At 40.3% G+C, this 144,179-nt stretch overlaps 8 protein-coding genes across 9 annotated transcripts; 6 read left to right on the plus strand and 2 right to left on the minus strand.

Moving 5' to 3' along the window:
- The first annotated feature begins 3,458 nt into the window (after positions 1-3,458).
- cmtm8b (CKLF-like MARVEL transmembrane domain containing 8b) lies at positions 3,459-6,209 on the plus strand. Its single transcript, XM_085365170.1, has 4 exons — positions 3,459-3,605; positions 4,887-5,060; positions 5,187-5,306; positions 6,080-6,209. Exons 1-4 carry the CDS (start codon positions 3,474-3,476, stop codon positions 6,164-6,166), a joined length of 513 nt encoding a protein of 170 aa, XP_085221296.1. The 5' UTR covers positions 3,459-3,473; the 3' UTR covers positions 6,167-6,209.
- A 784-nt stretch (positions 6,210-6,993) lies between these two features.
- On the minus strand, positions 6,994-9,215 carry LOC146622489 (zymogen granule membrane protein 16-like). The gene is given in 5 exon segments (XM_085366814.1): positions 6,994-7,032; positions 7,034-7,114; positions 7,208-7,315; positions 7,533-7,630; positions 9,203-9,215. Coding segments are annotated over 5 exon segments (339 nt in total).
- Positions 9,216-22,707: 13,492 nt separating this feature from the next.
- On the plus strand, positions 22,708-26,749 carry LOC146622490 (nuclear receptor coactivator 7-like). Of its 2 annotated transcripts, XM_085365171.1 has the most exons (7): positions 22,708-22,795; positions 23,618-23,810; positions 24,829-24,969; positions 25,112-25,264; positions 25,376-25,471; positions 25,599-25,672; positions 25,756-26,749. In XM_085365171.1, the coding sequence occupies exons 1-7, from the start codon at positions 22,770-22,772 to the stop codon at positions 25,892-25,894; spliced, it is 822 nt and encodes a 273-aa protein (XP_085221297.1). In that variant the 5' UTR covers positions 22,708-22,769; the 3' UTR covers positions 25,895-26,749. The 2 variants fall into 2 exon arrangements, with proteins under 2 accessions (XP_085221297.1, XP_085221298.1); XM_085365172.1 differs by lacking the exons at positions 22,708-22,795; positions 23,618-23,810 and adding an exon at positions 23,820-24,534.
- A 4,407-nt stretch (positions 26,750-31,156) lies between these two features.
- LOC146622491 (nuclear receptor coactivator 7-like) lies at positions 31,157-32,861 on the plus strand. The gene is made up of 6 exons (XM_085365174.1): positions 31,157-31,285; positions 31,539-31,691; positions 32,013-32,165; positions 32,277-32,372; positions 32,500-32,573; positions 32,661-32,861. The coding sequence occupies exons 1-6, from the start codon at positions 31,172-31,174 to the stop codon at positions 32,797-32,799; spliced, it is 729 nt and encodes a 242-aa protein (XP_085221300.1). The 5' UTR covers positions 31,157-31,171; the 3' UTR covers positions 32,800-32,861.
- A 7,518-nt stretch (positions 32,862-40,379) lies between these two features.
- On the plus strand, positions 40,380-42,096 carry LOC146622492 (TLD domain-containing protein 2-like). The gene is made up of 6 exons (XM_085365175.1): positions 40,380-40,514; positions 40,768-40,920; positions 41,242-41,394; positions 41,506-41,601; positions 41,729-41,802; positions 41,890-42,096. The coding sequence occupies exons 1-6, from the start codon at positions 40,380-40,382 to the stop codon at positions 42,026-42,028; spliced, it is 750 nt and encodes a 249-aa protein (XP_085221301.1). The 3' UTR covers positions 42,029-42,096.
- Positions 42,097-45,645: 3,549 nt separating this feature from the next.
- Positions 45,646-47,787, plus strand: hint3 (histidine triad nucleotide binding protein 3). The gene is made up of 5 exons (XM_085365178.1): positions 45,646-45,801; positions 46,294-46,411; positions 46,587-46,656; positions 46,985-47,111; positions 47,444-47,787. The coding sequence occupies exons 1-5, from the start codon at positions 45,661-45,663 to the stop codon at positions 47,489-47,491; spliced, it is 504 nt and encodes a 167-aa protein (XP_085221304.1). The 5' UTR covers positions 45,646-45,660; the 3' UTR covers positions 47,492-47,787.
- A 1,569-nt stretch (positions 47,788-49,356) lies between these two features.
- LOC146622494 (actin-binding Rho-activating protein) lies at positions 49,357-49,851 on the minus strand. Its single transcript, XM_085365176.1, has one exon. The coding sequence runs from the start codon at positions 49,849-49,851 to the stop codon at positions 49,357-49,359; it is 495 nt and encodes a 164-aa protein (XP_085221302.1).
- A 981-nt stretch (positions 49,852-50,832) lies between these two features.
- Positions 50,833-62,690, plus strand: trmt11 (tRNA methyltransferase 11). The gene is made up of 13 exons (XM_085365177.1): positions 50,833-50,910; positions 51,280-51,345; positions 51,489-51,562; positions 51,691-51,772; positions 51,887-51,979; positions 52,071-52,205; positions 52,281-52,437; positions 52,522-52,602; positions 52,747-52,911; positions 53,362-53,434; positions 53,696-53,830; positions 59,835-59,955; positions 62,535-62,690. Exons 1-13 carry the CDS (start codon positions 50,833-50,835, stop codon positions 62,673-62,675), a joined length of 1,401 nt encoding a protein of 466 aa, XP_085221303.1. The 3' UTR covers positions 62,676-62,690.
- The last annotated feature ends 81,489 nt before the right edge of the window (positions 62,691-144,179 follow it).

The following is a 144,179-nucleotide window of genomic DNA, read 5'->3' on the forward strand; positions in this document are numbered from 1 at the left end:
AGCTTGCTTTCTGCGTGCTGTATATAAGAAAACAGTGGCTCTGTGGTTTCACGACTACATTCACGTGTGTGCTATGAAATGGGGATAAACTCACAGAACTATACTGATGATGCACTAAAATAAAACCGTTTGTGTAAGTTTTTACTCATGTGCACAACAATATTCAAGAAATAATTGAGAGCATAACTTGACATTAGTAAATGACATTCTGATTGTATTTCCATTTTTAATTAACAAACTGAAAGTGAAGTGACCCCAAAGCTATTGTGATAATTAGCTTTTAGACAGCTCACATAGAAAATCCATTGTCCTCAAACAAATACTAATGTGCTTTTGTGCCCACATCTGTCAATCCTACAGTACACACAGAAAAAGCCTCCACTCACTGTTAGTTTTATTGTTGTACTGGCTACATGTAGTCAGTGACTAGCTCAAGGAAGGAAAGAAAAGCTGCCCGGTTGCTTCAGTAAATGTAGATAGACAGAGAGAGTAATGCAGAGTATAGATTGCTGCAGTGGATATATTGCTTTTCGGAGCAGAATGTGCCCAGCAGAGCAGAATTAGTCTATCAACTAGCATAAGATAAAGCTTGAAAATATCCAGTCAGATAATGCACGGTCCTAGATATTGACTGCAGCAGAGCACCACAAAGCATCTTAATGTGAAGGTTATTGGTCGATCTGTTTGCATCGGATGTTGGGGAGAGAGAGCTTGGGAGCCAACCCAATGAACCTCATCCTCCTCTCCCTCTTTTATTCTGTTTCCCAAGAATCTTGTTGACTTGTTATTAATTTTGGCTTCATTTGAAGCCACCTGGTTATTCCAGTCACTTCTCTCCAATCACAGATTCCATTCTGGAGGGAACAGCTGCAGGAGCCAAAGACAAACATAAGGCTTACGTACTCTTGTTTTATTTGGACAAAGTAGAGTATAGAACTGTTGGTAACATTTCCATTTAATGACGCTGGTTAGAAACTTTATTTGCTCTCTTTCTAAAACGCAAGCATGCCTAAGGGGTGCATGCTTCTGTGGGGAGAAAGCATTCATTTAACCAAATAGTGTTACCTTGACCATACGACACAATAATGACAACAACAACAACAAAAACAAATATGTGTTGAACAAGAAAGCTACACACTCAACATGCAGACAATTAACCAGCCCAGTGAGCCTTGTTGGAGCTCCACCTTGTGCCTTTTGTCTCCGCGCTCTGCTATTTCCTCCGAGGCAAGGTTTTCTGCCTGTCTATGCATAACTACTGCCCCCCTATGGTCAAAGCCGTTCACTCACTTGTTTTACTGCACTGCAGCAGGCCCACACTCAGTGTAGAATAAAACAGGTCTAATTAGATCCTAAACCTTTCTTCTTTCTGAAAGATAAGACTTTAATCAATACAGCTTCAAGATTTCCTGTTTAAAAGCACCTTCTGCTCACTCGTGTACTTATTGCTTGCACATTTCAGTGTTTGTGCTCTACTGTGCTCTATGTGCAGAAGACACAGGAAAGTCTTTTTTTCATTAATTCATTTACAGGAAGTTACTCTCTGATAGGTTTTGTAGTATATTATTGTGCTTACTATGCACTTTACATACTTCATGAGACCACAAGGAATTTGCCACTTGTAGAATTGTAGTTCTTTTTCGGTTTTTCTAAGATACTCCAAGTTGTCTAGTGAACTAACAAACATTTTAACCATTGAGCTAATCCTTGTTGTTATTTTCGTTTGATGAATATTGAATATTTATGAAACAAAAAAAAAGAATATTTACTTGTGGTTGATCAGTTCAAGCAAAACTTGATTTGTGACATAATGTATCACAACTTAATATATACATTAACATGTCTGATGTCTGGGGATTAAAGTGGGATAAGGCATGTGGGGGAACCCCAAGTTGAAGTGCAGCAGGGGAAAAGAATTATATAGAAATAAGTCACATAACGTTTTCAGTGAGCTCCAGTAGGTTTTTCATCGTGTACAGACTCTGATCTGTGCTGCGACTGCTCGGAAGCTTCCTGTTTTTTGTGGATTGAGTGACCTGAATTCAACAAGATATCAGATGTTACACAAACTATGTGACTAATTTCCCAACTCTAGACAGAATAGAGCATAAAAGGCAGAAATCAGCGAGTGAATCTGCATCAGCATCATCACTTTAAATTTAATTTGCTAAGTTTGTAGCCTAACATTAACCATGAACATCACAGCTGTCCTGCGAGTGCAGCATTGTGCATCACTGTAAACTTCATCACAATGCTGCAGACCAACCAGTTCAGCCTGAACCATCGTGTACTAAAGTGCTTGTTTACTTAGTTTTACAAAAACATCAGAAATACATCATGTTTAGGTCCAATATCTGATTTAAGAACTCTAATAATGAACTAGAACTTTACGAGTAAAGTTCTAGTTTCTAGTTTATAAAATTTTACTTGCTCAGCAGGCCTTAAGTTTGAAAATAATCTCTCACCTTCCTTGCCTGTACTGCCTTCTTACATGTTTCCGCATCTCTCTGTGCAACACATTAACTTTTTTCTCTCTCTCTCTGGAGTCCTTCATTGGAGAACTCATCACATTAACTCATCTGCCTGCCCACCCCCCGTGACTCTGTTCGCAGGCGTAAAACAGACTAGTGGCCATCATCCAAGGAGCCTTCCTGGGTAAACCAGTAATCAACCTCCCTCACGTCAAATTTTAGCCATTAAAGTGGTCTTCCGGTTCGCTTTAGGTCCTACTGACAAGACTTGTCAGTGCCCCCTCTTTCACCCCCTGCAACCCCCAACCATCAGCCCAGCAACCCATCATAACCCATCACCAGTTCAAGCCCTGGCTCCGACAGTCTCGGTCGTTGTGTCCTTGGGCAAGACACTTCACCCGTTGCCTACTGGTGGTGGTCAGAGGGCCCAGTGGCGTCAGTGTCCGGCAGCCTCGCCTCTGTCAGTGCGCCCCAGGGCAGCTATGGCTACAATGTAGCTTGCCATCACCAGTGTGTGAATGTGTGTGTGAATGGGTGGATGACTGACTGTGGTGTAAGCACTTTGGGGTCCATAGGGACTGAGTAAAGCGCTATACAAATACAGGCCATTTATCATATAGTATCATCAACACAAAGCAGTTATAATCAATATGTCCTGAAACACATTTCGCACAGTTTTACTCTACTCACCTTAAACTATAAGTTATTTATTTCCTTCCAATCTACACCACTTCTTTTTTTTTACTGGACACGACAATATAACGACAATTAAAACCATAAAAAAGAATCTTACTCAGCACTGGTGTAAACTTTTAAAAAACCCTAACACAGAGAAAAAAAGTCTTTCTTGAGTCAATCAGATGAGAAGAGACAATGGCGTGTTTGTTTATAGTATTGTTTCATAGATGGGTGTCCTTGCTGGATTCCGGGAAAGGAACAAAACTTCCTCTGCTACAGTCGCAGTCTCAGTGAAAGCAGACAGGCTCTCGGCGTGAGTGCATCATGGAGAGACCTGTTGCCATGTCGGTGCGCAGGAGTCCCTCACTACCAGATTACAACACCTCAACCTCCACCTTGGCTTTTGACCAGCATTTCACTACAACTCTCAAAGGAATTCTCCTCCAGGCTGAGATAGTAAGTGTGACTTTTGAGTTTATGATCCTTTATCCTTGTACATTATCAGCACTGCTAAAATCAAGCTAATGACCAGAAGCAAGTGATTATTCATTCAGGAATCCTTGTCAGGAAGGGCGGTAATTTGGATGTTAACAATAGACATCAATAGAAATATAAAGCAACTTACAGTTATGGTAAAAGTTTACATTAATAGCTGTGAAACACACAGGCAGCTAGAGAAGAGACAGCTTAATAAGTGGTTGTTTTAAGACTCGAAATATACAGACAGGTCTTGAATTATGCTTTAATAATGATTGTTTTTCTAGAAGTTTTTCTATTTACACATTTTAAAGAAAAGTTATATTTCCCTTGAATGTTTTATGTTTCTATGAAAATCGGAAGTTGACCAAAAAACTCCAAGCAAATCAACTCTTCCTCCTTTTTCTCCCTCTTTGTCCCTCTTCCTTTCTAAATCAGCTGAAGGAAAAAGTCAGGATAGCCTTACTCTAAATACAGTCTGGCTGTCTGCCATTCAGAGGCTGGGCACGCCAGAGCTAAAATAATCTGATTTCAAACCATTGCAGTTAGGTTGTTAAGAAAAACCTAACAACTTTCTGGTTGGGTTTATGTTTGCAGATTTAAGAAACTGTTCCGTGACCATACAGATTGGCATATTAGTTGCAATTTTAGATCTAATGCTTGCAGATAAAACTTGAAAATTAAACCATAGGAACTCCTCTTTAACTTCAAACCCTAACCTTTGGCTGAGTGCAGCAGGTGCACTGAACCATTTCAGTAACACAACAGGTTATTTTGTTAAGTTCCCGAGCACTAAATGATTTGATTTCAAAGGAAACCAAAACAGCTCACAGTCATGCTTCACACCAGAAAACAGTTTCTTCCTGTGATATGAAACATCCAGCAAGAATCTTTTGTCGTGGAGGGGAAGGGTGGGGATTGGAATAGTGTTGGGAGGAAGGAGATTTAGTCACTCACAACCACAGCACTCACCCACTCACTGAGATGGAGAATTAAAGCGATTAAAGTGACATGAAATACAGTTAGTTATGCGGTTTAATCATTTTTGACTTTAAAAAAGCTGAAAGTCTACACATCTTCAATCCACTGTGTGCTGTAACGAGACAAAACTACAAACGTCATCTTTGGCCAACGAATTATCAGTCCAACCACATGCAATTTCTGGAGACATATCTATATCATACATGAATTCAAAAGATACAGAGAGATTAGAGCTTCAGCCAGTATTGACTCTGTCTGCTCTCCTCCCCTCACTTCTAGATATGTGGCATGTTAGTGTGGATTCTGGTTGGGGGTACAGACTATTTTCATCTGCCTGCTCTCTGCTGGGTGATGTTTCTTTCCATCTTGTTCTGGATTCTAACAGTTAGCCTGTTTATAATTTACCTCACTGGAGTCCACAACAGGATACCACAGGTCCCCTGGACCACACTGGTAACTCACAGACACATGCAAATACTGCACAAACAAGCTGCTTTACTCTTTTTGTTAAAAACTATTTTTCCAGGATTTTGCAAATAGTTTTTAAAACCTGTAATTCTCTGTCTTTGTCTCTATCAGTCACTGTGCATTAATTGCATTGCTACTGCACTATATCTTGTGACAGCAGTAGTAGATGCTCTCTCCGTCAACCAGGACGTCAGGGGGCGACACAACTATAACTGCTGGGCAGCATCAGCGGTAAGAGCACCTACTATTTTTTAAAGACAAAAAAGAAAGAAAGAATAGCAGAAAGCTATAAATGCAGCATTTCTACAAACACAGCGACTGAGCTACCATGGAGATTATTGGTCTGAAGTCTTGTTTTGTTTTGATAAGACAAAATATACTTTTATATCTCAAATGTTAGAGCTAGATCAGTAAGCATAACTTAAATAAAGTAAATTAAATTAATAAAATATGACAAAATAAGTAAAAAATAGAATAAAACGTGTGTAAAAAGTCAGATATGATACAGTACAATGCATTATTAAGTCACTTTAAAGATGGCAACTGATTGTAAGTGGTCGCATGCCTGAGCCGAGTCGTCCCAGCAACCATTTCAAAGGCACCAAAATTACAAGTTCATTACACACAACCGCTGTTTTCCCCAGTGTGACTGTAGCATAACTCCAATTTTAATCTGTACGTAACTTGGTGCTCAGCACTGAAACTGATAAGAAAGCTTGACCTGAAATTTTCTTAGTATTTCTCCACCAGAACTTTATATTCCTAAAATGGAAAGATTTTAAGTTTATATGTATGTGGGAACTTAAATGTACAACATAATGGGTTGTACTGTAGACTGTTTCTGGGTGCTGTAAATGGAAGTGAAAAAATGTATATATAAAATAAAAATGTATATATATATATATATACATAAATACAAATATTATGTCCAAATCTAACTTCAGCCTATTTTTGTGTCTGTTTTGTTTCCCCCTTTTTTTCTCATCTCCTCGTTCACCTCTCAGTTCTTTGCATTTCTGACCACACTTTGTTATGCAGGAAGCAGTTATCTGAGCTACCGTACATGGAAAACCACAGAAGAAGAGCAGTAGCGTCATTGCCTCTCATCTTATTGCAACATCCTTCTTTTTCTCTGTCAACACAAACGTTTGTGACTTCTGTGACCAAATTCTAACGAAGTAAAGTTCAGTAGAAAAATGAAAAACCTGCTGTGACGGAGCAGCCACTTGTTTTCAGCATGTTTAACCTTGTTTGTGTGATGCAGCCGTGCAACCAGTGGTCTACATACAAGCAGTTTGAGAAGATAAAGCAGTGAAGGACGTAACATAAAAACCATGTGTACACATGTGTACAATGTGCGTTTGTTCTAATATCCAAAATGCTTTTTATTTTGTGTATTGATTTTTCTCTTGATTGCCACCAATTTCCAAAAAGATCAAGTCAAAAACGTGCTGCTCACAAAACACTGAACATTATACAACTTTATCCTTCAACCATAAAGCATAAATAAAAATAGTAAAACCATTTGTATAAGCTTTGTGTGATTTTGATTAAAAGTGCAAAATGTCACAGCTTCTTCACAGCTGCAAACGTGCAATTTTTTTTTCACTGATGTCTTTTCATTTAATACCAAAAACCCCCACCTGTCATTAGCACATATTATATATTTAAACTTGGAAACAAACTAAACTCATCTTACATAATGACTGTTCTGTTTGTTCACAGGAAAACAGTAAACTGCAGACCCAATTTCCAAAAAAAAGAAAAAAGTGTAATACAGTGCACCCACTTTGCTATTTTCTTAAGAGATTTTTTGTTCGATGTTTAATCAGTTCAGTTTTATTTATATAGCAACAAATCACAAAAAGATTAATCAGTGTTTCTGTCTTTCATTAATAACTTCATCTGTATTGCTGCCTTAATAAATGAACAACACTCCCCAGTGAGCTCCCAGGGATCGTAATCCCATTACCACTGAGTCGTCTGCTCAGCAGTCTGAGCTCTGCATCAGGGTGGGGCGGGTAGAAGTTAAAGGAGCCCTGCACTGCAGGACCAAAGGTCAGCACATGATGATGAACATTAGCATTGCACATGTCAACAAAGAGGAAGCGTAACCAGTAAATGTACCAGACCTGAGTGGGCTGGCTGACGATCAGAGAGCGCCCTCTGGAGGTCCCAAATATCACCTGATAGATGTAGTTGTTATCAATTTTCCAGAGATCTAAAATGTAGGCAAATAACTAATTTAAAACAGATTAATGATATAGATGATGATGATGCAAGTAGAGTAGAATACAAAGTAATTAAGTTAAAAACTATACCCCACAAAAAAATAAAAATCTGTAAATAAATATCACATTAAAGTAGGTTAAATGATTAAAGAACATTTCACATGGTTATAACGTGAAGCTAATATTTTAGCATCAAATGTCTCTGACCTGATCAAATGTCTCTGACCTGATCAACGGCCTCCCCATCAAACAGTTCCAGCTCTTGTGGGGTGCCATAGATGCGACCGACCACGTCGGCCCAACTGTTATGGTAGCGGAGCGGAGCTGTGACGCATACGTTACAGAAGAGGAAGAAAGCGCTTTTTCATTTTGACTCTGTTTGAACTACAAGTTTCTTTGGTCTGTCCATTCCCCATATTCTCCCTAAATATATTTTAATTTATTAACAATAACCTGCAAGAATGCAACAGTATTGTATGTATAGTGTGTATGCAAACAAATCACTAACAAATATGACAATTTTACAGTTTCAAAAACGTAGGTATGGCCTCAAAATAGAAATGTCATGTTTTGTGCAAGCCACAAACTAATATTTAAGATCATATAAACAAGAATGACCGTCCTGTTTGTAATACAAATAGGAGCTCATGGCTGTCACACAGTGGCAGGTTGTTAATCACGAAATGCCTTTTGCTAGTCCTATACAGGGCTCTTTTCTTAAAAGTAATGCAGGATGCTACTCATTTACTCCAAGGATAAACTACTACTTATTACAGTACTTTCACGTTTCTCTGTAAAATGACCTGAAACGCATTGTCCCATTTTTACCAGTAAACAATATAAACCTGTAGGCTGCAGTCTCACACATCAATCCAAATCCCTATCCTTATGAGGACACACATATGATTTTCTCTTAGTACTTAAGTATAAACAAAAAGCTGAAAACAGAAAGCAAAGATGAAAACCAGCACAAAGAAACAAAGCGATCCCCACAGTGATTCTGCTTTAGGGACATGAACAGGTCAAATCAGAGGCAGCAGCCTGACTGTTCATCTGTTTATTATCTTTTGAAGTTCAGGGTCTGGCTGCTGGGTTGGGGTCAGCATTCACTCAGCTTTAACATCACTCTGGGTTCTTGGCTAGTTTAATGTTAGCATGCTGTCTGTGTTAGCAATAACATTAATGTGGAAAGTGTAATTCCTGCTTAAGGAATTCAGGGCAAATCTCATCCAACCCTCAGGCACTGCCACCAAGGTTGTTTAATTTCCTCAGTGGCCTCATCTGCAGTAACGAGGGATCATTTCCAGACTCTGTTTCCTCTACAGGAGGTGTGTCAATGAGACTGAGGAGATTCTTGAATAACACAGATGACAGTCAGAACCCAGTGTGTGAAGTGTGAACACCTGGGGAGACACAGCTGACACAAATGAACATGACGCCACAGGGGGGAATAAAATGAAACAAACTGAACATGGAAACACTAGACTCTTCAAAATAAAACAGAAAACATGGAGACACATAGACATGACAACACAAACTTGACAATTAGAACATGAAACCGGGGGATAGACTAACGCACAGGCATACCTGAAAGTAAAACACTGAGGATAAGACAGACTACGCGGAGGACAAGAAAAGACTTAAAATTACAGAGTTATAGATGAAACCAAAACTATAATGAAACTCAACTAAATCCTAATGAATAATAACAACACAAGAACTAAACATATTTCCTATGTAACATAAGGAATCAAAAATACAAAATAAACTCAAATTGCTGGGTCACAAACAGCCCCTGATCCACACAGTGATAGTAGTGAAATCACCCTGTATTTGAAGACAAGCAGAAACACATGTTCTCAGTCTTGTATCAGAGGTCGAAGGATTGCTCACTACCAGAGATGGGCATTAACGCGTTACAACTAACACATTACTGTAATCCGATTACTTTTTTCACATAAAGTAAGGGTTTTCTATCACAAAAAAAGTCATTAGATTACTGTTACTTTCCCGTAAGCACGCTAAACCGCGATTTTGTTTGTCAGAGTGGCTCATCAAGAATGGATAATATGGAGTGCAGGAGAGAGTACGACCAAACAGCGTTTAAAGCTTGAAAGTACTGACATTACTTTGAGTCTGATTCCATAAAAAGTGACAAAAACATTAGCGCCCGCTGTACTCTCTGCATGGGAATAAAACTGCTTTCTACAGCGATAAATTAAGCAATAAAGGAACTAATTACTTTTGAAAACAAGTAATCAATAAAGTAACAGGATTCGTTTTTGGAGAAGTTTGCATCTTCAAAGTTTGACAGGAGCTTACACTATGCACTTTTCTTGACTTTACTGAAGCTCCCAAAAAAGTAATTATCATATTACTATAAAACTGTAAAAAAGCATAAACATATTGCAAACATCATTACTGACAATACTGTTACTCCACTTGGCACAGACCAAATGCTTTGACTTGAATACAAAAGGAAACAGATTTACTCCACACTTAAACATCCGTTATTTTGGCTGCAGTTACATTTGATCAGATCTAAAAAATATCACTCTTAAAAAGATTTAAAACACAGTTACTCAGTTTACTCACGGACAGATCACACCACGTGATCTGCCATGGGTGACTACAACTGACTGCCAGAAGGTGGCGCCGTGGTTCACAAAACCTCACAAACATTTAAACGCTCTCAGACTGAGAGCAAAACACATATATGAGTGTGACTTTACTGTACGACACAATAGTTGATATACTTTGACATTATACTTTTTCCTATGCATATAGTGTCGGGAATGAAATGAAGGAGATGAGTGAAATGACAATTTTCGAGACAATAATAAAATGAAAGTGGCACTGACAAAGATACGTAAGGCAGAAAGCTGGAGGTGGTAGAGTTAAAGATGCTATGATTTTTGTTAAGCGTGAACACAAGAGACTCTGCCAGAGGAAATGCTAATTACTCATGCATGTAATACACATACTGTATACATCCTCTGGCCACTTTATTCGTTGCACTTAATAACGTGCCTTTTGCCTTTTGCCTTCAGAATAGCCTCAGTTCTTCATGGCAGAGGTTCAGCGAGGTTCTGGAAACATTCCTCAGAGATTTTGCTCCATATTGACATGATGGCATCACGTCCTTGCTGCAGATTTCTCAGCTGCTCGTCCGAATAGATGCAAGTTTTTTTTTTTTTTTGTCATGTGAATCACTTATCTCCCCAGTAGATGCCCTCATTGAGCTTCTAAACAGAATATTTGCAGCTTAGCACATATCTTCATACATCGATGAGCCGTGTATAATGGTACACAGTAAGGTACAGCTTTAGCCTGAATTTGTTAAATTGTCTGAGCTAATTCAGCTTTGCTTTTGCTATTGTTGCTCATTAGATGCTGATGTCCCACTGCAGAGGACTTATTTGTATCTCATGTGTGCTGAATTTGTATAAACTACAAAAGCAAAGCTGTTTCTTTATGGAATATTTAAATTCCCTAAGTGACCTTGTTGTTTTGTGACAGGAAGTGACCTGATTTGTGGCTCCTACGGTTATACTGGCAATCTTTACTTTGAATATAACTTCTGAGAATCATGAATGTTACATGCACACTCAGCTTCCAAAGTTTAGCAAAAAATCTCTAAATCCTAGATGTCATCTTATGCATTTTCCTTACTGCTCCTTGGTCATAATGCTACGAGCCCTGGTTCCAGTAATGCTTAGATTTAAGCGTGATCCTTTTCAGTGTGGTCTTGTTGTTCTCTGCGAGCGCTGAGCATATTAATTCAGAAAACAAAAGCCTGGGAAGCTGTCCATGTGGCTTATTTACTGAAAAGCTGCAGAAAACCGGGGCTACGTCCACATTCCCTAAGCCTCTGTAGCAGGAAGGGCACTCACTCTTTTTGAAAATGTTTTGCACATTTTTGTTGAAAGTCAGCTAACCCTCAATGTGAATGTTAAAGCCATAACTGCATTTTAGCCTTGTTGCATTTATCTATAAAAGTGCTCACTGACAACACAACACTGTTCCCTTCACAGTCCTGCTCATATTTAACAAGTTTTGTCTGCAGGCAAACAAATCAGATAAAATTGTGTAGCACTATTCCCTCCAAGAGATTTATCCGGTTCGGTGTGGGATTAAACCTTATCTCACAAACCATATCACCAATTTTTCATTAGCCCTTTAATTCCTATAGTATCCTAGGAATGAAGGATACAGTTTTTGTGAGTTTTTGAGACATCGACATCATCAGTTTCTCTCCCCTGATAAACCTAAATACATTTTTAAAACAATGTCAGACAAATACAGCAAATGCAATACAAGTTAAAACTCGTATATGGAAATTAAAATGTAATTAATATTTAAACAAATTTGTCAGGTGGTTCAATAAACTCTCCATTTGCAAAAGACTAGAACTTTCTGGCAATTACTTCAAATTTCAGGCTTTAAGGGATTAATAAGCTCAGACCTCTGGCTCTGCCTCACCTTCTCCTCTGTGATGTGGCTGGCCTACACGTGGGACTAAATATTCATGCTAACAAGGAGTAAGAAAGCAAGCGCTGACCTATGACCTGTCCTAAGTATATGTTATTAGACTGGATCTGGAATTGAAAAACACAGATCCAAAGGAGCTACTGTGTTGGTGTGTAAGTGACTCACAGCCATGACTGAGCGAGAAATCAGTACTTAAGTGTTGGTCGAAATACACGTCCTGTTGTAGCATAGTCACTGACTGAAACTGTGACTGAATCCAACCATAATCAAACAAACCTTGTACCAAGAAATAAATATTTAAAATAGATAATTGCCATTACAGGGCAATTGTGGCTCAAGAGTTGGCAGTTTATCTTGTAATCGGAAGGTTGCCGGTTCGAGCCCCGCCTCGGACAGTCTCGGTCGTTGTGTCCTTGGGCAAGACACTTCACCTACCGCCTACTGGTGATGGCCAGAGGGGCCGATGGCGTGATATGGCAGCCTCGCTTCTGTCAGTCTGCCCCAGGGCAGCTGTGGCTACAACTGTAGCTGCCTCCACCAGTGTGTGAATGAATAGTGGAATTGTAAAGCGCTTTGAGGGTCTTGAAAAGTGCTATATAAATTACTTTGACTTTGACTATTATTGTTACTTTGTGTATTTCATGTAAAAAAAACCAGCACTTTTGTCAATCATAAAAAAATGGTCTGAACATGTTTTTGTGCTGTGGCTAAGAAAACCATCTAACATGAAATAGTTTTATAATATACAACATCATATTTCACTAAGATCTTCAACACTTCACTGTCCCAGTCCTGCATCCTGCCGTGCCTAAAGTCAGCCACAATTGTCCCACTGCCAAAGCGTACTAACATTAGCAGCCTCAATGACTACCGACCAGTTGTTCTAACACCTGTTATAATGAAGTGCTTCGAGAAACTGGTCCGACGTCACATCATGTCCTGCCTGCCACCCACACTCTACCTGCTCCAGTTTGCATACAGAGCTAACAGATCAACTGAAGATGCCATTGCTACAACGCTCCACGCCACCATCTCTCACCTGGAAGTGCAGGGCCGTTACGCCAGACTGCTCTTTGTTGACTTTAGTTCTGCTTTCAATACGATACTCCCGGACAGACTAACAGTTAAACTGCTGGAAATCGGACTTCCTTCTACCACCTGCCGCTGGATCAGAGACTTCCTCTCAGACCGTGTACAAAGAGTTAGAGTGGGGCCTCATCTTTCCTCAGCCTTAACACCGTCTCTCCACAAGGCTGTGTACTGAGTCCCCTACTGTACACCCTGTACACACATGACTGTGTTAGACGACAACTCAGTCATCAAGTTTGCAGATGATACCACCGTGGTGGGGCTCATCTCTGGGGGAGATGAGACGGCGTACAGAGCTGAAGTTCAGTGGCTGTCAGATTGGTGTGTAGATAACAACCTGAACCACAATACCACCAAGACAAAAGAACTGGTAGTTGACTTCAAAAGAAGGAAGTCTGAGCTGCAGCCCGTCAGCATCAACGCGGAGTGTGTGGAAAGGGTCTCCAGTTTCAAGTTTCTGGGTGTGCACATAGACACAGACCTCCAATGGAGCTCTAACATCTCTGCGGTTTTAAAGAAGGCCCAACAGCGTCTCCACTTTCTGAGAATCCTCAGAAAAATGGACCTGAAGAAGGAGCTGCTGACCGTCTTCTACCGCTGCTCCATTGAAAGTGTGCTGACATATTGCATTGGTGTGTGGTTCTCCAGCTGCACCACAGCACACAGAAATGCACTCCAGAGGGTCATCAATATGGCCCAAAAGATCATTGGACATCCTCTTCCCTCCCTGAAGATGACAGCACTCGCTGTACAGGTCCTTCATTTATAACAAGGTGTATTTATAACAAGGTGCAATAACAATTAATGTGCAATAATAACAGAGTGCAATTCAAATACACTTACCCTTCTTTTTTATTACTAAGTTAATATACTGTGTTGTGTTGTTTGTGTTGCGTTGTGATGTGTCATATCGTGTCGTGTTGTGTTATATGTAGTGCCGACGTAGGACAGTTTTCCAATTTTATTGTACTATGTATGACTGTGCAATGACAATAAAGAGTTATCTCTATCTCTTATCTCTATATTATAGTACATAGAATCTACAGACATTGAATCAAAGAATCTATTTTATCAAGTAAGTGATGATTCTTTTAAACATATATTTTAAAGCCATCTCTCCATTTGTTAGTTTATGCTAATTTGATTGCAGACACATTTTAGATCCGTCTTGACCTTTTCAAACAACAGTGTTACTGCTCCCAGCACCACTGCTTCTCAGATAGGTGCCAGTACTTTACCAAATCCATTGATAAACTCAAAATGTGGAGCTTAGTTATGAAACAGCATCTCTCCTTGTGTTCACTTTGTAATAATCTTAGTTGGTTTCTGGGTAAGTAGGCCCTGTTCTTAGCAGTGAGCAGAGATTTCAGAATTGCTTCCTAATTGTTTAACTGTTATTAAAAATATACCTCCTCTGTGTATATATCTAAAATAATGAAATGCATAAAACTGTTTCATAAAACTTCTATATAGGAGATTTTAGTCAAACAACAAACTTATTTAAGATAAATGTAAACAATAGCATTGTCTTATGAACAGCACATCCTATTTTAAAGAAAAAATTCAGGGAATATTATTTTTAGAGTTATTTAGGATAATAATTTTTCCCAGACAGGAAATTATACAACAGCTTTCAGAGGCTGGGAACTTCCAGTGGCCTGAAAAATAATCCTCGTTCAGCAAGAATTTACTGGGAATAGATGTGCCCCTGAAGCAACTTCACAGCGGATGGTGACCAGTATTTGCCAGTAGTTTCAGTCTCACATATGTTTGAAAGGAATACCAACAAAACAGAGTTTTATTAGATGCTGGATTCAACATGCATATTTCATTCTTGCTTAAAATTTTTGAGGTGTATCTTTTCACTTTTCTGGCAAAACATATTGATTTGCAGGCATGCATCTGGATGGACACATCATACTTCTGGAAAGGCACTGTGCAGTACTGGAACTTAAGCAAGGATGATGCAAAAGTGAACTTTTACAATGCAAGAGGACTTTCTCAGCTGGTTTTTTTCTACTCTACATAATGACACACTTTTCCTCTGATAAGCTTTTGTGAGTTTAAACTGAGTGCAATCACTGCAGCTACTGTATGTGAACTGCATGCAGTGATAGTGGAGCAGAATGAACTGCAGGATAGTGAAGCACTGGCTTCTGACCTCGAGTGTGATACGGGGGATGTGTGTCCCCCACACAAAGGAGAATAAATTTCCAAAGTTTGTTCAGCTCTGAGTCAGCGTTACAGTAGGTCACTGACCCACACAAATTCCAGACCACATAATCCTACGAAATACACCTTTAAACTTTGATATTAAATCTATAGTATGTTTTCAATATTTAAACAAATTAAAAACACAATTGCCCTGCTTATTAAACTTTTATATTTAAGAGGATGATTCTGTAGTTCTAGTTTCATATTACTGCTTTACTGGGGAAATGACTAAACAAGTACGCTCTTTACATATTCATGCTGCACTTTATTCCTGCTGCATTTTAGTCATTAATGTATCTGGCCTTATGTGACATTGAAGATTACCTAACTCACTTAACAATGTAAACTGATGCAGCATTTTTCCACTGGGTCATTTACTTGTAGAAAGACGTGTGTAGCTTTTATGGCTGTCTGTGGAAGACTGTACTGTGACAGCAAAAATTGACAGGGAGCACAGAGGTGGCCTTGGATTCTGCTAAGTAAAGTACAATCTGGTCTAAAGTGCAAAAAATGTTCACTCTGCTAAGTCAGTATTGGTTTTGGCAGGCCACCAGAACCTGTTAGCCAGAATGTAGGAAAAGAGCCAACCTTTGAAATGAACTCTAGCAGACTGTAGCACAGGCAGCACATAGCAATGCAATTCAATTCAATTCAATTCAATTCATCATCAACAACAACAGTTGCTTCTGTGATTATTTGCAATTAATTTCTAACGACATACAAAATGAAAAGTGCTGTGAGTGTGCATCCATAATGTTTCTGCACATTCATACAGGCATTATGCACATAATGGAGGAGACGATCACGTGTCACGAAATAAGCCACACGACAATACCAAACAATTTAGAACAAAGGGTGCAACATCACAAGATGACATCAAAGTCCAATAAAGTAATGCAATAAAGTCATGATTGCCAATAAATTTATATATCAATAAAGACGTAGTTTGACAACTATTAGAATAGTCTGGGGTTTTTCCAACCCTGCTGCTCAGACAGAAACCACCCTCACTGATATCTCAGTTGTTTTGTTGTATAAGCATGGTATATATGAGAAAAATAGCATTTCTTTTTTATAACACATGTCATCTAATGTTTGTTTTGATATTTTAAAAAGTAAAATTACTGCAAAACAATTCACTTGAATTTTAGACAGGAAATACACAAGAAATGACGCATATTTTATCTCCTTTCTTTTTTTTAACCACAAACATTTCCCAGACATTGACGCCCCAACTGCAGAGGAAGTCTCACTTTGGTTCATTGTGCACAGTCGCTTTTTAACCTCTGTGCCCCTTAGAGTGGTTTTGCATGTAGGTCAGTGAAAGCTGTACTCATAGAAACATCACTGATTAACCTTGAGTTGGAACACCTAGACCCATTACACTTTCATCAGCCTTAAATCTGTCCTTTATCGCCTGTTACGTCAGAGTGTCATTAAATGCAGTTAAAATTAAAATGTCTCAGCTACTTAAAAGTGCTGAACAAGCACTTTTCCTTGGAGTAGGTTAAGGGGTTGTATGAGATGAAATATTGATGTCTTACAGTCACATAGGTTTATACGGTAAAGGTATGGACTGTATATGTATATGCTGACGTTGTAGCTTCTGACAGAAACACACAACGAACACACTGACTAACAGTCTATGAACTAGTACAAACCAGTTTTTGTAAACTATCAGATTTGCTGCAGGAGAACAAAAGAAACAAAAGCATGATTGCGTTAATCTGGTTATGTGTACTCAAAGTTCCCAGCAAGAAGATTTTGAGGAAAGGAAAATCAAAAACTCAAAAACAAAAAGGAAACCAGCTACGGACTGAACAAGATAAAATGATGTAAACCCTAAAACATGTATAATGTAGTTAAACTGTAGGTAACCTGATCATTCATAGACTTATAGACAAGATTGGATTAAAATCTTTAAAATTATTACAATTGTAATAAAAATGTACAATCTATAGTCTAGTAGGACAACCAAACCGAAATCAGACACTTTCACCAAAACTGTGCGGAAACTGTCACTACGCTTTCCACAATGAACTCACTTACACACACACACACACTGTGGGTTTACCTGCTTGTTCACCCACACACAAACCACTGCTGTATCAGTTTTGTAATAAAATGACAAATCAATTATGTGCCGAAATTTCCCCGCAACCTACACATGAATCAGGATGTCTCTACACTACACATGTCAGAGACAGATCCTGTATAAAACAGCACATGCATATGCTTCATGACCATGAAGCGTATCCTGACCCTTAAACTGATTTCTGAATCAAATCAATCCTCATGTACAGTTCAAACTATGGGCAGGACATTTTTCTTATATACATATGACCTGATTGAATATGATTTCAGCACAGACTCAAAACAAGTTTCTTCAGTTGCACGCATACAGAACTTTACTTTTTCTTTAGCAAGACTGAGTAAATTGTTTTTTACATATGAGGTTTAAGTAATGACAAACTGTCAAAACATATTTTTACATTCTGTATAACTGTTTTAGGAAATATCTCTACAGGATGACATCAAAATGAAATAATCTACTGAACCTGTTCAAATTTAATGCTTAACCGGGAACAACATTCAGTTTTGAGTCTAGCTTGTTTGCAACAATTAAGATGCGTTAGAGGTTACATGTCCAGCAAGGCCCGACAGTGATAACTGAATAAGCCTGAATGCGGCCTTCTTCTTCTTCACTGCCATTGTTGGTGTATTCAGATGGTTCATTGTGTAATAACAAGTGCTCACCAGCAGAAAAGCGTAACATTTACAGCACTGACACACTGTTGTGCATGTGAGTCCTGCATGTGAATACAAAAAACTATTAAGTATTAAAAAGTATTGCTCTATCTTGGGTGTGCTTTTTGCATTTTCTTAGCATTGCCCAATAGCTGCTGCTCTATTACCAAACCACAAACACTTTGTCTACCATTACAAAAAACACAATAATAACTATATTTAGTGATGACGTCATGGGAAAATGAAACTGCCAGCTTGTTGAACGTATCTGGATGAGTATCAGTGTATTTTGTGAGAAAGGTTAAGTACACCACTGGTAGTAAACAACATCACCCCCTTATACGCATAACACAAACTGAAAACCGGTCCATGAAAATCGTCTCTGTGCAAGAGTGTTTAAGGGTTTTCGCTCAAAGTTTTAATGGGATTTTTGAAAAGGATTTCCTTTGATCTTTTTTGATACTATTTATTTGTAAATTTTCATCGTCCTGTTGAAAGGTCCAGTCCATCTTCATCTTTTAGTCAAGTTATCCTGAGCTCTCTGAATAGATTAATTGAATCGTTGAGTCAGTGACTGCACACTGACCATTTCCTCATCATGCTCTACAGTTAATATATGAGACCCATTTTATTGAAAGCTACCTTTGGTCTGGTGAATATATCTCCTTTTCACTCATCTGCACAGATAATTTGACTAAATTGGATTTTAATTTAGGGACGTCATGAGCTTTCCTCTATCACTTCTCATAAACAACAACCGGTGAACTAGTAAAACTGACTGTTCTGCATGAATACTTTTATTTTAGGTGAACTCATAAAGCGGCCTTTTAATATTTAGCCTATATGCACTTGAAATTCACTTCACATATCTCTATGCATACTGTACATTAATATAATAATGTACAGTATGCATAGTGCAATCTACGTGAAAAATCGTGCTCATTGTTTTTTTACACCCATCATCACTCTAATGCTGCTCGTGCTCGAAAAACCGGTCGGTCACGGTCAGCACGTGCCAGTGTTGTGCCACAAACTCCCGTCTGTCTCCTCCCGTCTTTGTACTAGTGATGTGCGGATCGATCCTGAAATATCGATTCCTCCGATACCAATCATTTATGTTCTAGAATCGATTCTCACATTAAAATATCGATATTTTAGTAATTTAGAGTAAATTTGTAGTTTATCATTAACAGGAACACAGTGGAAAGAAACTATAACATTCGGATTGCCTACATTCAAAGGAACTACTTCCTCTTCCGCCTTTCATAGTCATGTGCGAAATACGGCTGTATAAATGTCTCGCAGCCCCTTGGCGTGCGCACTCACAACAATGGCTGAGCGTATTTGTGCGGATGTATTTTACCTCCACAAACAGCTGAGCCGTGGTTTGCAATAAATGTGGCAAAAAAAAGTGAGGTGTTGTGGCCATACTTGCCAACCTTGAGACCTCAGAATTAGGGAGACATTCAAAAGGGCTGTTTGGGCGGATAAAAATATTTTACAGGGTTTATTTATCGGATAAAATACGTTAAATGTCACCGTTATTATTGGCCGGCCCGGAAACAGCGGGGGTGTCCAAATTCAGAGGCTGCTTCCACCTGAGGACCGGCCTTCGCGGTCTAAAGAAAGCCGGGTAGTACGTCACGAGCTCCCTCGGTGGAGTGAAACTCTGCCGTCTGCTCCTTGCTGTCTAAAATATAACCGGACACTGACGTAAACTCTTCTGTTTAATCATTTTCTGTTTGACGTTTATTCAGCTGTGTGAAAACCCCGGAGGAACCCTCCCGAGGGAATAATAAAGTTTAATTTAATTTAATCTAATCTAATAACTTTAATCTCAGCCAAACCGATTTACTCACGAACAAATAAAACACTGAAAAAGCCAAACAAGAACATTTTTAAGTTATCAAAGTGACTTGTACATCATGTTTAACCCGAGTGGTGAAAGACCGCGGGGGTCTGAAGACGATGTGTCGGTCGGCTCAGATATTTGAAGTTTACACAGCTACATTCTCACCTGAAAATATGTTAAAAGTTTTTTTGCGACCCAGAAAGAGAAATAAGAGTAATATTAAAACTAAGTCGCTGCCGTCATTGTTGGAAACTGGAATTGGCTGGGCCGCGCTATGAATTCTGCGATATGGTTTTTCAACTTTGTTGTCCGGGTGGAAAATCTGGAGAAAGGTGGGATTCTCCCGGAAAAATCGGGAGGGTTGGCATGTATGGTTGTGGCAACATCACTAACCTTGTCAAACACCTCAGAGTAAATCATATCACAAAATATGACGAGCGTATGTTGAGGCGAACTGAAGAGGAGGAGAGGGACAGGTGCTGCTAGGGTGAGAGTCTCTCATGGAGTCCTTTAGTCCTCCAGGCAGGCAAGGTGTTCAAATAGCACACAACTTTAGTTTTTTTATTTCTATATGATGAACTCTGCATTATTAAGTGATAAGAAGAAGGTATTCTGATGTCCTGTAATCATTATGACGCTATAATTTGAGATACAATAAATAAAATCCGTTTTGTACAAAGTATCGGTATCGGATCAGTATCATCGATACCACCCTGAATATTACTTGGTATCGGATCGGAAAGGAAATCAGTGGTATCGCACATCACTACTTTGTACCTTCAAGACATTTCGCTGTGAAGGACTGTTTACGTCTCAGCGCTGTTGTGAATGCAAACGAGACATTTCCGGCGTTTCTTACTTCAAGTTAAAAGCTTTGAAATGGTGATCCAGCTTGATGCTTTTATTGTGAAGGAACTATCGGAGATGCACATAGGTGTGTTTATCGAACTTCAATAAGTTTTTCTTTTCTTTTGTCCTCAGCGCGGGTGAAAAACTCGGGCTGCACGTAACCGAAGCTGCTCACTGCAAAGGTCGGTGCTGGTAACCAGAACACGGAGGGCCCCCTCCCCCTCCACCGACTCATACAACTTTTTTGTCGCCTAGTCGTCGCCAAAAACCAAAAAAACATCTACAGCTTATACAAATTTAAATTACATACATACATTTAAATCCTACACTCCTCTTGCAGGATTGAGGAAATAGTTCGTACGTGCATGCGTGCATGGATGTTTTATGGTATTTGTGTTCTTGTGTGTGAGGCTGCGTGTGCATGTGTGTGATGTGGACTCAGTAGGATTTTTTTTGTGGTTTTTTGTATGTCTGGCTGGAGTCGTGCAGGGAACAGACAGGGTTGAAGAAGAGGTGGAGCAAGAAATGTTCTAGACAGTATTGCTAAGAGCAACGTGTTCTTTCATCTGAAAATCTTTTTAGGATCTCAGGATGGCCTGTGCACACGGACAGCTGTTTTCAACTGTGATGAACCCTGTCACTCCATTATCCCACTGTGCAAGACTAGTTTCTTGCACGTTAACTGCTGTAAACATGCACGTTTCAGTCAGCACAGGATAACTACATTTAAAGCACGATGTCAGCATCATCGGGAACATTATGAATCTCACATTAAAAATAAATCCAAGTAGGTCCTCTTTGAGTCGATTATAACAAGGAGGTAGGAGTGTTCCTGCAGGTGTGTGCATGCGTGTCAAGCTGACATTGCTGACTGAAGAATGCATCAGTTGTGTGTTTTTGACAATAAGTGCATGCATCTGCTTGTTTGCACGTGCATTTACTGTATATACTCATATCTGTCCGGGTAAATCTATGTTTATTGATCTGTTTACTAATCAATCCTGTCACTGTGTCACAGTGGACACTGTCTGAATTTTTATCTTTTTCACTCTATTGGTTTTGTGTAAGAATATCAAGGCTGATTGCTGACCCCAGAATGTACCCATTGTAATCTTCTGACCTCTTCGGCTGAACATGAACAAACCTATGTCATTATTGCTGAAGAAAATTGTGGAAAAATCTGGTCAAGAAAGTGAAGTTATTTGGAAAGTACAAGCTCAACTCAGCTCTGAACAAATTGGATTACTGAATCAACAGCTCAGCGTGTTCAGATCATTTGGGGCCCTTGAAACATTTGTTTGTTAATCTAAATGGTCAGCACTGAAAACTCATCTTTTCTAAATGGTCAATACTACAGTTGAGGTCCTTTTTGTTAAGACTTTATAACAATCTTATAAGAAATGGGAAGGATAAGATAAAAAATCATAGGTGCAGGCAGATGTCATTGCAATCATCAAGTCATTCAATATAAAAATGTACTGAGGTAGCGTAAACCCAATAACTCTGTTCTAACTGGGTGTTTTCTACAGACCACCTTCCTTTATTGCCTCATCCTTCCTGATTTGATGCCAAGCCGTTGACCATTTCCCCTTTTATATTGTTCAAAGGAAACCTGAGCGAGCCAGCTGCAAGAAAGTCCTTGTCCACTGTCATAATCTTATATATAATTTCTTATATATAATATCTTATATATAATTTCACTGTTTTAGTGATGCATTTACACATAAGGAGCTTTTCAGTATCTGGTGTTAACTTTGCTATGCATGATTCATTTTAGTGTTCTGGATCATTTTGCACTAGTTCTTTAAAATCTTCATCTGCAAAGCTCTCATGAAGTGTAGCTGTAAGATGAATGTACTGGACTGAAAAGTGCAACAGTGGTGTCATTCACCACTCATCCACATCTTAGCTTTGACACAGAATTCAGCTGTGCTCCTGCTAACCTTAATGGTAGAGCTGCAGAGCAGGTCAAGCTAATGTATCACTAGCTTTGGCTTTCAGGCGCTGTTGTGTAATCCCTGCATGAATACGTGCAGCCCGTGTAAGCTGTGTGAAGAGGGAGTGGGAGGGTTAATGTTCACTGAAGCTTGATTCAGCAGTTGTCCTGCTCATATAAAAAGCGGGAATGGCAGAGACTCAAGTTCAAACGCTTCATCAGCGCTGAGAGTCCTGACTGCTTCTTTAAGAGATTTTTATCGGGACATTCATCTCCATTCAGCCATGGGAGTTGCATATAGCGTTGGAGAGTAAGTAGAACAAATCAGTATATCTATGAGCATTGTTATGCTGGGTGCTGGGTGATTATGGTGGTGCTAACTGCATTTGAATCAGACAAAGCTTTAGTTAGTTTCAGCTAATTCAAAGAAGTAAACGTGCCCTAAAACTGCAGAAACGTAAAAGATTTTGATTGCACGTCAGATTTCAAGTGCATGCAAAAAGAAACTGTCATGTGAAAATGTTGAAATGAGTGTTTTTTTTATGTTGGATGCGTACATTGTGACATACGTTGAACCAAAGGAAGCAGTCTTAGTCATTGAGTCACTGAGATTTCCTTTCAAGAGTTTGCTGGCTTGCAGCAAAGAGTCTGGCATGGTAAACCAGAGAGGGATGGAAGAGACTAGAGGGGATTTCTGAACTGTCAGTCATGTCTGATTGAAACTGTAGACAAAGCAGACTCCAACATGGACAGATGGAAATAGTGATTTCTCATTCCCACACATGTTCCAGGATTAACTCAAAGATGATAATTGCTCAAAAAGGTTAAAACAAGTATAACTGTTGCAGTTTATTTCCAGGTACATCTTAGATTGCAGAGGCTTTTTTTTTTATAGTTGTTATTATATTGTAACTTCTATGGAAAATGGAGAAAATGTAGCCTGTGTTATTATTCAGTATGAGTAACTCTTTAGTTTTCTGATATTGCCATGTCATTGTGCTTCTTAGCATTTTACTTGATCTCAGGAACCCTTTAAACTCTTTATCTAATGTATAAGAAGTCAACCATCTACAGCTATATAAGTATACTGGTAACCTAAAAACCCCCTAAATTTTATAATTTTTTTTTACAGGGTTGACCACCTCTACACATTCTTTGCGCAGTGGTCACCAGAGGTCTGCCACAAAGGCGACAAGAACCAGTGGAAACCGCATTACGTCATCAAAGACAAAAATCAGAACCACATTCTGGTTGTGGAGAAGGACATCGCAGCGATCAATAAGATCCTCAGCAAGCCCATCAACACCGCCGCTAAAAAGTGGGAGGTAAGATATACACAAAAACATACATTATTATATCTCGAAGGTTAAGCACACACAGAACACTCCAAGAATCAGCTCTCTGATGCTCAGGTGTTCTTACGGTGCTTAAAAATGTTTTTAAACCACCTTTCATTAAAACAAAAAAACCCAAATACTTTTTAGTTTGAATATTCATGGATAGTTATACTTTAGCTCTAAAAAATATACATAATATTCATATTATGTATTATTCATTTGCACATACTGGTAGGTTAACAATTACAGAAACATAAAACATGATTTTGTTAATTACCAATACTGTTAATTTAGTGCGGCTGTGGCATAAACCTTATAATGAGTGGTGGCCTGACAAATTTGTTGGCAGTTATTGTTAAAAGTTAAAAGTGAGGCTGTGGGAATGCCCTCTGTCTATATATGGACATCCTGTTTCCTTCTACAAACCTAACCCAGATTTTGTTTTCCTGTTTAGTGAGAAAAGAAACTGTTCACTGTCAGAGTTGACCAATGTGCAAACGTCTGCTAAGATTTCCAACCAATAACACTTCAGACATTGAAAGGGAAAGTAACTCAGTGTATATAAAAGAGCTGCTGGATGGCAGTTTGGTTAGCAGACATGTGGTACAGCAGAAAGCAGCGCTTGACAGGGAAATCAGGAGCTATGAAGCACCTACCAGAAAATATTAAGGTGCTTTACATTGCCAGTGACTGTATGGAGCCTTATGTTGAGGTAAGATTACTCTGCTGAATGTATTCATGTTAGGAAGTGCAGTGAAGTTACTGTGGAGGTTCAAATGTTTTTCTGTCACCATACTTTGCTGCTTTGTTGTCATCCAGTAGTTCAGTTATTGTGGTACTTGTGCTCAGTTTTAAATAAATCAAAACTTTTTAATATGCAAGGCCCCTAAACTTTTCTCGAGTAACAAAAATGCGACAGCAGTGAGTATTACTGTGACAGTAAGCAGGGAGCGAATTTGTTTGATGACAATGAATATATCTTTGCAATTTTCTGCTTGCCTCACAGATCATCACTGTGAAAGACTCCAAACGCCGCCAGAGTCTGTGCAGCTCAGACGACTCTGAGGCAGAAGAACTCAGTTACCACGATGTTCTCCCTGTCCTCAGCGACCACAGCCTTCTGCTAGATGACCACCACCTGGAAAAAGTTAGTAAAACTAACCTTCACATTAAACTAGCTGGACATTTGGTGCAGATCACAATCATCAGAGGTTTTTCTCTGAAGGTATTGAGAAAATTATTATTAGTCTGTCAGGACATAATCTGATGAGCAACTCTTTGTCAAACAGCTTGCTGTTCACATGCCAGCAAGGACCCGGGGTTATCAATGGCAGCTGGTCTACAGCACAGCCATCCATGGGAGCAGCCTGAAGACTCTGTACAGGAACATGGCTGAGGTGGACAGCCCTGTGCTGCTGGTGGTCAAAGACATGCACAAAAAGGTTTGTATCCTGCTCTTTAGTCTCCAAGAATTTTCTGTACCAAGAAAATGAGACGGATTCCTCCATTACCAGCATCTCCTTTAACAAACTGGTGTCTTGGTGTATTTTCAGGTGTTTGGGGCTTTTTCTTCAGATCCATTCAGAGTCAGTAAATACTGCTACGGTACTGGAGAAACCTTCTTGTTCAGCTTCAATCCCGACTTCCAGGTAAGAGTTGAACTTTTATTAATGTTTTACCTCTAGTCTATTTACAGGATGATTTTTCATGAAATTATTTCACTTATTGTAGAAATCTGCACAGAGTTTAAGATGTTTTTATGTCTTTGTTATCTAGGTATACAAGTGGAGTGGGGTGAACTCGTACTTTGTGAGTGGAAACTGGGATTCATTGCAGCTCGGTGGAGGAGGGTAAGTTATACAGTTATTTATTTATTTATCAGTGAGTTTTCAAAGATCTGATATTAAAGTTCTATTGTTCTCTCTGTCTTTAGGAGTGGCTTTGCCCTGTGGCTGGATGCTGATCTGTACCGTGGTTCAAGCTTTTCCAGTCCAACTTTTCACAATGCACCTCTCTCCACAAATAAGGACTTTATTGTACAAGACCTGGAGGTCTGGACTGTGCAGAATTGACTGTGAACATCTAAAAAGCCGAGCTAAAATCAAAGCAGGATCTGTTGTTCTGTGTGGAGCTCCCAGACTTCAAGACGTGTGGGCCGTTTAGCCACTACTGTACGTATCCTGATGGAGCGTCTGCTGTCGTCTCTGCACATGGTTCAGAGTTCCTCTTGTACAGTATGAAGCCTGCTGACGGGGCTCTCGGGCTTTCTGCCTGCTGGAGCTGTGCCTATTGAAGATGAGTGCCTCCCTGTAATTGTGTAGTTCAGGGTCATGCCACTTCAGCTGCAGCCTCTGTGCTAAGCCCAGTCAGTAACTGGCACCCGAAGCTCAAAGACCTCCTAGACTTTCTCTCTGATTAAAGAGAGCAGCATTGAATGAAAGGTTTGCAGCCGCTGTAATGAGATTCAAGATTTAAGAAAGAATCTATTTTTATTTTATTTTTACATGAATGCATATTTATAAAAAGATGATTTTAAAAGGATTTTTTACAGTTTGCATTTCTGTTGAAGTATCAATGTGTTGTCATATTAAATTAAGTATTTAATAGTAAATCACTGTAACACTGGTAGGACCAAAAACAGCTGATCTGGTTTTAACATTTTCCATGTAAGTGAGGACCAAAATAGGAGCGCTGAAAGTAATATAAGGACAACATTGCACTACAAAAGCTGATTGTCTGCTAGATGTGCTGCTTGAGGAAGAAGGGACCTTAAGTGAAAAATGTTCTGCTTTATGTAAATGAAGCAACCAGACTGTGAAAAACACTTTGAATAAAACGTCAAACACATGGATTTGACGTCAAATAGACAGATGTTTATCATCTGTGCATTTAAATACACTGTTCAGGAAATGGCAAAAAATGGTACATGACCGTCAGGCAGTGCTGGCGCTGCCACTGTTTTCTTGTGAAATCACATTAAAAGTTTGTGTTTCCTGTTATACTCGAGTAGAGGTGTCATTTTTTACTATACGCACTTTCACCACATCACTGAGTTAGTTACTTGTTATGAGGAATACAAAGGGACTAAACCTTGTGTGTCATTTTTAGGTGATTTCCTTATTTTAATCAGAAGCTGAGCTTTCGTGCAAAATTATGAATGAATATAAACAAGGAAATATTTCCGATTGAAGAAGCCTAAATACACGTTTACATTTTAAATCAAACTGGTAGTCTCACAGACATGAAAACTTCAGATACTTAAGAAAGCTTATCAATCCAAAACATTTTGTACAGTTTTGTAGTAAAATATATTTGTGGAAATTTTAGTCTCATTTCCAACAACATCAAAATAGTTTTAAGCAACAGAGGACGAAAGAGATATTGTTGTTTGACTGTTGAAAAAAAGGTAAAATTCACACTTAGCTCAGAGGGAGGAACTGTTTTTCAGATCTGTGGGCCAAAGTGTGTATTATCATTATTACTGGAACATTAGCTAACATTTTAAAAGTCTCTCTTATCAAGTGTGTTTTATCAGCTGTGGTGTTGATGTCAGACGTCAGAGTGTTCACATACCCACTTATGATTCTCTATATTTAGCCAAGGCATCTCAGTCGATGAGATAATAGTCCCATATCAGTCTTTCCGTATTATTCTGACTTATTTCACATGAGCAATCTTCATTGCCAAATGTTGGTTTTCCATTTATTCTTTTCTTTTCAGCTACCTGATCTTAGCTCAGCCGAGATCAGGGATGTCAAACTCATTTTAAATCAGCTGCCACATAGAGCGCACTTTGATCTTAAGTAGGCCCGACCAGTAAAAATCCCCTTTTTGTCAGTGGAAAAAAGTTTACCTACACAGCCGATCCCTGTGATATCTAAATATAAGAAAAGAAGTGCAATTTCAACAGCATTTCTCAGTTTTACCACATAAATAATGAAACATAATGAAAGAAATCTGTCAGCATGACTCTTTGGGCTTCATTTGTAAACAATACATCTGTGAAATTACAGAAAAGGTTCAGATAGCTCATTGCCCAGACTGCCTTGTAATCATAAAGGAGTAATAGCCTATCTACCTTCCTATAAAGATGTTGATTTAGTAACAAATCTTTTTACTAATCATTGTCTTTCTTTTTTAGACAATCAAAACCAGATTAGCTCCTGTTTTAAAGTCGCCCACCTGGATAATTGACAGGATTCCCTTTTGGAAAGTTGAGTAATTATGGAGGAAAACTCATTTACATGTTCATCTCCTTCATTTTATTTAACACTTCAGTTCGAGATGCGAGGGCTGCCTGTTTCTCAGACTTGGTTTCAAAGAGCAGAGGTAACCCCAAGGTACTATTTGACACCATAAGTGATATTGTTGCTCCTGCTCCACCTGTTGTCCCAATTTCATGGAATGAAGATTAGATTAAAAATGTTTCTTTCTTCGTTGAAAAAGTTAGTAATGTGAGGAACAGTATCTCTCCTTCTCTGTCTCTGTTGTCTGCTCCAACTCAAGCTAGGCCTGTTATTTTAGAAAGATTTTTACCCGTGTCCTTACCTGAGCTTGTCAAATTAGTTACTTCAATGAAAGCATCCTCTTGCTCTCTTTATATTTTTAGCTGGATCTTTGTTTAAAAATGTCTTTCAGTCTATCGGTCCCTGTGAGCTTACAATTATCAATACTTCTTTGGTTTCTGGTCAGGTCCCTGTTTACTGTAAGCATGCTGTCATTCACCCACAGTTTAAGAAAAACAAGCTTGACACTTCTTTGCTTAGCAGTTATAGACCAATTTCAAAACTACCATTCATCACTAAGACTTTAGAAAAGGTTGTGGCTAACCAGCTCATAGCTGTTCTGGATGACTACAGCATTCTGGAAAAATTCCAGTCTGGCTTTCGTACAGCTCACTTTACTGAAACTGTACTTCTTAGAGTCTCCAGTTACACCTTGATGAAATGTGATGCAGGAGAATGCTCTGTTCTTTTGATGTTGGACCTGACCTTTGCCTTTGATACTGTCAACCATCACATTTTGCTAGATAGGCTGAGACACTGTGTGGGTATATCTGGGTCTGCTTTGATCGGTTCGCATCTTATTTGTGTGAACGATCCTTTTCTTTGGCTACCTCTAAGTTTATGTCTTCTTCTGCTTCTTTTGCATATTCTGTGCCACAAGGTTCTGTATTGGGGCCTTTGCTGTTTTTGTTGTATTTACTCCCTCGTCCGCACCTTCTGAGCAGTTTTAAGGACATTTCTTATCACTGCTATGCAGATGAAATTCAGTTGTATATCTCCTTTAAGCCCCAAGGTGTTTCCAAGTTACAGATTTTGCATAGGTGCATAGACTTTATCAGAGGTTGGATGGCTGACAACTTTCTTTAACTTAATGAGGAGAAAACCAAAGTCCTTGTATGTGCTTCTCATAATTGTTTGCCCAAGGTTATGGAAAATTTAGGTCCTCTTGCTACATTTGGCAAATCTTCTATTAGGAATCTTGGTGTAACTTTTGATTCAACTCTGACTTTGGACGCTCATGTTAAATCTCTGGTTTGATCCTGTTTTTATCACTTCCCCAGCAGGTCCCTGAGGTCATGTGATCAGGGCTTGTTGGTTGTCCAGCACACAAGGCTGAAATCGAAAGGTGACAGAGCTATGGCATCGTGGCCCCCAGACCCTGGAACTCTTTTCCTTTGAGCTTGAGATCTGTAGACTGAGTGGTCCTCTTTACAAATCAGCTAAAAACTCGTCATTTTAAACTTGCTTTTGGTTCGTTTTTGTTTCTATGTTTTAGCTTCTGTGAAACACTTTGTGATTTTTATCTTGAAATGTGCTATACAAAGCCATCTTACAGCTGATATAATCAAAAATAAAAAGTTAACTCATGTAATTACAAACTCAAACTCATTTCTTAGTTTAGCGACAATTTTTTTGACATTTAAAAAAAAAAAAGCATATCATATTTGTCCTTGTCAATCGACTGGCCTGCTCCCCTGCTTCTTCTGTGTGTATGTGTGTGTGTGTCCAACATGCCAGTTTATGGGCAAACATCAGGCCAGAAGGATTTCCCGTCCCGTGAGTACGCCAAATTGATCATCACATTTTTTCTTCATTGGAACCTGGAAAGGAGTGTGTCACGGGAGCGGAGCTGTTGGGAATTATCAAGTGTTGGCGTTTCACCACCAGACGAGCACTGTGCAGGAGTTTGGAGCACCACAGAGGAAGCTACGTCGTTGGAAACGGTTAACTTTATTGTTCTCTATTTCACTGTAAATAAACTCACTGTTGCTAACTGGAAAGTCCTGCATTTGCATCCTGTTCTTGCACTGAACCTGACAATAATATTACATTAATCATGGAATAAAAGTACAAGATTTCTGACATAAAATCACATAGTAAAATCCAATTAATAAAAGTACTTTCCTGAAATTTTAAGCCTCATTAATTGCATTACAACAGTATAGGACAAAATTATTAGGTAATTTCACTGATTTTACACATGCAAATACATTTTTTAAATATGAAAATCTGTAAAAAAAAAATAGCTTGTGGGGATAGGTTAATTGGATAATCCAAATTGCCACTAGGTGTGAATGCGAGTGTGAATGGTTGTCTGTCCCTATGTGTTAGCCCTGCGACAGACTGGCGACCTGTCCAGGGTGTACCCCGCCTTTCGCCCTATGACAGCTGGGATAGGCTCCAGCACCCCCCGCGACCCTGAAAAGGATAAGCGGAAGCGAATGGATGGATGGATGGATGTAAAAAAAAAAATACAATTTAAAGTTAAAAATCTTTACGTTATTATCCTATTAAAAGCACATGAATTTACCGTATTTTTCCATAATGGCAAATTTAAATTCTTTTTTTTTTCTTGTACCCGAGTTGCTGAAATCCTACCACTTTTTACATTTTTTTTTCTTTTTTGCTGCTGTACATGATGACTCTTGGATTTAAAAATCCACTCTGGTGGTATACAGATGCAATACTATAAACAATTTTGTTACTGAATAATTTTTTCGGGAAATAATTAACAAAGGTCTTCCAAAGTTGATATTCTCAAGCTCTCTTACACTCAGGCATTTTTACACGGCAAGCCCTCCTTAGTGACTTACAGTAAGTGCAATCACAGAGCTTGGTGGTTATCCCTGAGGGTGTAGGGTCTATATATGGACATCCTCTTTCCCTCTACATCCCAGAACCAGACCTCACTTTCCTGTTTAGTGAGAAAAGAAACTATTCACTGTCAGAGCTGACCAATCAGCAGACATCTACTCAAATGTCTGACCAATAAGCCTGCAGACAGAAAGAGAAAGTAACCCAGTGTATATAAGAACTGCCTTCATGGCAGTTTGGTTAGCAGACATGTGGTACAGCAGAGAGCAGCGCTTGACAGGGAAATCAGGAGCTATGAAGCGGCTGGCAGAAAATATTAAGGTGCTTTACATCGCCAGTGACTGTATGGAGCCTTATGTTGAGGTAAGATTACTCTGCTGAATGTATTCGTGTTAGGAGGTTCTGTGGAGGTTCAAATGTGTTCTGTCACCATGCATTGCAGTTTTGTTGCCATTCAATAGTTCTGGTTTTGTGGTTTAAATGATTTGCAACCTTTGTACTTAAGGCCATTAAACTTATATATGTAATGCAGTAAAAACTTCCCAAATAACAAATAAAAGGAGAGCAGTGGATAGCAGTGTAACATGATGACACTTTTTCTGCTTGCCTCCTTCAGATCATCACAGTGAAAGAGTCCAAACGCTGCCAGAGTCTGTGCAGCTCAGACGCCTCCGAGGTAGAAGAGCCCGAGTACCTGCTGGAAGTTGATGATGATCTTCCTGTCCTCACTGACCAGAGTCATCTGCTAGATGACTATCACCTAGAAAAAGTAAATAACACTCATTTATATATATGTGTGTGGATCACAGCTATCAATGGTTTTTCTCCTGAAGAACTGAGAAAATTGTGATTAGGGCAATTCCTCTCAAATCGTCCAATTGTTCAGAAAATTTTCTGCTTCACCATCTCCAGTTTCACAACAGTCATTATTTATGACATAAGCGGCAGCATTGCCTGGAAGTTGTGCTCAGACCGTAAAGTTTTTTATGCAAATTGTAGACAGTCAAGCAGAAGAACAGTGTTGATTTTAGATGGAGTGACGCATTAGTCTGTCAGGACATGATCTGATGAGCAACTCTTTGTCAAACAGCTTGCTGTTCACATGCCAGCAAGGACCCAGGGTTATCAATGGCAGCTGGTCTACAGCACAGCCATCCATGGGAGCAGCCTGAAGACTCTGTACAGGAACATGGCTGAGGTGGACAGCCCTGTGCTGCTGGTGGTCAAAGACATGCACAAAAAGGTTTGTATCCTGCTCTTTAGTCTCCAGCACTTTTCTGTACCAAGAAAATGAGACGGATTCCTCCATTACCAGCATCTCCTTTAACAAACTGGTGTCTTGGTGTATTTTCAGGTGTTTGGGGCTTTTTCTTCAGATCCATTCAGAGTCAGTAAATACTGCTACGGTACTGGAGAAACCTTCTTGTTCAGCTTCAATCCCGACTTCCAGGTAAGAGTTGAACTTTTATTAATGTTTTGACTCTAGTCTATTTACAGGATGATTTTTCATTAAATTATTTCACTTATTGTAGAAATCTGCACAGAGTTTAAGATGTTTTTATGTGTTTGTTATCTAGGTATACAAGTGGAGTGGGGTGAACTCGTACTTTGTGAGTGGAAACTGGGATTCATTGCAGCTCGGTGGAGGAGGGTAAGTTATACAGTTATTTATTTATTTTCCTATCAGTGAGTTTTCAAAGATCTGATATTAAAGTTCTATTGTTCTCTCTGTCTTTAGGAGTGGCTTTGCCCTGTGGCTGGATGCTGATCTGTACCGTGGTTCAAGCTTTTCCAGTCCAACTTTTCACAATGCACCTCTCTCCGCAAATGAGGACTTTATTGTACAAGACCTGGAGGTCTGGACTGTGCAGAATTGACTGTGAACATCTAAAAAGCCGAGCTAAAATCAAAGCAGGATCTGTTGTTCTGTGTGGAGCTCCCAGACTTCAAGACGTGTGGGCCGTTTAGCCACTACTGTACGTATCCTGATGGAGCGTCTGCTGTCGTCTCTGCACATGGTTCAGAGTTCCTCTTGTACAGTTTGAAGCCTGCTGACGGGGAAGCCACTGTAATGGGATTCAAGAAAGAGTCTGTTTTTATTTTATTTTTACATCAATGCGAGGCGTGTGTGCCGTTTAGTCACTCAGATGTGCAGATGGAGCATTTGCGGATTTTAAAAAACAGCATTGAATGATAAGTCTACAGCTACTGTAATGATATTCAGGGTTCAAGAAAACATTTATTTTTATTTTATTTTTGTATCAATGCATATTTATAAAATAATGTGTTTTTTTACAGTTTGCATCTTTGGTTAAGTGAGTGTGTATTAACAATAACTGGTTAATTATATTAACCAGTTATTGTTAAAATCGGTATAACACTGTTAGGACAAACAATTTTAACTGGTTTTAATGTTTTCCAGTCAAATCTGTGGCTGCTAGTAAGGACCAAACTAGTAAAGTTGAACAACATTGCACTACAACAGCTGCTGGATAAGCTGGATGTGCTGCTTGAGGAAGAAGTCAACTGAAGTGTAAAATGAAAAATTCTTTTTTTTTGTAAATTAAGCACCAGCTTGTCTATTTGGAGAGAAAAGTACTTATGAAAACATCAAATACACGCACATGCCCAGTTGTTTACTTTCTGTCTTTTTAAATACACTGTTCAGGAAATGGTTAAAGTTTTTCTATGACTGTCAGGCAGTGCTGGCACTACCACTGTTTTTTGTGAAATCCCATTAAAGGTTTATGTTTCCTGTTGAAACTGAGTAGATGTCATTTTTTACTGCATGTTACATCAGCAAGGTATTTAATAAGAAGCACGTGTTACGAGAAACAAACTGAGAATGCTAAATATCAGATCTGGGTAATGTTTCTGTGTAATATTATATATATATTATGTGTAATATGAAAGAATAGAGAATTACTGACAAATACTCGCAATGTTAAAATATATATTTATCAAAACCTGCAGTCTCACCAGACATTAAACTGTTCAGTTATTCAAGAAAAGTCATCCATCCAATAGTTTTTGTCCATTGTGAAGCTTCACAGGTTTGAGATGATACTGCTCAATGACCTAAAAAATCCTGAGACAAGAAAAAGAAAAAACAACATTATTCTGTATATTTGTGGGAGATATCGTGTTATTTCCAGCAACATCAAAATAGTCTCAAGCAACCAAGGATAAAGGAAAGTTGTGGGTTGATTGTGGAAAGGAAAAAGGTGACACAGAGTGATACAGAGGGGGGCGGCTGTTTTTCACATCTGTGGGATAAAAACAAAAGAAAGGTTACATTACTGTTACTTTAACATAAACTCAAAAAAACAAAAACAAAAAAAAGTCCAATTATTCAAGTAATTCAGCCCATTTTCTGGCTATCATTTGCGGGGTTGTATTGTTGTTGTTGGTGTGTATCATATTCAGTGTTGGGACTAACGCGTTACAGTAACTACGTTATTATTGTGGTAACGAACACGGTAACTAGTTATTATGCCAAAACCGGGAACGCGTTACTCGTTACTGGGATTTAGATAGGCTCGTTATTCGTTACTTCGTGTGGTGGCTATCGCGGAGCTTCCACAGATTCAATAACATTAGCAAGTGGTGGAGGCCAGCAGGTGGATGAAGGAAAAGGGAGGCAAGAGGAGAGACCCGAAGCGGCCGCTGGTCCGAGAGTGTCAGGTGAACTGAACTTCAGGTAAGAAGTTATGACCTGCAGTCCATCTGGGTCAGATATGAACCAAGTTTAGGTGGAGTTTATTTTCATTATGCTGACTTTTTCGTACTGCGTGCTAGCTAGCATGACAGAGTTTCTATACAGCTGGGTGGGTGCTATGATGTTACTGATGTTGAACTTTATTTTGTTCATAAGGTTAATTATTAGAGTTGCCAACCGTCCCGAAAAAAACGGAATCGTCTGGTATTCAGAGAAAATATTACGGGTTTCGTATTGAGGTGAAAAGTTTGTCCCGGACTTCAGCTACAATGACAAAGACACACAGCTGGAGTTATTCTGTGTTTACGCTGCACAGCTGCCTCTTCTTCTCTCATCCTCTCACCCTCCCTCTCCTGTTTCTACTTCAATCACAAAACTGATCAGTGATCAGCTGATCGGCTTTTCTCTCTTTATTTATCGCCCACTTTGCGCCAGAAAGAGGAAACCAGAGGATGTCGCAGTAAACAACAGCAGCATGTTTAAGCTTGATCAGCTGTTGTTAGAATTTATTTAATATTAATTTCTAGTATCAGCTGATGTTTGCTGGAGCCACAGCTGTAAACCTGCTGGTCATGATATGGTTTGGTTATGTGATGAGAGGGAAACATGAAGATGAAACCAGGAGATGTCCTTACTGAATCATCAGAGCTGTGATGGAGGAACAGGTTTACCTTTTAGGTGACATGAATGAGTTGAAGGGAAGTTATGAACTGTTTCTGAGAGACAAATAACACCAGGATCCTTTTCTAAGCAGCTAACAGCTGGTAACTGTGCAGGGGCGGGTCTAGCAAAGTGTTGCCAGGGGGGCATGTAGGGCATTAACAGGGAAAGGGGGGCACAAGGAAATACTTTCTTATTCTCATTTAAAATGTCTCACTTTTAAAAAAATAATTATCTGAGTCTTACAACAAACAATTGATAGATTGATACATATATACCATCAGAACAGTGTACATCACTGTCACAACAGTGTTTATTTTCATTCAAAGGCTTTATGATTTTTCCTATAATGGTGGGCTGGTCTCTAGTCAAAATGCCCGGGACGATTTTTTTGTCCCAGTCCAGCTCTGTATGCAGCTCATCTGCAGTCTGGTGTTACCTACATCTTCCTATTCAGAAGGCAGAATTTCCGAGTTCTGAGCTCAATCGAAAGCACCACGACTGCAGTTTTTGTGTTGGATGTAAAAAGCAGGCTAGGATAGAATCAGGCGTGGGATTTCTCTCGTGGAAATGGGCACATTATTTTTTCCTTTCTATTGGTAGGTGGCACAGTGCACTTGTGGCAAGTAAGCAAGCTAGAAGACTGGCAATCTTGCTGGGTATCCAGTTACGGAAGCAACACATTAACAAGAGAATTCTGAGTAAAACCAAAGTTACTTTCCCTAGTAACTAGTTACTCTGAAAGTAACAAGTAACTTGAAGTAACTGAGTTACTTTTGATAGGAGTAACTATTAATGTAACTAAGTTACTAATTTAAAGTAACTTACCCAACACTGATCATATTTGATTCATGAGTTTTTGTGAGTTTTTGAGACCTCTACATCATGAGTGTCTCATGCTCTCTCTATCCTCTTTGTGCTATCTTACCTTCTCTCTTTGTTTTCCCTGTCCGTGTTCGCCACCTTGCCTCTCTACTATTACTGTGTGTGTGTGTGTCTTAGTGGGACTCGTGCCAGGTTCTTGGCTTCCTGATTCCTCTCAAAGCCACTACTCAAGGGAGTGTCTGAGATTCAGTCTTTGCAGGAATGTTAAATGAGTAACAGTTACTAGAACCCCAGCTCTGGTGCTTATTTTGTTGATTCATTTACTTGTGTGGAAAACTTACCTGTATTTTCTGTGTGTATATTCCAGTGAAGAGAGTTTTTCAATGACAATTGCGATTTAACAGGGTCTGGAGAAAGGGTATCTGGGAACAAACAATCTGATGGATATATATATATATATATATATATATATATATATATATATATATATATATATATATATACACACACATATATATATGTGTGTATATATATATATATATATATATATATATACACACATATATATATATACACACACATATATATATATATATATATATATAATCAAGGATATACATATATATATATGTCTATTTACACACACACACGTATAGAAATGTCTCCCTCTGTCCCTCTGACGAAGCAATCCTTTTTCTTTTCCTGAAACTGCAGATTTCAATTTGACAAAAAGTAATTCTGAAATAAAACTGCAAACTTAATGTTTCTAATTTGAAGCAAGCAAAATCATAGCTGTTCATCCCAGCTGGCAAATAATTCAAAAACAAACAAACTGTATTAAACTAATAAAGGTTGAGATCATAAATGTCAAGATTCAACTTTCAGAATTAACTCAAAAAGAATCTGTATCAATACTAGAAATGAATCAAACAAAAGCATGATTTAATTTAACAATCAATTCAATGGTAGTTATCTCAGAATCAAACAAAGCAAACATGACAATGAATTTAGGAATTGACTCACTCAGTTAACTACATATTAAACAGATAAGAGTCAATCAAAGAAAACCATTAGAGTAAAACAGAATAGCAATTAACTGTTAATGGTTATCAATTAAATCAATTATAAGATCAGGCTAAGATCAAATGTAAAAGCGAAACAACTAACCCCAAGACCACTTACTTGTCATCAACCAGTAAAAGAAAATAATCTTAAGATCACCTACTCTATTAATAAGATCAACTGAAAGGATCAGAAACAAATACAGTTAAATCTATAGCTGTCAGTTGATTACTGACTGATAACAAAATCAATTGAAACCAATCAATATTCCAAGACAGGCAAAAACACAAAAAACAGTTAACTTTTTAGCTGTTTCCCGATATCAGAGATCAACTTAAGAGAGAATCAGAATACAAAACCAATTATGAGTTAACTTCTACTGGTATTAACTGATAACAACTGATGGCAAATCAATAGAAGAATCAGAACACAAAATGAACATAAATCAAATACCAGTTAGTTCTATAGCTGCCAACTGATAACAGAAAACAAAAATGTAAAGGAAACTCAGAATACAGTCAAATAGCAGTTACAGTAACTCTGTATGTATTAAATGATAACAACTAATAACAAATCTTACCCATGCGCTCCAGAAAAAAACTACACTGAGAGCTCTCACAACTCACTCACCCACTCACGCACACACGCGCGCGCGCACACACACACACACACACACACACACACACACACACACACACACACACACACAGGTTTGATCACGTGATTTAGCAATTTAAAATTGCTTTTAAAACCAATTTCCTTGTTAACCATAACCTAAACTTGTAATTCCAACTTTATGCATAAAGTATGTATCATATCATATAAACACTTTATCATTTTGACTGAGAGAACTTTGACCACTCACCGCTCACATTTAAATTTGGTATGTATGCAAATTTGCAGATTTAGATAGAAACAGGCTCTGCTTGCCGTTTCTTTGAAGGCCTTCTGTGACAGTGACCAGAATCAGGTGTCTCTTTAGTTCTGGCGTCTGACAGCAACTCCATCAGGAGCCTTCCCAGTTGTCCTTTTCTCCTTTCCAACTGAAAAAATCAGGTTGGGGTCACCAGTTTGTCGTGTACAAATTTTTTCAGAAGGAAGTACTGGAGAAATATCTGTCGTTTAAAAGATTTAATTTGCTTTGGCAGTTGAAATTACAAGTTTCAGTGCTGGACCTCTGTGTGAAATCAACCATCTGTCTTCACACAAAGCATGACCCTCATTGCAGTTTTTGTACTGCGACAATAGCAAATGATTATTATGGCTATCTTCTTCCAGAAGCAACGTGGCAGTCATGCTGTTTCCTTACAAATCCTCTCTGTTCACGTCCGCTTCTTGTCAGCCTTCTATCTGCTCCTTTTTCCTGGAATCAAAAAGACAGGCATAATAAAGGCTCTCCCTGCCCAGCCTTTATTATTTAATATTACTGATTCTAATATCTAGTTCAGGACATTCGTTTGGACTCCGTTGGCCCAGAGAATGGCCCAAGTGTGATATGTAAGCATGCTGCAAATTCCTCTACACTACTGTGTCAACCCCCAATATGTCAGCCAACTCATAACGCTAGACGAAGCTTTTGACCCTAAAGACACATTTATGAAAACACTGCCTTGTGTACACAAAAAAATGAAAACTGCTTTTTAAAATCATTTTCAACCCTAACAAAATACACAGTAATTTTCCCCTTTCCAAAACCTTTGAGTGCCCTTTGTAGTCGACAGCTGGATTTTGTTGTGGATTTTTTTGCGACATATATACCTGTATACACTGGACATATACTCACATATATACTATGTAATCATATATGCTCGTATACACCATATATGCCTACACTGGAGTGTATAATGGAATCACTGTGATAAGCATTTAACCTACATGATTGAATCACAAGAGCCATGTATTTAGGTCAAATATTATCTACAGTTATATTGATGAAGCTCGTATCACTTGTTTTGTTTATTTTTTTATTCTTTCATAATCACATGTTGATTAATACTGTTTGAAATGTAGTAATTAGGATAAATAATGGGAATAGTGCTTGGATAGTTGTGTAACACAAGTGTCAGAAATGAAAAACGAACAACGTGACTCAACAACCTAGTACCTTTTAATGCTGTCAGAGGATGAGGTGGAGGATGGTCACACCTCTGAGCTTTCTCAGAGGAGGACAGCTTTTGAGGACCCTGAGCAGAGACAGTGTGACAGCGCCTAACATCCATAAGAAGAGGAACTGTCTAATATAGGAGACACAAGATTGTAGCCATTACAATATCATCTCGAAGGAGATAAAGAAAGCTTTTTAGTTGAATACACACAGTTTGATTCGTTTTTTATCCAGTTGATTTATGCAATTTATGTAAATCTAGACGTCTCCTGTCTTTATCACTTTTCTTTCAGCTATAATGAAATTGCGTTGATAATTTTCTAGGATGAAACATAAAAACAGGACAAGCAGTCCATCGAAGTAACAAATGATCTCTTGATGGGGGGAGGAGAATAGAGCCCCTTCAAAAGTCAGAACTGTAAAACAGAATGCATGTTGCAGGCTGCCATGGATAGGAGATCTCCTTTTCCCCTCACAGGCTGGTGTCCAGTATGATAGCTGAGAAACCAAATCCCACAACTTCACAGCCCTACTTCTTGTCCATAATGGACTTCGGGCGTCATCATTTTGACTCTGATCAGGCTGCTCAAAACCTGGTGTGTCCTTCATCTGAACTCTCACCTTCTTTCTTTGATATCTGGCCCTCCTCCACCTCATCTCCTGGCAGCTCTAAGTATGAGTCCACTTCCACATTTCTGAGTAAAATTCCTTCTACCTGACTCAGCCAGCATATCATTCTGTGATAAGACAAGACCTAATGTCCACCTCAAGAGACAGAAGAATGACAATTTTGAAAAACAAAACAAAACAATAATGCAACATGTTTCTTTGAAACAGCAAGCCCTCCTTAGTGACTTACAGTAAGTGCAATCACAGAGCTTGGTGGTTATCCCTGAGGGTGTAGGGTCTATATATGGACATCCTCTTTCCCTCTACATCCCAGAACCAGACCTCACTTTCCTGTTTAGTGAGAAAAGAAACTATTCACTGTCAGAGCTGACCAATCAGCAGACATCTACTCAAATGTCTGACCAATAAGCCTGCAGACAGAAAGAGAAAGTAACCCAGTGTATATAAGAACTGCCTTCATGGCAGTTTGGTTAGCAGACATGTGGTACAGCAGAGAGCAGCGCTTGACAGGGAAATCAGGAGCTATGAAGCGGCTGGCAGAAAATATTAAGGTGCTTTACATCGCCAGTGACTGTATGGAGCCTTATGTTGAGGTAAGATTACTCTGCTGAATGTATTCGTGTTAGGAGGTTCTGTGGAGGTTCAAATGTGTTCTGTCACCATGCATTGCAGTTTTGTTGCCATTCAATAGTTCTGGTTTTGTGGTTTAAATGATTTGCAACCTTTGTACTTAAGGCCATTAAACTTATATATGTAATGCAGTAAAAACTTCCCAAATAACAAATAAAAGGAGAGCAGTGGATAGCAGTGTAACATGATGACACTTTTTCTGCTTGCCTCCTTCAGATCATCACAGTGAAAGAGTCCAAACGCTGCCAGAGTCTGTGCAGCTCAGACGCCTCCGAGGTAGAAGAGCCCGAGTACCTGCTGGAAGTTGATGATGATCTTCCTGTCCTCACTGACCAGAGTCATCTGCTAGATGACTATCACCTAGAAAAAGTAAATAACACTCATTTATATATATGTGTGTGGATCACAGCTATCAATGGTTTTTCTCCTGAAGAACTGAGAAAATTGTGATTAGGGCAATTCCTCTCAAATCGTCCAATTGTTCAGAAAATTTTCTGCTTCACCATCTCCAGTTTCACAACAGTCATTATTTATGACATAAGCGGCAGCATTGCCTGGAAGTTGTGCTCAGACCGTAAAGTTTTTTATGCAAATTGTAGACAGTCAAGCAGAAGAACAGTGTTGATTTTAGATGGAGTGATGCATTAGTCTGTCAGGACATGATCTGATGAGCAACTCTTTGTCAAACAGCTTGCTGTTCACATGCCAGCAAGGACCCGGGGTTATCAATGGCAGCTGGTCTACAGCACAGCCGTCCATGGGAGCAGCCTGAAGACTCTGTACAGGAACATGGCTGAGGTGGACAGCCCTGTGCTGCTGGTGGTCAAAGACATGCACAAAAAGGTTTGTATCCTGCTCTTTAGTCTCCAGCACTTTTCTGTACCAAGAAAATGAGACGGATTCCTCCATTACCGGCATCTCCTTTAACAAACTGGTGTCTTGGTGTATTTTCAGGTGTTTGGGGCTTTTTCTTCAGATCCATTCAGAGTCAGTAAATACTGCTACGGTACTGGAGAAACCTTCTTGTTCAGCTTCAATCCCGACTTCCAGGTAAGAGTTGAACTTTTATTAATGTTTTACCTCTAGTCTATTTACAGGATGATTTTTCATGAAATTATTTCACTTATTGTAGAAATCTGCACAGAGTTTAAGATGTTTTTATGTGTTTGTTATCTAGGTATACAAGTGGAGTGGGGTGAACTCGTACTTTGTGAGTGGAAACTGGGATTCATTGCAGCTCGGTGGAGGAGGGTAAGTTATACAGTTATTTATTTATTTTCCTATCAGTGAGTTTTCAAAGATCTGATATTAAAGTTCTATTGTTCTCTCTGTCTTTAGGAGTGGCTTTGCCCTGTGGCTGGATGCTGATCTGTACCGTGGTTCAAGCTTTTCCAGTCCGACTTTTCACAATGCACCTCTCTCCACAAATGAGGACTTTATTGTACAAGACCTGGAGGTCTGGACTGTGCAGAATTGACTGTGAACATCTAAAAAGCCGAGCTAAAAACAAAGCAGGACCTGTTGTTCTGTGTGGAGCTCCCAGACTTCAAGGCGTGTAGGTCGTTTAGCCACTACTGTACGTATCCTGATGGAGCGTCTGCTGTCGTCTGTGCACATGGTTCAGAGTTCCTCTTGTACAGTTTGAAGCCTGCTGACGGGGAAGCCACTGTAATGGGATTCAAGAAAGAGTCTATTTTTTTTTTTTTTTTTACATCAATGCGAGGCGTGTGTGCCGCAGATGGAGCATTTGCAGATTTTAAAAAACAGCATTGAATGATAAGTCTACAGCTACTGTAATGATATTCAGGGTTCAAGAAAACATTTATTTTTATTTTATTTTTGTATCAATGCATATTTATAAAATAATGTGTTTTTTTACAGTTTGCATCTTTGGTTAAGTGAGTGTGTGTTAACAATAACTGGTTAATTATATTAACCAGTTATTGTTAAAATCGGTATAACACTGTTAGGACAAACAATTTTAACTGGTTTTAATGTTTCCCAGTCAAATCTGTGGCTGCTAGTAAGGACCAAACTAGTAAAGTTGAACAACATTGCACTACAACAGCTGCTGGATAAGCTGGATGTGCTGCTTGAGGAAGAAGTCAACTGAAGTGTAAAATGAAAAATTCTTTTTTTTTTTAAATTAAGCACCAGCTTGTCTATTTGGAGAGAAAAGTACTTATGAAAACATCAAATACACACACATGCCCAGTTGTTTATTTTCTGTCTTTTTAAATACACTGTTCAGGAAATGGTTAAAGTTTTTCTATGACTGTCAGGCAGTGCTGGCACTACCACTGTTTTTTGTGAAATCCCATTAAAGGTTTATGTTTCCTGTTGAAACTGAGTAGATGTCATTTTTTACTGCATGTTACATCAGCAAGGTATTTAATAAGAAGCGTCTGCTGTCGTCTCTGCACATGGTTCAGAGTTCCTCTTGTACAGTTTGAAGCCTGCTGATGGGGCAGCTACTGTAATGGGATTCAAGAAAGAGTCTGTTTTTATTTTATTTTTACATCAAAGTATTTTTATAAAATGACAATTTTAAAATGATTTTTTAAAGTTTATATCCGTGTTTAAATTCAGTGTGTCTTCATATTCTATTAACTATTTAATTGTGAAATACTGTAACACTGGTATGAACAAAAACCGCTGATCTGAGCTGGTTTGAACATTTTCCATGTAAGTGAGGATCAAAATAGGAGCGCTGGAAATAATTTAAGGGCAACATTTCACTACAAAAGCTGATTGTTTGCTAGACATGCTGCTGGAGGAAGAAGGGACCTTAACTGTAAAATATAAGTTCTGCTTTGTGTAAGTGAAATGCCAGCCTGTCTGTTTGGAGAGAAAAACACTTTGAATAAAATGTCACATACATTGCCTAGTTGTTGGTTATTTGTTTATTTAAATACACTTTCAGGAAATAGTAAAAGTTTATATATGACTGCCAGGCAGTGTAGGTGCTGCTACTTTTTTCTTGTGAAAAAGTTTCCTGTTGATACTGTCGCTGTAGTCAGCAGTTGTTACGAATAACATCAAAATATCATGTTACTGATAGTCTGATATTGCCTCTGTTCCTTCCTGAAAATAAAATGAACTAAAAAAAATGTCAGTACGAAATTAAGAAAAAGTACTCCGAAAATACAAAATCATAATAACTAATAATTGTCAGTCTGTCGCAGGGCTAACACATTGAGATAGACAACAATTCACACTTACAGCCAGTTTAAATTCACTAAACAGAGAACACACACAGAGAGGCCCGAGCCTGGCTTTGAGCCCAGAACCTGTGCTGATCACCACGCTACAATCATCAGCCGCTTCTGTTCCAAAGAAACTAAACAAAAGCATTGTGATGAGAAGCCATGATTAAAAGGTACATACAGTAATGACTAATGATTTTAATTTGTTATTGTGTTGCACAGAATACATCAAGCCCAGCCCAAACAGGCTTTCAAGACCCCCCGCAACCAGAAATCACAGCCAGAGTAGCACCTGTGCCAAGATGTTAACTGAAGTCAGCTATGAGGTGGGGCCTCCATGGAGCAGAACGAGTTGTCTAGCAAGTGGATTGAGATCTGGGGGATTTGGGGGGCCAAGTCAAATGGTAAAAGGTCTGTATTTGTATAGCGCTTTACTTGGTCCTAAGGACCCCAAAGCGCTTTACACAATCATCCACCCATTCACACACTGGTGATGGCAAGCTACATTGTAGCCACAGCCGCCCTGGGGCACACTGACAGAGGCGAGGCTGCCGGATACTGGCGCCACTGGGCCCTCTGACCACCACCAGTTGTGCTCTTCAAACCATTCTTGAACCATTTCTGCTTTGTGGCAGATTGTGGGAAGGCCCTGCTGAAAGAGGCCACAGCAATCAGGGAATGTTATTTCCAGGAAAGGGTCTGCAACAATGATTAAATAGGTGGTACATGTCAAAGTAACATTCACATGGACTAAGTTTTCCCAGCAGTACATTGCTCAACACTGTGAAAGAAAAGAGAAACACCAGGTCATCTTCTTCCATTGCCAGTATGGATGTAATATATCCCACCCACTAACAGGTGCTGTGATGAGGAGATGATCAACATTATGCATCTGTTATGATATTAAGCCTGATCGGTGTATAATAATATCATGGCAAGCTACAGCTCACTATGTGATTTAGTCCAAAGAAAAACTTTTTTTCACATTTTTGCCTGACTGCTCAAGAAATCCATCTCATATCACCTTGAACACCTTGAACTACAGTCTTTAGCCTTGCAGCATAGTTTAATGCAGAGGAGGCGCACTTGTTTGCAAACACCTAACAACAGACCATAACGTATATGTACCCATTGCATGTGTCACAGGGGAAAGGAACTAAGAAAGACCAACAGTAAGGGAAAACCACGGCTAACCACATGAGTAAATGCAGGGGCGGGTTGGTAGGTGGTTAGTTTTGTTTAAGTTACAAAGTGGAGCAGTTTCACTGCAGCCTTGACTAACAATATAGCATCACTTAACGTCTATCTCAGTTAAGCTTTGTGCTGTTGACTTTAGACCTCAGAGTCTTTAATGCAACACTTCCACTTTAATATTCTCTAGCCTGAGCAAATTAATGCTTAGTGAATGTGTGCGTGAATGGGTGGATGACTGGATATGTAAAGCGCTTTGGGGTCCTTAGGGACTAGAAAAGCGCTATATAAATACAGGCCATTTACCATTTACTTAGTTACCCCCTTCTATTTGGATCATATAGTAAGATAACTGACTGGTTTTGTTCTCTGACAGTAAGTGTTGGGTTTATTTTTATTTATTTATTTATTTATTTATTTATTTATTTCTGTGAGACAACCATCCAGAGAATGCTGAAAATACAACTTATATAAAAAGTTACATATGAGGGCCCTTCTGTTTTCATCAGAGAACATCAAAGGTGCGTTTGACACAATTGTTAGTGTGCGACAGATTCGGTCACCAGAGAAAACTGAAAATATGTCGCCCTCTTCTGACAATTCTGTTCCCTGACATCTGCAATAAGGATCGACGAGCGATCGAGCTTGATGCGTTCGATGTTCTCTTGGATCGACTCAGCATGCCTGATTGTTGACAGCTCCGTACAGCACAATGGCCGAAATCCAGGATACACAACCTGCTCGGGTTGATATTTCCAAAAGCAGCAGCAATGTGCCAGCCGAAGGATATGATAAGAAATGTATTTTCTGCAGGATTGTAAACAGTGAAATGGGCACAGAGCTTCTTCACTGTGTAAGAAAACTGTAATAAATAATTACGAATGCGTTGCTAGCTAGCCTAAGACACTTTAATTGTCAATACCTGCGTTTACAAGTAGTAAAAGCTCTAAAACTAGTCATTCAGAAACGTTTAATTTCACTGTATACGAGTGTAATTGAGTGGTATTGTAGCTAGTTAGTCCGATAGCTGTAGAGTTATTGATTTACTGTGTTGAAAGGTGTGGCTCACCCCCGACAGATACCGAAGGATGGTTGGTTAAACCGTAGCATAAGTTCATATTAAAAATACAGAGAATAATAAGCATATATTTATACATATATATATAAATCAGACTCCAATAAATTACATTATATTCAGTATACTAATTGCATTTGGCACCAATGCTAGAGGCATTCTGTAATGTCGTTCACGTTTAAAGTGTAAATGTGTGTGTGTGTGTGTGTGTGTGTGTGTGTGTGTGTGTGTGTGTGTGTGTGTGTGTGTGTGTGTGTGTTATTACTGCAGGATGAAGAGATCTCATGTTTCAGGGACATCAAACCTGGAGCCCCCCATCACTACCTTGTTGTCCCAACCAAACATGTAGGAAACTGTAAATCCCTCACTAAAGAGCACGTACCCTTGGGTAAAGTTTAAACTGCATACTTTTTAAGTAATGCTCATGGATTTTCATTTTATATCACCTCAGACAATATTGCTGACATATTACTGACTAATGCTATGGATGGTTGGAAAGTATTTTTTAAAAAGTAACTGTAAATGTTTGAAATGGATCATCTTTTTCTATTGTTTATGTCCAGTGAAGCGGATGGTCGACAAAGGGAAGGAAATCCTGGAAAAAAACAACATAACGGACCTCAGTGATGTCAGGTGGGTTTCATTTTGGTACTTCACAGCTCTCTATGGTAATTTACATTAGTGGGTTATGAATGTATGACCTTCAGACAGTTTTAGTCAGTTATCTTTTGTTGCCAGACCACCAAATATTCACCGTTTTGCGGTCAGTTTTGTTTTTTAGTTACCAATAGAACAAGCACTTAATCTAGTCAGAATTATAGTAGATCATTTGTAATGCAGTTTAATTGCTGATGACTAACTTAACCTTAGTTACAGTTTGCTTTGTTGTTATATCAGATAAAATGAGTTAAAAAAAACTAAAAAATAAGTAGTATTTCTAAACCCTTTTCTTTGTCTGCAGATTTGGTTTCCACTGGCCTCCATTCTGTTCTGTCACACACCTCCACCTTCACGTCCTGGCACCTGCTAGTCAAATGGGCTTTATGTCACGTCTCTTCTACAGACTCAACTCCTACTGGTTCATCACAGTAAGCCCTGTACTTCAGTACTACAAGTTACTGTGTAGAAACTTTATTTAAACTTTTTGTGTGGTAATGGAAATTTCAAATGAAAAAATGTAGACCAGTGTCAGTCTCTAACTTGTTCTGTATAAGGACATTGCTGTGTAAACCTGGTTTTAAGTAACTTGATTCCATCAGTGAACTGCCCTCTAGATTTGCATTGTCAACACATTAATATATTCAGTTCAGTAACTCCTAGTGGCATCATCTTAGTTCACCCAGGTGACGTTTTAGGGTCTCACAGAAAGATTGCTGACAGTCTGACTTCTGTTCTGTCTGCCTTTGTTAATGTTTTGCAGGCAGACCAGCTGATTGATCTTCTCAACTCTAAAGGCGAGACAAACTGATCACTGGATCTGGATCATTGGATCTTGCCATATGTGACTGACTGCACTGAGGTGACTTGCAGATCAGGCGTCTTGCAGATATCATACTGGAAACTACTTTGCTGACTGTTTGTCTACAACTAATGACTGTATTTTAAACAGGTGCTATACCTGCGTGAGATTTTATATCCTAAGTAGTATGAGACATAAAGCCTTAAAGCCTCTTTTAAAATCCCTAACAAGTGCTGTAAGGAACACTGGAGTTTTGACAAGATAGGTAAATTTATTTAAATCTGCTCTAATAAAATTGTATTGCTTTTAGGGACCAATGAGCAATCAACTTTGAATTCCTATAAAATAGAACAGTGTGTTCATTATCATCCTGTTACAGAAACACTTCAGTACGCTTTGCTTCCTTCTTCCTTCTTAGATTTCTGTATAGTGAGCTCAGTTAGACAAACACACTTGGGACACTACTTGTTTTTGCATTAAAGGTACTAGATTGTTGGCTAAATATAAATACTGACATGAATGTTTGTGATAAGTCCATATTATACCAAGCATATCTCAGCAAATTACTGAAACGTCTTTCTCTCTTTCTTTTAAACTGACTGTAAATTTCCCTTTGACACAGTGCAAGATATTATACAATGTGGGTAATGGCCAGCGGTAGTGTGCTACTTTCTGTGAGGCATTATGGGCTACTTAGAGTGCCCTGTACACACTGACACAGAGAGAGCACAGAAGATACAGTGTAAAACCCACTGTATACTGAGTGTTCTGGGATTTCAGATTTCTCACAGGCCGTTTGATTTCCTGTCTTGCACAGCTGCTTTCATGCCTTGTATGTCTGCTCTATAACATGAAACTGCAGAAACCCCCCCCCCCCCCCGAAAGTTTGCATTATTGATATCAATCATATATAAACTGATAATCTTGGCTATGAGTTCTTACATCAAGCTTGCAATTTGTGAAAACCACTCAGTAATCCTCTGATGCTGATAGTAATGTTAATTTATTTTGTTATCAATGACCTCATCAAGCAGTGAAGTACAATTGGGGGGGGGGGGGGGGGGGTTCAATGTCATGTGGAAAGATGAATGAAAGTATGTGCTGTGAAATTATGTTATACTTTGCAGTGGTAATTGGAATAAAACCAACAACAACAAAATGTACTGTACAAAAGGTATGCACTTTAAGAATGGCTTTAATTTAGAATAAACAGTATTCTGTTGCTTCTCAGTGCCTTTGTAGTATCTCAGTATGGTTTACATACAGACCCTTTTTCAGTTTCACTCTTAACCCACCTGCAGTAACACTTTAACACACAAGACATCGTTTCTTATCTTTATTATGATACAATTAGGAGACAGTGTTAATCTATTAATGCTGTGTGTTTAAAAAAAATATATTCCTGTACTTTCATACTTTCAATAAGAGCTGGTACTCAGTCTATAGTTCCTTATGATGTGGTTCTTATTGCTTTAAAGCTGCACTATTAGTTTCAAAATTTGGAACTGTAGCAATATTGTGTCATTGCAAAGCACACTTAAAATAAATACATGTTGAAGCCGTCAGGCCAAGTCGGGTCAAGTTCATCCTATAGCATCATTATGTCTGTCACAGGCAGCCTCATGTTCTCTTTGGCTTCGGTTCGGTCCCATTAGGAAATCTGATGTCATCTCAACTGCTCACTGCTCCACTTTCACCTCGTCAACAAGCTGCTGGAGGGAAAAAAATGCTCAGGTTTGAAGTTACCTTTTCTCATTTTGACTGACATTTAGTGGTTTCCCCATGTTCTTTGTCTGCACAAGCTGCCACATCAAGTGCCTGTGTACCTGCGTGTACTACACGCACAATGAATCAAGGCATCTAAACATTTGTGGTCACTGCAACAAAGTGATAACTACGTGATCATCCTTCCCCTGCCACAGCATCTCCCCTTCGAAGTCAACCAGTCTCTGTTTCCTCGCTCGCAGAAGAATCCCAACCAGTTTATTCGAGATAGTCACATAATGCTCAAACAGCTTTCCAAATCTTACAGTAATCACTTTCCCATCGCTGCCCCCCGACTCCCCAATGCTCCTTATGACCTCACACAGCTCCTGAACCTCTCTGCTGATGTGTGTGTGAGCATCCCTCCCACGTTGCTCTGTCAGGGAACCCTGCAGGGGTTTCCCATACTCATCCCCTCCCCTCGGAGGGACCACCGTGCTCGGTCTGGTGTTGTGACTGAAGGGATTGTGCTTCTGGTACTCCTGGTGTTCGCTGGACCATTTCTGCCAGTTTTCCTTCAAGCCTTTCACAGAAACGATGCACGCCGCAGGAGTTTGGGCTTTCTCTTCTGTTTCCACGGTGGTGCTCTGGCTGTTTGTTCCCATGTTTGACTCTGTTCAAGACAAATTTGAATATACAATCATTTCTCAACAGAGAAATACAGCATCTTAATCTTCCTAATGTTACTTTATTGTTTCCAAATTCTTTAAGTCTCACCTACTTATTTTTCACACAACTGTTCTTGTGATCCAGCTGTGTGTATGATCACATCAGTTATGACTGGCAGCCGCAATCTTAAATCGTAAATTCAGCTGACAGCTCATTAAAACGACATTACTTATTTCCCACAGTTAATATAATATCATTATCAAAACAACGAGTGAACATCTAGCTTTGTAAAGTAACCTGGAAGTTTTCAGTCCTTCAGATTCTCGTAGTAAATATAAACAGTGACACACTGACCTGATCCTCCCTTCACCTGCAGTTACGCTTCATTGCGACCAAAGAGCAAGAATCCTGGTTACACTGTTACTAAGTAATACAACTTAACAACACTGCAGCAGTGCTGACAGAGGCAAGAGTGCGGATGGATGCCTTTTTGTCACCAGACAAAACCACTGTGATGGACATCAACTTCAGCCAGTGACACGGCAGAGACAACCCGGACAGCCAATCAGTAGGAGGGGCGGTCTTACAAGACGGCTCTGATGTAAAGCAGATTACAGACTTTATCCACACATGTATGACCAGAATAGTAAAGCATACCGATGTGTACTGATGACAAAAATTTGCTTACTTGTGACATTAAAAAGACACATACACACAGGTTTATGAAAAAAGTGATAAGGAGTTTTTTAATGCAAATAAAGGTTGCAAAATAACATTAAAAACGAAGTATTCACCTGTGCTTATGTATGATAATGTTAGCATAAAACAGCGGCAGTACAAAACTTAATACGAGTGTATCATAGCTAAATGAAACACAGTACCTAATTTTTCTGCCATTTATAGAAATACAGTCCCCAAGCGGTACTTTGTGTCAGAGCTCGGTTTCAAGCCGGACGTATTTTTAAATTGCGACAACAATGGCTGCCTTCAGTAGTCGATCATGCCTCCAGTATTTATTGCATCTTGCCCAGGATAATCTAGACTTCAGGTTACCGGTAACAAGCATCAGATATTGTCGGTTTCTCTTTGGTTCAGAGTGATTAACTGTTCGTGTAAAAAGCGATAATTTGCAGACTGGAGTCTCCTCTGACTCTCGGTTTGTGTTGGGCTCATTCAAAGTATGAGCCCATAACAAACAAAAAAGTAACCTACTTTTGGAGACGAGATGTCTACAATTTGATCACAGCAATACATCAAACTTGAGCAATGGTCTGGCAGATAGAGCATATTGCGTTGTTTTATGGCATTATTTTATGCCTACATCACATAGAAACAGTTTGTAGTAATTTAATTTAATATTTCATATGTGATTCTTCTGTTTTGTATAACATTAATATTCTCGCTTTATATGCCGTCTTATGTAGGAAATAAAAGCTCTGCTGGCTCTCAGAGGGAAACCATTTCATCCCTGTGAAAACTTCAGAGAAAAGGTTTGCATGTTGAGGGGCTTATTCTAATCTGACTCTCTATTCTAATCTAAGACATTGATTATTGGCAGCAGAATGGTGATGTTTCTCTTTAGTAGATCTCACATTTCCCGGCAGTCACTCCACATCTCTCCTCTTCTCCGTAGTCTCCTTTCTGGTGCCTGGATGGTTTGTCTGAGGAAGATGTCCACAGCATCATGGCCAGATCTGTGTGTGCAAAGTAAGTGTTTAAGCTTTGCAGTTAGGAAAGTGAAAGAGCCACATCTCTACTGATGGAATAACTGTATGCTGCACAGATTCAAGACTGGCTGAGATGTGGCTTTAGTTCATGTTGGGTTGTCGTTCTAGGTCTGCTTTTGAACTGTGGGGCCACGGGCAAACACACAGTGAACTCAGAACATCCCTTCTGAACTTCCCCTCAGAAATCATGGTTTGTTGTTTAGAGTTTGTATCATACTATTCTGTTGGAAAGACAGATTTTTGCAAGTGTATGAAATACACAATAACACATTTCATTTCTGTTTCTGCTCTTCATTCCCTGCAGAGTCCATTCATGCACAAAGACTCCACATACAGGATAAACGTCTACACATTCAACAAAACTTTGCTGTTTGCAGACAGAATCAAAAGGATCGATGTAAGTATTTAGATGTGCGAGTGCATGTAAAAACATATAAATATGCACATAAAATAATAATAATACTAATAGTAAAATGCAATCTCACCAGGCCTTGGAGTATCTTCCCTTTGAGGGGACAGTAAGCCTTAAGAATCCCCAGCACATCTTCTGCTTATTAGAGGATTACGGCACAGACCCCAACAATATCCCCGAGGATCCCAATTACATCTACTTCGGCAGATGGGTAAGATGCATTTTGCTACTTGTGTACATTAAATGAATGTGGAGCGATCTACAGCTGAACTCTTCCATTTTACAGATAGCAGACGGTCAGCGTGATCTGATTCGCTCCCACAGTGTGAAGAACAGACACTTCATAGGAAACACCAGCATGGACGCTGGCCTCTCATTCATCATGGCCAACCACGCCAGGGTCAAACAGGATGACCTAGTTTTTGACCCATTTGTAGGCACAGGTAAGTTAATCCAGTCGTTGCTTCCCCCCACAGACAGCTATAGACAGCAAAGTAAATACTTTAATGTGAGTCAATGTGTTTTAGGGAGCCTGCTGGTTGCGTGTTCTCATTTTGGAGCTTATGTATGTGGAACTGACATTGATTACAACACTATTCACGGGAAAGGTAAGCTCTGCTCATTAGAGATTACACCCTGCAGCAGTTGAAGTGTTACAGGTTAAGGATTGCAGTTTTATTTTATGCTGTTTTTCTATTTGAATCAGATCAGTCCCCTGTTCAGATTTGCTGATGGTGCCTTTTGTCTTTTAGGTCGGTCAAGCCGTAAAAACCAAAAGTGGCGAGGGCCCGACGAGAACATCAGAGCCAACCTGCGGCAGTACGGGGCACAGAAGATGTACGTGGACGTGATGGTGTCTGATGCCTCCAAGCCTGCGTGGAGGGATGCTGCTCTGTTTGATGCTATCGTTACTGACCGTAGGTCCTTTAGTTCACCCTAACCAGACCACAAGGGATTTAACATCTCCTTTCATTAAATATCTCTGTTATTCTTTAGATTTGATTGTTTCTTTGAGCTGTTACAAATACATAAAAAATGTTGTGAAAATATGCAATTATCAGGATTCTGACAGGGAGTGAAACGCTTTAGCTATGGTTCAGGCTGTAATTTGAAAATTATGTGCTGCTCATTACAGTCTGTTGAACACATTATTTCTGCCTGTTTCATGGATCATCTTTTTATGTTTTGTGTGGCTCTTCAGCTTATGGACACTCCAAGATTTTTGATGTTTCTTTAGAATTTGAGTAGCAGTACTGCAGCTAGCATGTTCCTCAGCTACATCTATTCTGTCTGTGTTCTTCGTAAACAGGAAGAAAACTCTTCTTGTTTTATTTTTTTGATACTCACTGTGTGACTTTTCTTGTTAGCTCCATACGGTATCCGGGAAGCCACGAGGAGAACAGGCTCCCACAAGGACATTGCTAAACCTGCTGAAGGCGTGTAAGTTCATCACATATTATAGTTATACCAACATCTATCTATCTATCTATCTATCTATCTATCTATCTATCTATCTATCTATCTATACATATATATACATATATATACATATATATACATATACATATATAAATAACTGGGGGATTAGTCCAATGATTAGTCCTGAGGAAACTAGTACATGAAATGCCAAATAAAACCACAAAGTTTTGCCATCACTGCTCTGTTCTAAATGTTGTATTTTTATTTCAATATTCTGCACAGTTTTGAAGAGTCTCACGTCCCAGTCTCACAGGCGTACCACCTGAGTGACATCTTCACAGATCTGTTAAACTTCTCCGCCCACCACCTGGTCATGGGAGGGAGGCTCGTCTACTGGCTGCCTGTCTACAGGCCAGAGTGAGTAAACAGACTTGGCATCATCACCTAGTCATACACATTTTCAGAGTGATGATAAATCTGTTCAGTGTAGGAGGTAACTTACCAGTTAACTTGTCAGTACTTAAATTTGTAGAACTTCGTAATTGTTAGCATTTTGGGGTGGCGTCAGAAAGACATCTGATGCCAATTTCTGAATAAGAGGGGAGCTGAAAGCTTCTGCTTTTTCAGTGCATTCAAAGCAAATATAATATACAGCAGTGTTTCTGGGGCATTTTCACATATCTTTGCTTCTTTGCATGATAGAGCTGTAACCTGCATTTATGGATGGCATGGCTGACTGTGTTTACACATAATGTTTTTAATGCAGTGTCACCCGAGGGCATCAACAAGCTAATGTTTTTTTGAAATAGTAATAACTAACTAATAAGCATCATTTTTGCTTCTTGTTTATGCCCTATCCAGTCATGAATATGTCCTTTTAAACTTGTTAGTAGGGCTGCTCGATTATGACAAAAATGATAATCACGATTATTTTCACTGAAATTGAGATCTCGATTATTTGACGATATTTATTTAACAATAACAATGTATTGAATAATGACTTTAAAGATTGTCAAAAAATAATATAAAATAGTGTGCAAATACTGATAACAGTGCAAATGTTTGCAATATAAAAAATAAATGAAAAATGTAAACATCTATGTTTAGTGAACTTTGCAGTGTTGCTCTGTGGTGCAGCTACACTGTAGCAAAGTTTACACACTGTGTCTACTTGATCCACGTCTGACTCCGCGAACCCATAATGTTTCCACACCACTGAAGTTTTTTTTTTTTACCTCTCTTTTCAACCAACGGCAGTCACTCTCCTCTCCAAATAACTTCTGCTTAGCTTTCCGAGCTTCCCTCGGTCCTCTTAATTGTTGTGACACGTGTTCGAAATGCAGAGAGGTGCGCTTGATTTGCCACATGGAGCAGCGTGAGAGTAAAGCACGAGGGAGGGGCTAATAATCGGCTCAGTCATTTTTAATGATCGTTGAAAGCCCAGATCGTAATCGTGATTAAAATTCGATTAATTGAGCAGCCCTACTTGTTAGGTGTATTTGGATTGACATATATACATATCAATACACATGTGCAAACACAAAGTGTATAAATAGTGGGTCAAAACCCTAACTTCTCGCTATACCGTGTAAAAACCATATTTTTGTACATCTTTGACTTAAACTGATTTTAATTCATCATGTATCTTACAAATACCATTTATTTAAATAATGATCATGTGTGGAGCCAATACAGAACCCTGGAGGAAACCACATACAGAGTCCAAGCAGTTACAGGAGTATTCACACAGCTTCACAAAAAACATGTATTAATTAAATGTTTTTTTACTCAGTGCAATATAACCCGTAATTAATATGTCATGACTGATTGTATCAAATGTTTTTAAAAGATCTTGAAGTCCTCCAATTGCATACCGTTTCTAAACAATAGCATCTGTAATCTCTTCGCTTGATTCAGTTAATGATGGTGATGTTGAACTGAATCCATACTGACTGTCGGGGAGTAATTTAAATGTATCGAATAATTTGTTGAATCGGTTATTGAACAGTTTTTCTAGAGGCTTGAAGAATTGTGGGAGTTTAGAAACAAGCCTATAATCTTTGAAGTGGTGTCTATCCTCAATTTTATACAGTGACACAATTTAAAATATTTTTATATTGTGTGGACTTTTAGCGGCTCTGAGATGCTTTTAAAACCTTCATAGCAATCTTCATATCAGTATCATTGCAGTCAGTGGATGCTTTGTAATTATACTTATTTACAACATTAGTAATTTCTTTTTCCTTTATTCCCCTTTTCACTGCTGTAAAGAACACTGAGTTAGGATTTCAGGATTCATTGCAATATTCTTGGACTATAACAAGTTATAAGGAAACACCAGGGCTTTGTAAGGTGAGCTGGTGCGTCACTGCCAAGATAAGATAAGATAAGATAAGATAAGATAACCTTTATTAGTCCCACACGTGGGAAATTTGTTTTGTCACAGCAGGAAGTGGACAGTGCAAAAGTTATGAGGCAAAAATTAGAATACAATAAGAATAAATACAGTACACAACTGTACAGAATAGAATAAAATAAAATACTATATACAGTAGAATAAAATAAAATAAATATACAATAAGATAAAAATAGAATACAAATACAAATACTATATACAACTGAGTAAAAATACAACGATGACAGAAAGGATTATTGCACTTGGTATTATTGCACATGTATGGATGTGTGTGCTTGATCAGTTAAAGTCTTTATTATGGAGTCTGACAGCAGTGGGGAGGAAAGACCTGCGAAATCTCTCCGTCCCACACCGTGGGTGCCGCAGTCTCCCACTGAAGGAGCTGCTCAGTGCTGTCACAGTCTGCTGCATGGGGTGGGAGATGTTGTCCAACAGGGATGACAGCTTAGCCGCCGTTCTCCTGTCACTCACCACCTCCACTGGGTCCAGAGGGCAACTGCAAGATAAGATGGCAACTGCATGTTTAGTTATTGTTGATTACCAACAACAGTTTTGAATTCGGAATCCAGATTTTAAGCTCAAACCTCATCATCTCAGTTTGGAAATAGTTTTGTCTTTGCCTTTCTTTAAATAATGATCTGTACAATAGGGGGCAGGCTTACACCATAAACCAGAAGTGCACAATGCAGGCCTGTTGTAAGCACAATCGACGAGGTTTCAATTTGTTTTTGGCCTAATTAATTACCCAAATAACTAAACAATATGAAGCAAAGAGGGAATACATAGCAGACACTATTACATTTTATAAAAATGACTGATTACTGTCTATAATTAAAACTGGCTTTGTGATTTTTATTAAGGGAAAAGTGAACCCGAGAGACAGACGACAGTGTTTTACTGGATTTGTACACTCACAAAGGACCTTCTACTATCTTAGGGTATTTCCCTTTATTCTGATTCCCATGTCTAACCACCTGTGTGGATTACAGTAATGTTCAGGTATGCCGAGGCTTTCTTGCCCATACAGCTGGGCCACGGCAAACCACAACTGACAGCAATGTGCACTTTATATGCTGCCTAAGACGGCTCATCAGAGACAAAGTTGTGTATTGTTAAAGCTTCTGTGCGTTTGCAGAAAGCGAAGTGCTGACTCTCAGTGCAGGTGTTCATTTGTGTAGATATGAACCACAACAAACTAAGGCAGAAACGGACGTTAGGCGAGGAAAAGCGCCACGGGGCTCAAACTCTTTCTGGTCACTCATTAAAAGACCAGGAAGCAGATGGGATAATCACGGATCCAGTCACCGGCTATTATTGTATCCTTGTGACTGAGAGACATCAGTTTGCAACCCTTTGACTTTTATCCATTTAGCCGCTTTGTGTTTCTGCACGCATCGAAACATATGCACGAATGTGTGTGTGTGTGGTCCCGTGTACGCGCACGTGCACACGTTTGTGTCACCATGTTCACACATTTGTCTTTGCTACTCATCTCATCGGTGCTTGACCCGGTGCCTGTCAGAGCGCCGTGCCAAAATAAACATCTGAGGCCAGGCAAGTCACATATATGAACTATGTCTCTATGGTGTGCAGGCTGATCTGCGAGTGTGTGTGTTTGTGTTGTTGGATATGTGTGTCTGTGTGTATAAACCCAGACGCAGCCTGTCTCCTGGGTCTAATCTGGGGCTCTACAGGGGAGATATCAGGTTTCCAATACCCCCACATACATGTGTGTGTGTATCTGCGGCAGTGGCTGTGATAGAAACAGTGGGGACTCTGTGTGTGTGTGTGTCCGTCTGCCTCATGAAAATGGGGGCAGTGTGTGTGTGATGACAGGGGACACAGAGTCCTGTCAGCAAAAGACAGAGCCTAGACCAGGTCAGACCGCTTAAACTCTCTTCCTTTTCTGCCCTCAAAAAATAAATGAAGAAAAAGTATTGAGACGGATGATGTGTTATCCATCATCAAAGCCATAAAGTGAGCTAATTACAGCATAAATAAGGGAAGTAAATATATGAATCAGCTGCATAGTCAGAGGTAATATTAGATGAATAAATGAGTAGTGGTGACATTTTCAGATTGTAATTTCTTAGTCGAGTTTAAGTTTCCAGAGAAATCGTATAGCAATAATTAAGCTTTTGCATGCTTCTACATTCAGTGTGATGCAACAGTACCGTTGTAATTTTTAGTTAAACTGTTGAACTTAAACAGCAAGTCTTCTCTGTCAGTTACAGTAAAGTAGATACTTGGAAGCAATACCTGTAGTACCCAGAAGCTGCGACCTGTCTATTGGCAACGTGAACATCAGTCTGTAAACAAGAAATACTTGCAACTTGCAACTCAGACCTTGGTGATAGATTAAGGGTGCAGCACTGAAATGGGGCAAAATAATGTGTCAGTGCAAACCCCATATAGCTCTCATAGGTGTGGTTAGTTTCTGGTTGATTTACAGAAGTTGCGCTGTTTTCTAAGCACAGGCACGGTCAGTTCATTTCAAAACCAAGCGCAAATAATAAGACGTGTTTTTTTTCTGTTATAATTAGTAATAAATTCTGTTTTGCAAACATTAGTAAATAAGTTTGCGCACTTGGTGCAATGGGGTCAGTCACAAAAATCTGAGTTATTTCCACCATTTAAATGCAATTTTGTCTTTATAAATACAAACACTACTGTTTCTTCTTCTCTTCTTTTTTTGTTCGTGCTGGTGGAGTGTTAGTAAATCTGGCCCCGGAAGTCTACAGCTATCATTTATATACAGACTGTGTTTGGACTATCCATTTGTTCACTCTGTGGTGAGTTATAGTGAGTGAGCCAAACTGTTTAACTCTATTGCTTTTTAAAAAAAAAATCATTTTGTTTATTTACTAATTTATTACAGTTTCCCATTAGAAATGTGCGAAATCTTAATGTTGATAAGTCTCGAACCAGTTTTACTGTGAATCTTAAATACCTGTCCAGACAAAACAAGAATGTCAAACACACAAAAATGGGCTCGCGTGATGAAAGTTAAAAAAACTGATGTGAAAGGGGAAAAAAGAGCTAGGGCAGGAGATCAAAGCCATCTCATCTTTTGAATCTCAATAATTAAGAAAAAGTAATTTAAAGGAAACAAGTCGTTAAATAAAATAGGCTGTTAGTAACATGGTACGTTGTAATTACAAAGAGAAATAGGGATGGAAAAACAAGAAACTCATCCTTGTCATGATGCAGTTCATTTGTGCGGTAGAAATACTGAGCACCTGATTGGCAGCTCAGAATTGCTGCCTGGCTGCATCACTGCCCAGTCACCACGACAACCAAACATCCCATTACCCCAGAGCCCCAACTGCCGCCATGGCAACAAGGCAAACAGTCATGCACAAATCAGACTGAGTTGCTGGCGTGACGGTAGTTCGGAGAAAGTGCTACTGACACAAATATGCAAACACATACATCAGCTGCCGTTAATACGCCCTAACCCTGCCTGGCCGGCGATGACAGAGCCAGCAGCCAACCCGACAGGTCACCTCACTTTTTCCACCTTCATCTTCACACAAAACGAGCTACCTTAGCCTCGCCAGCCGTTGTGGCACCGAACCTCTTGAATGTTTTGTGTTTATCTGAGAAACAGAAAGAAGCACACACAGAGCAAAGAAAGACATTAGAGCGCGCTGAAAAAACCCCCAAAGAGCTGGCAAAAGTTAGGTAGTAATCTTGACAGAATTACTGTGTGTCCTGGCAGCCTTTTAATGGCCTCCAGATGACATCTGTAGCGCATTGTTATCACAAGGGACTTACACTTCCTCTCATTCAGACTTTTAGATGCGTACAATCAAAATTTATTAGAGTCAGATGATGGATATTGGTTTAGCTTTATATTTCTGTCTCTTTGTTTCCTCCTCATTTAAACTGATCTGTAGCATGTGTGTGTGTGTGTGTGTGTGTGTGTATCTGTGTGTGTGTGTGTGTGTGTGTATCTGTGTGTGTGTGTGTGTGTATCTGTGTGTTTGTGGGGACTCTTTCCAGGTACTGCGAGGAGATGGTTCCTCTTCATCCATGTCTCCAGCTCATCAGCAACTGTGAGCAGACACTCTCAAGCCACACCTCACGGCGTCTGATCACCATGGAAAAGATCAAAGAACCAGAGGTGTGTCCATGTGGGTGTTTGTGTAAGAGATGAAACAAAATGAATCAGTTGCCTAATTTACAGAGAAGAAAAATATTTTCCAGTTCCAGTGCGAGGACATGCTGTTTGTCGTCACATGATAGCAAATGCAGTAAATCAGGCTGCGTTGGATGCTGATTAGAACAATTAAATAGATGGCATTTGTCATTATTTTTCATTCTGTTAGCTGTTTGCTTCAGGTGATGTCATTCATCCAGTTACTGTCCAGATGAAGCCAAGGGATTTTAAAGTGCACATTTTCATCACAACTAGCTAAATATGTTGTTTTTAGGTTATCTATTGTGGTTGCATCATTACAAATGACCTCATATCTTCACAGCAGACCAAATTTGTGTGCGTGCTGCAGAATTTGTTTATGTGTGTGCATGAAACACACATAAACTGATATAACTTCTTTTTCTTCTAGTAAAATGAGAACATGTGTCCGCCTGCCTGTTCCTTCATGCGTTTAATGTTTTTTCATGGAGTTTTTTTTTTTCTTGTCATGAACGCATGCGTCATGAGACGGATGTAGTATGCGCGTATGTGTGTTCTTTTACATGTCTCCCGCTGGAAGTGATGGTGTCTCTCTGTCTGTCTCGGGTAAATCCTCACCATCTGGCTGTGATTGGCTCATTTCTTTTATACTGGAACCCTAAAAGGCATAATCACACATTGTATGGAAAACAATCCATCTTTGGATCTGACATCCATTCCGCTTCAAAACCCCAAATTGCTCCCATAAAGCGCCTGGTATGACACGCACACACCGAGACACGTTGTGTGAGGTTATCTGACTGGTATCTGTAGCTCAGGTCTGTAGAGTTTTTTTGTTTTGTTTTGTAGTTTGTTTGTTTTTTCAAATTGGCCTCCGTCTGCACCTATCTGCACGCGCTCGTCAGGATTCGCAGCCTGATGTGTGTCAACACTTTTCTATGCGTGTGTCCGCAGTTTCCCGGTTTTGACAGTGGAGGAGTTGGCCTAATTGTTTTGAAGGTTTCCTGTAAAGCTCCATAAAGAAACCTCACCTCTTCTTATTTATGCGGTGTTACAAAATTTGTTTGGTTACCCAGACCGCTTGTCATTCACCTCATTTTTTACATTCAGTATATGTAACTCTCCACCTGAAAGAGTAAAGAACCACTGTTGTCTTCTGTGCCAATTTTGTAGTCACGTCTTTTTATCCTCATCACTCTGGGGTCGTGCTTATGTTGTCAGTCTTTTTACCTTTTAAACCTGAATCTTTTCCTCAGAATGGCAATAAAAAACGTTTCCAGGTTGCTTGGCAGCATCGGCAAGCAAAGAGGGGGTGTCTTTGACAAATTACAGGCCCCAGGATTGGAGTCATCATTTCTCAACTCACCTCATTTACCTTAATAGTGGAGGTAAAACTGAGATTCACAACAGCTGATTTTCAGCTGGGTAACAGATAAACAGTCTTGTGTGCTTGTGAAGCACTACTGGAGGGATCAGCCATTTTTCCCAGTCCTAGTCCCTCAGTTGGTGTTTTGATGATGGTTGTGGAGAGTTGTGTCCTACGGGTGTTGAGTTCAGTTGAGATTTGGTGGCTGCAAAGGCCACAGCATATGATACACATTATTTTCATACTTAAAGCACATTCAGTGCTCCCTCTCTTTTGCTGCATGGATGGGGACATTCTCATCAAGGGAGAGACCACTGCAATCAGGACGGAAATGTTTCATTTATGTGATAAAGACGATCAATCAAAACAAACTTGGGATGATTGATGTCACGTTAGCGCAACAGAACCCCTCATTTTTGGGGCTGTTTATGATACTCATGCACTTCTCAGCAGTATGGTTAAGGATGCCTCACAGGCTGTCAGCACTTTTTCCACATGCAGCTTCTTTTCTTCTGACAATAATATCTAATGTCATTAATGCACAAACATCACAAAGCCATAATTTGTTACCCACTATGTACTCTTTCCTGCAGATCTAAAGCCACATACCACTTTAGTCACTGTTCCTGTTAAAACACTGCCCACCTGAGAAGCCTTTGAGACTGGCACGCTTGCCATCTGCACCTTAGAAAAATCCAATTTTCCAGAAGCATTTAAGTCTTTCCCTTCTCCCATCCATACAAAACCTGGAACACCTGCTCAGCATTATTATACGTGCCACGAGGCGTCTTTTGTGTTGAGTTTTCCACATCTCCTTAGATTTTTCCTTTATTTCATCACCTGTGTGTGTATTATTAATATACGCATAACTCTTCCTATTCTATAAACATGCCAGACATGTGCACACCTTGTGAGAGAGTACTGTGTTGATTTGTAGGAGGAATTTAGCAAAGCAAAAATAAAAGCTGCCTTTTATTCAGGTGTTTCTGATTTTGTTCATTTATTTATTTACTTCATTTCTTTGTTTTCAAGATGTAATATATGTTATTCATAATGAAAACTTTATTAGCAAGATGTCATGTTGGTTGGAGCAGCAAGAATATTTTAGTAAACGGAATAATTTGTTTTAATATCTGTGGGAAACTTGTAGATTTTTAAGTTAAGCAGATTCAACAGTAACCTCTGCGTCTCTTTCCAGGAATTTGATAGCCTGGCCCATCTGTCAGATCCCCGCTTCAGCGCCTACCAGGGTCACAATGCCTTCAGAGAGAAGTACTTCAGTGGACTTAACAAAAAGTCCACCAAGGAGAACAACAAATCTGACGTTAGCGGGGACTGAACGCATCAGTGGGATGAAGATCACCAAATTTCCTCAGTGTCTTATCAAAAAAGATGAAACTTTTTAATCAGCGCATTGTTGTCAGTGCTCTCAAAAGAAAAACAAGTTATCCCATTCTTAAAAAATCTATTTGTTTTTTATTTCTTTGCAAATAAACCAAAAATGTGCGTGTTCTTTCTGAGTGGTACTTTTGAGAGTCTGAAATTGGGTAAGAGAAAGGGAAACGAAGTGCATCTCTATAACAAATATTTTCTAATGTAACATTTATAATTTAGCTGTTAATTGTAAAATGTGGTAATTAAGAATTGACCAGAGTCCCCAAAATATGGATCCATGATGCAGGTTGTGCATAGTTCATAATGTGGAACGTTCTACCTGGAAGACACCAGTGTCTATGTATGTATGTCACATGCTCAGATACTAAAAACCCAAATATATGATTGCTGATGTCACTGTCATAACACAGCTCTGCCATAACCACATTCCAAAAGTGTTTTCACACTCTCTGTTACCTAGCAACTGGTCTTTATGTGTAAAATTGATAAGAGTCTATATTTTCTCATATTTACTATAATTTTACCCCCATGATGCCAGTGCATCTTATACAGATGAGGTCAAAATGATTACCCGCCCTATGAAATTGAAATTTTCTGTCAAAAATTTTTATTAAAAAAGTGTTTTTTTTAGCGTAGCATTCCTAAACATACTGATTTTCCCCATAAAAGATAAATTATACCAGAGAATAATTCAGAACAAACAAAATTGACCAGGATCAACATTATTAGCCCCCTGAGAAACTGACCATTTCACTGAGCCATAGTACAACCCACAGCTGTGTCTAAGAATCCAAAATTAAACTGGGATGTTTGGAAAACCTGTCTTAAAAATGACTTGCTCTGTTGAACAGCGCTTTGGAAATCCTTAAACAAAAGATTTAAATTTCATAGGGGTGCTAATAGAGCTGGGCGATATGAGATTTTTTCATATCACGATATGTTTTTTTTCATTTCAGGCAATAACGATATCTATCACGATATAAGCCAAATAACTATATTTGTAAGATTTAAATGTGCCGTTGCTCACAAGTAAAATGTGAAATAATCAGCAGCTTGTTTTTATTTAAATATTTATTTCCCATAATAAGTTCAACAGGGTAGATGTACTTAAGGAACATGAGACTTTTTCAGATAGATAAAGGCAAATATTGCAAACTACACAAAAGGCAGCCGCTAAAGCGTTTAAGTTTCAAAATAGAACAAACGAAACAGACTAAATTGTCAATTCCACTTAGAAACAAAATATTAATTCTAAAAATAAATCTTAGTTTGTTTTACAGAATAACAGACAAAACTGACTAACTTTTGTCAATATCAAATAAACTGAGAACTAAAAGGAAATTCTCAATCTCTCCTTGTTGTATAGCTTAGCTTTTCAAACAGTTTTAACAGTTACTTTAGTCTGACAAAAGCCGAATGACGAATTAGCGCTTCCAGTCAGAGACTGAGGCTACGTCCACACGTACACGGGTATTTTTGAAAACGGAGATTTTCCGTTTTCGTTTTAAAAAATAATCCCGTCCACACATAAAGGCAGAAATGAAGGAAAACGCTGCTATGAACATGCCAAAGCAGCAGGTGGCGCTAGATTCCTAACCGTGCAGAAATGTTGGCCAATCAGAAGTCTAGAAGCCTCGGTGGGAAAAAGTAAACAAAGCTGGGGCATAGAAGCAGAACCGAGTCGTGTGTGTGGAGGGACAGTAACTGTGTGTATATGTAAGCATTTAAACACTGCAGAGAGTAGAATTAACAGTAACAGTATTGTAGAAATTTATTTCACCGAAACAATAACGCGGCGCACAGTGTGACGCATGCACCAGTTTATTGTATTTCCAGACTTGCTTTCGGCACAATTTACAGTGCACGCTACTCTGTTTTTTGTCAGACTTGAAATAGCCGAAATACCTTCACACTACGGAACTTCTTTGGCTCTTCCGTTCGACAATCTCTCCGGCATTGGAACCATCATCTGTTTTCTCTTCGGTCACGCTCGGTTGATTTTTCTAGTCGGCACACTCATTTCCTCCATTACTCGCTGGCTGCTTCCCAAACAAACACACGTGCGGCTTGGCACTTGTGCTATATGGTAACAAGTCACGCGACGTGACGCTGCGGCTGTGATTGGTTCGGCTCCGCGCTACTTAATTTGGATTGGCTGACCTTTTTTTTTTTTTTTTTTTTTTGAGGACAAGAGCGGCGAGTCTATCGCGATAGCTTAATTTCTCTATCGAGTAAAAGTTATATCGCGATACATATCGTTATCGTTCTATCGCCCAGCTCTAGGTGCTAATAATTCTGTCCTCATCTTTACATTAGCTCTGTCAGTTTAACCGACTTTAACTCTGTCATAGAGCCCACATATTGAACAAAACAGAATGGACATTTATATCCACGGTTCTGCTTTGGCTCAGAGTAAGGGAGCATGTTTAGGTGGCCTCCCTGTGCAGGCAAGAGCCCAAATCACAGGGCGTCCCCACTTCTCCACCACTACAGTTAGTCAGCAGCTTTTGTTGTTTTCTGACCACAGTTTACATGCAGCCTGGCTCATTATTCATCTCCTGAGAGCGACGTAGCTGGCCCTCATGTGCATTACCCCTTTGCTCTGTTTATCAGTTGGGCCTCTGCCTTTCCACCACACTTCCCCTTCGCCCTGCTTCACAGGGAGAGTTCCTGGCACCATCACATGATACCCGGCTCACCACCGTTTGCGGTGCGTGTTGTTTACAGTTCCCACAGCGGCCTTTTGTTGTCCATCATCATCAAGCGAAATCAAATTATTCCACAAGACAGAGACCTCGGCTTTCCTTACTTTTCACTTCTGCCCTCTTGCTCTTGGTATTTTCCTTCCCATATTCACCACAACAGAAGAACACTGTTAGTTGGAGATGGTAGTTTTAATGCACATGCTGTCTATTACTGTGTGTGTGTGCTTCCATAATACAGTGATAAAACAAGTTCTCAGGAGCCCTCAGACTCCAGTGATGCAGACTATAATTAGGGAGAGAGAGGGAGGGTATGTAGGGGGGGTTCCTCGCTACACACCACGTAATGTTGTCCAGACGCTGAGGAAATTCTGTTTGTGCCTATGTTTATACATGTGTGTACTTGCGAGATCTGGTTTTGTTTTATGTTGGATGCTAACTGCAGCAGAGCAGTTTCCTGATGTCGGTCTGTGATAATAAAATGATTCGAGACCTAACTTGTAAATATAATCATACTCCAAACACTGGTTGGATTGATAATTACAGAGATGCCTCCTTCTTTACTTTCTCCTTTTGTAGTGATATACATATTATTTGATGGGGTTTTAAGCAATGGTTCTCTTCCTGCTCCATTCATGTCTTTATACTAAATCTTTTATCCCTCCCTTTTGACCTGTAGCAGTTCTTCTCTTCAGCTCCTCATTTGGTCACCTCTGCCCCTTTCCTCCTCTCTTTTGTTTCTCAGAGGGGAACCCCCTGAAGGAGTGGAGGTCCACTGTTTTGGAACAATGACTCCTGATTAAACTCCCTTCAGTCTGAAAGTGACCTTCAGCCTGCTGAATCAGTGACAACAAACGGCACACTTAGGACACTTGCATGCAATCGATGACTTAAATCTAATTATTAGCATCAGAACAAACTGACTCCCAGGTTCTCCACACAAAAACAATTTAGAAAGCAAATTTTGAATCCAAAGGAGAAGGTGAATGCAACTGGAACTGAACAAAAAAGTTATTTGACTCATTATTGCTATTACTATTATTATTGGGATTTTTTTTTGCATGCATGGCAATAATGTCATTGATTGTGGATATAAAATCTGATGCCTTTGCACCCCGTAAGTGGGACACAGTAAAAATGAGACATTTCAGTCAAACTCTGGGCCACAGCAAGATAACTACATGAAATGTAGTCTATTCGTGACCCAATAAAATACACTAGTTTCTAGCTAGTTGTCTGTCTAAAAAATATGAATTAACACATTAACAAAATGTTTTGTTGTACTGTACCACAGCGTAAGACTTGAATCTTTGTAGAGCCTACAACAAGCCCACATTTTCACTCGCATTCATGGTTGTGCGGGTGCTGTATGTGTTAATTACCATGTAGGTTGCTTTCCGATACGAATTTGCTGACATTTGTGAGTCCTTGTGTTGATGCTATCAAAATGATTCCTTATATTTAGACAATTATTTTATTCTCTCACTGGTAAATTCAAAAACTGCAACGAAAAAGTAGCCAGAAATGCACAGGAGGAATCGATGGTGCTAAACAGACCGGTCCGCAACATGATGGATAGTTAGAATTATAGAGAAATGCACATAAGGTAACACTAAGTTGCAGTATAAGGTTTCAGAGGGGTTTGCAGTTAAGGACTGGTAGCTCCAGCATAGATTTCCCGCTGAAGCAGGAAGTGTCCAGCACATAACAATGACATTTCCTTTTTACCCATTTTTTTTATCCACTGCCAAACACTTTCTAAAATGTTAATAAGAGACATCTAAAGTGTGGCTGGAGGGCTTAATTTTGTTAGCTTTGTTCTTTTCACTTTGTTCCCTCGTTGTTTCAACATCTTCTCATTCCTCTGATCCCTGGTCAGAGGTCACAGTATTGTCTCATGATGTCCTCATCAGATCTGACTTGAAGATGTGCCACGCATTTGTTTGCTAGTGACAGATAGCAAGTGATTATACACCTACTGACCCACGACACGAGCTAACACGTTGGCCTTTTTTCACAGAAATGTGTGGAGCACCTGATGCATGAGGGCTTCAGTATGTATGTAAATCCTGTGTGGGTGTGTGCGCTTCAGAAGGGGTGATGAAACTTCATAGTGCACAGCTGGTGTACAGGATTGCCTAAGCTAACACACATGCACACACACACACACACTAACATATGTGCTGCAGGTGCTGTGCACCTGTCCATAGCCAGGGGAGTTTGAACACCTGCAAGTCCTCCACCCTTTCTCGCCTTGCATCACCCACCCTCAGGTCAACTTGGTGCCCTCATCCACCCCGTGAAACCAGGCTTTGCTCTTGTAAGTAATGATCAAGGTAAGGTGAGAACTGTCATCTTAATGTTTGGGAGGAGAAGCACAGCAGAGGAAGAGCCATTATAGTGCTACAAATCACCACCATTCCCATCTCACACAGCTGTGTGAAACTCAAACCATGCTCAGAAAAAAAGCACACAGAAAAAAAACAGAGGAAAGAGGGCGGGAGGATAACATCGTGTGATTAAAGATACGCCATTATTTTGCAATCAGCGATACAGCACATCCTGTGTATTTTCCTTCTCACACTGACTGAACATGGTGCCACTAGATGACAGCCTTGAGCAGAGAAAATGAAAACGATGTTCCTGTGTGTTATACATGTACTGTACTCTAGAATGCAAACTAATTCTGTACAATCAATGGTCTGCAGCTTGTAAACAAGCAGTTCAGAGGCGTTTGAAGTGATAGAGCTGTGGTTGAGAAAGTGCAGAGCAGCTCTGAACACATAACATCCTCTTTAAGACAATCGCATGGAAGTGATGAGGGTTGTCGACCCAGGAAATAAAGGGGGTGACTGAACGTCTTGTCACACAACTTCCTCATCCTTCTTTCACCTTTCCAGAGTTCACTGTCAGCAACCACATCCGACTGTGATATCACAATCATCTGCGGTTCTATCACACATTAAAGCTCACTGAAGCTCACTATACTCCAAAAACTCATGCTTAACTTAGAAAAACCAACAGAAATTCCAGTTTGTGGTTTGGGTAACCCCTTGTTTTCCTACATGTGAGCCTCTAAGTTTTTAAGAGGACTTCACACATGCATTGTTGTTTTTGCAAAATGACTTGTTTTTCTTTGTGTGCACTTTTACAGTGGTCTGAAAAAGTGTTTGCCCAGATTGTGATTTCCTATTTTTTGTATGTTTGTCATACTTAAATGTGTCAGATAAAACCAATGTACTTATTAGACAAAGATGAACTAAAGATAACAAACATGTATGAAAAAGTGAATGCCACCTTAACCTAATAACTGGTTGGGCCACGCGCAGCAGCAACAACTCCAATCAAGCATTTGGTATAACTGTTAATAATTCTTTTAAAGCACTGTGGAGGAATTTCGGCTCACTCATCTTTGTGGAATTGTTGTAATTCAGCCACGTTCTCAAGCACGAACCTCCTTTTTAAGGTCATGACTTTGACTAGGCCACTCCAAAGTCTTCATTTTGTTTTTCTTAAGCCATTCAGAGGTGGACTTGACTTACTGGTGTGTTTTGGATCATTGTTCTGCTGCAGAAACCAAGTGCACTTCAGCTTGAGGTCATGAACAGGTGGTCGGACATTCTCCTTCAGGATGTTTTGGTAGTCGGCAGAATTCATGGTTCCATTTACCACAGCAAGTCTTCCAGGTTCTGAGGCAGCAAAACAGCCCCAAGACCATCACACTACCACCACCATATTTTACTGATGGTACGATGTTCCTTTTCTGAAATGCTGTCATTTTTACGCCAGATGTAATGGAGAGACACCTTTCAAAAAGTTCAGCTTTTGTCTTGTCATTTCACACAGTATTTTCCCAAAAGTCTTGGGGATCATGAAGATGTTTTCTGGAAAAACTGAGACGAACCTTTATGAACCTTTTGCTCAGCAGTGGTTTTCATCTTGGAACTCTGCCATGCAGGCTGTTTTTTGCCCCGTCTCTTTCTAATGGTGGACTCACGAACACTGACTTTAATTGAGGCAAGTGACGCCTGCAGTTCTTTGGCTGTTTTTCTGGGGTCTTTTGTGACCTCTTGGATGAGTCATTGCTGCACTCTTAAGAAAATTTAGATCGGCTGGCCACTCCTGGTAAGGTTCACCACTGTTCCATGTTTTCGACATTTGTGGATAATGGCTCTCACTGTGGTTCGCTGGAATCTCACAGTTTTAGAAAGGGCTTTATAACCTTTTCCAAAATGAGAGATCTCAGTTACTTTGTTTCTCATTTGTTCCTGAATTTCCTTGGATCCCTGTGTGATGTCTGGCTTTTCGGGATCTTTTGGTTTACTCCACGTTGTCAGGCAGATCCTATTTAGGTGATATCTGGATTGAGAATAGGTGTGGCAGTAATCAGGCCTAGGTGTGGGCAGATAAACTCAGGTTTCTTAAGATGTGTAACACCACAGTTAGTGTAGTGTTAAAAAATGCAAACTTCCTATACAAAAAATATGAAATCAGAAAGGCAGCAAATGTTTTTTTTATACTGCTAAATGTGTTTGTGGAGGGCATCACACTTATTACCACCAAAAATGAGAAGGGAGGGGAAAAACGTGTTTGTACCAAAGAGCAGCAGGGAGCAAAGGGAGCTAAAGACAAACAGGCAGTGGTTATGTGTGTGTTCTTGTATTTGTCAGTGCTGTTCTTCATTAATGACAAGTAACCACTCAATGGCTCCCTAACGCCCTTTTTTAATGACTCTTAACAGCCAAGTGGGTACTCACACACACACACACACACACACACACACACACACACACACACACACACACACACACACACACACACACACACACACACACTCTCGCATTCCCACACACACACATGCAGCCAAGATGGCAAACAGGGTGGCTGTGACACATTTCCTCTTCTACTCTTGCAAGGATTATAAAGCCATAATGTTGCAAAGCAAGCCTAATATAAGACACCAGTGAGGATGTATCATGAGAGCATTTTTATATCCATTCATACAATTTCCATTGATAACTAGAGATTCTCTGAGCCAAAACCAGCATGTACCAAGGCTCACTGCATGGAAACAACCTGGACAGGAGACCAATCTGCCGTAAAATACATACAAGCACACACCCACTCACTGACATTCCCACTAATGAGCAAATTTGCGTCTTCAGCCTCAGCAGACCTGCATGTATTAGCAAAGTGAGAGGAAATGGACTGGCCAAAGGAAATATGTGCAAACGCAGCGATAATTCCACGGAGAGGAAATATTAACGTTTTCTGCTTCATGTGATTTGCAGGTGTTTTAAAATCTGCGTTTTAAAATGCACTCTGTGACTCCTGCTAGAACACCTCTAATTGCACTTTTAACTGCTACATTTTCAGACTTTATCAACCACACGCTGATTAGGAAAAAGACCCAGTACATGCCCATTCCTCCATGTTCCCTTAAGGTCCCTTCTTTATCTCTCTTCCACCTCCAGCCTACTTTGCACGGTCCTGCATCCCCCACATCATCCCTCTCCCTTAGAAATTACGTCTTTCAGGATGAGCTGCTCTGCCTCTCAGCAGTGAAGTGCTGTCTAAGCAGGGCTTGAATTTCAACGATGCACCTCAGTGCCTCTTGGGAGGGTCTGATTGAGGTGTAGGGGTACTCTGTGTATGTGTGTGTCTATGCTTGTGTATACCGGCAGGTTGTGTGTCCGAGAGCATCCCTTGCTGCGTATACACTTTGCTGAAGTCACTGACAGCTCTCATGGCTGTTTAGCTGAGCGGAATTTGTTATCCATGGGGGTGTGCGTTAGTCGAGGCCAGGATACAGGCATGACGCTCAGATGTTTTCTCCTGTGGGGCTATCACACCCGTATGCCTGCTGGGTACATTCATGAGGTGCCTCCTCCACACTCACACCTGTCCTTTCTGCACAGGTGAGCTATCTGAGCTTAATTACGTGCCTGCTGGTCTGGCTGTGTGTCTATGTGAGTCAGTCAATGTATGTTTGTGTGTCTGTTTTGTTTTGTCTTTGTCTGGCTGCACTTTCTGTCACTCTGCTTTTGTTCTCTTAAACTGCTGGAGGAATAAACTGGAGCCACTTGGCAATATTTATTAATTCACACAAAAAAGTGTCTAAAGATGTGGAGCATCTTTAATAAGTCAGGCCAAAGTAAAGATAAGGAATAGAACAGCATCCCCTAGAATCTAAGCACCAGTTTTCATGGGAGACATCCAGCAGATGTATAAGAGAAACTTTCACCTGCAAGTCCCAGGATGGAGGGAATATGGGGGCAGGGAGGAGTTGGGTTTTAATGAATTTAAGAGCAGAAAACAGCCAATACCTGTCTCAGAGAACATGGCCAGAAATATCATAGATCATGTTTCAATTGTAAATGGTGGCATTTTAAAAATGTGGGAAAGTAGCATGACAGACAAGCAGAAAAGCAGCAAATATATATATATAAAAATCACTAACAAGGAATGAAGGAAGAACACGAGGAACTGGATCTTTGCTCATCTGTCACCAAAGGTCACAGCTATATGTTTTGTTCATAGAAATGCGAAATGTACTTCAAAATTATGTTACCAGATATCAGACTATTTCATCTAAATGCCAAATGTAAGTGCATTGGGAAATGCTTCCAGGGGTTCCTGGAAATTATTCATAAAGTTAATCATATTTTTATTGTATTAAACAAATAAATGCTACAAATTTATAGATGAAGCCACAACCAATACCTTACTGTACTTATATAATACTTATCCTTATTTTCAGTGCAAACAACTTAACTGGAGATAATTTATGTGAAATTCAGGAACAAGACCATACCTCACACACTCCCCTTCTGGTTTCCTTTTATACCGTCCTGTGCTCCAAGCTGTTTGCTCTCATTTTCGTACCCTTGTCCTTTTTCAGTTCATTCACCTCTCATTAGTAGCATGGGGATCTGCCTGGCCCGGGAGCTGCTGCTGGTCCTCACTGAGGCCTTCCCCAAACTGCAGCCTCAATTCATGCTTACTCCGTTTGTCATTAACTAATAGAAATGCTGTTAAGTCAATATGGGGACGTGGCCTCAGATGTTGATTGTCTTCTTTTGTTGCTATCACCTTTTTGATCTGACAAAAAGTACACATGAAAGCAGTTGGGTGAAACGCTTCTCCAGCGTCATTTTCCCTTTAGCTGTGCTGTAGGGCCAAAACCTCCTTGCCAGTATACGGACAGTGTGGAACTCAAACCAAACAAACCTGGTAGATTTGACTTAGTGCTTGCTCTTGTTGTTACAGCTTTTCAGCTTGGCGCAGGGCAGTACCCAACACGGACTCTCATCCATGTAGCGTTGAGAGCTGCCCGCAGCTGTAACTACTTTATTATATTTTGCAATATGGCAAGAAAAACTTCAATACTCTGAAAGATATATCTTTGTTGCTAAACCCAAACATGATAAATAAAAATCTCAAGGCATCTCAAGCCTTAATTGACTGTAAAAAGAAATTTAAAGGGACTGATACAACTTGGTCTGTCGGGCATAATGCTGGAGGTTTGAATAGCTGATACTGAATTAAATGTTATGGGCGGATTAACATAAGCACATCGCGTTCTCCAGCAAACCACAAGAAATGCTGTTTATTTTTCTTCCTTTCTTATGATTTTTAAACAATGTTGCTATGCTACTTTGTCTTGCTGTAACACCATAAACAATTTGCAGACCGCACAAGACCCTGCTGGTGGCTGAGGGCTTACTTGTTTGGTTGCCAGGTTGCTGGGATATCCAGTACATATAAAATACAGTCATATAAAAAGATTTTGTTGTTTTTGCCCTTCGATATTCCCATAATTCTTTTCCTACACACTGACTGGAGTGATGTCGAGGCCAAACTACAGGAAACCTTGAAAGAGCCCATTAAAAAGACGCCCTTGATGTTGAATGTTGGGTGCATATTACAATCTACATATAGTGTATATACAGTATGAGGGCGAGGGGAAGTTGGTTTAATTTGTTTACCTGGTGTGTTTGGATATTGTATGATGGAAAGTTTGTTGTTGTTGTTTTATTTCATTCTTGCTTAGCTTTTGTTGAATATTTTGAGGTTATATGAATCCAAATAAATAAGAAGTGTGTTTGTGTAAGCTTCTGCGTGTTCATGCGGGTCCATGTTAGTTTGTGTAGCAGCCCGAATACCCACAACAGCGTTCGCACGCCTGTGTAACTTTACACTTCATATCATGGGGGCTTTCCAGAACATCTTTGTATTTGCTTGTACATACTTCCTCCAGTTTGCACACACTGGAATCTACACTGTGCGCTACCTCCCACCTGCTAGACCTGTGCAATGATTCAGCAACCACGGAAAGCTCAAACTTACTACCCCTTTTTAAACGATTTCAAGTTTAAGATTAAATTGTGTGTTTCTTTAATCGGTAATTGTTATTTGTTACTGAGGGTCATGTGCTCAAATGCTATCATTTCTATAACAAAAATAATTTTATCTGCTTGCACACTGTTACATTTGTGTAAATCCTTGAAAAACAAACCTGTTAATATCTGCAAACTGTAACATAAGCTAGTGTTCTGTAGTTTTTCTGCATACCTTTAGCACCATACACTAAAAATTGCTGCTGGTTCCTTTGAATAAAGCCAGATGGCTGGGGGATTTTGGCAACCCAGCAGGGCTCTGAGAGAGACATCACACAGATTTTCAAAGTTCTCCAAAACTAGTGATGTTTGTTTACTTACTTATGATAGGTACCCAAAAACAGGAATTCTCCATTTGGGGGTTGTGAATTTGTGTCTGCTAAATAAAGATATTAACTAGCCTGTGTAGTAACAAATTAAATCTCTTTGTCAACTCTTAAATTGGACCACCAACGAGCTCCCCACTTTCTCATACCATGCCATAAACACAAGATCTCGCAATGCAAACAACAACTGGAGGTGGTCGCACTTTGCCACCCATTCTGGTAATGCAGTAAGCAAATGACCAACTTGGCTTTTAGATGCTTGGTTTAGTTGTTTAGAATAAACAGAAACTGAAACGGGTCTATGGGCCATCTGACTGCCACTCGGGTAATTCCTTGGTAAATGGTTAGTCTCTGATTGAGCTTACTAAAGGAGTATAGGAAAAGCTGTATACTTGCACCAGGAGTTTTATCTATCCCTTTATTAGACTCTTAACACTTCATCAGAACTTTCCAGATATTGTGGCTGTTAAAAAAAATGACTGGAGGCATGCCAACCTGCAGCCACGGTAAGTATGACTAGAAGGTGTTGGTGAGTGTTTCAGTGGCAGTTCCTGGAATGGGCCACACTTTACTGGGAACAGTCTGAATCTTTTATACCATTATCTGGAGGTCAAGGTTATTTGTATCAGTCGGCTAAATTTAACAGACTTAAGATGGCAGCTACACTCCATGTTTGCCTTAAAGTATTAGATATTTCATAATATTTAAAGAAACATCCATATTTTCTCCACACTCCCTGCTTTCAACCAGATAAATTGACTAATATACCTTTCAGTGTCTTATTGAAACTGGTCTCAAGAGAACCTTTAATTCCTACCTCTTCCACCAATAAGGATCAGACCTCTGTCCCTCCGTTTCTCATCAAAAGGTACATGTGTCCGCATTGTAACACTGTGTGCTTCCAACAGTCATTTATTATCATATACTTATTTCCAAAAAGGAACCATTTGGGCATTGAAAGCTTGGAGGGGAAAAATGGGAAGGGAAAAAAAATTTCAACCTGTAATAAAAAACAGACATGCCATGTTGGAGGCAAGAAGCTGACGTCTCATTTGCTGCCAGCACTCCCCAAGGTGGTGGCGGTGGGGGGAAACGTTACATTATAAGGAATGAATTAAGGCTTGGATGCAAAGAGGGCGCTTTAGATGCTCTTCACTTTCATGAAGCCACAGGCAGAACCGAATGCACACTGTTAGGTTGGCTCTTAATAGTTGAATGCTCTTGCAAAAATGGCATCACCATCAACTGCCATGTTCCCAGAACTGAGGTACATTTTTCCACTGTTAAGATGTCCCCAAACAAATTTCAAGACTGCAAGCCCAGCAGAAGGCAGATGTCTCTGGAAAGTACACTGAGAAGCAGAAAAAGCTGTTGATGGAGCATCACAAAAGAATTAATGCTGATATTAGACACTATATATATATATGTAGATCTACATTTTGCATTTTTTTTTTCAAATCTGTGACTGTGCAAAACTAGAACTTACATTTGACAAACAAAGCAAGATTAAGAGCTAAGCTGGTGTATATGGAGAACATGTCAGTACTTTAATCTTAGTGCCAATGCTTTCCATGCCTGCAGTGGCAGTGCCACAATGCTAATGCTACTGTTAGGCTCATGCTCATTAATTATCACCATAACTGAAGTGTGGTTTAGCTACTAATATTAACTCAGTCATACAGTGTACAGTGCTAGTTACAAAATAACACGTTACTGTAATCATATTACATTTTTAGTAAGGTTGTAGCATAATACATTATTGTACTAAATTCAGCAATTGCATTACAGTTACGATTATTTCATTAATAATAATGGATTGGATTTATATAGCGCTTTTCAAGGCACCCAAAGCGCTTTACAATTCCATTATTCATTCACTCTCACATTCACACACTGGTGGAAGCAACTGGTAGAAGCAAGTTGTAGCAGCTGTGCCAGGGCAGACTGACAGAGGAGAGGCTGCCATACCGCGCCATCGGCCCCTCTGGCACAAGTAGGCAGTCCCTACCGCCTACTGGCGGTAACACAACGACCAGGACAGAGAGCTCGGGGATCGAACTGGCGACTTTCCAGTTACAGATGCGCTTCCCAACCCCCAGCGCCAAAAGAACACGAGTGTGATGGTAAAGTGGAAACTGCATCCACGACAGACAAAACTGTATTATGCTGCTAACACAACTTTGGCTACAAGCATGCTAACTCAAAGCAAGCAAAAACTCAGAGTGGTTTTAAAGCTGTGATTGCTGACCTCAGTCCATGGGCCAGAGCCTGATCTTCATCAGGTAACAGAAGCAATGATGAGCAGTCAGGCTGCAGCATCCACTTCTACCTTTTCATGTTTGTACCATGCAATCACTGTGGGGATTTTTGTTGTCGGCTTTGTGTTCAAGAATGATAGTATGTGTTGTCATTGGAACAGGGGTTTGTGTTGGTGTGTGAAACTGTTGTTGCAGGTTTATATTATTAACTAGTAATTATGAGACGTTTCAGGCCATTTTACGGCCTTTACTTTACTTTAAGTAGTGTGACTAATTACTTACTAAGAAAAGCAACAAATAATGTGTAATGCATTCCTTTTCTTGAGTAACTACAACACTGTTGGTGATATATGAAACTATTGTCGCCACAGACAATTCTCACCATGAAGGATGGGTCATCCTAGGACCTAGAGATCCTCTTTAACTGCAAATTGTCACGTGGAAGCTATCACAAAAAAACTTGTGTAAATCAGATCAGAATATGCATGATAGCACACAGAGTGCAATGTTAAGAGCAGGGAAAACAGTCTCAACTTTCTGAATCCATCTTGCATGGTGCAAAAGTGTGAAATTTTTAGTAAGAGTTAGAGGAACCATCCTGCACCATCGAGAGCGTCCTGACGTCAAACATCTGCACCTGGTTTGGGAACAGCACCAAGCAGGACAGACGAGATCTGCAAAGGGTGGTGCGCTCGGCAGAACGCATCATTCAATCAGAGCTCCCTGACCTGCTGTCCATCTACACCAAGCGGTGCAAGTCCAAAGCTAGGAAGATTATGATGGACCTCTCCCATCCCAACAATGGACTCTTCTCACTGTTGAGGTCTGGGAAGCGCTTCCGCTCCCTTAAGGCCAAAACAGAGAGAATGAGGAGGAGCTTCTTCCCCCAGGCTATTCGGGCCCTGAACCAGGTGTAGGACTGGACTCTCCCAAACACGTCACTATAAGACTGGACTCTCACACACGTCACCACACGCACCACCACACATTTCCTATAATCCTATAATTCCTATAATTTATAATCCTTATCTTTATAATCTCTTCTGCTATTTGCACATTCTTTACTGTAAATTCCTAAGTTAATTTGTAAATTTTTGTAGTAAATTGTAAATATTGTAAAACTTTTCTTCTGTCATTTAATGGTCGGGCATTGTACAGCTACAAGCATTTCACCCCCATGTCATACTGTGTATGGTTGTAAGATAAGATAAGATAAGATAAGATAACCTTTATTAGTCCCACACGTGGGACTAATAAAGCTTTGTGTGTGTGTGACAAATAAAATTTGAATTTGAGGAAGCAGGGATGTGATGTAGAGGAGACAGGAGTGGAAGAACAGGTCATTCTCATAAAAGTGGTTTACACTTAGGTCAGTGCAAACAGATGTGCAGCACTGTTTGTGTCCTACATGGATTTCTAAGCTCCATTAGCTTAGATAATCCTAAACAGGTGAGCAGTGGGTTCTCTTTAAGTGTTGCAAAATTTGAACAATAGACTTAGCAAAGCAGGTTCTTTTTTATAAGGAGACCTCCATGAAAGACTGCAGCATTTTTTTTAATATATGTTGAGATTAAACACTTTTACCAAATCTTGACAGAAAATAAAATACTATTGTGATTTTTCATTTTCACCTGTTTCCATTCATCGTGCTTACTAAGCCAAGTTGGCAAAATGAAATACCTACACTATTTTTATGTAGAAAGAAACCACCTAAAATCAACATCGTTCCTGTTATTATAATAGTGAAGAAAAAGATTTAAAGCTGTGACCAAATGGATTATTGTGCTGTATTTTTTCATTGATAACAGGGGAAGACATTGAAACCTCTGTGACTTTGTGTGCATTTAACTGCCAGTAAATGGACGGTAATTGATCATTGATGTAATTTATTGACCAGAACACTTGCAAAATTTAGCCAGATCATGTTTTCTTGCATAATTCTTTTGTGCATGTGGAGAGAATAATAGCCATGAACTTCAAAAATTTATGAACGTTATGTGCAATATGCAACAACTTGCAGTTTGAAGGACAGGTTTTTGGATAAGGATGAATAAAAGTTCTTTTTTATGCATGTTTTATGTGTAAAGCAGTCATGACAAGCAAGGAGAGCAGTGCTTGACCACTTAAAATATTACCAAAATGAAGGCGATTTGTCTTCACAGATTTAAGAACAGCTCCAGGACCACATGTAAATTACTGCCATCTTGTTGCAGATGGTTATTATCTCAGGAAGCTACCTCGACTACCAGCTGTGAAATCTGTCATTTTTGTGGATGTTTTCATGCTCCACTTACAAACCTTAGAGCTCGACAAGCTCAGAGTGGAAGTTCGGCAGTCCACATGCAGACCTGTTATTGACACCGACAGCGTGCTATTGTACTAGTCAGACTGCCCATGCCTTAGCTATGCCCACTCTGACATGAGTTATAATCTGCACAGTATTATACAGGTGCACAGGTGTGTGTGGAGGTAGCAGTAACAAATACTGTATACAAGGAAATCACTGTGATTTATCATCTTAGCAGATCTAATCTACTAGAGATAAGCTGATCAATGATGAGATAACAAAAGTTAGTGCTGAGTGCGAAGCAGCTTTTAATAACTCACTAGTTAGCTTTCTGAGAAGATTCAGATAATGGAAAGAGGACGATTAACACAGACAAGTTTAACATGTGGAGGCTCCGTCAGAGATCTCCCCACATGACAAATCAGCAAATTAGCTGTGCTAAGCTTAACCAACTAATTAGTGGATAACACCACCTTATTTTCTTATTTAAATTTTTAATACTGAATAGATATTGACAGTTGACTATGCCACACAGGATTCAAGTCTTTTATTTCTTTCACTTTTTATTTTTTTTATTGTATCAGAATAGTTTAATATACTTTGGTATTTCAGGTTCAGGGTCATTTTTGATTGAATGCTAACCGAAAATAATATTCTGAACCCTCTTTAAGCCAGGAAGATGTGTGGAAAGATGATGCCCAGACATTTAGCGCAGGATAGAAAGGCAGGCTGCACAATAACAAATGTTTTAGTCTGGTATTTGTCTTGGAGTGTTAAACAGTAGAATTATTATTATTATTATTATTATTATTATTATTATTAATAATAATAATACGATTTTTTCTTTTGTTTGTTTGCTTGTTGTGTGTGTGTGTGTGTGCATATATCTTCAGGCTAGCATGCTAATTGGTGTAAACTTTACGGCATCCAATCTATTGTGGGCTTTTCTTTTAGTACTTTTTGCACTAAACATAGTTTGTATATGTGAGATACAGGATATTCACAGCTGCTACTCTGTTTATAGTCCATCCATAACATCTAAGTTTCCCTTGTTTAATTTTACGTTCCAACTTGCTAATCATAGTAATCATAATCACCGTAACTATATTCTCTGCTCCCAATTATTTTCTCCTTTATTTGTGCTTTATTTCCTGCTGCTGTCATTATGGATAATGAGGAAGTTAAGAGAAGCTTACTGATACCGTGAGACAGACTCAGTGTTGCTGTTAAAAATCTTTAAGTACAAATTGTGGATTATTTTAAACAGTTGAAGGTTGTTCCCACAGTGTGTTGTGTGGTGTTACAGCTGATCATAGCAACATTACACGTATAATTGTAGAAATCAACCCACCAACAAATGTGTAGCGGAGCTCACTATTTCAGCTTATCAAAGGACTTTTCATTAAAAGTATATGAAAAGACACAAAACTGAAGCCGCTTTTGCATTCTCTCCTCTTTGCCAGCAATTCAGTAGTAGTATGGTAAATATATTTTTATGCTGTATGGATCAGAGGATTAAAGCGAATAAATCACATATATGGTGTTTTGCATTTAAGCATGTCGTATGTTTCTTTTAAATGAATAGGCAGTTAAATAATGAGCTCCTGCACCTATGAATCCAACTGAGGAGGAATAAACAAATGATAACGATCAACACCAACATCGATTAAGTTTGAATGATGTGACAACTGATATATGTGGAATAAAGACTAAATGCTACATCCTGAGACATGTTTGGTTTCAGTTTCTAAACACTACAGCTAGCGCCAGGCTGATTGATGAAACATTTATGGTGTATGGCACAAACTATTTTCAACTATTTAACATTCTCACAACATTTATCATTGCTTGATTGTTTCCATTATCAGTTAATCTTTTTATCCATGAAAGAGTATCTGTCATATTTGCAGAAAAAAAAGTTTACAAATATCTATCTATCTATCTATCTATCTATCTATCTATCTATCTATCTATCTATCTATCTATCTATCTATCTATCTATCTATCTATCTATCTATCTATCATTTTGAACAATTGGCAGGATGTAATGTAATATGTGGATGGGTGCAGTAGATATGCATGCATTTATGCACACAGTTGGAAGTGGAACAAATAAAGCCCCGAGGCCTCAAAAGGGAGAACAGGTAATATATTAGAACAATAAATGTCTTATTTATAACTTCATAGAAATTTCCTCCAATGGGAATGAATCTGCGCTTTGGATATGGTTCATGTAATTCCAATTACATATTTGAGAGCTGATGATGCCACAGATAGTGTCTGAGAAACCAAAGCAGACGTTGGATCAAGTGAAGATCAAAAGTTGCAGAACCTGCCAGACTCTATCATGACCAACTCTGCTCGCTGACCAAGTGGAAAACATTACCTCAGTTAGTTTACGAGTCTCACAACATGGTGAGCAGATATTTATAACAACAAAAAAACAGGCAAACCACAAAGACCATGTCAGGCTCTCAACCAGCTCCACAGGTGCTCAAACAGAATAAAAGTAAAAATGGGAAGAAAACCAAATTTGCCTCTAGGCTGGAGGATAGAGAAAAAAAATCTGTGTTCATTTGTGTGTTTATATTTCTTTTGGAAAGGGCGAAAGCAAGAAAGTAACAAATTAAAAACTAGCTACAATTTCACCTGCCTTGGCTACACTCCAGTGTTGCTCCTGTAGGCCACACCTGCAGGAGTAACCAGATGCAATCAAGCCAGCTGATCACGGGTCTTCTTATGTCAAAAGAAAACAGAACATAATAGTTTTGGTAACTACAGGAATATATAACAAAACAAAATCTAATTATACATGCATCATTTTAGAGACACTGGAAATTTTCTTTTAACTTAATGCAAGTATAATACTGTATATCTGCTTTACTTTAGAGTTTGAGTAATGATAGGAATCCAGTGGTGGTGTTTTTCAAGGAATATGCGAAATGGCAGTGAAGTGTTTGAAGTGTTTGTGGCGTGGCGAGTCTACAATCTTTGTTCTGTGTTTGCACAAACTTAAATCCAAAAAAGTTGGGACACTGGGTACAAAAACAGCGCAATGATTTGCTAATCTCAATAACGCATGTTTTTATTAACAATGGACCACAGAAAACATAGAAAATATGTCCAATGTTTAAATATTTAAATGTTGAAAAAATACTATTTTAATCCATAAGAACCCACGTCACCGCCCCTTTAAAGTGACATTGACTCTCCCAAAGTTTTCCTGACGGTAAAAATGTTTCTGGGCTCTTATGGGTTAAGCTCGTTTTAAATTTAATGGCAGCAGCACATCTCAAAAAACCTGGAACAGGTCCATGTTTGCCACTGTGCAACATCCCCTCTTCGTTTACAACAGTCTGTAAATGCCTGGGAACTGAGGAGAGCAACTGCCAGACTTGTTAGGTAGGACAGGATACTGGATTCTAGTAGGTAAGCAATCCTGGGTCTTTTTTGTCATATTTTTAATGTCATGATAGTCATGTCTAGTCCAGGGGTAGGCAACTCCAGGCTTTGAGTGCCGGTGTCCTGCAGGTTTTAGATATCACCCTGGGTCAACACACCTGAATCAAGTGATTAGTTCATTACCAGGCCTCTGGAGAACTTCAAGACATGTTGAGGAGGTAATTTAGCAATTTGAATCAGCTGTATTGGATCAAAGACACATCTAAAACCTGCAGGACACCGGCCCTTGAGGCCTGGAGTTGCCTACCCCTGGTTTAGTCCCTAAAAAAGACTTCATCTAAATGGGTTCATATGTTGCTCTAAAACCTGTATATATTGTTCAGCACTAATGGTGCCGTTCCAAGCTGCCCATTTCATCCACTGATGCATCCTCATGGCATCAGACATGGAGGCTTTTGAACTGAGCACTGAAAACGAGCTGGATTGGTCCTTCCCCTCTTTAGCTCAGAGGATGTGGCGTCCATGAATTCTAAAAAGGATGTCAAATTTGGATTTGTCTGACCACAGAGCTGTTTTCCACATGTTCACATGTGGCTTCTTCTATCCGTCAGAGAGATGTAAGCAGCATTTGTGGAGGGCTTGGAGAACTGTGTTCACAGACAGTGATTTCTGTAAGCATCCCTGAGCCCATGCAGTGATGTTCATGACCCAATCGTGGCTTTTTTTTAAATGCAGGGCTTGATGATCACAGGCAATCCTATATTGATTTTTAACCTTGTCCCTTGCAAACAGAGATTTCTCCAGATTCTCAGAATCCTTTGATAATATTATTTACTGTAGCTGATCAGATCTTCACAGTTTTTAAAATTTTACAATGAGTAACATTATTTTGAAATCGCTCCACAGATGCAGTTTTTTGCACATTGGTGAAGCTCTGCCCATCTGTACGTCTAACTGTTTTTATACCCAGTCATGTTAGTAACCTGTTGCTGATTAAGCAAATTAGTAATGAAATATTCCTCCATGTTTCTTTTTAGTACTACTTGCTTTTTTGCTTACTGTCGCTTTAATGCCCCATTCCACTTTTTTGAGACATGTTGCTGCCATCAAATAAAAAATGAGCTCTTTAAAATAAAAATAAAAATAAAATGTCTCAGTTTAAGGATGTGTTTCTTTGCTCTATTGTGAATAAAATACGTATAATTATGTGATTTGAAATCATTGCATTCTGGTTTTATTAACTTTTTACACGATGACCTAACTTACTGCATACATGTGGTGTTGAATCCAGAAAAAATCTGAAGAACTGTATGTAGCCAAAATTTGCAAAAGTCAGAGTAATGGCGAGACGCTACAGTCATTTGTCAAAACTCCAAGACACTTTTATTTGTGAATATATAAAAGAATCTGACGTTGTATGAAAGGAAAAATAGATTGATGAGTCGGAAAATGCTCTAGGTGAATCCAGCATGGATGTTCACATCAGGTTTGATGTTACAGAAAGTTCATCAGGTTCAACTTTATGATACAATGCTAACAGAACCTAAAATGGAACAAGCACGATGTTGGCACTGACTTGCAAGTGGGGTGAGCCATGATTTGTTTTCATTTTCACACTATGAGGTATCAGCCCCACATAAACACATGTGACCTGTATCACTCAATCTCTCTGACATACTGAGCTCTAAAAAGCACAGAGGCACTTGGCCTTTTCAAGCTTGGTCAGCATTGTTATGATCCTCTGTCCTCATCTGTAAGCAAATGAAAAATTATAAATGAATTATAAAAAGAAAATGTCAGCTACTTGGCTCATTGTCTCAAATGAAATCAGCACATCATCTTTTTTTTTCCAACTCAGTGCTTTCTTTGAGCTAAATTTTTTTTAATGCTTTGGAGCAGCAAAGATGCATTTTCTTTGTAATTCATAAAGATTGCGCTGTTTCTCTAAACAAACCTTGGTAGCCTGTTGCTCTGCATGCCATGTTTGCAACTGGTGTGTCGAGCATATATTGGCTGATGCTGTGATGCACCTGGCACATGCTCTCTGGCTTCCTAACAGGGCCTGACAAGTCTGCTTCATGCAGGTCCAGAAGAGGAAAATGCTGTAGCTATGATGAAATGGCAGGTCATTACTAGTATCTCCATGGGATCTGTACGTCAGCCAGAGGCCGTATAAGGGAACACAAAACTCAACCTATTTAAGTACTTGCATGGCAGTAATATCCAATTATTACGAGATCGTGTTCTTGTTTTTCCCAGTAAGTACAAGTTTGTGCTAGTCTTAAGATTAGAAGGTGAGAGTGGTACATACACACATATGTACACATAAATGTACTGTATATACTAGCTCACTAAATAACACTAAATAATGGAGAAAACTGATTTGTTGCTGAAGTGATTGCTAGAAAAATGCTTCTACTGCACACGGTATGTGTCCTTCTGCCCGGTGTGCCTTTGCATGCAACGTACGTGTGCACTTAAAATGTCCTTGCATTTTTTATGCTTTTCGGTGTGCGTATGTGTGTGTGCGCATGCATTTTGCACTTTTGAAGCCACCCCTCTTTGATGTCAACTACCTTAGCTGAAAGGGTAACGTGAGAGCTCAGGAGCCACAATGCTGCTCTCACCTGTGTCCTTTGATGATAGGACAGAGGCTAAGTAGACCAAACCATGAATGTCTCTGTCATGGAATACACACACAATCATGCACACAAGAGGAGATATTCTCCATGACCTTTTATTGCGGTGAGTGGACAGTTCAAACCACTCCAACTGCCTTTGTTGGCTGCAGCTCTGATGCGCTCCTGTTACGGGGGTGAATGGATGGGTGTCAGGCAGAGGTAAACGCCTCTCCTCTCTCCATCACTCACCTCTTGCTCTAAGAGTCACTGAAAACTTTGGATGATACTTCGTGTCTCTCTGTTTCTTTGTTTAGTTGCATTTTTTATGATTCACTTCCTGCTTTCTTTTACTTGAGGACTGGCTTCAAAAGTCATTGTTACAGCAGCATTATCATGATTATTAGTTGATTCCCCCAGTCACACATATTTCGGCTGTAATACATAATTTCTGCTACAAGAGGGTGGTGGTGGTGGGGACTGTGGTGATTTTTGACAAAGTCGTAAACTATTTGTCGTAAACACAAATAAACCTTATCTTGTGAAGTATATATTCACATTTTATTTAAGTTAAATGGGCAGCATTGATGCTTGGTCATGTGGGACAGCTTTGCCCACAGGAGGGAGCAAAAGGGACATTTGTCATTATGATCCACAACCTTGTTTTGGTTACAGTCTTTTTAGTTTGTTTCCTTTTGGTTTTTCAGAATCCAGTTAAGTGAAGTGTGTTCCTATATCATCTCATATTGTATATTTTTTTAATGTTATGTTTGTGTTCTACATTGAGTTTGTGGTACCAGTGATGATCAAAAGGTTTTGGGGGTTTTTCAGCAGTTTAAATCTTCTAAAGGACTATGTCACACCTTTTTGCAACACGTTTTACAATACGTCATTGTTTCCAAAATGAACTAGTTGCTGGTCCTGAGAGTGACAGGACTGAGAAGATCCCCTATGGACATTTGAACCAAAAACTGTGTCAGGTCAGTACAAGGTCAGACCAGCGAGAGATTGTGTGTGTGTAGGTGTGTGTGTGTGTGTGTGTGAGAGAGAGAGAGAGATAATACTTCCATGAGGTAACAATTCGTAATATCTCTCTTCTCTTCTGTCCCTCTGTATCAGTCCTAACCCCTCCTTTCATACACAAACCCACCGTTCAGCAGGCAGAAGCAACCCATTGTCAACCAAACAGGCACTGAAGGATCCTGTCCTCCAGTTGCTTCATCCCTCCAGTCGTCATCCCTCCACTCCTCAGAGGGGGTGACAGTGACCTCTGTCTGAAACAGAATAGGTGCTGCACCTGTGGACAGAGGAAGTCTCATACAGGCTACTTTGAGCCATTCTTCTCTTTGGCCCTCAATATCAATGTCATACAGCACCAGGTTCCAAATAGAGCTGCAAACATAAGCCGTTTTCACACATGCACTGCAGCCCAAATCTTTTCTAGACATATACTGACAGAGATGCACGTGAGAACACAAATGTTGGACTTTAAATGGTCTTTAAGTTTGTGTGTAATTAAAGGTCCTGTGAATGTAGTTAGTGAGTCTTTGTCCTGCCTCCTGCACACTCTAGTCAGGCAGCTCCCTCAATTAAATAAAACTATTTCCAGACATGAGAACAAAAATTAAGTGGACTATCTCCTGCTATGAGCCTGAAGCCTTATTCACCGCCCGTCCAATTAGTAGATGACCCACTCTACCGCCTTCACTACAGCCACCCCATAAAGGCAGCTTATCACAGTACCGCACATTAATTCAGTGAATTGGTGCTTGATCATGTATATCTATGGCAACAGGACAAAAAACACCTGAATTCAAAGATTAAGAGACTGTGTGGCCCTATACTTTTGTCCATATAGTGTAAATGACTCCAACCAACTCATTATTTCTCAGCTGGACAACTTGATTTCAGTCCTAATTCTGTCATTCTGTCAGTGACCCTGTCTGAACCAGCAGAGCTTTAATCACAGGATGTCCTCTCACTGCTGGCTGACAAAGCATGATCAGCCCTCCTCTCCACGTGAGATCTGAATTTGTGATTCAGATCTCATGTGGAGAGGACGAGCACACCACATGAAGGCGGGAGAGAGTGAAGGACAGGGAGAATGACAGAGATACGCACTCACACATGTCATATAATGTCTGTGCAGTCAGAAAGAAAGAAGTAGTTGGGATTTATTGATAAAAATGATCCACTCTGCATTCTTAATCTGGAACTTCAGAGTACAAAGTGAGCGAGGCTTGTGGCAACATTTTCCTCGTAGCTGACATGCTGTCTGCCATCTCCCTTGTAATGCTGAATTCAGGCTGCAACATCAAAACAGTGGCTTAACAGATGAATCACATTGCATTAAAGGGCTGGAATGGATGCTGAACACAGTGCATTGTGTTTTAATGTAAAAAGTTTCTTTGTAGTCCAAATGCATATGCAACCTCTTATGGGTTTCATCATTAAATGTTCCAGTTTCTTCAAGTTGAGTTACTAGAAAGAGGTAGTAGTTATTAATGGGTCTGATCATCAGCCTATCAGTCAGGCACCTGTTGGAAAAGGGAAAAAAAAAGGTGCTACAAAGGAGGCAGGGCCCTCTGAACTGAGAGGCTGACTTTGCACTGCAACACAGCATCAGAGCTCAGAACACGCCTTGTTAGTCTTCACAGTTGCACCTAGTTATGAACAACCATTATTCTAAATTCTTGAAAGGTTTCAGGTCATACTAGGTCAACCAGAATGTGCACACACTATTTTTTTTTGCTAGTAATACATTATTACATCAAGTCTAATGAACGTATTTAACCATCTAATAGATATGTTTCTGTATGAGTATTGTGAATCTATATTTCTCTCTGAAAGTGCAACAAAAATAGAGCCTGATTCTGATTCCCTGTTGGCCAAATCCTTAGAAACTGAAACTGTTAAACTCATTTTCAAGAAGCATCTGTTCAGAGTCAAAGCTCAGACATTCTGTCATCAGATAATTATATTACAAGTATACACAATGCTAAGATATTAAGAAGTATTAAAAATCACATTCAGACAGAACCACTGTCTTCCAGTAGCTTTGTGTCGGGAGATAAAGAACAGCACATCTGCTTAGTGTCAGTAATCTGCAGCGGCAGCGGGTTGGAGGGATGATCTGGTCGAAGGGAGTGTGTGGCACTGGTGGGTGATTTAAACTCATGAGGTGATGGCTCTGCTTTTCCTCTTTCCAAATGGGGGGAAAGGCCTAAAAACATTTATGATTTAATACACACCTCCATACTGTCTTAGCGGATCAGGTTAGAGCCAACATCTTCCTCTCTTGTAACACTGACCAAGTGTTACATACTGACACTTGGTCAGGAATCCTTCTTCTTTAAGACTGGAGCACTATTTTAAAACTATAGCACTATTTTCCAGTGTGCAGGGTATTTCCTGAGAAAGCCATTTTGCCTCATAGTGATAAATAACAACTTGTAGAATTCAGAATAAAGAGGGTGGTTGGGATAACAGGAAGACACGAGTTGGGCCCTTTGTGGAGATGACATGTTCTCTCCACGCTTTTGTGAGTTTTCTCCAGCAGCATGGATTAGTTTTGTTTTCTATTATTATGATATGCTGGTATTTGTCATACTGCAAAATTTAGTTTGCAACAGCACAATAAGACAATACAACAATACACTTGACTCACAGTAACCATATCCACTGTGGCTCCTTAGCATGCTTGAGTGGACAAATTTAAGCAAATTGACAAAGACTACAGATTTCCTGTGTTTTTGTAAGTAAGCTTTGTAAGTGCACAATATGATTTCACTTTTTATGTTCCTCTAAAGATGAGTTTTTATTGTACTTTCAATAAACTTTCTTGTTTTTTGCCACACCTGGATTTAGTTATAGTTAAGTGTTTGTAGTCAAAACCTGCTTATATTTAAACATTAAGTTGATGATTTAAGGATACATGATAAGCTTAAATTTTCAATTATAAGAACAAGGAAGGTGAATCAAACATCAATAACTAAGCTATGTTGAACTAATTAATGTTTATGCCCATGTCTAATATTTCAGTGACTTCTCTGATTAGGTGCAGTTAGCAATCACATCAACACACCAAGTGACCCATGCCTGGGCGAGGGTTGCCAACTTTTTAATATCAAATAAGGGACACTCCGGAGCACAATTCATAACAAGCTGGGCACAGTCTAAATATGTGACATTGCAAGTAGCGATCAATACATTTAAGGTAGAATAAGGGATGAACCAATTTTGCTCATTATACGTCCATCCATCGATTTTCTACTGCATATCTAATATAATGGGGGTGGGTTGGGGAAGCCTGTCTGACAGACTCAGATAGATTTGCCAGTCCTAATGTAAAAAGACAGACAACAAGTCATCAGGGGCGGAGCGTGGGGGTGGCTTACGGGGCTTAAGCCCGGGTTGTTTTGTCAGAAGCCCGGGGTATTTTGGAGTGTAATTTTTTCATAGTTAGATGCCTGGCTGACAACTGTATAAAACAAAAAGTACACACAATATTCGAAGCACATAGTGCACACTGTGGGAATTTACGACTGTGCGTGAATCCCCCCCTGATATTGGTATGATCCAAGCTCAGGCACTAAGCGACTGAGCGAGGGGGCGGGGGGAGCTGCTGCCCGTGAGTGCGCTGTTGGAGAGACGGAGCCAGCCATACTAAGGAGAGCTTAAGTTTGAGCAGGTACCAAAGCAAATCATTCGTACCGTACAAATAATGTAAATATGACGGTGCATCACGAAAGATTGATATGAAACTGATCACTTGACCAATATTATTTTACTTGCTCTTCAAGTGAATCAACAAATGGCGAAATGAAAAGCCGAACAAATGCTATTTTTTAGAGAGTCTTAGCTTACGTGTGTTTATTTCATATTTTCAGTTCTTACCCTCCCCGACTAATTCGGTTTCAGTTATGTACTGAAATATAAGAATGGACATTAGAGGGTTCTTTCAAAGAAAAAACTCAGGTAGTATTTTATATATTATGCTTTGTATGTTGTTCAGTATATTTCTATGCAAAACAAGAGGGATTTCAGTACACAGCAGGATATTCACATTTGTAACCAGATATTTACATACACTTTAGGGAGAAAACATAAAACATTTTTACTGTACAACATCAATTTAGAGTAAACTTTTGTTTTAGATAAATATTGAAATATATTTTGAATTAGTTAAATGTCAGAATAAAGAGAGACAGAGCTGTCTATTTTTTATCACTTTCATTAAATTTAGGAGTACATGTACACTAAGTTTATTGTTAATTAATAAGAAAACTCCAGACGATTCCATTCTGAGCTGAAGAAGCTTCTGATAGGTTAGTAGAGTCCATGTGAGTAAATTGGTGGCACAGCTGTGGATGCATATAAGGCAAAACACAGAGCCTGTTTCTTTGACATGGGAAAATCAAGAGATGTCAACCAAAACACCAGGAAAAGAATCGTGGAGCTCCATAAGTGTGGCTCAATTTGAATACAATTTGGTGCCATTTGCAATTAAAAAACACAGACAGTTTCTCTCTTTACTCTTAAAGTTAACAAATATGTTTTTATATTTATCAATCTAAAAAAATAAACATTTAGTCTGATTTGATGTTACAATTAAAAAAGTGTTTGTGTTTTGATCTGAAGAGTTTGTAAATATCTGGTTTCAACTGTATATTTGATGATTGTCAGCACAAAGAGGGAGAGAGAGGAGCAGAGATTGAGATGGAGAATGAGGACAGAACAGAGATGAACAAGAGCAGGTGAGACACACATGTTAGTCAAATGGTTGCTTACTAAAAGTATCACTGTATCATAGGTACTCATGTATCTCGTACCTAGTGTTTCTTTTTAGGTTTGCTATTTTTCAAATTCTATATTTATTAAGTTCTGCAGGCTTGTTTGCACAACAAGGCTAAATAATTATATAAACTTTTCTCAATCTAAATATTGTACTTTGGTAGAATTAAATAAATAAGTGTAGTGCAGGTCTATGATGATTTTTAGTGCTACTATCATCTAGTTCTGATTGTGGTTATGTCTTGGTTAAGTCCTCAGTAATCCTGCTTTTGAACTGTTGTAGTCCTGTTTTAATTCTGGATCAGTTCTGGGTCTGGTTGAATTGGGGTTTAGTCCCTGTGTCTTGATACAGCCCCGACTTCGTTCTGTCTTGCTGCTCAATTAAAAAACTAGTTTAAGGTGTCCTGCATGTGTGATATATATATTTCCCTATATGAAGTCATTCTTTTTTGAACAAAACTCAAAACAGAGCCTATTAATCTTTCAGTCATTTCTACACCCCCCCCCCCCCCCCCCCCCCCTCAAAAAAAAAAAAAAAAAATCCCACATGCATACTACCCTTTAGGGCTAAGCCCCGGGTGTTTCAAATGTCTGGCTCCTCCTCTGCAAGTCATACTCGCATCTGCAACTATGGCCGATTTAGAATCACCAGTATGGATGTCTTGGGGTTGTGAGAGGAAACAGGAGTACCTGAAGAGAACCCGCACAGGCTCAGGAAGAACATTTAAGCTCCGCACAGAGCTTACCTGTTCGAACCCCTGTTCTCTAAAACCAGGTGCTGATAGTACACTGCAGAAAGTCTCAGACTGTCTTAGCGACATACATTGCTGGATGTCTCTGAACTTTCTCAAGCAAAATCATGACAAAACCAACATTATAATCTTCGGTAAGCAGGACTCTATTAGTCTCATAAGAAACAATTTGGGCCCATTATCAGCTAATGTACATCCCCATGTAAAAAATCTTGGTTTCATTTTTGATTCCACTCTCAAGCTGGACAAGCAAATAAATTCAGTTGTTTGTGGCAGTTTTTTCCAACTCAGGAGCATTTCTAAACTCAAAAATATCCTGTCATTTAAAGACCTGGAAACTGTTATCCATGCTTTCATATCGTCACGTCTTGACTATTGTAACTCTCTCTATTTAGGCATTTGTCACTCAAGCCTGCAACTTGTTCAAAATGCAGCCGCAAGGCTCCTGACGGGTACTAGAAAGAGAGAGAATATTACCCCGGTACTCGCATCTCTACATTGGCTACCAGTTAAACATAGAATCGATTTTAAGGTTTTACTATTTGTTCTCCATGGTTTGGCTTCTTAGCCTGCACTTACCCAGTCGATCTCTGCGCTCCTCCAGTCAGATGGTTTTATCAGTTCCATGCTCCCAGCTCAAATCTAGAGGTGACAGGGCTTTCTCCATTGCCGCCCTGAGACTCTGAAATAGTCTTCCCCCCTTCATAAAATCCTCTTCATCCTTGGAAGTCTTTAAATCGAATCTCAAGACCTACTTATTTTCTAAGGCTTTCGGATCTCTTTGATATCTTTTTTATTCTGTCTATTTGGTCTCTTATCTTATTGGATGATGTTGTATGTGTATATACGTTATGTTCACATATGTGTGCTTGTGTGTGGATGTGTACAGTTTTGTAGATGTATGTGCATATTTGCATGTACATTATATGCTATATACTCTTACATGTCTTACAATTCTTTTTAAAATGTTTTCTTTCTATTTTAATTCTTTTATTATATTATCCCTCTGTTCAGCACTTTAGCCGACACTTGATGTCTTTTAAATGTGCTATATAAATAAAGATGACTTGACGAACCCTTTTACTGTGAGGTGACAGTGCTAGCCACACACTGTGAACAAAATAGGGTTCTAAATAGAACTGGGTTGAGGATTCTGTTTAATCTCCTTGTTTTGGTCAGTGATCACAAAAAATAACAGTCATATCAAGTACAGGAGATGTCAGCCAAAACCCAGAAAACTGTGTTTATACACCACTCTGCATTTAATCATTATTTTTTTTATTAATCCATGGCTCTCTTCCACAGTGTGTCGTTTATCCTGTCTTCTTCCCTACACCCCCAACTGGTCATAACAGATAGCTGCCCCTCCGTGAGCCTGGTTCTGCTGGAGCTTTCTTCCTGTTAAAAGGGAGTTTTTTCTTTGTACTGTCGCAGAGTACTTGCTCAAAGGGGGCTGTTTGATTGCTGGGCTTTTCTCTCTAATAATGACAGTCTTTACCTTGCAATGTAAAGCGCCTTGAGGTGACTGTTAAATAAAAATAAAACTACAAATAAAACCAATGTAACAACACCCTAAATTTTGTGAGTTTTTCAAGAACCGCTGTGATACTGCACTGAATATTTTAACGGAGAGAAACAGAGATATCAGGTAAAAGCTAATAAAGAATCTTCTCGCTGTTTTTCTCTCTGGTCTCATTAACCTACTGAAAAGTGTACTTCTGCCTTGCATAAGTACTTAAGCATGACACTTAAAGCCTCTTTCTCTCTTCTCCCAAAGCTTACTTTACTGGGTGACCGTGGCTCAAGAGTTGGGAGTTCGCCTTGTAATCGGAAGGTTGCTGGTTCGAACCCCGGCTCGGACAGTCTCGGTCGTTGTGTCCTTGGGCAAGACACTTCACCTACCGCCTACTGGTGTTGGCCAGTAGGCGCACCATCGGCCGATATGGCGGCCGATGGTGCGATATGGCACCCTCGCTTCTGTCAGTCTGCCCCAGGGCAGCTGTGGCTACAACTGTAGCTTGCCTCCACCAGTGTGTGAATGGGTGGATGACTGTGTGTGTAAAAGTGCTTTGGGGTCCCTAGGCGGGACTAGTAAAAGCGCTATACAAATACAGGCCATTTACTTCACTGTATTTCTCCCCCTGATTAAAACCCTTCATCTTATCTCTCATTAACACCAGTTAATTATTTACAAAATTATCTTAGACACTGGAAGGGTTTATGGAAAAGTATTGCACAAAGTTATCGTTTTATGACTATCCTACTCTTTTCCTTAAAAGGCTTTCTCTGATTCATCATCTATGGGTGTCTGCATAAAATTATCTACTTAGAACTATAATAATGGTTCTAGTTTTGGGCAAATTTCTTTCCATGTTTCTTGTGTTTTCTAGTACAGTATAGCATGCATGCATCTCTGTGTGAGTGTTTATATGTGTCATGAATCGCTGTGCGGCAGGCAGGAGGAGGACCCAAACGCAAAACTCACAGACACGGAGATGAACTCAAAATCACAGCTTTAATGCTGGAGTGGCAGAACATAGGAAATACAAAACTAAACTGGGAAAAGTAAACTAACATACGCAGAGACACAGGGAGATCCACACAACATGAGGGACGACGTCACGCTGAACAGAGGGAGACGCAGACAGAAATACACAGAGGGTTAACGAGGGGAGTGGGAACACACGGGGAACACAGGTGACACTGATAGCCATAACGAGACAGGGCGGGGTGAACTGAACACTGACGGGAGAGGTGAAACAAGGAGCACAGAGGTTCAGACAGGAGGAGAGAGAGCACGAGTAGAACACCAACGTAACAGGCAGGGGAGACACGGAATAAACACGAAAGGGGACGAGGGCTCATAAATACATAGAGGGCACACAGGGGGAAGAGAGAGCACGGGGAGAACTTAGACATGATGGGCAGGGGAAGCATGGAATAAAACATAAGGAGAGACGAGGGCTCACAGATACACAGAGGGGCACACAGGGAGACATGAAGGGCAAGGGATCAAAACTAGAAGCCATGGAATAAATCACACAAGTACAATAATACGAAAATCACAAAGAACTAAAAACGCTGGGTCAGGAGACCCAGGACCGTGACAGTACCCCCCCCTCAAGGGCTGGCTCCAGACAGCCCAAACACAGAAAAACAAAACCAAACAGAAAACAACCCAGGGCGGGCGGCGGGGGCCCAGGACGGAGGGCTCGGAACAGAAAACAAAGAGCACAGAAAACACCGGAGCCCAAGAAAACAACCCAAAACACAGAGCAGTTCAGGGGGCCGACCGTGCGGAAGGCAACGGCGGAGACGCGGAAACAGTTCAGGAGGCCGACCGTGCGCAAGGCAACGGCGGCGACGCGGAAACAGTTCAGGAGGCCGGCCGCGCGCAAGGCAGCGGCGGCGGCGAAGGAGACGACGGAGCAGTTCAGGAGGCCGACCGCGCGGAAGGCAGCGGCGGCGGCGAAGGAGACGACGGAGCAGTTCAGGAGGCCGACCGCGCGGAAGGCAGCGGCGGCGGCGAAGGAGACGACGGAGCAGTTCAGGAGGCCGACCGCGCGGAAGGCAGCGGCGGCGGCGAAGGAGACGACGGAGCAGTTCAGGAGGCCGACCGCGCGGAAGGCAGCGGCGGCCCTCCAGTCCCAGGCGTGCCGGCCATGGCCCGGTGGGCGCAGGGCCAGACGAGGCAGCTGATGAGGATGCTGGACCAGACGAGGCAGCTGATGAGGATGCTGGACCAGACGAGGCAGCTGATGAGGATGCTGGACCAGACGAGGCAGCTGATGAGGATGCTGGACCAGACGAGGCAGCTGATGAGGATGCTGGACCAGACGAGGCAGCTGAAGAGGAGGCTGCGGCAGACGAAGCATCTGAAGAGGAGGCTGCGGCAGACGAAGGCTCTGAAGAGGAGGCTGCGGCAGACGAAGGCTCTGAAGAGGAGGCTGCGGCAGACGAAGGCTCTGAAGAGGAGGCTGCGGCAGACGAAGGCTCTGAAGAGGAGGCTGCGGCAGACGAAGGCTCTGAAGAGGCTGAGGCCGGGCCAGGCGAGGTTGCAGAGGCTGAGGCCGGGCCAGGCGAGGTTGCAGAGGCTGAGGCCGGGCCAGGCGAGGTTGCAGAGGCTGAGGCCGGGCCAGGCGAGGTTGCAGAGGCTGAGGCCGGGCCAGGCGAGGTTGCAGAGGCTGAGGCCGGGCCAGGCGAGGTTGCAGAGGCTGAGGCCGGGCCAGGCGAGGTTGCAGAGGCTGAGGCCGGGCCAGGCGAGGTTGCAGAGGCTGAGGCCGGGCCAGGCGAGGTTGCAGAGGCTGAGGCCGGGCCAGGCGAGGTTGCAGAGGCTGAGGCCGGGCCAGGCGAGGTTGCAGAGGCTGAGGCCGGGCCAGGCGAGGTTGCAGAGGCTGAGGCCGGGCCAGGCGTAGCAGAAGCACAGGCGGATGTAGCCGGGCCAGGTGATGACGAGGCGGTCGCAGATGGCGGCTGGACAGGCTCCTCGGGCCCTCCAGCTGATGCGGCGTGAGGCTGAACGGGCCCCTCGGACCCTCCAGCGGAGACAGGAGGCTGAACGGGCCCCTCGGACCCTCCAGCGGAGACAGGAGGCTGAACGGGCCCCTCGGACCCTCCAGCGGAGACAGGAGGCTGAACGGGCCTCTCGGACCCTCCAGCGGAGACAGGGAGGTGCTGGCCGGGCTCACTGGAACCCCCAGCGGACGAGGTAGATGGCGGCGTGGGAGCCGCGGAGTCCTGGATGAGCTCATCCGAGCCTCCAGCAGGAGCTGATGTAGAGCCAGAGAGGATTAGGACCCCGGGCTCAATGTTAAGCTGGCTAGAAAACCGCACTGCTACGGGGAACTGGGCCAAAGGTTCAGGTGCGAGCTGAGCTACTGGACACACGGGGACCTGAGCTGCTGGACACACGGGGACCTGAGCTGCTGGACACACGGGGACCTGAGCTGCTGGACACACGGGGACCTGAGCTGCTAACGGTGGAGAAGTAAATGACTGCACAGGGGACTGAACTGATGTCTGTAGTAACGGTGGTGGTGAGAGTGGAGTAGGTGGTGGAGTTAATGACTTCACAGGGGAATGAACTAGAGGTAGTGATGGTTGTGGTGCTGGTGGTTGAGTGGGTGACTGTGCTAAAGGGGACTGCACTGGGGACTGCACTGGGGACTGCACTGGGGACTGCACTGGGGACACTGGAGACTGCACTGAGGGTGGCTGCGAGGGAGCTAACTGAGCTGTGAAGGGCTGCGAGGGAGCTAACTGAGCTGTCGATAAGGCTGATGATTCCTCTACCAACTGAGCTATTGACTGGGCTAAGGATTGAAATAAGGTTTGTAGTAAGTCAGGCTGTGGATGTGACTGTGCTATGGGAAGCGAGGCTGAATGTGGTGGAGGTGGCGACTGAGCTTCGGGCCGGGTGGCTAACAGAGCTTCGGGCCGGGCGGCTAACAGAGCTTCGGGCCGGGCGGCTAACAGAGCTTCGGGCCGGGCGGCTAACAGAGCTTCGGGCCGGGCGGCTAACAGAGCTTCGGGCCGGGCGGCTAACAGAGCTTGGGGCGAAAATGGTGGTGGTGGAGTTGGTGTCTGGGCTACAGGCGGCTTCTGAGCAGGAAACACAGGACACTGAGCTACAGGTGGCTGCTGAGCAGGTGACACTGGAGACTGAGCTACAGACGGCTGCTGAGCAGGGGACTGAGCTGAAAGCGGACGGGCAGCTGACTGAATAAACATAGCTCCAGAATAAACAGTTCCAGATGAAACAGTCTTAACTCCTGGGTCCGAAGGAGCATCCACACAAACGGTTTCTAAATATATAGGTTGGAGAGCAGAATATTGTCCGAGTTGGTCCGACTTGGAAGTGGCATGGAAGAAACAGTTAGTGTCACTCACCACCGGAGTTTGCTCAGAAACGTTAGGGCGGCGGCGGCGTGAGCGCCGTTTTCGCCGAGAGGGGGGAGGAGATGAGCCGGGCCGCGAATCCTCCAGCGGACCGGGCTGAACGTCCTCCGACCCCTCACACTGGAGAGGCAGCTCCGGGCGGACGCCTACGGTGGAAACAAGGAAGTCCCGGATGTGGGGGTGCAGCGCGCCGAACAGCCACGGGAGTCCGGACACCATCCGCTGTAGACGGGCGGCTACGACCTCCCGGTGTTCGTCTCCTGGCAGCGCCTCCCACTCCTGACAGTGGTACTCCACCGTATAGATCAAATCCTCCCGGAGCTCAGCGGAGGGGTTGTGAGTTGCTGGGTCCATAACTGGTGACGTCGTACTGTCATGAATCGCTGTGCGGCAGGCAGGAGGAGGACCCAAACGCAAAACTCACAGACACGGAGATGAACTCAAAATCACAGCTTTAATGCTGGAGTGGCAGAACATAGGAAATACAAAACTAAACTGGGAAAAGTAAACTAACATACGCAGAGACACAGGGAGATCCACACAACATGAGGGACGACGTCACGCTGAACAGAGGGAGACGCAGACAGAAATACACAGAGGGTTAACGAGGGGAGTGGGAACACACGGGGAACACAGGTGACACTGATAGCCATAACGAGACAGGGCGGGGTGAACTGAACACTGACGGGAGAGGTGAAACAAGGAGCACAGAGGTTCAGACAGGAGGAGAGAGAGCACGAGTAGAACACCAACGTAACAGGCAGGGGAGACACGGAATAAACACGAAAGGGGACGAGGGCTCATAAATACATAGAGGGCACACAGGGGGAAGAGAGAGCACGGGGAGAACTTAGACATGATGGGCAGGGGAAGCATGGAATAAAACATAAGGAGAGACGAGGGCTCACAGATACACAGAGGGGCACACAGGGAGACATGAAGGGCAAGGGATCAAAACTAGAAGCCATGGAATAAATCACACAAGTACAATAATACGAAAATCACAAAGAACTAAAAACGCTGGGTCAGGAGACCCAGGACCGTGACAATATGTTTCTGTCCGTGTGTCAATGTATGTGTTACCCAGGACAGTTTTATAAAGTGTGGTGGAGCCAGCAAAGCAGCAGTAAATCAGTTTTATTTGCTGTGTGTTGGGGGTCAACTCTCTTGACACCCCAGGACCCTGACACCGCAGGAATGGACTGGCTGGCTTTTGCTTTTGCAGCTGTGTTGTTGCTGGTAGTGAAGGGGGGTTTATTTTTACATAGATGTGGTTCACCTGAGGAAATGGAACGGCTGCTAATGCGTTTTTGCAAAACTGAGTTTAGTTTGGAAAGCCTCTTACAGGAATGATTAAAAAACATGCTTATTCATTTTATTGTGAAATACAGATGAGAGCCTCTTTGCTGTCAATTCAACAGAGCGGAAATGGAAAAAAATAGCCTTGCTGTGTCCAGACATAAATCTGTCTATCATCACATTAAACATGTTAGTGGGCTTCAAAAGTGCTGGTAGAATTTTTTTTTTTTTTTTTTTTACCTTTGAAGCATGCTATTTCCCCTTATTTCCAGACTTTATGCCAAGCTAAGATGCTGCTGGCAATAAATAAATATCCACCATCTTACAGTTATCCAGTTCCTAGCCTATCCTGGCTGTCATAGGGCAAGATGCATGGTACACCCTGGACAGGTTGCCAATCTATTGCAGGGGTAACACACAGAGACAGGCGACCATTCACACTCACACCTTCAGTACGGCTACAGGACCTTCTTGCTGTGAGTTTATTGCATCACTGCACCACTGTGCTACTCCTATGAATAAATCTAATAAACTGGATTCAAATAGACTGCGCATCAACAACCCTTTCTCTCCACTGCAGTTTAGATTAATTACTGCAAAACATATTGTAAAAGAAATTTCACACCAAATAAATGTCATTCCTGTAAATGTGGTTAAACCTCCAACATCATCTCCTGAGTCAAAACTGCAATGTGGAAGTTTAGGCTTTTCAGCTAGGCTTTGCTGTCATTGTTTTGTTTAGATGGGATGTGAAAATATTTCTTCCTGCCATGTGGGGAATGATGTAAAAAGTTTGAGTATAAGGTGAGGTGAATGGGTTTGGGGAGAGATGATGCATATTCAGTGTTGGGAAGGTTACTTTTAAAATGTATTCCACTACAGATTACAGAATACATGCCCCAAAATGTAATTTGTAACGTATTCCGTTAAAGACTCAATGGGAGTAACGTATTCTGAATACTTTGGATTACTTAATATACTGTCATGCTTTTTACGACTACATGGATGTACTATTGATGTGTGATTTATTACTATTAGTGGAGGTTGCTGGCCATAAAAATACCAACTAGATTTTTAAATCTTAATATAAAATGAGTAACAGTAGGGTGGACATTAGGTAAGGCTTCACTTTTTGCAGTGATCTCGTATAGAAAACTATTTCTGTATCATTATTATGTTTTCTTTTTGAATGCTTTCAGAGCTGCACATGACAGCGAGCAGGTTGTTAATGCTATCCATCAAAACAGTCTGCAGTCTATGAACTAACCTCAGCTAACGCCAGCTAACAATGTTAGCTTGGTGGCGAGTAGACTTAGCTACCACAACTAACACAAGGTAGTTGTGGTAGGCTAATATTAGTTTTTACTTACTTTTACTTACTTCCAGATGTTTCTTTAGGTTGGAGGTGGAGTCTCTTGACGCTGAGAGCAACTTGGTTGCTGGCAAACAGAGTTTGCATTGCACAGTCAGATTTGGCCCATCTCTTTCTTCTTTAAACGTGAAGTGGTGTCGGAATTTCCAAGTAAGAAATGCATTCCTGCACGTGCACTGCTGGCTCTGTTGTGCTGACTCCGGGTCCATTGTGTACCTGATGCCACCAACATTAACAGAACGCTTACATTAGTGCCTCTTTTTGGGGGTTTCCGGCAATGTGTTTAATTACCAAAATTAGAGAGGAGCTAGCCTAAAATATGAATCTCTTTGCTATTTGGGCTGATTGGGATCTGATGAATGTAAAAACAAAGAATTATCTTTTTACCTGATTTTGCTCTACAAGGGCCTGATATCCACATATGAGGACATTTGTTTTAAATTTCGATAGAACAGTAGCAGTATAATGTTCTCGTAAGTGGATATCAGGCCCTTGTAGAGCAAAATTTAGTATTGTGGTCTAGACAACCCAAAATGTGATGTCTACATATGTGGATGCCAGGTCCTAGGAGGATTAAGCGTTAACTGTAACGGAATACAGTTACTCATATTTTGTATTTTAAATATGTAACGCTGGTACACGTATTCCATTAAGCCACAAGCTTTGTTGTTGTTGTTGTTTTTTTTAGAACATAATCAGCACTTTTCAGCTAGTTATTTTTATGATGGTTTAACAAATCAGCCTGTTACAAACATTCTTTTTTTTATTCCATTATGTCAACATCAATGTCAACCTCAGTGATGGGTCAGGCTAAGCAATAAGTCAATTGGCTCGTGATGAGCATTAAGTGAAATGTCTCAATCATGGCAATTGTAATGGTTACTTGCATATCGAAATATCATTAACGTTCTCTGCATACCAACTTCTTATAGATGTGCACAAAGTCCTAAAGAGCCAGGCTGACACGCACACCCTTGATATAAAGACTGCATGGGAATGCAAACAGACTAGTCTTGTCAGTTCAGCAAATTCCTTTTCAATAGCTCATTCCTGAATCTTGGTTGAAAATTTCCAATTTTTTTTAATATCTCTTAAACAAACTACTGTTTTATTTCGCAAACTGACTTCTCCGTTATTGTTTGAAAATACAAACTGTGGCTTGGAATGAACCATTGGTTGTATGTGACTGAAGCGACTGCTAGTGAAAAAATCTAACCAGTCTAAAAACACATTAAACTGATTTCCTGCCTGTAAGGACACCTTTATTTTTTTTAGATAGTTGTGTTTGTTAGAATAATACAAATCAAAGTAAAAGCTAAGACCAAAACTCATGCTTTTACATTCAACATTTGCCAGCTGTGCCACAGGGAAACTGGTTCAAACAGCACCCACACACCTCTGCACATGTGCTTTGGTGTGTAGATTAAGATGCATTGATATTCAGCAGGATTAGGAAAATTCCCCTTCACACATTCTGTCAGTCTGGGGGCAATTTCCCGTCCAAGTATGTCTGAACGCGCGTGAGTCTGTATGTATTTGCATACACCTGTTTTATGTTTCATTGTTATCAACCGTGGAGGTCTTTCTAAGCACATTACAGACTCCAGTAGTCAACAGATGCCTCCTCACTGAGTGAAAATTTGCCTTCAGGTTGTGTGTGTAAGACAAAAAAGTAGAAAGAAAAACCAACAGAGACAACATTCTTTTTCGCGCGCACCTAACTGACTAAAGTTTTAGTTTTTATTAGATATCATAAAGTTATAATTTAAGACTTGTTGCACAAAAACATTTAGTTAGTTTGATTTGCTCAGATGTTAAATGTTTAATTCATCATTTCTGAAACTGTTTAAGCTAAACATAGATTGCGTGTTGTTTCTTGAACCAAAATCTAATCCAAAAAGCCATCAGTTGGTTCTTTTCCAGAGGACATGGACCCATTTTAATGCAATATGATTAAGTCAAGGCCCTGTGACAGAATGACCCTGCTGCTCATCCTATGGCAGGTGGGACATGCAGTTGGAAATTGAATAATGATAATAGATGATAGGTTTATATATCTCAGAACTAAAGAGAGTGACAAGACAATGAAGACAGTTTTAATTCATGTTTGAATTCAGAGAATTCAGATAGAATTTAGATATAATTCAGATAGAATTTAAATATCTATATTCTTTAAATTTTTAGAATGAATTAGAATTAAATGTTTTGTACAGACATACTCTGTATGATAAGACATACACCTAATGCAGGGAGCAGGTCCTACTTACCACTGGCTTCATTTGCATTTTGAATGTTTGTTGGCCACAGGCTGTCAAAGCAGGGGTACTGAATGAAGTCAAATTGCTACAATCATATTTAAACACCAAAAAATAGCAAAAGTGTACAAAGTATCCCCCCAAAATATTGTCTAAATAGAGTGCAAGTGGTGTAATCATTTAACAAGTCACATTAGTACTGTTTAGTAAGTTTAAATATTGAGAAAGCGAGTTCGGACATCTATGAAAAAGTGTGTGTGTTTGAACTGGAATCATTTTTTCTGGGTCAGCGCAAAATCCAGCAAAATTCAGGAATGGTGTCAAAACTGGCAACAGCCTAGAGTCGTTATGGCAGCACTTCCTGGTTAATGGTGTATGACGAGCCTTTGATCGCCTTTCAGAGCCTAAAGCCACCATCAGAGCAAAGCAGGAAGTAGAAAAATGTGTTGAGGCCAGCAAATGACTTGCTAATTATCAAAACTACCCCTTTTTTGTATTGTGGTTATCTACAAAATGAGTTTAAAATAGTTTCCGTGGCCTGTCCAAACACATACTATGTGAATGAATTCAACTTTAACAATCCCTGAAGAACATGCAAGACTGTTTTTGATCTTTTCCTTTTTTCTTCAAATTTTTCAGTAAAACAGCTTCATGGAAGTGCTTTGAGTCTCTGATTTACGCTATAGATAAAACCCGAATAGCAGCTGCTACCAAGCTGCTCTTTCAAACTGAGAAACTAATTTAGAACATTTCCCTAAGCTTTCAGCAGGAATATGGTACGTGATATCATCTGCGGTGTACAAATGGATTTAAAAAGAAAACAGGTCCCGTGATTTTGCCTGCTTGAAAGTTGCAACCACATCAAAAGCAATAAAACAGCATGTATGTCTAGCAGCTGACACATTATATTAAGCCACTTAATATCTTCAAAAACACAATTATATGTAGTCTGCATGCAGTTTACACTGACATTAATTTAAATAATGTTAACACAGAAGTACCAAGCGCTGGTATCAGTGAATCTTAACCATAGTTTTGAAAGTTTTCATGCTTCAGTTGTCTTTCCGTAAGAGCATTAATGTCTTATCAGGTTTGTTATCATCCGCTGTTGGTATGCATAGCTGGAAAATTAAAGTCACACTCAAATTAACCTCTTGACAGGCATGCTCACTCTAAGCTCAGTAATTTATGAGCGAAAAAGCGAGGAAGAAAAAAACGCCTCCTGCTCCAGTGTGTATTTTTATTAGTAAATACGATGTATTGTGCCCCAGAGCCCCCTCTTTTTTATTCCAGCCTCCTGCCAAACGTCAAAGCCCAGGCTAAATTAATACAAACCATGAAGCCATGTGCTATTTAACTGGACACAAAATCCTGGCAGAGCACCAGACGTCCATTATTATTTATTAATTTATTTTTAATTCTCCAAATGCTTTGCAGATGTTTCGCATACCTCATGTTTTTGAGAGACGACGTGAAAGAGTAGTAGTGGTATCTAACATGTGCTGAACGTTTGAGAAAGTCTGCAGCGGCGCAGTCTGTTTTAGTTTATTTTCAGGTGCACCTCTATCTGAAATTCCTGCACCATCTGTGGTTGTGTGAGATAGAATTTGTAACAACCATGAATCATCCCGGCTTTTCTTTCTAATCTGCTTCTTTGTGTTTTGGACAGGGGAGTTTACATAAACACACAAACACACACACAGAGTTCATGAGTATGCCATGTAGCTATAAGACATCTTATTTTCACTGTGTTACAATCCCGATCTAAAGACTGCCAAAGCGGTAAAAACAATGGTGCTCGGTGACTACGCGTTGTGTCACCACTGTGTTGTATATGTCTGTAAACCATCACTCCTCTTCCAAAAACTCTGATTGAGTCATTAAATCCATCCGGCAGTGAATCTTTGTGCTTATTTGTAAGTACAAAAACACATTAAAGCCTATACTTCCTACACAAACACACAGAGCTGCACTTAGTGTACGGTACAATCATAATGACTAACTTTGACCACATTAATACTGAGGAACACCAATAAGACCACAACAGTCCAAACCTCAGCTGTTTATAGAGACTTACTGTTTTCTCCTACAACAAAGCATTAGACTGCTTCTGTAATGGGGCTTGTTTGAAGTCTTTAATTACTTTTTAATGGTACAGGGTAAGGTGGATATTAAGTACTACACGTGTGGTTTTTATGGTTATTTGCCATTGCAGTACTCTGTGTGCTATATTAGGCCCTGCCAGATGCACTTATCGTGTAGTGTGTTGTCTTAAATAGCAGTCTAACGATATTAATAAACAGGTGCTCTGTGAAATATTTCATCTTTTGTCAAGCAGAATCTGACATTACCTCATGCTAGAGCAGCAACTGGGTTGCGATATTGTTCTGGCGAAACAGAGTCTGTCTGTTGCCATTTGTAGCCTTTAGTGAGGTCTACAAGCTATGTGGGTGTTTTTGTACATATAGCCTGTTTGGTGGAATGTGACTCACGTTTTGAGATGTATTATATTTATTTCTAATGTGGTAAAAGTGGGCTTTGTTCTGCATGTATATGTAGGTGCGTGTCCACTGTCTGGGAAGGGACACCTCGGTCTTACTGGAATTTTGTGACCGCAGTGGTTAGCGGTCACTCAGTCATTGCACAATAATAAAACTAAGTCTGTGCAGCTTCGGTAGCATTTTTGAGAGACTGTACAGCGCTCCTTTGAGCTAAATGGCAGCTTGGCCTCAGTAATGATGTGAATCCATTTAAAGCATTATTATAAAAACACTTTCTAATTATTACTATACAAAATGTACAGCTGATTAGTTCAGCAGATCAAAAAAAGAAGTTTTGAACGATTCAAACATTAGACATTTAACGTTTTCTATTGTTTATATCTGATTGCATTATTAGTAAGTTAAAAGGTAAACTCACTTATATTCTTCAAATGATCCTGCCCAGCTCACTTTCTGACTTCCTCCTTTATTCTGTAATGAGATGAGTGAAATTCAAATAGGGCCAGCGGGCTGGACTTTATAGGCCTTGAAGTGGAGACCCGAGTTACAGGTAAATGGGGACCCTGTTTGCAAGGTGCAGTGCTTTACAGGGGTCTAATCCAGCAGTAAAGTCGCAGAAGAGAAAAAGAAAGAAGGAAAAAAGAGAAACAGTGAGTGTTCCTTTACATTTGCCCACTCTCTTTCCTTCACATTTGGCCTGGAATCCAGTAACATAGGTTTCATATATTTTTCCATGATTTAATTGGCATGGGTATGCCTCCAGGTTTTACACTCATTGGGGTCATGGGGTTTGTTATAAATGTGGTAAAAATTATCCACTGTTCTGCCACATACATGCGCCTGTTAATGCCTGGTGAGACCTAAGCTTCTCAGACATAAATCTTGCTTACATGCATGAACAAATTCTGCAGCTTGCAGTGAAAAAACAAGCAAACAAGCATAATATTCAGTATTAGTTAAGTCCAAATTTAAGGTGAGTTCTCTGAAAATTACATTTAGTGTCAAAAATACTCGTGTCTTAATTTATAATTTCAGTGTTGATCAGATTTCACTTTGCCAGCACAGAAACTAAAATTCTAATCTTCCCCATTAAAACTGCAAAATACTCAAGAGGTCTCACGGAGGAAGTGAAAATGGTGTAACCCTTAAAAATGGATCAAGCTTTGCGATTTTGAGCACTTTTGTTTGACGCCTGTCCCGTGCTTTCTATAAGTGCCAGGCTTTCAGAGTGGTGGCAGTGGCTTTGGGCTCATTGTGTTGTTTTCCCGCTGCACTGGCATGGCCTTGGTCACGTTTGATGGTTGATTGAACGTGAAAACACTTGACTGCATTCTGGAAGCTGCTAAACTGTCAGGCTTCCTCTCCCCCCGTGAAGTCTAGTCAAGACTGACAGTGGTGGAGAGACAGATGATCTTCTAGACCTCAACACTATAAACTTGATCTCATGTTGACAACCGGTAGAGAAGTGCTGAGTGATAAATGGATGAGTTTTGGGAAATGAGAGTAAGTTTACTTGTCCTGGTATTTCACATCCAGCCGTGCCGCTCTACACGTAGGTCAACAGTCACACCTAGGTTAATGAGAGCTCACTCAGGCCTTTGTGCTTATTTATTCTCTTATAACAGGGCTAATGGAAAGCAGTGGTGTGCATAGGGTGGATCTACACATTGTAGCTGAGTGTTTTTTATGTGTATTACTATATATTGCACTCGCCTTGGTAGTAATTCTCCATCACACATTCATGGCTACGTGAGAATAGACAAAATGGGGTTTGTTTGAGTAGAAGCTATTCTTGTCACTCATCTCACCTTTCAGCCTTCATCATATAGTTTAATAAAACACGTGCCAAAAAAATTACCTTTGATTTGATGGTGTAACTCTAACCAGGCTCCCAGCTTTCATTATGTCAAGCCAGACTAAACTCTGCTTTGCAGCCAGCTGTTAGGTAAATATCCAGACACCCAGCGATGACCCCACAATTATGAAAATGAAGTATTAATAGCTTAAAATTGCACCCAAATGGCTATCATGCAGGCACACAAGGAAAACCTGTTTGTTTTTACTTTCCGTTGAAATCATTAGCAGAGTTTGGAAAATTTTCTTGGATGAAGTTCAGAGGTATGCTGGACATTTGCAGTGTGTTAAAATAGGGAACGTGTGTGTGTGTGTGTGTGTGTGTGCATGTAAACCTGTCCATTCTTTAGTATCTAACATCTCAACCTCAAAGCTCATTCTGACAAATATCTGGCAACTACACTGTTGCCAAGTTATTGTCATAGCCTGTTTGTATAAGTCGTGGTTATATGCGTGTTTGTGCATGTGTAATCGTGTGTGCAGTCACGGCAGGGGGAGATCTGTAGAAAATGTACCTGAACTCGCGCTGTGACATTATCTAAATAATTCTCCGTCTGTTCCATCCAATAAGCTTTGAGACTAATAAACGTTTACATCTGATAAGAGGAAGGGATGTTTTTGTGAATTTGATGGCTAAATGAGAAAGTTCTGCAAAACCAAAAACAATTGTGTTCCCACATTGTTGTCTTAAAATGTAAAATGTGAAGACCTTTTCTCTTAAATCTTGTCTTACTTCTTATTTTATTTCGTTTATATCTCAATTTATTCTGTTTTGAGTCAATTTCAGTTAGGTCTACTCAAAAGTAGACTGAAAAGCCTGAAAACGCTGAATAAGTAATGGAGCACACTGCAATGGTTAAAATTCTGTGGGGGTGTCGAGAAAAACTGCCACAACCTTCAGTTTTTGGTCAGATCCTTTTTCTTTTTGTCTTGCGTGACTTATTCAAGGAGAAGTTTTGTGTCTCTATTTTTACTGTACAAGGTTGTTAGAGATACTCTTCAAGTACTTTCATTTGATCCCAAGGTGTCGTCACAGCAGGCGGATCCACATGTTGGATCTGCTACAGATTTTACGCCGGATGTTCTTCCTGACACAACCCTCTCATGGGTCAGGGGTTGGAGTGCACTAACTTGCGACCACCTGAGGCTGAGTGTGCATCTCCTCCCGGCCTCGATCGTGCGTTCACAAGACCAATGTGTTAACTACTACAGATGCCCCGCTCTGACTGTCTACATTAAAAGAGTTTATTATTTATTCATTTTTGTTAAACTATAATTTATAAAATACATTTTTAATGATTACGTCAGTGCTGATTCCTTTTGTACCTGCATACGAATGAAGGTACTAAGCACAATTTCACTAATATTTGTAAAAAGTAATGTAGATGTAAAAATACAAATCCCATCTAGAGTTTTTTCTTTCTGAATATTTTCCTGAATATATGTACTATGTGAGTATTGGTCTGTGCACTGTATGGTACCTGTAGAAATTCCCAACCAAGCCAATGAGCAAGAGTCAAATCAAAGATGAAAACAACACAATTTCCACAATTTCCTGGTTTAATCCCAGGCTGAGACCAGCAATGGGGAAGTCTTGCATTTGTGTGTGTGTATGTGTTTGTATCTGTCTTTTTCTCTAGCTTTAAAGGTTTACATATTTTAGTTTATTGATATCTAGCATCCAGGAGTCCCTTTATAGTCAATTAATCTATTTTAATTACAAATATTAATGTTAAAAGAAAAAAAAAGACAGTTTCAGGGAATTAGATGAGGAGATGGATACTATATTCGAAATATTTATAACTTAAAATATTAATATTAATAGTCATATGAGGATTATTTTACATTTAAAAATTATATATATGTTAAGGTATCCACAGCAGCTGGTAAATGTTAGAGAATGATTTTTGAACTGAAGAGTTAGTTACATTTAGTCAACACAAGAAAATTTACTTATCTTAACCAAAGTGCTTTTGTTCCCAAATTCTAACCACATTCAGCTGTATGCATGTCTCTGATGTGAAAGATCAGTGCTGTGCCTCTTGCCTCTGTTCCTAAGCATAAGAGCTCCACTTGAGAGAGATGTTTCGCACAACACACGTAATCTGTCAGAATATGTGGTCAGCTTTGTGCTGTTTCTGAATGTTATGTTCTGATTTATTCTATGTTCAGTTTCCTTTAGAATTCCTGTTTTGAATGTAATTATTTAATTCTCGTGAGGTTAACATAGCTGATCAATCCACCAGTATGTACAAGCTCTTTACTTGAAAAATCAATATAAAAAATATAATTATTGTTGTTATCCATCAATTTTTAGATTTACAGTTTTATATATATATATATATATATATATATATATATTTAAAGAAAGCAGAAAAAGCAAAATAGTAGAAGCACATTCTATTTTTTGACTAAGCTAGTTACCTGTATTCTTGAACACACACAAAGAATTTATTTTTTTTGTTTTTTGTATTAATTAGTTTTAGGGATTGAATGTTAATTCATTCCAGCTCAAATGTGGCTACAAAAAAAGGTGGATTTGGTTTGTAATTAGCCTAATAAATATCAATATAATTTTAAAAATGTTTTTTAACAGTTTTTTAACAGATTTGTTTTTTCTTGTTTTTCTGACAGGGTACTCTAATAAATGGTAAATGGCCTGCATTTGTATAGCGCTTTTCTAGTCCCTAAGGACCCCAAAGCGCTTCACACTACATTCAGTCATTCACCCATTCACACACACATTCACACACTGGCAATGGCAAGCTACGTTGTAGCCAGCAGTCCAGAAGAATGTTTTGCACCTTGACGAGCACTGGCTGCCTTATCTTCTTTAAAGGACGAATTATCTCCAGTGCGAATAGCCAGACAGAAAGATTATGTTTCCAAAGCCTATATTAATTTAATCGCGCAGCATTGTTAACAGATGTCATTGCAGTGTGCTTGGCCCATTGATCCTTCATCAGCATGTGTTACTGCAATCAATACTCTCATTAGCAAGCTGTCGGGCCAAGGAAATGCTTAGAGAGAAGTTTTATTTCATGTTCGATTACGCTGTAAGTGCTGAGCTGCTGTCCAACTTTGGCGCTGGCTGAGGTCTGTGTTTGTTTCACATCACATGAGGGATTTTATTCTGAAACAAGAAACCTGATTTTACATTTGCTGGAGAGTCTGAGAAATGGATGATGTTTGCAGCCATTCTGTGGCTGATTGTAATGAAGTCTCCTGCGATTACCAGTCTCAGACATATGCACTCTTATGCAAACCTCTCCCACATGTACAAAGTATTAGAAGAGTGGCTTTAAAATTGTATGCCACTGCAAAATTACAGAAAACATGTCCTTAAACTTAGCTTTAAGATACTTGTTAGATTACGTTACATAACATGCTAAAGTTTTAAAACTTATATTCCATGTAAACCTGTGGATGATTGTAGGCTGTAAATAATACTGCTACCAAAAGTATGTAAACCACTCTCAATCTAATCATTTCTGGAGTGATATACAAAAACAAATGCAGTGTTTCTTTAAATGTACAAATAAGACAAACTTTTGTTCTTTTGATACTTGCAACAGAAATTTGCTACTGGACAGAAATATAGTACTTATCATGTAAACTAGTTTTCTCTAACTCGTTTGTCATTAGCTACACCTGCTTCATAAGCTAGCTGCAGTGCTGACAATGCTAATAGTCTGGCCCCCAATCAGCTAGCAACTCAGGTATCTCACACATTTAATTAAAAATAATATTTCTACATAGTCTATGGTGTGATTGGGTATGACGCAGTATTAGGGCCACATTAAGAAAAAAATATATAATTGATCATTTAGAGAATAAAGTTGAAATTTCAAGAAAAAAGTCCAAATGTGGAGATTAAATTTGTTTTTTTACAGACAAATTGCCATGGCTGTTATACCCTCTACAAAATGCATTGTGTAGATGAGTTAATGAATCATATTTCAGAATCAGATATTATTATTTGTCTTTTAGCACATAAATACAGTGTGGTGATGGGTATAAGGATAAACTTGGAAGAGTTTGTTCAGTTTGTTTCACTAACTCATCTACACAAGGCATTTTGCAGAGGCTATAGTATAGCAGCTGCTGTGTTTTCTTCTTGAAAAAATAACTGTAAGCTTTACATTTTGACTTTTTTTCCCTCATAACAGTACTTTTCACTTTTTCCTTGAAATACAATTGTGGCTTTAATCTTGAAATTTTGACTGTATTCTCAAAATATTCAATAATATTTTTTCTTAATGTGACCATAATACACCTTTGTAGAGCAGGAGACTTGTAAGAAAGCTTTTTTTGTTTAAAAAAAGAGAAAAATACGCCCTACCACAAGGTGACAAATTATAAGTAGTATCTGGATGAAGCAAGCAGCTTCATTTCCTGGCAAGCAGAGGTTGCACTCCACTGTAGTGCTGCAATCTTTTTTGCCCTTTATCTGAGTGAAATGATCCTTGAATTTCCAGGACAGAAATGCATTCTTGCCCTGACTGTGTACAAATTCCATGCTCTGGTGTTGTGTGTGGACAGGTAGGCTATACTGCATGTAAATCAAGGCCTTAACCGAACTTAGCGATGCTTTGAACTGTGCATCATACTGCGCATTCAAAAGCGAATAATGGAGACTGAAAGAAATCGACCAGTCTAAGTGATCTATTAATTTTAAGAATTAATGTATTAAGAGTGTATTTAGCTGAAGTTACTTTTACATTTTAGTTATTAAATAAAAAGCTAGTTGTGGAAAGCAGTCAGAACTAAAAAGGTTACTAGAGATCAGTGTCTTTTTTATGCTTGCGCGCTGCCACATTGGAGAATTTGCAAGCATAAACTACTCATTTTAAGGTTCACTGCAGCATCTCCCAGTGATGTTTCAAAATGCAACACAGCAAACCAAACATTTTTTAAATTACCACAGATGGACAAAAGAGTTACAGCTCCATCTATCCATGTATAAAAATTTAAGAAATATGCTTATGTGCACACACTCTTAATTCCTGATGGACATTATCAGACTTGCGTATCTCCACAAGGCCCTATCTGCCCACATGTATGCATGGATTTCTCTCATATTTGATAGCTGCTAATAAACAATTTATGGCACTTAACTGGGGTAATATATTATATCCCGAAACACTGTTGAGTAACCACCTTGATTTTTTCTGATCTTCCAGTTGTGGAAAACAAAATACTTGGCGCTCATCCACAGACAACACTGAGGCCCATTATCTTCAGTATGCTCGCCAAGCCAGCTTTGACAAAGGGGAAGCTCAGCGAGGCCTCCTTTGTTGACCAGGTATTAGATGTTGAATAACCACCACAATTTATGAATTTGAAGACTTTTGAGCAATTCTGTGTAGCCCTGATAATTTTTAAGCACATCATCCTAATATTAAAGATCGTTTTACTTCATGACATATGAGACACAGCTTATAAATGAGAACATATTCCTTCGTGACGTTTTGGATGATAGAAGGTTCTAATGCTATATAGTAATGATATGATGATGGATTGCATGGTAATTTAATACAACTGAGGAAGTCCAGAGGATTAAGTGGCGAGGGTAACACGTGCAGTTTAGCTTTTTGCTTGCACCAGGGTATGAACAAGCATGCCTGCACAGAAACAGTCGCAAACATGCACATAACCCATTCAGCACTCTCTCACATATCATATGGAAAACAAATGATTCCCCTTCTGCTCCCCTCATACACACATTCACACACACTCCTCTGGGTGCTATCAGTCCTGTGTGTCTCTCCAGAGGGAAACTGTATCAGACAACGAAGGTCACGTGACCTGGGGAGTCAGCCTTCCTTAATCCTACTGTCAGCCCTAATTGGGCAGTAGGGGATTGATCTACTATGCCCTGTGTGTGTGTGTGTGTGTGTGTGTGTGTGTGTGTGTGTGTGTGTGTGTGTGTGTGTGTGTGTGTGTGTGTGTGTGTGTGTGTGTGTGTATTCTAGCTGGCCTCTTATATGAAGTTCATTTTGACAGGGTGAAAAGAATGAGAGGTTTTTGCCATTTGATCATTTTTAAAAGGGATAAGTAATAATAATAATAATAGTGACTGGCTGATCTATGTTTTTAACACAAACCAAACTAGAATAAGAAACGTTTCTTTGACCGGGAGAGAGATTTGTGTATCCTGAAAGGCATAAATATATATTAAAGTACTATAAGACAATAAATTCTGAATGTTTTCACCATCACGATTTTGGAACATTATTACTAAAATCAAAAATGTAAAACACTTCACCAGTAGAGGGCAATACTGTGACTAAATACAGGGATCATTGCCCAACTCTTTCTAAAATCCACACATCACGTGCATCATTTCCTCTTGTTTAATGTAGGTTTAAAGTACTGCTGTGAAAGAAGTCATATATTCATTGAACAGCAAACTGTAAGAGATTAAGCAGTGATGTGTCTTGTAACAGCAAAAAGAAACAGGCGAGGTGGCCATTACTCATGACAAGCCTGACCCAGCATTGCATTCAAGGCCATAGGAATTCATTATTATAGATCATTTTTATTCTCACCTCATGAACCTGCACCGCCTATTCATGTCTGATCTCTTTACTTTGTTAAGCATGTGACTATGAAATTTAGCGTTTTTACAGAGGTGAGAAGCAAGGTGACCAGATGGATGAAACGAATCACTTTGGCTGTGTAGCTCCCTAAAGACATCAATCAAAAAAGTAAACTCCTTTTCTTTTTTTCGTCATTTGCCTTTTATTTTATTTTTTTTTAATTTGGCTGTATAACTAGAACAATAAAGTCATGCAATAAACTTCAGGAAAACTGTGCTTGCTGCACTCCCACCTTCATGTTCATTTTGTTTGATCGTTTTTTTGGCTTGCGACTTCATTTCTTTTGCTGTTTTATTTGGTGTTGGCTAAGATTCAGCTGTAAACCCTGCTGAAAGCAACTTGACCAGTGTTATACATTTTGACTGGACATTAGAGGCCTGTCCTAGTTACCAGCATAACCAGGAAAGAAGAAGACAATTTTGTGTTTTAGAAACTTGAAAAATCTTACACTGTTCACTGAGACTGTGGAAAGAAAACTCTCTGTACTCAGATACTGTGAATGAAAACTAAAGACAATTAAAAAAAATAATAATAATAGCAAATAAATCTAGGATATCTTCCCAGATATTCTGCAAGTGAATCTTAGGTACCTGAAGGTTCTTATCTATATTGATGTTCTGGCTTGCACCATGTTGCCTAGCAACTGCCTAGCTGTGAGATAAATTGGCACGCTTTTAGCATTTATGCACCTATAACACTATATGAAACCATCAAATCATTTGTATTCAATGAAAATAACATCTAATCCACAAAATTTCAGCATGATATATTATAACTTTACATATGCATGACACAGTATGTTTAGCAACCACCGAGCACAGGCTTAAATGACCTGTTTTTTGTCTTTATGCAAATACAACACCTTGTAAAAGCATTTTATCATATTAATTTCACATCAAACAGCATAATATGGTCAAACAGTACCAGTGTTATTAATCTGTGCTTTGCTCATAATGGAAAAAAAAACAGAAAAGAAATTTGTTCTAGGACTTTAAGTTGTAGAGAATCTAAACCTTTCCATACAATGTCCAGTTCAGGTTGGCAGAGCAGGCTTGAACATATCCCAGCTGTCACAGGGCAAGACACATGGTACAGGCATAGTTTACCATGGACAGGTCACTCTTTCATCATAAGGCTAACAAAGAAAGACAGGCAGTCAGTCAGACTTACATTCAGACCAATAATCAATTTAGAATCACCATTAACCTAACATTCATAACTTTAGACTTTTGGAGGAAACCAAAGTATGTGCAGAAAAAGAAATGAAGGCCACACCAGTTAAGAAGGTTGAAATCTGGAAGCTTCTTGCTGTGAGGCAGTGCTAACCACAGCACCACCTTATGTATTAAATGAAATTATTAAATAAAATTATTATTATTATTTTGGCAAAACAAAAAGCTATCATCCCCCTGTATTCTGCTCTAGTAAAAGTTCTTGAATGACTAATATACTGTTCTGAGTCTTCAGAGAGCAGTTGTTTAGACAGGTAATGGTCTGAGAGAAACATGACCACAGAAACCGCAATTACACCTGATCTTGTTGAACACAAGTGTGTGTGCGCGTATGTGTGTTTGCTTCTGTTTCAAAGCTTTGTGTGTGAATACCAGCATTTCTATGCAATATCATCCAAGTACTGGCATGATTTTTCATATATTTGTTTACACATGAAAAACGGTGTGTGTGTGTGTGTGTGTGTGTGTGTGTGTGTGTGTGTGTGTGTGTGTGTGTGTGTGTGTGTGTGTGTGTGTGTGTGTGTGTGTGTGTTTTTCACGGTAACTTACAAGGTTAGAGTGCCTCTGTTTATTTATTTACATAGCAGATGCCCTTATACAGGCTTTCGAGTCATTTAGCTCATTCACATATTTACACAGGTGGATATGAAATGATAGGGAGATGCTTGATCAAGCAGTTTAAAAGGCAGAAAGGAGGTCAGACCTCTTACTTGCTCCTTTTTAACTTTTAGTACATACTAGGAGTGTGTTCCACATACTCATGTCCCTTATTCATTTTATTTCTTTTTCATCATCATCATTATTCTTCTTCTTCTTCTTCTTATTATTATTATTAGCCATCCATCCATTCTCTTTTATCCTTATCATGGTCGCAGTAGGGAGCTGGAGCCTATCACATCTCCATAGGGCATAAGTCCCAGATAGGTCACCAGCCTGATGCAGGGCTAACACAGAGAGACAGACTAGCATTCACATTCACATCTATGGGAAATTTAAAAACACCAATTAACCTAAGCACTTTATTTGTATGTCTTTGGACTGCGGGAGGAAACACGAGGAGAACAAACAGACTCCACACAGGCCAGGTGGTTAAGTTGAACTCAGGACCTTCTTGCATGCTGCCTATAATCTATTCGATTGGGGTTACATCTGAATATATGATTTTATATAGCAATTCTGATATGCAAAATATAATATTGATTTTATTGCATTGAATATTTTTTGAAGGAATAACTACTTTAATAATATTTCTTTGAAATGTGGGTAAGCAAAGGTGTTGGCAGGATCCATTTCTATGTCGAGATAGGCTTCAATAATCTGGCTAATCTACACTCTAAAAATTTTTTTGATTGTTTGTTGTCTGATTTTTTTCTGCCTCTTGTCAGCCAATCAAATCAATGTGCACTGCTGTAAGCAACCTGAACCATCATGGTACCAGCTGACAACATCAAGGAGGAAAGCTACTGTGTGTCTACAAACTGAAAGAATCACTTTCTGTTTTAAAATTTTCATTCTGAAAAATGGTAAATGGCCTGCATTTGTATAGTGCTTTACTCAGTCCCTAAGGACCCCAAAGCGCTTTACACTACATTCAGTCATTCACCCATTCACACACACATTCACACACTGGCAATGGCAAGCTACCTTGTAGCCACAGCTGCCCTGGCACTGACAGAGACGAGGCTGCCGGACACTGGTGCCACTGGGCCCTTTGACCACCTCTAAACTCATTGTCAGTGTTGGGGAGTAACGGAATACATGTACCGCCGTTACATATTTAAAATACAAAATATGAGTAACTGTATTCCGTTACAGTTACCGTTTAAAAAGGTGGTATTCAGAATACAGTTACTTTGTTGAAATAAATGGATTACACGGCGGTATTTTCCTGTTTCATTTTGTCGCGGGTCAGGACTGTTTGGGTTTTGTTTGACAGCTATGTTCTGTTGTTCCAGGCGGCAGCGTTATGGTTGCCATGGTTACAGGGTGACGCGCGCTCTCTCTGCGACTGTGTGTTTCCTGGGTGAGAGAGCGCCTTTTTGTTGTTTTTGTTGTGCTAAGCTAATAGGCAGAATGCTACAGGCATAGCCGTAAAGAATGTAGCTTCATGGGCAGTGTAGTCCGTGCTGCTGGGAGAATGGACCGCCATACCCGTTATGTGTCTGTGAGCACGAGGAGGGAGAAAAAGGAGAGTGGAAAAGTACGAGTTGTCATTGCGCAGAAACGGGAGCTGGAAGCATGTAAATATAATAATAACCACTGCAGCCAAGAAGAGTTCCTGACGAGCCCAGTTGTAAGTCAGCTATTAAGACTCGACTGTGTTTGTGTTTTCCTCCGAAACAATAAGTTCTGTTGGAGCAGCTTTTCAACGCCTCTCTCTGTCTCAAACTTGACCCAGACAACAAAGTAAAGCTATTTTTCGGCTATGAGCCCGACACGGAACCCGACGTGTTAGCCAGAGGTCCCTTTACTATGGTTCGGATCTGCGGACCTTCAGTAATAGTAATAAATCACACAGCAATAGTACATTCATGTAGTTGTAAAAAGCATGATAATATATTAAGTAATCCAAAGTATTCAGAATACATTACTCTCATTGAGTAATGTAACGGAATACGTTACAAAATACATTTTGGGGCATGTATTCTGTAATCTGTAGTGGAATACATTTTAAAAGTAACCTTCCCAACACTGCTCATTGTTTAGTATAACATGCTTATCAGTTGTGAAACAAATTAAAATGCTAAAATAATGAACAACTCGGTCATTTCTGCTTTATTGCTTCAAATAAGTGACCCTCCCAACACAGAACTTTGCTTCACCTCTATTTCAGTGCCTAGATGCATTTCATTCCCATCATTCTATGTCTTTTATTCTCTCCTGCCTGTTACTTCCCCTTCTCTCCATAGGTTGTTGCATAATTCTTCACACTCTTCCATCTCCATGCCCACCATATCAACCTCAAACTCATTTCTGTTCTACCTTTCTTTTTCCACCTCCTATATCCTTTACTCCTCCTCCCTGTTAGACCCTCCCTCCTTCTTTTTTTCCATACATACAAAAGCCACATGGAGGGTCTGCTTCTAATCTCCGCATGCTGGGGTCTTCATTTGTTTTGCTTGTCCAGGGATCCCACAATGTAGTTTCCACACCCAGGACCCACTGAGTGCAGATTTAATTAGAAAAGACGAATGGTGGAAGGAGCTAGAGAATTGGAATTGGACATGGGGGCTTTACAAGGAGGGCTGGTCTGTCCTTGGCACTGCATGTGTTCAACACAACAATGCACTTCACACTGAGAAGGGCAATGAGAAAGTGGAAAAGAAGTACCGGTAGAAGTGAAAATGAAGAATGGAGATGACATACTTAACTCTACCCTTGTAGTAAGGCCGTGTTCAACCATTGTGCTTATAGCCTATGCTCATGGTGCCACAGCTACTCATGCCACTCAGCTTTTAGGCCTAAAAACCTTAAAACTATAAAAATGCCAGAGGAGAACATGTAGGACCTTCTATGGCCTTAGAAAGGGCTAAAATATCAAGATTTAAAGTTATTTATGTTTTAAATTGTTATCTCTATGTTTTATAGACATGATCTGTCAGATCTGCTTCTGAAAATATTGCTCTATCGTGAGTGAGACCAAAAACTGACTTTCATAAGCATTTGCAAAGGCTGCCGCTACTGTCTTGTATTTTATAATTATCATGACCACAGCATCAGCTTTTCCCTGTTGCTTTTCTTTGAAAAATGCTACAGTGGTGTGATGTTCATAGTGTGGAGTATGAATGTTTGGTTGTAACAGGAATAATAACATTTTATGATTAGCTTTCTTAAATTTTTCATTCACTTGGTATATGTTATTTTCACCTCCCAAAAAGTTGATTCTGTTCATCTGGACGTTGCGTTTTCAGTCATCCAAGTAACTTCTTCAGTGTCAGCTGACTGCAGGTTTCCCCAACTTTATAAAGACTACATTTGCATAATGACTGAAACTAGCACCACTGGCGAACAATGGGCTGTGAGGTCAGTCTCTTGATCACTAATATGCAAATTCTCATGACCATTGATCAAGAACTACTCATCAAAGACCATTGAGTACCATTCAGAGAGGTGGGAAATGCCTACAATCACAGCATTGTGAGATAGTGAAAGATGTATGCTTAGGCCCTCTCCTTGATTCAGATGGTTATTTCACTTTCACGTAAATGACAGGCGTTCCTTCCTGTCCAGGATGTATAGAGATCGACACACCACGTGACTTTCGCGCATTGCATGCCGGGAACTCGTGGCAAAACAATCCAAGTACCGCATCAAATGCAAGAATTTGCAGCACCGCAAAACGTTCATTCTCCAGTTCCAATACCTTCTTGCTTTTTCTTTGTCCCCCAAAAAAGTTATGTACAAAACGAAGGAGAACAATGCTGGTCCGTACAAAGACAGACTTGATGAAAAGTCAAAGAAAAGATACGAGGAAAAAATCAAAGGAGTGAAAGGGTTAGACCCTTACGAGCACACAGAGGGACAAAAGACGTTAGCGTGCTGCCCAACTTTCACCATCACATATTTATAATCATACGGTTCTTGGAGTGAGTGCATACACTCATGAAGTTTAGTAACTTCAGGTCACTGCAACAAGCCCAGGTACAGTTTACCGACGGATGGGTGCAGTTCCTTGAAATGCACCGTGTAGAACGAAAGACCATCGTACGTATCATAAGTAATTAATTAGTAGTGGAAATAATTTCTGGTAGCATCACAGAAATGTAGCAGTGACAATAATATTGTATGTTGTAATCGCACTGGACAATTAGTGATACAAAAAAACCTGTTTTATCCTGTGAATAAAAGTATATGTTTTTGTCAATGTACCATGGTAATAACAGAAGCGAAACGCAATATTGTGTCAGGACAATTCACTATTTATGCACAATAAATAAAGGAGCATAGCGCAACAATTTCTGTTCAGCGCCAGACTTGCTTGTAACCTATATCTTTTTTATTGTACTTTTTTTTAATTTTTTTTTATTGTACTTTATTGAGCCCCGTGGGGAAATTGCTCTCTGCATTTAACCCATTCACTTAGTGAAGCAGTGGGCAGCCATTGGGCGCCCGGGGAGCAGTGTGTAGGGACGGTACCTTGCTCAGGGGTACCTCAGGGTAGCTGTTAAGGGGAATCGAACCCCCGACCTTCCGATCATGGGGCAACCACTCTACCTACTGAGCTATCCCTGCCCTATATCACCAATTATGTTATGAAAAATGACGTATTAATTACTACAAAACACTGACCTTTGTGGGAATGCTTGGAGCAGACTAACCTGTGAGCTGGAGTGTTCTGGGACGTTATATTTGGTCTTTGAATGGCTGCAATCCAGGCCATCCGTCGACTCTTTGTTACTTCGGAAACATGGCTCGAACAATTTCTCTTCAACGACGTAATCCGATAACAACTGATCTCTTTACCCGTCGGCTTCCCGTGGCTGTCATGCGACCGGCTATTGTAGTTAATAATACAACAGCTTCTTGCCATTTTTTGTGTTTCTTTTTATCGCTGTGTAATGTAATTTCAATTGTAAAGCCTGCGTGCGCTAGTACCTCTTGCCACGAGTTCCCAGAATTCTTTGCGATTTTACCCCTGAATGACGTCACATTTTCAATCTCTATACATCATCATTGACCAAGAGTGTCTACTGGCCTATAGGTGTAAACAGACTGTAGAGTCCTGGCCTGACGAGTTAGCTCTTCTGTGTTGTGCCATTCGCTTAACCAGAGGTTGTCTGGTTTCCCTGATGTATGGCAATCCTCCTGGCACCTAACAGTTACACTATATTACTCTGTTTGTGTTGGTAGACCAGTTTTTGGCGCAGTGTTTTTGGGGTTTAAAAGCTACAGAGATGCGGCATTTAGAGAAAATGTGTCTCAACTGTTCTGATACTCCTGACACCAGAAATCACTTGAGGTTTTCACTTAGACGGCATTTGTCCTTCTCTCCTTGATCACCTGGAGCAGTCTTTATGTGCCTTCTCAGGTTTGATAAATGTCCAGCTGGGATAACCACATTTACTCAGGGTGATATGATGTTATTCTGCTTTCTTGGCCGCTGTATCTGGGGGATTGGTGTTCGCTCTGTGTTGTAGCGTCCTGATGACACCCAGTTTGTGCTCCAATGGGTGATGAGAGTCAAACCTTAAATACCAATCTGTATGCATTTGTTTATGGTACACATCAACTTTTAAATGTCCCTGGGTGGGGTGAGGTCGGCGGTGCCGCGGCAGGGAAGGTGGATGCATCTGCGCGGCATCGCAATCACGCCTTGCCAGCTTAAGAGCGGTGTAGGGTCCTGTTGTGTTGTTGTTGCAGATATGTGTGGCTGGCAGCAGGGAGCTGCAGTCGTGAAAGTGTGTAAGCAGCAACCGAGTGAAATAAAAAAAAAAGTTCCAGAATGCAGAATCGTGGTTGCGTCATGCCTCATTCCTGCCACAGTCCCACATCACCAGTGTTGGGAAGGTTACTTTAACATAAGTTAACATAACTTACACAGTAGCATATAAATGCTACTGTGTTCTTTTTAAAGACAAGTTTTTTTTCTGGCAATTCTTCCACACAAGCCATATTTGTTTAGTCTTTTAATAATTGTACTGTCATTAACTTTAACATGCTAACTACATGACCAGCAAATTGCCAAAAGTCCTGCTTTGATAGAGATGCTGCAGTTAATCAAGTAAATTTGTTTAGCAGCACCTGGCCACTACTTACCCTCTATGGAAGCGGTTTTTCACATGGTTGCATAGAGTCCTGTCTGACTGTATTATAAAAGCAAGCTGGCCAACCTCCAGGCTAGCATTTTAACCTCATTACTATCAAGACAATAATGATAATAACTTTGAATAAAACCTTAACCTGGAGAAAATAAAGTGTCGCATTGACCTTTTAACAAGGGTCCGCAAAAGAATTAGAAAGTGTTTTTTAAACCAATGTGACTAATATAAATCTTAGCCAGAGCATGATGATAACCAGCATGATTCAGCTGGGTTTGATTACAGAGCACTGACTGTCCCAGACAGTCATTAAGATGATTTTTTTTCACTATTCCATTTAATTTTGTTTTTCGTGATTCTCGAACAGAATCGATCTTCCTGTTTTAATTGTAAGGAATGCAACACATTGTCACGCAAGTAGGTTCCAGATAAAGTGACATATTTGATACTACTCATTGTTCCAGTCATTTCAAACTCTTCATGGAAAGTATTATTGGCAGCACATGTTGTTCCAGTTATGTCTGATGAACAGCCCACCTTGCTGAAGAAATGTAATAACTTCCATTGTAACTGCATCACTGTTGTGATATATACTCTCTGAAGCCTATTGATGAAACTGTTTTGACTAAACAATACACAATAATGTAAGAGATCAGAGGTTTCTTCATGTTAAAAGGGAATTTTTTCCCCCACTGTTGCCAAAGCGATTGCTTAAAAGGGGGTCAAATGATTGTTCTGGTTTTGTCTGTTTTCTTTGTATTATTGTACGGTCTTTACCTTACAATATAAAGTACCTTGAGACACATGTTGTTCTGATTTGGCGCTATATTTTTGTGCCATATTATGTTTGGCAAAGTCTAAGGACCTTAGCCCTATTGTTCTCAACCACCTTTGTTGATGATTTGCCGTAAGACTTCTAGTCTGTATCGCAACACAGATGTTCTGTATGCTATCCTGGTGTCTTGGTTATATTTCTCTGTGTATGCCATCCCAGGTTAACATCTTACATCCTGCTGCTACTGTATGTGTTGGATAGTCTCTGGGGCACCTTTACACAGTCTTCAACCTGGGTCTTGCCAGTTATGGTATACTCCTGCCGGTGCTTATGGCTTATTCTTGTGCTGCCATGATCAGAGCCTCTGTTCTGCCTTTAAAGAGGTCTTTTCCACCCAGTGATCCTCTATCTGTCAAATCATTCTGTACACCCCAGACAGCAGATTGGTTATAATAGTTCCTCATCCTGTTCAGGAAGTTTTTATGATAGTTCCTCATCACTGTTTATCTTTAGCTGCCTAAGGCATGCTTGGAGCAGCTCATTGGCTCATCTTGGGGATCCATCTTACTGATGTATTCACTGATCCTCTTTGTTTTATCCTGGATTGTGCCTCTTACCTCTTTAATTATCATCCTCCATTTTTCCATTGCTAGGGTGGGTGCTGGACTTTGAGTGGAGACCTCCATGGATTGTGAGGTGTTTTGTGTCTTAAAATTACTGACATCTATCTCCTCCTCTGTCCAGCGTATTATTCCAGCTGGGTATCTGAAGATGGCTTGGATCTTACCTTCGTGATATATTTGGCTGTGGCTGACCTTTGTGCATCTTTGTCATGGTTCCTGTTGGCCTGTGGTATACCGAGGTACTTGTAGCTGTCCTGTATATCTGTTAATCTGCCCTCTGGTACCTCCACCCTTTCAGTCCCTTATCTCTCTTTGGAATCTTTCCAACACACCTCAGTCCAAATAACATCCTGATGTTCTCACTGTAGATTGTGTTGAGCTACATTAGTGATTTGATATGTTGCTCACTCCTGGCATACAGCTTGATGTCATCCATGAACAGGAGGTTACTGATGGTAACTCCACTCCTGAATCTGTATCCATATAGTTTCTTAATGATGAGCTGCGTTAGAGGGTTGAGGCATGTGCAAAATAGCAGCGAGGACGGTGCACCACTGTGGTATATTCCCCACTTGATGGTAACTTGAGTGATTGGCAGGGAGTCGGTGTTCCATCTTCCACAGTCCCACTAAGTTCCTAACATCCTATCATACTCTCTTAGGGCTATACAGACAGAGGAGATCAGCCAAGTAATTAGGTGCCATATTATTTAGAATTTTATAAGTAAACAATACGATTTTAAAATCAATTCGATATTTAATAGGAAGTCAATGTAAGTTGGCTAGAAAAGTGGTGATGGAATCATACCTTCTGCGGCATTTTGGACTAATTGCAATCGCTGAAGGAGGGAAAATTGGAAGCCCAAGTAAAGAGAGTTACAGTAATCTAGTCTTGAAGTGATGAATGCATGAATAAGTTTCTCTAGATCAGGGGTGCTCACACTTTTTCCGCATGTGAGCTACTTATAAAATGACCAAGTCAAAATGATCTACCCACTACAAAAATCCAAAACATATACTTATTTATAAATATATTGAGGATTCTTTATATCTACAATGTATATACATGCATAACCGCAATATCCAATATTTCACAACACAATTAACTATGTAAATTTTTTGTCATTACCTGAGTTTACTCTGATGACTTGCACTGAATTGAATCAGCCAGGGATGCATAGTCCGGACAGTAGCTGCTGACGGCCAGGTTTAAGAGAAAAAACCGAGAGCTAAAAATTGGAGTTAACTCGCTGACTAGCTTGTCAGTTTTACTACACTTCGCGCCGCTGTTTGCGCATGCGCAGCGACCTAAGCGTCAGAAAAAATCTGCTGTCATCTGACTGGCTTCCCTGTATCAATCAAGTGACGGGATGGATGATAGGCTGGCATCTATTTTTTTAATGCCATGCGATCTACCAATACTACCTTTGCGATCGACTGGTCGATCGCGATCGACGTATTGAGCACCCCTGCTCTAGATCTTTACGTGGTATATAAGGTTTAGCCTTAGAAATGTGGTGTAGTTGATGGAAGATAGTTTTTATCACAGTAGGCATCTGCTTATCTAGTTTGAAGGAACTATCCATAAAAACTCCAAGATTCCTAACAGTACCAGTGAGGTGATTAGCAACAGGCCCGAGTGTACCAGTTAGTTGTCCCTGAGGAATATGTCTATGAAAAACATTAATTTCCGTCTTACGTGATAACCAGTCTTTCACATCCCTCAAACAATCAAACAGAGGATGTAGTGAAGATGGAAATCCCCAGTCAAGTGGAGGTAGATTTGAATATCATCAGCATAGCAATGAAAAGAGACATTATGTTTTTCACAAATTGATCCCCAGGACAACATGTACAGCGAGAACAACACCTGATAAATGTTATGGATGTGTGTGTGTGTGTGTGTGCGTGTGTGTGTGTGTGTGTGTGTGTGTGTGTGTGTGTGTATGTGCATGTGTGCGTGTATCACAATATGTGGTATTTATTGTTTATTAATTCTGAGTTTTGGTTTCTTTTTGGTTCATGTGTTTCCATCCCAGGCAAACTCTAAGGCCAGAATTATGTTCATTTTCTAAAGCGCACAAAAACAGCTATGGACACCGGGGACCAGTAGCTGTTTCTATTTATAGTTCTATATGAGTGTACTCAGAGGACACATGCTTAACACCAAACTGGGGACATGCAGATATCCACAAATATTCTTGAATTCTCCCTGATAAAAATGACATCACTTAAAACCAAGCAAACAGCTCAGCAGATAAAGAAACTACCATAAGGTGACTTCATTAGTTTTAAGCTAACAACTTTCCCTTCCAAAGCCAACCAACAGCCCCATCCCCAAATTAACATGGAGTGCATAAGTGTATGATCGCGATTGCTGTCCGCTCCTTTTAGTCAAAAGGCTTTGATTGTTAGTAACTTTTCAGTAATCTTTAAGTAATTACTACAGATGAAAAAGATATGTCATTCACCAGTTTATCCAAGCAAATCTCATCTCAGTGTGGTTACTGAATGGTGACATGAAATACATGCTCTTTGCTTTCTGATTCCATATTTGAAAAATGTGAGATGTAACTATAAAGTCTATTTCCCTTTATTTGGCATCATTTTGCTGTTAAATATCCATCCTCGTAGTACAAGTTCCATGAAGGTTCAGAGACGTATTGTTCTGTGTGAACGGCTCTCTCTGTTTATCTTTACAGATTCCAGACAAACTCTTGCTGAAAGGACAGTGGCCAAACATCTGTGTGCTGGCACTGAACAGTGACAGAGCTGCTGGAGACTGGTAATGTGCAGAAAAAAACGCAGAGAGATACTTAACACACATATTCACAGATACGCAGCCGTGTACAGTCACATAATGCAAACACATAATCATGCTCAGAAAGACTCACTGATTATGTATATAGCAGGTGGTCAAAAAGTCAGCTTCAAACAAAGACTTAGAGGTGCAACAGCTGGAAAGGCATGCTGAGAATTATGGACACCTTACATCTACTCATAGCTGACCTTGAGCTCACCAGGCAGAAAGAAAACAGTACAGATGAGTATGAAAAATTCAGTTCCAAAGCTACTCTGTCCTTGAAATGTGAAACACAAGCAAAGCAAAATTATGCTAAAAGAGCACAAAAGCAGGAAAAAAAGGTTATCACCTAATTTCCAGGACACAGATGTGATTGTTTTAGCTGTGATACTGTTCCAGTTGGCCCAGGTTCTCTGGACTAAATATGTTATTAAGCCTCTCCCCCTCATGTTTTTCTATTCAAACCATGCTTTTTATGAACGTTGTATATCTACAACAGAGACCATTTTCCACTGTTCACGATGACACGGAACACCTGCTGTTCATGCTCTGCACCGAACTCCACTCCAACATAAAGATTTTTCTTTTTCTCACTGCTGTGGAGTCAAGAACAATGAGAGACAGACTCTGATAGTGATAACCAAACTCACATCTTTTTCTTTTCATATTTCTGTGACTCTTTCTAGGCCCCATTTTTGTCTTTTTCTTTCTTTTTTTGGCTACAGTAAACCACATATCAAGAAACCTAGACATGATGACTTTTCAGAGCCAACGTAATAACACTAAAGACATTCCATGGTAGTTGATATTCACAGACTGCTGCATAATCATAATCCTAAAGAGCCCAAGTAATGCTGATCTAACAGCATTATTTTGATGTTCTTTTTTCCCCTGTGAAAAACAGCAGGTTTGTGTTTGGGCAGATGGACGGGAGTTGGCTGTTGCTCTCTGGGGATGAAATCAACTCTGCCATAGACTAAGGTCCATGTTTATCTTTGAGCTTTATTAGATGTTGATGTTGGCTGTGTGAGAGAACCACTTGTTTAAAAAACTATTTTTAAAGGAAAGGGAAAAGGAGAGAGAGAGAGAGAGAGAGAGAGAGAGAGAGAGAGAGAGTGAGTTAGGCTGAGGACAAAGGCTGAAAAAGACAGCACCACTACATTATGGATTTAAAGGTACAGTAAGTCCTTTTTTAAAAAGTTATTTCATAGAAAATATACTGTACTCAAAGATATACATTGATTAGTGTGTAATTATGTCTTCTAAAAAACTGATGCATTCTTAGAAACTTAGAATAATACATAGAAGTAGGCACTGGTTCATGGAAGTTGTCCTGCTGTTTCCCTAATTGGGTTTTATGTATGTGGCTAGAGACTGGCAACATACAAAGCATACTTTACAAGTTAATTTTAATCACACATTAATCACAAATAACTCTTTCAAAGTATAAATGACCATTTAACAATTGTACATGTGTACTGTCAACATCTCTTTCTCATTATGTCTTTCTCCTCTTCCTCATTATCTGCTTCCTACACCACAGCTCCTCCTCCTCTGTAATTTCCACCACATCTTCTTCCTCCTCAGCTCAAGTCTCACCTTCTGAACTGAAGTATGGACTCTAACACAAAAAAATGCTTATTTATTGTTGATATTGTCACAATTACTAATTTCAGCACATTAGACAGGCCACCCTCCCATTTCTGGCAGCTCACAAAGAGCCAGCTAAATGACAACAGTTAGTTATAAGCTAACATTATGTCAGCTAATGCTAGGTTCAACTGTCCTAAAAATCACACTTTCACTCTGTTTGATTATATTTTCTACATGATATGAGAGTTTATTCATTAAGTTTCTGAGTCCAAGAAACTGCGAAGAAAGTTTTACAAACTCTAACTAAGAGCAGCTTACCTGAGGCTAACAGCAGCTAACATACAGTGGGGCAAAAAAGTATTTAGTCAGCCACCGATTGTGCAAGTTCCCCCACCTAAAATGATGACACAGGTCAGTAATTTGCACCAGAGGTACACTTCAACTGTGAGAGACAGAATGTGAAAAAAAAATCCATGAATTCACATGGTAGGATTTGTAAAGAATTTATTTGTAAATCAGGGTGGAAAATAAGTATTTGGTCAATAACAAAAACATAACTCAATACTTTGTAACATAACCTTTGTTGGCAATAACAGAGGTCAAACGTTTACTATAGGTCTTTACCAGGTTTGCACACACAGTAGCTGGTATTTTGGCCCATTCCTCCATGCAGATCTTCTCGAGAGCAGTGATGTTTTGGGGCTGTCGCCAAGCAACACGGACTTTCAACTCCCGCCACAGATTTTCTATGGGGTTGAGGTCTGGAGACTGGCTAGGCCACTCCAGGACTTTCAAATGCTTCTTACGGAGCCACCCCTTTATTGCCCGGGCGGTGTGTTTTGGATCATTGTCATGTTGGAAGACCCAGCCTCGTTTCATCTTCAAAGTTCTCACTGATGGAAGGAGGTTTTGGCTCAAAATCTCACGATACATGGCCCCATTCATTCTGTCCTTAACACGGATCAGTCGTCCTGTCCCCTTGGCAGAAAAACAGCCCCATAGCATGATGTTTCCACCCCCATGCTTCACAGTAGGTATGGTGTTCTTGGGATGCAACTCAGTATTCTTCTTCCTCCAAACACGACGAGTTGAGTTTATACCAAAAAGTTCTACTTTGGTTTCATCTGACCACATGACATTCTCCCAATCCTCTGCTGTATCATCCATGTGCTCTCTGGCAAACTTCAGACGGGCCTGGACATGCACTGGCTTCAGCAGCGGAACACGTCTGGCACTGCGGGATTTGATTCCCTGCCGTTGTAGTGTGTTACTGATGGTGACCTTTGTTACTTTGGTCCCAGCTCTCTGCAGGTCATTCACCAGGTCCCCCCGTGTGGTTCTGGGATCTTTGCTCACCGTTCTCATGATCATTTTGACCCCACGGGATGAGATCTTGCGTGGAGTCCCAGATCGAGGGAGATTATCAGTGGTCTTGTATGTCTTCCATTTTCTGATGATTGCTCCCACAGTTGATTTTTTCACACCAAGCTGCTTGCCTATTGTAGATTCACTCTTCCCAGTCTGGTGCAGGTCTACAATACTTTTCCTGGTGTCCTTCGAAAGCTCTTTGGTCTTGGCCATGGCGGAGTTTGGAGTCTGACTGTTTGAGGCTGTGGACAGGTGTCTTTTATACAGATGATGAGTTCAAACAGGTGCCATTCATACAGGTAATGAGTGGGGGACAGAAAAGCTTCTTACAGAAGACGTTACAGGTCTGTGAGAGCCAGAGATTTTCCTTGTTTGAGGTGACCAAATACTTATTTTCCACCCTGATTTACAAATAAATTCTTTACAAATCCTACCATGTGAATTCATGGATTTTTTTTCACATTCTGTCTCTCACAGTTGAAGTGTACCTCTGGTGCAAATTACTGACCTCTGTCATCATTTTAAGTGGGGGAACTTGCACAATCGGTGGCTGACTAAATACTTTTTTGCCCCACTGTAGGTTAACAGCAGCTTACAGTGGCGAAAACAGACATGCTTACTGACAGAGAAGTTCAGCATCTCCTCAATATCTGTATCACTGCTATTGGACTGAAGTGAGCTTCACTGACTCATCGACTGGTATCTCGCTCCTTTCACAAAGTTTTACAGCCTCCTCCAGACTGCATAGAAGTGGACATCTAAATGATGATGATGGAAGATAAAAGCCATCAAAGATAAAATTATACACTTTTGCTATGAAGGGTAGGGAAACAGAATTCAGTTGACTCCCATCTACTGTGGTTGGCTGTAGCTCAGGTGGCAGAGCAGGTCAGCCACTAATCAGAATGTCGGTGGTTTGATCCCAGGTTGCCTCCTGGCTGAATGCCAAATATACTTGGGCAAGATACTAACCCCATGTTTGCCTACTGGTGGTGGTCAGAGGGCCTGGTGGCGCCAGTGTCCGGCAGCCTCGCCTCTGTCAGTGTGCCCCAGGGCAGCTGTGGCTACAATGTAGCTTGCCATCACCAGTGTGTGGGTGAATGACTGAATGTAGTGTAAAGCACTTTGGGGTCCTTAGGGACTAAGTAAAGCGCTATAGAAATGCAGGCCATTTACCATTTTTACTGACATCTACTGGTAAACTTTTACACACTGTACCTTTAAGCAAGTGGGCATCTTGATGAAAGTAAAATGTGGTTAACTGATAGGACTTCAAATGAATTTAGCTGCTGTAGAGCAGCCTGTCCATTTTTCAGTTGTTTCTAACACCATTTAGCTACCAAATAAAAATATTTAGGTCCCTCAAAAATAGAAAAAGGAACCCCAAAAGTGAGCACACTGTGACATTTGGGCACTTGTGATCTGCATACAGCATTCACAATTGTATGTCAATTTTTAAAACCAGCATACTCAATTTCAGAACTCTTTTTTGGCAAGGTTTACATATGCTTTGTGGATAAATCCGGTGCATTTCTGGTTACTGTGTACTGTGTGCTTGCTTTGCCATGTTTGAAGTCCAGCCTTCATTTCAACACCACAGGTCCAATTTTTAACACAGTATTTTGTACTCCTATACTGGTGCCAGCACCAGAGTTTTTGATGGGAATCTGCAATGTGGATACTGCATTAGGTGCTAGAATTGTGTTTGTGCAAATGAGGTATAGGAGAAGTGTTATCCTTGGAAAGCTCAGCAGTAATACAGCTGTCCATCACATTGCCTGCAACAACTTGTGATTTTAGACATTAGCACAGCAGTTGCTTGATTTGACCCCTTGCTGGTCCCAGTGGGTGTAAGTGTATTACACTATGTGTGCTTTGTCAGCACTTGGAAAACACATTGCTCTGACCTACACCTACAGCAGGACAAGGAAAGATGTTTTTGGTTTCCTTCCATTTAAACAAGGTTCAGTCATGTCTGCTTACACCACGTGTAGAAAGCAGGCTTCTTGCAGCATGTCAAAGCATTTTGGACTTTGCAAAATGCAACTGCAAAACTACACACAGCACTGGATGTTTGTGTCTGTTAATGATAACTAACTTTTGAAATCTTAAATTTGTAAATGGAGCTGTCTAAGAAGATAATCCAAATTACTTGCATGAGTTTTAATCACGGGTTCATTTATGCAAAGCAAACACATATTTTAGATATTCTGTCAAAGCAGCAATATGTGTTTTGTTGAATTCTTAGATGTGATATGGGCACACCCCAGAGACTGGAGTCTTTCTCTGTTTTTTCCCAAAACATGTTGTTGATGCAACTCTTAATCTGCCTGTTTGAGGCAGTTATTATGGGAAACAAACACGTTTAAATTTATGAAAAGAGCAGAAAACGAGTGACAGACATGCAGACATGATTGTCATATGGACAGATAGACAAAACAGTAAGGCAAGCAGGCACACAAATATTTAGACAGACTGTAAATGAGTCAGAGAGATCGGAAGTCTGTTAGAAAGGCCAGTTGAGACACATATAAAACAACAAAGTCAAGCGACAAACTGTCCTGATGGGTGAAAGGATGACTGTGAAGCACAGTGAGGAATGTGGAAACCGTGGCTCAACAGATCGATGCGAGAGAAGACAGATTAACACACCAAATGAAAGACGAAGAGAGTGTAATGGCAGGATGCAGTGGCACCCTAGTACACTGACAGACAAGCAGGGACTTAGGGTACACGCACAGGTGCTAGAAAAATGCAATTATCCCATCATTTTTATGCCGTGATTGTCAGCAGAAAAATTCTGTTGATGTCTTGTGTTGAGAGTTTTACCACTTTATGAAGATGTGTAATTTTAAATGTAACTCTCTGACACTCTTGGGAGAAAGACATTTAGTTTGGAGACATAGCTGACTGTTAGCATGACACCTGCCCAGCAGCTGGTGGGAAGATACAGTGTGCCAAGACATGGAAGAAGATGACTGTGTCTTGCACCAGCTCCTAGTGAATGTATGATGATGACTGTAAGGTCATATTGACAAGTGGGTTAGTGTGCTTCTTTATTCCAAGAAAGAACATGTTTGGCTGTGACTAAAGCCTGGTGCCAAACTAAATAAACAGTGTATCTGCTTTCCCTGCAAGGAAAAAAACTGGAATCTTGGAATCACTTTGGTGTCCAATAGATTTTGTTTAAACATGTTCTGTTTTTGCACAGTGGTAAATCTGGTTACTTGGTGACATTAAGTATCACTTTGTCAGAGCGCTTGTGACTTAATGCATGCATTTTATGTTTGAGCCAATATGTCACATAACTAGTTTTCAGCATCTTATTTCAAGGGACTTGCCACTATGTTTTGGAAAATATCCATCTTACAAGCAAATGTGCAGTCTCAAGGCTATGTAACCTTAAGATTGTGCAAGCTTTTGTAATATACACTAAATTTCAGTTTACTATGACTTACTAATACTAAAGATTAAGGAAAAATAGCAGTGGTCAAAGAAAATAAAGTGCTCCACAAGGTCATTACTGACAGCTGGTCAAAATGAACATCTCTGTTTTCCTTCTCACTCTCTCCCCCTCTCTGTCTGTCCACCCCCACCACCCATATCTGTCATGCTAGTGTTATTTATTGCCTCTGTCCTCAATCCCCAGGGTTTATTTATGTGCTTTGAAACCCTTCTACAAAATGTGTGTGAGCAAGGTGGTTTATTAATGGGGTGTCGAAGGCAAAAGGATAGGCTGGCCCAGTTGAGGCACTTAGAGAGTTGTTCAGCCAGCTCTTATTATTACTATTTGTTTCCATCTAATTTCATTACATGTTCCTTACACATGACCTCCACCACCTCAAACGTCAGTGCTGTTAATCAGATCAGGGTCATGTATGAAGTACTCTTGGTATAAAGATACCTTGGGCTATTCATAGAGATTGTAAGATTAATAATTCAAAACGTATTGGCAGAAAAGAATATTGCCATAATTGCAAAGGACAAAGAAAGGAGATTAAAAAAAACAAAAAACAAACAAAAAACGGAGGAAAATATTTTTAGTATGTCTAAAAGAGAACAAAAGAACATAAGTTTTGTGCATCGTGACAATTTACGGACTAAAGTAAAGTTCTTGGAATTGACTAAAGTATGTACGAGGTTAAACAGCTCTTACTTAAATAAGCAGTTTGATTTGTGTCAGCCTTTCTTCTTACAACATCCTGATCATGTTTTGATTTTATTAATGATTTCTCTCAGTTCTTAACAGCACTGTTTAATTTAAATGCAGGAAATGTAAGGCTAGTTCTCTCTCCTGGCTGAATTACTATACACAATTGCTTAAACTGCAATGCAGAAAATTGCAGTTGTAATGGAGGTCAGTAATGCGCACAATTTGAAGGGAATCTATGGATGTAAAACTGCCAGAAAGCACTTAAAGATATGTTTATTTCTCTCCAGAAATAGTCACAACCCAAGGGCATTATTTTGTGTCATAAATTTTGACCACAGTAAAATGTCTGGGTTGAGAAACTTCCAGCCCACTTTACTGGGAAAATTGAGTCCATTAATTTGCAAATAGCACAAGAATTTTCGACATACTTTCAGCTATGATACTGATTCACTCAAGTTTTTAACCATGCTCTGATTTTTGATAGGGTTTTTAAATGTGTGTTTATTAAAGTGCATCTATCGTCCACATTGGTTGATTTCCCATTAACTCCTGTATTGCATTATTATTGTAGGGTCTACCTTACAATATAAAGCGCCTTGAGGCGACTCTTGTTGTGATTTGGCTCTGTATAAATAAAACTGAATTGAGCTGAATTGAAGTTTCTCTCTGGATTTTCCAATAACTGCCAATACGAAAAACAACAAGGGACCATAAATCAAGCTTAGGGTGCAACAGGTACCTCAAGCACCAAGCATCGGTACTGAACTTTAATTCTTAGGTGCAGAACATCCGCTAGAAGCTGATATTCTTCAGATACTGAGCTGGATTCTGCATGTTGAGACATAAAAGATATGCATACAATCTATTTCACTAGTGCTGTAGTGTTTTAAATGTATGAGCACTTGAAGAACAATGGTCATGTATGATTGTGGACCCTTAGACTAATCAGAATTAACACACAAAGCAATTCAATTTTGAAAAAAATGATAAAAATGTTAAACTAGCTGTTTTTCTGGATGCAGGACAGTGTCTGAACATTGGGCTTTTACCACATTTCATGACTAGTACTGGTCCATAAATATCACACAGAGTGCCAAAGCCACAGTTTTGCCAGAGCCCACACAAGTCTCTCCAAAATCACCAGCTTTTATGTATATTCAGTTTTCCCCTCGCTTGTATGGTTCTGCAAGTTCAAATTTGCAAACTGAAATCTTTAGAAATACAACTTTATGATAGTCTTTACTATGTTGATGACAGAGTTTGTGAAAAGTAGATCAACAAGAGTCACCAGTAATTTGTTTTTACAGGAGCTGAAGTTAGTTTCTTGCTTTCTGATGTTTCTGCAAATCTTTCTCGTGGTATTTGCCATGAAATAAAAATGATACAATGCTTTTATTAGGTGTATGTATATGTATAAAGCAACTCTTTTGAGTATAAATAAGTTCTTATAACAGTGAAAATAAAATTATTGGCTCTTTCATATATTATAGGTGCATAGACACATAGCTCACATCATTTTACCCATTGCTAGGTGGTTGCTGGCCAGCCCGATGGTGTCATAATATAATATGCATAACACAAGTTTTGTGGCTGTAAAATAGATGTTATTTGGTGAAATAAAAATCACCCAATGGCAGTAACTATTACTTAAAAAAATCTTTAATTGATCCAGCTCTCTTAGCTAATTATAAGCTATTCTTCAAGCTTCTTTTTCTCTCAAAAATTCTTGAAAGAGTAGTTGTAAACTTCTTTACACACTATGGTTAAATATGGAAATCCACAGGTTTGCGTGTTAGGACCAGCTTTATTAGAAGGCATTGCTATGCAGATGATTCCCAACTTTATATGTCCATGAAGCCAGATAACACACACCAATTAGTTAAACTGCAGGAATGTCTTGGATGACCTCTAATCTTCTTCTTTCTTCCATTTGTGCAATGTCTCTAAAATTTGAAACATCCTTTCTGGGAGTGATGTTGAAAAACTAGTTCATGGGGGTGAGAGAAGACTCCAAACCTCCCTCTACCCGCTCATTGTAGTGTTGATGCATGTGTGTTCTAAGGTGCAATTAAAACCCAGGAGGGCATGGAGCTACCTGCCAGAGAGCAGCAGGTAAGCGCATAGTCCCTCCTGCTAGCCCTCAATGTCTACGTGTATTCAAAATTGAGAGGTGGGCAACGACGCCAGGGGTGAGGTGTACACCCTGATGGTAATTTGGACTCCGTGTATCATGCCCACCCCCAAGATCCTATATGTATGTGTAATGAGAGTGTGAGTAATGTGAATGTCTAAGTTGTGGGATAAAATTGAGGCAGAGGCAGCCAGAAGGGGACAGAGGGGGGGGGTAGCCTCTTCTGCACCCTGGTGACATACCCCTACTCCAAGGTCCTGCATGTGTGGGTGGTTGTGGTGGAGCGGGAAGAGGGAGGCAGCTGGAGATGGGGAGGGAAGGAAGGGAGGGGCTGGTGACCCCTCCCTGGGGCCAGCTCCCCCGCTGACCCCAGTAGGCACTCCCATACTCCGCGACCCCCCATTCTCTGCGGCCTGCTGGAGCGGGGGGGCTAGGAGGAGTTGGCCGTCCGACTGCGGTCTGGAGTGTGGGGCCTCCCTGCTGCTGTGGAGTCGGGGCGGTCTGCCTCTCCCCACCGCAGGGAAAAGGGTAACACCACCTGGGTCTGGGTGCGGTTCCCCCCTCCAGGGGCAAGGGTACCTAGACCCAGGGCTTAGAGTACGCTTGGGGAGTGTGATCGTGTGTACAGCGTCTCTTTACAGAGCGTTCTCACTCCCGAGGCGTAACATGTCGACGTTTTGTCACGTCCCGCGGCGTTCCTGAGGAACGCGAAAGGAGACCTTCGGCGTTCTTAGGGTACGCGGCGGGTTATGGCTGGAATCCAGTGCAATGACGCTCCCGCGGTAATAGACGTTCCAGCCCTGTATTCCAGCCCTAAACCTAACCTTATCCCTAGCCCTGACCATAACCTTATTCCTGACCTTAACCAGGACTTTAATGATGTTAAATAGCGTGTTTCTAAGCGATTTGAAGAAAAAGAGCGAACATGTGTAGATTCAGTCCAGAGGGTTCTCATATTTCCTCTGTTTTCCGAGGTCGTCATTTAGGAACGTGGTGGGTAGCCGAAAACGTAATATGGTGACGATTTGTCACCTAGCGTAAAATGTTACGCTTTGGGAGTGAGAACGGGTTGCTCTTTATGTCTGTCTCCACGTTGGTTGAGTGTGGAGTAAGTGCATATGAGAGTATGAGGGTGGGAATGGATGTTTGTGTCTGTGTGTGCCTGTATGTCTGTGTCTATATGTCAGGTTGGGTATCAGACGCCACCTCTCTGGGGACATCTCAGGCCCTCCAAGGTTTGGAGGCCTATCTCCACCCACCACCACTTCCCTTGCCAGTGGCGGACTCCCTCAGGTGTCGGTGCGTTGGTGGTTCTTTGTGTCTGGGGGTGGGCGTCCGGGTACACACCGGCTCACTCCTTGGCGGCCGCTTATCGGGGCCTGGAGCCTGGGGCTCGCTCGGGCCACTTCGGAGGTGGGGTGCCCCCGGCCTCTCGGCCTGGGGCTCGGTCACTCAGGCACAGCTGGCTGCCGGCGGAGCTCACGGGCGCGTCACTGCAACTTCCCCTGGCTTCTGCTCCGCGGCTGCTGAGTGAGCCCTCATCTGGGACTCTCCTCAGCTCTTACTGGGACAGTGGCGCGGCTGCCCCTCTGTTGGTCTTCCTTGGTCTCTTGTGTTCTGGGGGCCTCTGGATGTCTGGAGTTTTGATCTCCTCCATACCTGCTTCATGCCCTGGAGGACGGGGCTGTGGCTCCCCACACTCCCTAGCAGATCGTTACATGGAGAAACCTTTGGAATGCAAGCATGCTGATCCACACAGGTATGCACACAGGTGTACACACGGGTATTCACAGACGCGGACTACAGCTTTCTTGGCTGCTGCCTCAAAGCACATTCTGCGCTGTCTATCTTGCGTGCTGCACAATATCGTTTATTATTTAGTATCTACTGATATCTACTGCTAGCTAGTTTATTGTGACGGTGCCTTTTTTTTATTATGTTGCTCTTTGTTGTTTCTTTCTCTTCTGTTTTTTTTCTCCATACAGGTGACCCAGGTGTTTTTTTTTTTGTTTTTTGTTTTTTTTCTTTCTTCCCCCCCTTCTCACCGTCTCTTCTCCCCTTTGGTTTTCTTTCTCTCCCTCTCTTTCTTTCATTCTTTCTCCCTGTCCTATCCCCCAGTCATGTCTGTCCCGTTTGTAGCAACTGAAAATAAAATAAATTCATAATTAAAAAAAAAAAAAGAAAAAAAAAAGAAAAGCTAGTTCATGTGTTTATTACTTGTTTATTTATTACTTGACAATCATAATCCATTATTATCAGGATGTCCTAAAAACTGAAAAGTCTTCAGTTGATCCAAGATGCTGCACCAAGAGTACTGACAGGGACTAGAAAGAGACAGACCATTGCTCCCATAATGGCTTTTCTGGGATCCAGAATTAAGTTTAAAATCATTCTCATTACATACAAGGTCTTGAATAATCAAGCCCATCTTATCTTAAAGATCTCATAATGCTGTATCTGTCATGATCTGGCCGTGTGGCAGGCAGGAAATAGGACCCAAACGCAAACTCACGGGAAAACAGGACTGAACTCAAAATGCAGCTTTATTGCTGACAAAAGATGACAAAAGATGACAAAAGATAACGGCGATACAAAATAACATGAAACTAAACTGGGAAGTACTAAGGAACAGACTTATGAGGAAACACACGGAGGGGCACACAGTCATGAGGGAGAACGCGACACAGAACTGAGGGAGACGCAGACATAAATACACAGAGGGTTAACGAGGGAAGTGGGAGCACATGGGGAACACAGGTGACACTGATAATCATAACAAGACATGGCAGGAGTGAACACAACACTGACGGGAGACGGGCGAAGTAAAACAGGAAGTACAGAGGTTCAGACAGGAGGAGAGAGAGCACGGGGAGAACACAGACATAACGGGCTGGGGAAAACAGAATAAAACACAAGGAGAGACGAGGGCTCAAAGATACACAGGGGCACACAGGAGGTAACCAAATAAGGACCATCTTAACTAAATAATCCTAGGAACCAAGGCATAACTAGGGAATAAAATACAAAACACACAAAAACTGAGAATACCGGGCCCACATGGCCCAGGACCATGACAGTATCAATTCAACACAGCACTTCAAGCTCAGGCTTACTCATGGTTCCTAGCATATATAAAAGTAGAAGTAGAGGCAGAGCTTTCAGATTCTAAGCCTCTCTTCTGTAAAACAAACTCCCAGTTTGGATTCAGGAGACAGACACGCTCTCTACATTTAAGATTAGGGTTAAAGCTTTGGTGAAGCATATAATTGGGACTGGGTAAGATGACCCTGATTCCTCCCTTAGTTACGTTGCAATAGGTCTTGGCTTCTCACTGCCTGTTTTTTTTTCTCACACTTTTTTTCAGTCACTATGTGTTTATGCACTCTGCAGCTCATCATTAGTTATTATTAATCTATGGCTCTCTTCCACAGCATGTTTTTATCTTATCTTCCTCCCCTCACCCTAAACTGGTTGCGACAGATGGCTGCTCCTCCCTGAGCCTGGTTCTGCTGGGGGTTTCTTCCTGTTAAAAGGAGTTTTTCCTTCCCACTGTTGCCAAAGCCCTTGCTCATAGGGGGGTGTTTGATGGAATTTTCTGTTTTCTCTGCATTATTATAGGAGCATTTGCAATAAAAAGCACCGGTTGTTGTTATTTTGGTGCTATATAAATCAAACTGAATTGAATACAATGTTTTAAATACTGTGTTCTATATGCATAAATGGTCAAAACAGATAATTTTAGGCACACTTTCTGATATAGATATGAACCTTGAGAGTCTAAAGCTGGCCTAAGATGTACCTGGCCTACCATAATGTAGTAGGATTTGGCAGCCAAGCAAACAAACAAACACCCAAGCAAAGGTTTTATGTATTAAGGAAAGATCCATCATCAAATTTCTCAAATGCATGACTGGTGTACACTGTAGTAGCTTCATTATTTAATATTACTTTATTATTAATTGCTTAAAATCATTGAAATAAGATAATGGGTTAAGTTGGGATCTAACTGAAAATTACGTTGCCTCAGATTGGTGAGCTGTCTCAACTAGGTCACATTTCAAGCTGCATTTTTATAAATGTCTCATCCATTTACTGAAGTATTTGTGGATGTGTTCCCAAAACTACAAGGGAGGACACAGCCTCTTTAATAAGTACAATAAATATCTGCCAGTAGCTGCCACATTTAGAAAACTCTAAAGCACCTATTGTCTCAGTCTTACACACACATACACACTACCACTCTTCTCCCCATCTGTGGCCCATGAAATAAAGGTGCTGATGAGCAGCCCCTATCAGCAGATGCCATCTTAGTCTTGTCATCAGTGGAGTGCATGGTCACAGTGAAAGAAGCTGGTGGCTTCACCTTTCAAAGACTTTTTGCTATCCGCTGCCTCGCCTCAAATTCCTTCGCTCTTCAGTTCTTTATGCTACGTTTATTACTTGCACTTAGATAATATCCTGTAAGATTATCTTTTTTTCTCGTCAAATAGCAGTTATTCTGAAACCACAAGTCCCCTGAATGAGCTGAAAGCTGACATCACCATTATGACCACCATTTCCCCCTAACCTATTGCTTTTAGAGCAGAATACACAGAGAGCTTCATTAATTAATTATTAAGTGGGCAAAGTGTAATTGTGATGTTAACATCTTAATATGCAGATGATATATTGATATTTAATAGTGTATGTATAAACTGATTCTAGTCAACAGATAACCAATAATGATTATATCAGTATTAGGATGTAATTATTGTATAGAATGAAACTACATCATCAGATGGCATGTCTCAGCATGATCACATAAACATGCATCTCATTCTCAGGTTTCACTAGCAAATATGTTTGCCTGCAGTGTTTGTGTCTGTGCCAGACACAAACACTGTTTCATCTGGTGTGTACAACTCTTTACAGGGAACCAGCATGCATGAGTCAAATTAAAAGTGTCAGCGTTAGCATCCCGGGAAGACAAGTTGAACACTGTGCACGTCTGGTCCCAGGACTCCACAGGAAACATGCACTTTCAGAGGACACCTGGTACCTGTTTCCTCTTCAAAGGATTGTAGAAAAACAAATACCTGGGTGGTAAGGCAGGGGATTTCTCTCCGCTGGCCATCCATGAAGTCAAACAAGTATTCATTGCTTTCCAAAAGTGACACTTAAATAGGGATATTACATAAAAGCAAAAGTAGTATCATTTTACTAGCAGAGAAAGTACAGAATAAGTGCTACACAAAGTCTGTGTTTCTTTAAAGAACAAATAATACTGGAGTTAATGACAGTCATGCTAATTTAGACTTTTCACGGAGGACTGGATTGAGTGTTAGACTTAGATGCAACTCTTAAAAGGAGTGGAATAAATAACTTATCACACGGTGGCTGTGGCTCAGACAGTGGAGCAGTCATCTACTAATTGGGCGATGAGTGGTTCAATTCATGGCTGCTTCTTGGGCAAGATACTGAACTGAGTCACTACTTGTGCGATCATCGAACTGTAAATGTGTATGAATGTTAGATAGTAAGGACTTGGACAAAAAAAATATTTGTGTGAATGGGTGAATGAGGCATGTTGTTTAAGGCACTGTGAGTGCTCATGTAGAGCAGTAGTGAATGCTATACAAGAAATGGTCCATTCACTATTAGTCTTTAAAATATAAAAGTTCAGGAAGAAGCAGTATACCGTCATGATGTAGAACAAACATAAATTTAGCATGTGCTGAAAGTTGTTTTCTGTCATAAATTTTCATTGTGATGCATATTGTAACAGAATTTTTAATAAAATCCAAAAATCTGCATTTAAACATTTCCTAAAATGCAAACATGGGTTGTCATGGGTGTTATTAAAGTGCAATTATATAGATCCAGTCGCTCCAGATCTCAGGGAGCAGAGTTCACTCACCTCACCTCTAACTTTCGTGCTTGTTGCCAATGTCTCTCCATCCACCATTTCACCCAAATTTGGGCTTTTTTAATCTGTTTCCTTTTTCCATTCATTGTAACGTAACCGAGCAAGCCAAATTGTATTTTAATGATTGTCCATTTCTCCTTGCCATCACACACAGCACTCTATCATTGTAGTCTATGGTTGTTTAGTGTCACTGTAATTTCTCACTCATTCGGTGGCGACAGTAAATGATTACATATGTGGTGTCTTGGTTTTCATAAAGCAATCTGCAGGTCTCTTCCCATCTTAATGTACTTTATGAGATATCCACTAAAATATTACAGTAACGTGAAAGTACTGTACTATTGCGGGTGGGTCATTAATTGCACCTACTTACTCTCCGGGGCAAAAGGTGTGGCTGGCGGCTAAGGACATCCCGCTCCAGGGAACCTCCCGCAAACTGTCTCCGCGCTATATTGGGCCTTTCAAGATTGACAGGCTAATCGGCCCTGCGGCAGTCAGGCTCACATTACCTGCATCGTTGCGGATCCATCCAGTGTTCCATGTTTCGCAGGTCAAGCCAGTGTTGTCTAGTCCTCTGTGCCCTCCTTCCGACCCCCCTCCTCCCGCCCGGCTCGTCAATGGTCATCCTGCCTACTTGGTGCGGCGTATCCTGGACGTGCGGCGGAGGGGCAGGGGCCGGCAGTTTTTGGTGGACTGGGAGGGGTACGGGCCTGAGGAGCGTTCGTGGGTGTCTCCGTCTCTGATCTTGGACCCGGCGCTTGTTTCTGATTTTTACAGGTCTCGTTGCGTGTCCGGGTCGGCTCGGTCGCCGGGGGGCGATCCTTGAGGAGGGGGTACTGTCATGGTCCGGGTGAGTACGGGGTTTTTCCACTCCACTGGGCTCCACCTTCAGGCAGAGACTCCAATCAGCTTCCACACCTGGTTCCAATCAAGTCACCAGCATATAAGACCAGCATTCACAACAGACCTCTGCCAGATCTTCTGCTAACTCATGTTAGTGCTAGGCCGCCAAGCCCTTGTGAGAACCCTTAACTACTGCTTTTCTCCTCACCGTATTTTCTTTGTCATAGGACCCACCTGGCAGTCACGCTTCCCAACCTAGACTACTCACATCTCCGCCTGGACGCTGGTTCTGTCATCTGGTTGCTTCCTTTCCATCATCGGACTACACCTGCCTGCCTCCCTGCCAAGTCCCTCACTCCAAGCATATTCTGGATCCTCTCTGGACACTCCTCACCCGGAACCCCCTGGACACCCCCTCCTCGCATGACACTTTAAACCTGCAACGCTGACTGCGTACCTCCATCCAAGCCGCTGCCCCTTTTTTCCCCGGATCCATCTGTGAAATCTAGCACCTAGTCATAGCACTCAGATTTTCATGTTCACAGTTTGGCCTCACAGTTCTCAGTTCATAGCTTCCACAGTTCATAGCATTCATAGTTCATAGCATTCATAGTTTCCTGCTTTGTAAGTTCACTAGGCACTGTAAATGAAGCACTGTGTTCACGCTCGTTTTGCCTCCCTCTGTGTCTGCATTTGAGTCCACACCCACAGCCTGGCCCTCTCGGGCGTAACAAATAGAACATCTCCACATTCACAAATATACATTTCTGACATTCAAAAACAAAACAAAAACAAATCAGCGACCAATATAGCCACCTTTCTTTGCAAGGACACTCAAAAGCCTGCCATCCATGGATTCTGTCAGTGTTTTGACCTGTTCACCATCAACATTGCGTGCAGCAGCAACCACAGCCTCCCAGACACTGTTCAGAGAGGTGTACTGTTTTCCCTCCTTGTAAATCTCACATTTGATGATGGACCACAGGTTCTCAATGGGGTTCAGATCATGTGAACAAGGTGGCCATGTCATTAGTTTTTCTTCTTTTATACCCTTTCTTGCCAGCCACGCTGTGGAGTACTTGGACGCGTGTGATGGAGCATTGTCCTGCATAAAAATCATTTTTTTCTTGAAGGATGCAGACTTCTTCCTGTACCACTGCTTGAAGAAGGTGTCTTCCAGAAACTGGCAGTAGGACTGGGAGTTGAGCTTGACTCCATCCTCAACCCGAAAAGGCCCCACAAGCTCATCTTTGATGATACCAGCCCAAACCAGTACTCCACCTCCACCTTGCTGGCGTCTGAGTCGGACTGGAGCTCTCTGCCCTTTACCAATCCAGCCACGGGCCCATCCATCTGGCCCATCAAGACTCACTCTCATTTCATCAGTCCATAAAACCTTAGAAAAATCAGTCTTGAGATATTTCTTGGCCCAGTCTTGACGTTTCAGCTTGTGTGTCTTGTTCAGTGGTGGTCGTCTTTCAGCCTTTCTTACCTTGGCCATGTCTCTGAGTATTGCACACCTTGTGCTTTTGGGCACTCCAGTGATGTTGCAGCTCTGAAATATGGCCAAACTGGTGGCAAGTGGCATCTTGGCAGCTGCACGCTTGACTTTTCTCAGTTCATCGGCAGTTATTTTGCGCCTTGGTTTTTCCACACGCTTCTTGCGACCCTGTTGACTATTTTGAATGAAACGCTTGATTGTTCGATGATCACGCTTCAGAAGCTTTGCAATTTTGAGACTGCTGCATCCCTCTGCAAGATATCTCACTATTTTTGACTTTTCTGTGCCTGACAAGTCCTTCTTTTGACCCATTTTGCCAAAGGAAAGGAAGTTGCCTAATAATTATGTACACCTGATATAGGGTGTTGATGTCATTAGACCACACCCCTTCTCATTACAGAGATGCACATCACCTAATATGCTTAATTGGTGGTAGGCTTTCGAGCCTATACAGCTTGGAGTAGGACAACATGCATGAAGAGGATGATGTGGACAAAATACTCATTTGCCTAATAATTCTGCACTACCTGTAGTGAGTGCTTTCTAACTACACTCACACACATTCATACAATGAGTTAGCATGGTGGTTACCACCACAGATCTGCTGCTTCCTCACATCACCATGCTTTCATCCGGTTCACACCCTCCTGGGTGGTGAGGTTACTAAGTCCTATTTCTTAATGCTGTGCTGCCCGAAGAAGCTTCAGGAGAAGTCAGACCTACTGGCTTTTTTCAGCTGGATGAGTCATCTTAGTTCTGCACACTCACTCAGATACTGGAAACTCTTGGTCCTCCTCCACAATGAGGAAATCTAATACTGGCAAACACACTTTCCCTGTCTCATAATTCATCCGAATGACGTACACTGTACTAAAATATTGAATATGCGTATGACCATGCAACATTTAGCTACACAATCGTTCAGATTTACCAAGAGCTACGTCATGGTAAACCCACATCAGCACTCAAAGAAATATATGTTTTCTAGTGTAGTCTTGATGAGGTGATGGCACTGTACTGATGTCATGGTCACTATAGACTTTGAAGCTATTTTTGTCATGGAATTTCAGATCATGAAAAAGTGACTGGGATTTCAAAATGTCAGAAAATGCTTTAAAACTAAGGCCTTTCAGTAATAAATGATAGCAATAAAGCTCAAAAGGAGAATATGGAGAATCATGGTAGAGCCTATGACATAACCTGCACAAGTGCGCAGTGTGGTTGCCAGCCTTTATGCTTGTGCTGGTGCATTATGTGTTATTTACTGCTTGGGCGTGTCCCGGTGTTTTATATGTGGTACTAGCGGATAGAAAAAAATGAAATGGCGGTATTTTTTCCCTCCAGGGTCCCCACTCCTTGTTGTGGCAAACATATTTGCCTCTCAAGTTTTTCTATTTCTTTCTATATTCCTTTACGTCCATTTTGATAGTTACAGCAATCTTATTC

The sequence above is a fragment of the Diplotaxodon limnothrissa genome, linkage group LG11, assembly GCF_057381915.1.
Source record: "Diplotaxodon limnothrissa isolate DT_005_m linkage group LG11, D_limnothrissa_male_GT1.1, whole genome shotgun sequence".
NCBI lineage: Eukaryota > Metazoa > Chordata > Actinopteri > Cichliformes > Cichlidae > Diplotaxodon > Diplotaxodon limnothrissa.

Coding starts and splice junctions, on each gene's coding strand:
- cmtm8b (XM_085365170.1), top strand. CDS start 3,474: ATGGAGAGACCTGTTGCCATGTCGGTGCGCAGGAGTCCCTCACTACCA. Junction 3,606..4,886: donor TTCTCCTCCAGGCTGAGATA/GTAAGTGTGACT, acceptor CCTCACTTCTAG/ATATGTGGCATGTTAGTGTG. Junction 5,061..5,186: donor AGGTCCCCTGGACCACACTG/GTAACTCACAGA, acceptor TGTCTCTATCAG/TCACTGTGCATTAATTGCAT.
- LOC146622490 (XM_085365171.1), top strand. CDS start 22,770: ATGGGAGTTGCATATAGCGTTGGAGA. Junction 23,811..24,828: donor CCGCCGCTAAAAAGTGGGAG/GTAAGATATACA, acceptor CTTGCCTCACAG/ATCATCACTGTGAAAGACTC. Junction 24,970..25,111: donor ATGACCACCACCTGGAAAAA/GTTAGTAAAACT, acceptor TTTGTCAAACAG/CTTGCTGTTCACATGCCAGC.
- LOC146622491 (XM_085365174.1), top strand. CDS start 31,172: ATGTGGTACAGCAGAGAGCAGCGCTTGACAGGGAAATCAGGAGCTATG. Junction 31,286..31,538: donor GTATGGAGCCTTATGTTGAG/GTAAGATTACTC, acceptor TGCCTCCTTCAG/ATCATCACAGTGAAAGAGTC. Junction 32,166..32,276: donor TCAAAGACATGCACAAAAAG/GTTTGTATCCTG, acceptor GTGTATTTTCAG/GTGTTTGGGGCTTTTTCTTC.
- LOC146622492 (XM_085365175.1), top strand. CDS start 40,380: ATGGCAGTTTGGTTAGCAGACATGTGGTACAGCAGAGAGCAGCGCTTG. Junction 40,921..41,241: donor ATGACTATCACCTAGAAAAA/GTAAATAACACT, acceptor TTTGTCAAACAG/CTTGCTGTTCACATGCCAGC. Junction 41,602..41,728: donor GCTTCAATCCCGACTTCCAG/GTAAGAGTTGAA, acceptor TTTGTTATCTAG/GTATACAAGTGGAGTGGGGT.
- hint3 (XM_085365178.1), top strand. CDS start 45,661: ATGGCCGAAATCCAGGATACACAACCTGCTCGGGTTGATATTTCCAAA. Junction 46,412..46,586: donor TAAAGAGCACGTACCCTTGG/GTAAAGTTTAAA, acceptor GTTTATGTCCAG/TGAAGCGGATGGTCGACAAA. Junction 46,657..46,984: donor ACGGACCTCAGTGATGTCAG/GTGGGTTTCATT, acceptor CTTTGTCTGCAG/ATTTGGTTTCCACTGGCCTC.
- LOC146622494 (XM_085365176.1), bottom strand. CDS start 49,851: ATGGGAACAAACAGCCAGAGCACCACCGTGGAAACAGAAGAGAAAGCC.
- trmt11 (XM_085365177.1), top strand. CDS start 50,833: ATGGCTGCCTTCAGTAGTCGATCATGCCTCCAGTATTTATTGCATCTT. Junction 51,346..51,488: donor GTGAAAACTTCAGAGAAAAG/GTTTGCATGTTG, acceptor TCTTCTCCGTAG/TCTCCTTTCTGGTGCCTGGA. Junction 52,603..52,746: donor CAACACTATTCACGGGAAAG/GTAAGCTCTGCT, acceptor TTTGTCTTTTAG/GTCGGTCAAGCCGTAAAAAC.